This window comes from Perna viridis, chromosome 2 (assembly GCF_037379345.1).
Source record: "Perna viridis isolate PV_CMFRI_1.1 ecotype Kerala chromosome 2, ASM3737934v1, whole genome shotgun sequence".
Lineage (NCBI taxonomy): Eukaryota > Metazoa > Mollusca > Bivalvia > Mytilida > Mytilidae > Perna > Perna viridis.
The window spans coordinates 41,291,456-41,409,380 of NC_142446.1; the positions used below are offsets into that span (position 1 = coordinate 41,291,456).

At 35.3% G+C, this 117,925-nt stretch overlaps 5 protein-coding genes and 1 long non-coding RNA gene across 7 annotated transcripts; 3 read left to right on the forward strand and 3 right to left on the reverse strand.

Moving 5' to 3' along the window:
• Positions 1–45,954: 45,954 nt before the first annotated feature.
• Positions 45,955–48,522, reverse strand: LOC148625095 (ninjurin-1-like). The gene is made up of 2 exons (XM_088568381.1): positions 48,377–48,522; positions 45,955–47,285 (listed from the first exon to the last, which is right to left on the reverse strand). The coding sequence occupies exons 1-2, from the start codon at positions 48,416–48,418 to the stop codon at positions 46,944–46,946; spliced, it is 384 nt and encodes a 127-aa protein (XP_088424507.1). The 5' UTR covers positions 48,419–48,522; the 3' UTR covers positions 45,955–46,943.
• A 7,263-nt stretch (positions 48,523–55,785) lies between these two features.
• Positions 55,786–56,937, forward strand: LOC148625096 (ninjurin-1-like). The gene is made up of 2 exons (XM_088568384.1): positions 55,786–55,858; positions 56,569–56,937. Exons 1-2 carry the CDS (start codon positions 55,817–55,819, stop codon positions 56,908–56,910), a joined length of 384 nt encoding a protein of 127 aa, XP_088424510.1. The 5' UTR covers positions 55,786–55,816; the 3' UTR covers positions 56,911–56,937.
• On the reverse strand, positions 56,659–72,685 carry LOC148625097 (uncharacterized). The gene is made up of 3 exons (XR_015919856.1): positions 72,461–72,685; positions 61,539–61,790; positions 56,659–56,788 (listed from the first exon to the last, which is right to left on the reverse strand). It is a non-coding gene; the product is annotated as an uncharacterized LOC148625097 (long non-coding RNA).
• LOC148625098 (calmodulin-like) lies at positions 69,635–81,136 on the forward strand. The gene is made up of 5 exons (XM_088568382.1): positions 69,635–69,869; positions 76,414–76,447; positions 76,898–77,041; positions 78,823–79,065; positions 79,501–81,136. The coding sequence occupies exons 1-5, from the start codon at positions 69,867–69,869 to the stop codon at positions 79,548–79,550; spliced, it is 474 nt and encodes a 157-aa protein (XP_088424508.1). The 5' UTR covers positions 69,635–69,866; the 3' UTR covers positions 79,551–81,136.
• Positions 81,137–83,251: 2,115 nt separating this feature from the next.
• On the forward strand, positions 83,252–89,799 carry LOC148625099 (calmodulin-like). Its single transcript, XM_088568385.1, has 5 exons — positions 83,252–83,406; positions 85,327–85,354; positions 86,433–86,576; positions 88,356–88,598; positions 89,549–89,799. Exons 1-5 carry the CDS (start codon positions 83,404–83,406, stop codon positions 89,575–89,577), a joined length of 447 nt encoding a protein of 148 aa, XP_088424511.1. The 5' UTR covers positions 83,252–83,403; the 3' UTR covers positions 89,578–89,799.
• A 2,085-nt stretch (positions 89,800–91,884) lies between these two features.
• LOC148625100 (uncharacterized) lies at positions 91,885–97,252 on the reverse strand. Of its 2 annotated transcripts, XM_088568386.1 has the most exons (3): positions 97,000–97,251; positions 92,735–92,800; positions 91,885–92,371 (listed from the first exon to the last, which is right to left on the reverse strand). In XM_088568386.1, exons 1-3 carry the CDS (start codon positions 97,190–97,192, stop codon positions 91,902–91,904), a joined length of 729 nt encoding a protein of 242 aa, XP_088424512.1. In that variant the 5' UTR covers positions 97,193–97,251; the 3' UTR covers positions 91,885–91,901. The 2 variants fall into 2 exon arrangements, with proteins under 2 accessions (XP_088424512.1, XP_088424513.1); XM_088568387.1 differs by lacking the exon at positions 92,735–92,800 and having other exon boundaries at positions 97,000–97,252.
• Positions 97,253–117,925: the final 20,673 nt, after the last annotated feature.

Consider the following 117,925-nt stretch of genomic DNA (forward strand, 5'->3'; position numbering starts at 1 on the left):
AAAACAAATGGGTAAATTGCACGCGTAAGTTTTTAAGAAAAATGTATACTCGTGTCTGTTTGCGATTGGGTTAAAAAAAATCGAGATCTGACTGATATTTCGCAGAATTTTGGTCTCTCAACTTCCAGTTTCTTTTTTCTTTATACTGTTTTCTTATTCTGTTATTTGTGTTTGCCTTTAGGTATTTGACCCTTTATATTCTAATCAAATAGGTCCTTTTCTACCCGAAACACTCAAATTGTATTTCAAAAAACTTTCGGGAAACGCAGTTAGTGCTTGTCAGAATTGTTGAGCTAGTTTTGGTCCTACGTACGTACACTCATTGCAAAATTGATCTTAAAAAAGCATTTCGGCCTTTTTCAGTCGGAACATACCCTGTTAGTTTATCTAAAAGACCATAATTTTGCAATGTAACAATACCTTTTATATAAAATACAGTGCGTCATATAATTTATCAACAATATCAGTATCAAACTTACTTCCTTGTTTGGACTCACCCACTCGAAATTAAAACAAAAGAATTAATATTTTCCTCGTTTCCCGGAAAAGGTGTACCATATTTTCCGAGTCAAATCAACTTCAATCTATAACATACAAGTGTACATGTACATTATAGACTACTTAAAAATGTTAATACATGTTATATTTTTAACAATTTATATTATACTTCATATACAGGAAATTTAGCCTCCTCGGTTCCTACTCCCATCGAATACCACAACAGGTTCTTAAACTGGGAGGAACATGACATCTTTCCACACACGTTGTAGTACTTTGGTTTGCGGTCAGATTTTCCGGTTTTATCATGGTCTGACACCACGTGTAGCATGCCAGAGGTACCCCATTGCCTGGGACGCACAACCCTGTTGCTCTGTAGAAAGAGCGATTTAACCCCCTGCAAGAGTTCTTAGCACTATTTAGTCGCCTTTTACGACAAGCTTAGCGCTGCTGCAAGCCTATTGTTTTGACACTCGAAACATTCTTACGCAGATACATGTAAACCCACTATCGTTTCAACGAGACATTTTAAATATATATAAAAAAAAGAATGACAATGTGTAGGACTTAATTGAAGTTTTACAAAAAGAAATTATTGCCATAACAAAATAAATCGTATATATAATGTATTTGGAATTAACTGAATGTCATAGTTTAAAGAATGTCTTTCAAAATACATAAAATGCTTGAACAGATAATGATAACTGAACTAAAACCAGACGCAAGTCAACGTATCGGCAAAAATATCAAAGCGTCAGCAGCGGAATTTAAATACATGTATGTCCAATTATAAAAACATGTGATGAACCTGAACATAGGACACAAAGACAATCGACATACACAATGTAGCAAACCGAGTAAAGTAGATAACACATTAAAACTGACGATAAGGAAAACAAGACATTACACCAAAAAAAAAAAAAAAAAAGCTGTTCTGTTCAGCCAGTGGCACCCGTCATAATGCAAGTGAGTATAATCCGGTAAACTAAATAGCTTAGCAACAATAATGCAGCTTTTCAACACAAGTCACCTAGAAGTCCAGTCAAAAACAATTCACAATAGGGAGAAAGGAAAAGCATGTCGGGCGTAAGCCCCATAAATTGGGAAAATAATTTATTCTGTATGAAATGATTTTTCACAAATCCTATCCCCTTCATTATTTTTTTACTTTCTTCACTCGACGTTTAACTCTATTTACGCCCTGATCTGAAATCCCGGAGAAATTCCTGCTAAAACTATTTAAACGGTATTTTTTTTAGGCTGAACACTATTAACTAACAGATAATTCATTGATCCGCGACATCCATGCAAAAACTAGGATTAAAAATAAACAACCAAATGGAAAACATTGTTATTTTGATTTTTTTGTTGATTTGATAAACTAATAAAGAATAGAAAAGTTTCTCAAAGAAAAGTATAGAAACACAGTGGACCAGCTGCAGCCTGCCCTGTGGTATAAGGGTTTCCTCGATGATCAATGAAAACCAATGTGTGGCATTGGACTGACATTTTCATCATGGCTGGGTTTTCTATTTGACATATACAGCATATCTATTTTCGTTACACTATTAATTCTCTTGAGAGGTAGTGAATATTAAAGATTTAGGTATACTACAAAGGTTTTTGTCAAGGAAGGCTATTTATAGCCTGAACTTGACTTAAAGATCGTCGGCAAGTGGGATTCAACCGGAAGTGGATATTGCCACATGGAACTGCCTATATATTCCGCGGTCTGTTCTCTTAACCCTCCCCCTTTTCCACCTTGCAAATTTACGTTAGTATATCGCTCCGCCGCCGATCAATATGTGATGCTTTATTTTTTCGTAAGGGATGAAAGTATTATGACATCAAAGCTTTTGTAATATTTGTTGAATTGCAAAATTTCTATGATTATGTGCTTATCTTGAACTATTTGAATTTTGTCTTAGCGAGCAGGACTATTTTTTCTAATTGACCTGACGCAGGTCAAACGCGGTACATCCAATAACCGAAAACAATATGGCATCGGAAGGACAAGTGATTAATTTCAGGTATAATACCACTATTAAGGGGAACCAGTCGCCTGCACATACCAGAAAGTAGTCCGTAAAAAACAAAGTAGTCCTTAGGATGCATTGTATATTTTTTGTGATTTAGCCAGTATATGCAAACTTGGTATCACCTGAAAGCTTATCATGTCAGGTACACACTGAATACAAGTTTTGAACTCTGATTTAGAGAATAATTTGTCAGAGTCTAGATCTTAAGCCCATTGATTAGTCAAATTTCCAAACGGAAAGCAGTATTTTTAGTACCTGTCTACTTTCACTTCACCGTTCTTTCTTAGAAGCCATTAAAGGTATGCTGCAAATCTTATGAGAGAGTCTTTAAAGGGTCCCCTCTATGATAAAACCTGTTAAAGTTCATTTTAACAAACGTTAAAAAAGAATGGGACCTTGAAAATTGCTTAATTCAACATAGAAAGTAATGGGACTTTTAATAGTGGTTTTACACCTTCAAAGTACTGACGCCATATTGATTATTACAGACTTTCGTTAGGTATCTAGAAAGTGCGGGAATACTAAGAAAATAACTTATTTGCAAGTGTGTTTAAATAACACAGTGAGCAATTATACCACCCCAAAACGTTGTTTTTTTAGGTTTTCGGATTTTCAATTTGGTTTTCGGTTAACGCCGAGGTTTTTGGTTATTCGAGCAACCCGGTCAAACATTAACAAGGGGATGTCGGAAGTTTTTAATGACGGTTTTTTTTTACCTGCAATGTACACTCTTTGAGTTGTTAGTATATTGTTAATGTTTACCATTACAAGATGGGTCTTGTAGGTTTGAAAGTGTTAATTGTTTGTCAATCTTACCAAGGAGTTAAATATAGTCTACTATCATGACTGTAAAAATCTATTGCGAATGTAGGGAACTTCTATATAACGGATTTTTGGAGCTGCAATGTACGTTTTTTGTGATGTAAGTATAGTTTTAATGTTTATGATTACAGTGAGGGTGCGGGGGGGGGAGGGGTTGGTATCCCTCCTTTTTACGGGAAAATTATAATTTTCATGCGTAAAATTGAGAAAAATGGCATATAATGTCCTAGCACCCCCTTTTTCTATGGAACCCAAGCTGCCACCCCTCATTTTCAAAGTGTGTGGATCCGCCAGATGGGTCCTGAAGGTTTGAGAAAGTGTTCTAGTGTTTGTAAATTACAGGTATTTTTGTTAACAATTTTGATAAAAAAAATATTTTTACATATGCTTAGAGTTTCCAAGTTGTTCTATATTTTATACACATTGTATTGTTAAATACATGTAAATCCTATATATATCATGTGTTTGATTTGATCCAAGGAGTTTAAAATGCAAGCAATGTGTACATGTACATGAATAAACATAAAAATGTACATGTAGCAAGCAATATGAAGTATTTAAACTAGAAAGTACGTATATAAACATTTGAATCATGGAATTGTTAAATTAATATGATTTCGAAAGCAGAAGCATAAACAATGTCAAAGGTGAGAATGAAAGGCAATATAATTAAAATTAGACCTTAATTGCTCCCCCTTTTTTCTATGTCACAAGAAGTCATGCGACAAATGAAAAAGGTGGAGCAATTAAAATCTAATCTGAATTAAATTGGGATGAAATGAATCCATGTGGCATATTTATCACATTCAGTAGTAGATCTTGATCTATCCAAAAGAGGGATATCTAGTACAAATTCGGTATTTATATGTAGCCAGACAAACTTTTTGAGCATAAAGAGTCCCCGCTTATGATATTACTGCTGAAAATTTTCCTAAATACGTTAAAAATGATCTGATTACATTTTTATTGTATTAGAAATTGCCCCATTCTCAAATTATATCATTGTGGCTGACCTGTGATTTAAATACCCTATACAGTGTTCTAGGATTCCTATTTCCCGTTACCCGGAGCAAGTGAAATTTGGGTCAGGGAAAGTTAGGTACTTAGTAGCAATCTCCCATGGCAAGTTGAAAACTTCACATGCTGTAAGGGTTTGTTTTGTTAGGAAAGCAGTCATTGACTGTGGGAAAGTTGACTTTATATGGATTTTTTCCCCAGAAAACTTCAATTTCTGAAAAATCCTAGAATACTGCTATATCACACCCCTAGACTTATATTGCATACCTTAAATCACAAGCCTAGACCTACAGTATTTCGTGTACCCCTAGACCTATATTGCATACTGTACAAATGTACATCACACCCCTAGACCTATATGGCATACTGTATATCACACCCTTAGACCTATATGTATATCGCATACTCTATATCACACCGCTGGACTATATCGCACCCTTAGTCATTCATAATATGCACATCATATACTGCATATCACTTCCCTAGACCTACATATATATGGCATGCCCTATATCACACCCCTAGACCTATATGGCATACCATATACCACTCTCTTAGACCTACCGGGTATATGGCATACCATATATCACACCCCTAGACCTATATGGCATACCATATACTACACATCGGTGAAGCAATCATGCAGAAAAAATGAAAGAAATGCATTACATTGTTGAAGGCAAACAGGTATAAAACACTCTTCTTTAGCGCAATAATGATTCATCATAAAAAGTGGTACTCATGGGGTACGGGTTCACTAGTAACCTTTTTGTTTCGGAAACCAGAGAAGATGGATTTATATTCAAAGTGCAGTCACTACATCTCTTTATCCTTGACTTTCCATCTTGATTGGAATCTTAAAATATATGAGGTCAACCAAAGATTTTTAAACTGCATAGTAGTTTTGATAACAAGAGTTTGTATCCGTGTTTGAATTGAAAAATTCCAGAGAAAGGTAATTATTTATTGTAAAAATGTGTATAGTTTTTGATATTTTCAACTTAGGGCCTAATCCAGACAACAATGACAAGGACAAGCTTTAGTAAATTCTGTTTGAAAACTAACAATATTGACATATTTGTTCATTTCATCTAATGAAAATCACTGTCAAAGAGAGCACAAACAAGAAGTTTTTTTTACTCATTTCTTCGTTTAGATAGGTCCTTGGTCAACCTAGCTTCCCTAGTCCACAGGATTCATTTCTACTTCATGCATCTCCAACCCGAAATTTCAAAGTGTGGATTTTTTCTTACTTTGAAAATCCATATAATATTGATAGTCAGTGATTCACAGTGGAGATCATATTTTTGAAGAAATGCTGGTTTAGGTGTAAAGTGTCAAGAAATTTGAGGACATAAATGTACAAAGCCAGAAGAAGAGAAATACCAAAAACAATAAAAGAAAAGAAGATCCATAAATGCATTAATAAACAGAAGTATTGATATGCATTTCATTAAAACAGATGGTTCTATTTAAAATGACTAAGTTCTTTATCGTTTTTTTTAGCTTGCAATTTGGTTACATGAATATTTATGAGGTCTTCCTTGACTCAGTGCATCAGCACTTTGATTAATACTATCAATAAGCAATCAACCAATATAAGTACTCGAAAAGTACATGTACTGGTACAGATTGGCTACTGGAGAGTACTATGTATGAATCTGTATAACGTTTCGATTTAAAGATAGACAACTCAAATCTGGATCACCCAAACGAATATGTGTTGAAAAGAAGTTCATTGTTTTACTTGTAATGAAAGCTTTTTATTAAGAAAAACCTTCTTAAAGTTTTGACAGATGAAATGGAAATTAATCGAGATACAACCATAAATCATGTACAGGAATGATTAAAGTTATGGATGAACAAAAAGACAGACATTGAAAATGTTATATATTATTTACGTATTTTCATATTTTACAAAAAAAAAATCATTTTAAAAAACAAACCATATGCAATCAAAATGAAAAAGACATGAAAAATTTAACGTGTCATTCCTTTCAAACTGTTATTTATTTATAATCCGGAGCAATCATTGTTATAGTTTTGACGAACTATAACTCGGACTGTAATTGAGTTACCAACAAAGACTTACCATGTTTATTATATTTATCGTTGGTACGTACACTTCTAAATATTTTTTTTCTAATTTACGAACGAACGGAAATTGACAGGTTATTAAAATAGAAAGCATGCAAAATATAAGGATTGACTTGAATAAGAAACATACAAAAACTTGTACAAAAAGGAAAGAGCAGATACTATTGGAAAATTAGCAACAAACGAATTATTTTCGCATTTTACCACCGTGACAATAACTTTATATTAAAAGAAGATCACATTCAAACTTTCCACTGTTCTATCAAAATATAGCTACATTGGAGATGGACTTTGTCATACAATGTAGAAACGCCAGTCAACTTGAAACCAATATGGCGGCCGTTCATGTAATGTTTGAGAGTGGAGAGATCCGTTCATACATGCATAAACGACCGAAAATAGCTGTTCAATCCTGTAATATATTTTCCTAAAATTTGCTAGTAACTGTGTAACTACAATATATGTTAACAGTAACTAAAGGTACTTTTTGTACCAATACGTATTGTCGTTTCACTTTACAACCGTGAATTGCTTGAATCTTTAGGACTCACCGACAAAATGTGAATTCGATTGATTTTTCCTGGCAGTTTAATGTTTCCCTTCAGTGTAAACGTTATTTGAGTGGATATATCATTTTGTCTATACATTTGGAAGTTGTATCTGAAATACATTGTATTCCAAGGAAACAAATGGGTGTATTATTAAGTGAATTGTATGGTATATCCGTTGTTTCAGTACAGGGGAAGGTTAAGGCTTTATAAAACTAGTATAACCCCATTGAAGATTTCATGCACCTGTTTACATTCAGGATATGTTTGTCATTATTGTGTCCCTGTGTCGTTACAAAATAATGTTTATTGTTAACCAAAAAATATTTCATAATGATCTTATTTCATTACAAACAATATTGTATAAAATACTACCAATTGCATCTAAATATTGTATTAAGCTTATAGAAAAGAAACAAGACTTTGCGGCTATGACTATAATCATTTGCCTAGTCGTGTATCGCAAAAGACTTGTATGGTCATAGCTGTTGTTTCAAAAGTAAGAATCAAAGTCTTTTGAGTAAACACTTCAGCTTGGAATCTTGATTAGTTGTAAAAGAAATAAATAAAATATGTCTATTTTCAACTGTTAACTGTTCGAGAAGGAGATGCGCTTAGAGTTAGTGATTGAGTTATTTGAAAGGTAAGGGTTAAGGGTATAGTTAGTGTTGAAACTTTAGAATAACACCGAGTAAGAGTCTATTGCAGGGGTTTGGGTTGCGGTCGGCGTAAGAACTTTGGATTATGAATGTTATTGTTAAAGTGAGAATCATAGCAGGGTCAAATCTCAAGTCAAGATACGAGTAAAGGTAAATTTTTTGTTAAACCATAAGGGTATAATTAGATTTAGTCAGCGGAATACATATTGGTTTGAGGCATTACTATAGTTTAGAGTCAATAAATGGTGTCAGGAATCAGTTTGTTTGTTTGTTTGTTGGGGTTTAACGTCCGAGCTGCAATATTTCAGCTATATTCAGACGATGAACATGAAACTGATGATAAAATGAACATGAAATGATGATGAAATGAAAAAGGGATGGGACACAAGGACAATGGGTTCGACAAATTTTGATTGCCACTGAAAATAGGGAGAGGTGGGTAGGGTCGGGCAATTTAGCCTCCTGTGGCGGAGCCCTATTGTTCCTACTCCGGGAGAATACCACAGTAGGGTTCTTTAACGTGCGAGGAACGTGGCATCTTTCCAAACACGGTGCACCACTATGGTTTGCGGTCAGGTTTTCCATATTATAGCCTGACAACCCCAGCATGTAACACGCTAGGGGTACCCCATTCCACCACCTGGGGTACACATCCCAGTTGCTCTGTGGGCAGAGCGCCCTAGCCCCCGGCTAGGGTTCTGAACACTATTTAGTCGCCTTTTACGACAAGCTTAGCGCTGCTGCAGGCCTATTCTTTTAACACCCGGACCTACACGGGGCGTCAGGAATCAGGAGAGTGGACTTAAGAGTCAAGAATAACAGAAAGAGTCGGGAGCAAGAGTGGGAGTAAAAAATGAGGAGTAAGAGTCAAGAATGGCTTTAAAGAGTCGAGAGCCGTAATCAAGAGCCAGGAGAGTAGAGTTAAGAGTAAAGAATGGCAGTAAAAAGTCGGAAGTAAGAGTCAAGAGTCAACATTAAGGGTCAAGAGTTAAGACACTGGGACTAAAGAGTCAAACATAGGTCAAAAAGGGGTAAGAGTAAAGAGGGAAAACAATACGAAAACTTTTAAAAGAGTCGAATAGCTTTGTTTTCACTTTTTTATAGTTCTCGCAGAAGAGGGATGTCCACAACCTGCTCTGAATGCAAGAAGATCTTTATAAGCTTAAGAAGAGATAATATGAAACGTCATTTTAGAAAACAGTGACGAATATTGTACTTCAACTGATCTACCCCAGATATACTCTTTATTCAAGACCATCGCAAAGATCGATGCAGCGGAATTTATCAGGCTATGAGAACCACGCAAACAGACCAATACAGTCCACTTATACATCCTGCCAGCCAAAGACAGCCTTAAAAACACTGGACTGATGCAAACTTGCTTATCCGACCACGATACTTTGATGTCAGGATTAGACCAAAACACTTGTACTCTGATAAACTTTGTTTGTTTGTTGGGGTTTAACGCCCGAGCAGTAATATTTTACCTACATTTGTATATTCAGGTGATGAACATGAAGTGGGTGATAAAATGAACATGAAATGATGATGAAATGAAAAATGGGATGGGACACAACGACAATGGGGTCGAAAAATTTTGATTGCCACTGGAAATAGGTAGAGGTGGGTAGGGGCGGTCAATTTAGCCTCCTGTGGCGGAACCCTATGCTTCCTACTCCGGGAGAATACCACACTAGGGTTTTTTAACGTGCGATGAACGTGGCGTCTTTCCCAACACGGTGCACTACTGTGGTTTGCGGTCAGGTTTTCCGTATTATAGCCTGACAAACCCAGCATGTAACACACCAGGGGTACCCAATTCCACCACTTGGGGCAGACATCCCAGTTGCTCTGTGGGCAGAGCGCCCTAGGCCCCGGCTCGGGTTCTGAGCACTATTTAGTCGCCTTTTACGACAAGCTTAGCGCTGCTGCAGGCCTATTGTTTTGACACCCGGACCTGCACGGGTCTCATCTAATAAACGGGCTATTCGAAATTACAACCGATGAGCCCAGTTTTCAGTAGAACAGAAGATTGATCCAGGACGAAACTCAAGAAAGCTTACACAAGAACCCTGCTGACTAAAATATTTCATGTTCCCTTGCCTAAACTTACCCAAGGGATACTTGAATGACTATTTTATGCCGTAGGCTCTTCCCTTTACCAGCGTCATAGCAGGACCCACCAAAAGTTGAAAAACGATGTTTGTACGCCGTTTCGTAAAAAAGCGTGAAACACATAATGATGCCTAGATCCGATCAGATAACATAGTGCTCCGAATTGTACTAGACGATTTAAGGAACCATAGAGGGTGTCGACTTTGAACGATGATTCCCCCACCTGGACACCTTGGACCCCAGAAAAAGACAGCTGATTATCTTGGCTGATCAAATGGACTCAATAAATCAATCGTTTTTCCACCTCTTTACGAAATTTTCTCATCATAAAAATATGAGTGTCATGTTGTTGGTCCAGAATCTGTTAAAAACAAGTATCACAGGATCATCAGCCAGAACACCCATAACTTGGTCCTCTTTAAAAACCAAAGAAACGTGTTACAGACCATGACCATGGACCAGCAAATTTTCCCAAAAAGACAGAGTACTTTATGAAATCGTGCCACCACCAGACCCCATGGATATTTACTGATTGAAATGAAGCACGACACTCTGACATATTGCGATTGAGAAACATTATTTTCCCATGGAAAATCAAAACGTTTTATTGAATGCAGAAAACTATAAATTAAGATGGAAAAGAATGTTGGTTTACCTCGTGAACGAGTCGCGGAAGAGATGGACAAACACAGAGCCACGAACCGTTACAAGATAATTCCTTGTCGAGGACTTAATTTAGAAGAGGTAACGAGTCGTGATGTCGACAAAACTTGTTACACGTGCGATGGACAAAAGAATGTGCCAACTGTAAACCAAGTACTGGAGAAATAAAAGAGATTGAGGTCCAAAAAATACCCAGACGCAGACCATCCGGAGGAAAAAAAAAGACCAGAAAACAGCTGTGATGCCAATAAATGGAACAGTATATTAATAAAAGTTCCGGATCTAAGATCTTTTTTTTTGTTTGTTTGTTGGGGTTTAACGTCCGAGCAGCAATATTTCAGCTATATTCAGACGATGAACATGTTTGTTTGTTGGGGTTTAATGTCCGAGCAGCAATATTTCAGCTATATTCAGACAATGAACATGAAATGGATGATATAATGAACATGAAATGAAAAAAAAAGATGGGTCACAAGGATAATAGGGTCGACAAATTTTGATTGCCACTGGAAAAAGGGGGGATGGGTAAGATCGGGCAATTTAGCTTCCTGTGGCGGAGCGCAAAGGTTCCTACTCCTATCGAATACCACAGCAGGGTTCTTTAACGTGCGAGGAACGTGGCATCTTTCCCAACACGGTGCACCACTATGGTTTGCGGTCAGGTTTTCCGTATGATAGCCTGACAACCCCAGCATGTAACACGCCAGGGGTACCCCATTCCACCACCTGGGGCCCACATCCCAGTTGCTCTGTGGGCAGAGCGCCTAGCCCCCGGCTAGGTTTCTGAGCACTATTTAGTCGCCTTTTACGACAAGCTTAGCGCTGCTGCAGGCCTATTCTTTTAACACCCGGACCTGCACGGGGCCACATCCTAGGTAAAGTACAAGTCCATGAATCATGTTACAGTGAATTACGTTACGGTAATTTCTTTTAAACGGATAAAGAAAAACACTTTTCTCTGAACAAATTAACTATAAATCATTATCAGTGACATCGCCTATCATACGGGCATCTTTAGAAAGGAATTTGTGATTCGGAAACAATTGTAAAGGCGTTCCTGATGTAAACATTCCCAGTAGTCGTAGGTGTCCTTAATTTCTGTTAAGTGCAATCATTTAGATATTATTAATTTTCAGTTTAATTTAACTTAGAAGCGGAGAATACATGTATTGGTAAGATGTTATGACAATAGGAGATTGCTATGTATGATATATAAATCAAGCATTGGTATATATTACGGTGTAACGTAATTCAAAATATTGTAACGTAATTCACCTGTTCATAAACTGTGTTTTGATTACAGAAACCGGTTCACATGACAACTTGTCGTGAGAAACATTAAATCAATGCTAAACAAAGATAGAAATACCTTTCAAAAAGCAAAAGCCATTCAAAAACGATTTAATTATTGCAAGAATTTAAGTAAGCACAAAAACGATATGTAAGCTTCTACGTGAACTGATATAAATTATTTTTTGTTTTTATTTATTCAGATCACATGAAAACAAGGAATATATATTGAAATCAAGCATCACTACAATAGAATATTTGATGATGCACCTTTAAGTATATAACTACGATCAATTTCAATTTCTCAGCTATATAGATGACGTATTATCTTTAAACAATCCTAGTTTTGGGGATTTGATACATAGCATCTACCCCAAAGAACTTGAGATAAAGGATACCACAGACACTATAAAGTCAGCCTCATATCTTGACCTACACGTAGATATCGATGGTAAATGAAAACTATTGACCAAACTTTCAACAAACGAGATGAATTTTCATTCAGAATTGTCAACTTTCCATTCATCTGAGGCACCTGCGTATGGAGTTTTCATATCACAACGCATACGTTATGCCAGAGCTTGCCGTAACTACGTAGACTTCGTATCGCACCAGACTTCTTACAGTTAGGCTTCAGAAACAGGGTTATGTTGCTACAAAATTGAAGTCATCACTACAGAAGTTTCATGGCCGTCATCATGCACTCATGGATCGTTACGGTGTATCCATCTGCTTCATGAAAACTGATTTGTTCAACGAGTCACCTTTCCTCTTTCGTCTACCCTGGAATCGACATTTTATGAGCAGCTCGGCGGATGTTTCTAGAATAGCAGAGGACGCTTACCCTACTGGTACACCTGGTCCATACTTCCAGTTTTTAGTGGAGTCCGAGTTGCTCATTTACTTTCGTTACTTTGTATGTGTTATCGTAGTTACTTCATGTTCTTTGTTGTGTTTGTCTGTTTTTCGTGTCTGGTCTTAGTCCCTGGATTACATTCTTTTGATTTCTGCTAAAATCTTGGTTCCCTAGCTTGATTACTCTTTCAAGTGACTTTACAATATCAGCGAAAAGTTGTTTCTGTGAATTACGTTACATTTTAATTTTGACACTGTAATTATTTCTGCTAGAAGATTACTCGTTCATCAAACATCTTATGTTTTGAAAGTGTACCAGGTATATTTGTTATAATATGTTAAACAATTGATCGAACCAATTGTACCATTATCATTTCCTTACATGCCACTAAAAACTTCTATATTTCTTCAAGTGGCGTATTTAAAATAGGTTGCTAAGTTGGCCTCCATCTTTTGCTAATTATGTTTCCAAAGAATAATAAAGGAAACTTGTTTTCAATTTCATTTTGTTTTATTATTTTTTTTGTTGACTAGATGTTATAAAATATAGAGTATCTTAAAAAAAGATAACACATTCTCAACAAAATATTAGTTTCGTCTTGTGAATTTATTATTTATCTATCAAATGATATCATCTGACGCGCAGTTTTGAATAATTATATGATGAAACTATTATTATTCAACATGGATGTCCAGAAGTAACGTAATTCACTACCAAAATACACTGGACATGTTCAAAATTTCGTACAGGACATAAATCAACTTATCAATAGCTATCTAGTGCGTTTTCTTGCAATTCAAACTTTGGGTTTTTTTTTAATTAAATCATTTGAATTGTTTTCAGTGATCAAAATGTCTGGCCGTTTTTCCGTCCCTATTGGGGCACTTTAACTGAATTTGAATGTTAAACACGAAAAGTACGGAAGCACGGAGACTTCTGCATGCGTGCGTAGTTATGTCAAACGGTTTAAATTTATCGTTCAAAATATGCCGCCATGTTTTGTATCTGTGACCGCAGGAATTCTAGAACAATTACATAAAAAAAAGTTGTTTAGGGTTTGTAGAAATGTTTTTCCATTTAATATTGTATCCATATGGTATGGAATGATTCGATATCTACAGGTGTTGGTTTTTGCAGTAGGTGGTTTAATATTCCATAAGTATTGAGAAACCACATATTAATATTCTTTCACCGCACTAGATTGTGTCGCCTCTGTCCATTGAACCTGACTATTCCCTACACTCGTCATATGTAAACTCGAAATTAATGTAAGAGTACATCGTATTGGTTTGTGATCAGATACTTTAAACATTTTATCATCTGATACAGAAATATTCGATACTCTATGTATGTCATCATGACTAGTCAGGATATGGTCTGCCGCTTTATTTTTTTTTGGTCCATCAGGGTATGAATGAAAAGTATTTACTGGACCATTTCCTCCTTGTTGAAGAGTTAAAGACGAACAGAACATAATTTACATTCATACACGAAAGAACGTTGTACGTTACTGTCATTAGTCATAGTTAACTGAACATCTTGGACTTCCGATCTTGAAGTACCCTAATAAAATAACAGTTCCACTATTTGAGTACATATTGTAAGCATTGATCAATGTCTCTATTTTGGTGTGATTTGTCGATGTAATATTTTGGACAGTCACCATCCACTGTTCTTGGGGAAAGTTATTTCTTCAATATTGCATTTGGAAGATATGGAAAGTCTTGCTTTCTTTTTGCCAATCAAAAAAGCTCCTATCTCAAGGTGTCGCGAGTACTTATTATAGGCTGTAAAGTGTATATATTTTTTGTATCGGCCATATGATAATGAATAAACTAATATTTATGAACATTTTTCTTTTTAATATTGTATCCACAACGTTTGTGCATATAATCATGGTCTAAGTAGGTAATTATAATATAATAAAATTGATAGTTATAAGGTTAATCTGGTGACACCCAGTATGTCGTAGTGTGGCTAGATAAATGTAATTCCCTTGACATATTCCAGTGGCGGATCCAGGGGTTCGGTGTTAGACCCCTTTGTGAGAAACTTTCGTTAATTTTGTGTAAAGTAAGGACACACATGTTCAAATAATAGCCTGAAATCCATCTGGATGCTGTGTATCTGCCTTTTTGGAGCTACAAGGAGATCAAATGGCTGGCAACTGGCCAAATGGGATTGCTTCCTTGTTACAGGGATAAATTATACCTAGCTTTTTGTACCTTAACAAAATCAGAATTAGAATATGCCACAATAGCTACATTATTGTAGCTACACTGAGTCTCTCAATCAATATAGAGAAAAGTTTTTTGTTCAAGAGAAGGAACAAAACTCTTGTTCAATTAAAGCAAAATAATTTTGGAAGATTTTGTTACAGCGTTACATTTTTTGTATATGGTTTTATCAAAAGCTCCTCATATATACTGGTGTAATCGTTATAGATGAATTTATCGGCCCTTTCTTGTTACTTTCCCATTTTATTAGTATTTACCGCACTACAAAAGTGCCAAGTGACTGGACAGGAATTAAATTTGAACAAGAAAAAAAGAATGATATATTGTTAACTTTTGCAGTTTATTCAAATGTTTCCTTTCTCTGTTTAAAGACCTTTTTACAAATGTTGGCTACATGAGTATCAAATTTTAACTGGTAATTCATTGTTACGCCAGAAAGTTTAACTTCATCCTCACATTTTATAATATAATCATTAAATCGAAGGAACTGTTTTATCATACGTTTTTTGGCAATTAAGAGTCACAAACTGAAAACACTCTTACCTTACAAATCTTTTATTTTATTCATAGACTTAAGGAATTCAATAAAGAAATTGTTTTCTTTTGGGTGCCCAGTCATGTGGGTATTCAGGGGAATTCAATTGCTTCAGGTTTTATATGATGTGTCATACTGTATTATACCAGACAGTTAACCTGACCTTTTCATCTATTTGAGAGGTAAGCATTAAGTTGTGTTTTTATTATATTTTTTTTTGTGTTAACATACCATTTGTGGCAATGTTTGGCAAACTTATGTTTTGCTGTTATTTAAAATTACATGTTGCATACAATTAAGCCCTGTGCAGGTCCGGGTGTTAAAAGAATAGGCCTGCAGCAGCGCTAAGCTTGTCGTATGAGGCGACTAAATAGTGCTCAGAAACCTAGCCGGGGGCTAGGCGCTCTGCCCACAGAGCAACTGGGATATGTGCCCCAGGTGGTGAAATGGGGTACCCCTGGCGTGTTACATGCTGGGGTTGTCAGGCTATAATACTGAAAACCTGACCGCAAACCATAGTGGTGCACCGTGTTGGGAAAGATGCCACGTTCCTCGCACGTTAAAGAACCCTGCTGTGGTATTCGATAGGAGTAGGAACCTTTGCGCTCCGCCACAGGAGGCTAAATTGCCCGACCTTACCCATCCCCCTTTTTCCAGTGGCAATCAAAATTTGTCGACCCTATTATCCTTGTGACCCATCCTTTCTTTTTTCATTTCATGTTCATTTTATCATCCAATTCATGTTCATTGTCTGAATATAGCTGAGATATTGCTGCTCGGACGTTAAACCCCAACAAACAAAAGCATACAATTAATAGAGTATAAGAGATCTGTACAGAATACTATTATGTCAGAAGTTACAAAATTATATTGGTATGAGATTTATGTCAATCATGAATAATTATAATTCATACATGTAGATATATTGAGTCTTAGAGACAGACAAATACATGAAAACATAATCTATATTTTATTCTAACAATATTGTACAGGTTGACAGAATATGTTCGTTATTTAAAAATAGAGTTATCTTTCTTCTCGCTTTACTTAAAGTATTTTATTGTATTACAGGGTCAATTAATTTATTTGTAACAGATTCCAATCTGCCTTATCAATAAAAGAACCCTAAATTATCCATGTGTATTTTGTGGATCCCAATATGGTTTCAGTATCATTTAGAAAAAAATATTAATACGGGGCCCAGAACTGACCAATGTGATACCCCTTTATAATATTTTTCCATCATACTGAATGAGGATCCTAGTGTGACACGTGCTTTTGTTTGACATATAATCCCAAAGAGGATAAAGAGCTGTATATTCTTTTAGTTTATCTAACAGGAAATTATATGGAAGACAAACAAACTCTTTGCCTAAATCCATCAATATTTTTTGTTATATATTTTAACGGTTCAATATCTTGTTTTTTTTAATTTAATTTTGTTATGCTTCGGTTTTCTTCTTCCCTGATAACTACATCCGATCCTATATCCTTTACCACATTTATGAAGAAGTTGTTGAATTATTTGGCTACTTGTGGTTGGTTATTAATGATTTTATCATTTTCTTCCAGTATTATTCCTTTGTTATTGATATTGCTTTTATCACTGATAAAATGATATGATTGTGGGCCAGACGTTACTTGACCTAGGGCCACTGATACAGTCATTGAAAAATATTGTTTTATGGATTTTAATGTTGTGAACTGACTTCCTCTGTTGTCTATTGTTTTGCCGGTTTTTGCTTTGCTAGATCCTTGTTTTAAGAAACCTATTATGTATCATCTTTTTCTTGTATACTGCTCTTCTCAGCTTGCTATTCATAAATGGGACTGGTCTTTCTTCAGCTTTTCTACTTTTCATAGAGGCATGGCTGTCCACTACTTCAGTTAATGCTGATGGTTATATGTTAAAACAGCATTACTTTCAGAGTTAAGACTATTAAAATCAGCATTATTTAGATCTGTTAAAAAAGCATATTTTCTGGTTCAGTATTGCTCCTGAATTGTACTGAAATTGAGTTGTGCACATCACTCAAATCACAATTAAAATTCAAAACATTCATACAAAGTCCGAGGGAATTTGAAACATCATCGAGACTGGGTTTGCATTTTTGTTTGTAAAACATGTTGGTTCCTTTACATAATTGTGCAAAACAAGAGTTGCACATTATTATATTTTTTTTATTGTCTATGGGAGAGATACACCAATTATAAGCCATTCGTGATTTTCAACGCGGATTTCAACTGCTACAGATTAAATGATTCTGAAATCTAAATTAGTTTTAGATTAGATTAGTCGCATAGTAAACTTGCCCTTACATACACGGTTAGTTCACCGTGAAGAAAAGTTCTGTCTCTTCTCAAAGTAGAACCCGTCTATTGTGAACTGAGCATTATTATACGAACCATTTATTTTGGTTTCTGTCAGAAACATGATACAACAGTATTAGTTTCAAGTAGTACTTCAATGTGTCAGAATTTATATCTGAAGCTGTTTATATTGATATATATATATATATAAGCTAATATTAGAATACTTTTTATGGTTGTTTCGTTTAGCTTATTTTACTCTAGCAAATATATCGTTTTTATCGTACCTGATCTTTTATTCACAATCAACACGTCCATTACAATGGGTGATTACTCTATAACTGCCATATGGTGTTAAACTATAAAGAATCAATCAATCAATCTGTAAGATATCGAATAATTATGTACTTATAGGGAAAATTAATTAAAAAAATGAGCACAGCGTTTTGTTGTTACAATGTGCTTTTGCAGATCTTGATATGTAAGAGTAAATTTCATATCATTGATTGATTGATCGATTGTTGGGGTTTAACGCCCGCAGTATTCAAGCTATATTCAGGCAATGAATACGAAAGTGATGATAAAATGAACATGAAATGATGATGATGAAATGAAAAAAGGGATGGGACACAAGGATAATAAGGTCGATAAATTTTGATTGCCACAAGATAAAAGGGAGGGATGGGTAAGGTCGGGCAATTTAGCCTCCTGTAGCGGAGCAAAAAGGTTTCTACTCCTATCGAATACCACAGCAGGGTTCTTTAACGTGCGAGGAATGTGGCATCTTTCCCAACACGGTACACCACTATAGTTTGCGGTCGGGTTTTCCGTATTAAAGCCTGACTACTCCAGCATGTAACACGCCAGGGGCACCCCATTCCACAACCTGGGGCACACAACCCAGTTGCTCTGTGGGCAGAGCGCCTAGCCCCCGGCTAGGTTTCTGAGCACTATTTGGTCGCCTTTTACGACAAGCTTAGTGCTCCTGCAGGCCTATTCTTTTAACACCCGGACCTGCACGGGGCAAGTATATCTCATATATACAACTGGCGGATCTTAAATTTTAAAGTTAATTTTATATAATTATATAAAATATGTTTTAACACATATTGATGACTCATTATACATACTTTAATCAGCTATTTTTTCCCGTTTCAAAGCAATGCACAAATACTTCCTCCACAAAAAACGTATTATTAAGTTACATTATTTTGGCTGTTATGCCTGGGATTACCAGGATGCTTGATATTTGATCTTGTTAAAAGTTTTGTTTGTTTGTTGGGGTTTAACGTCCGAGCAGCAATATTCAGACGATGTAAATGAAATTGATGATAAAATGAACATGAAATGAAAAAGGGATGGGACACAAGAACAATGGGATCGAAACATTTTGATTGCACTGGATATAGGGAGAGGTGGGTATGGTCGGGCAATTTAGCCTCCTGTGGCGGAGCCCTATGGTTCCTACTCCGGGAGAATATCACAGTAGGGTTCTTTAACGTGCGAGGAACGTGGCATCTTTCCCAACACGGTGCACCACTATGGTTTGCGGTCAGATTTGCCGTATTATAGCCTGACAACCCCAGCATGTAACACGCCAGGGATACCCCATTCCACCACCTGGGGAACACATCCCAGTTGCTCTGTGGGCAGAGCGTCCGAGCCCCCGGCTAGGTTTCTGAGCACTATTTAGTCGCCTTTTACGAGAAGCTTAGTGCTGCTGCAGGCCTTTTCTTTTAACACCCGGACCTGCACGAGGTTGTTAAAAGTAAGTTTCAGTATATAAGCGTAAGTATACAATACAGTAATGACCATATATGTATTCATAAACAAGATATGCGATTAACATGCAGTCGCGAAAACGCTAAAGGCGAACAGAAAATCTACAAAAAAGATTTATTTTTAAATATCATCGGTACGGTTCATGTTTACTTTATTATCGCATCTTTTGATGCACGTTACGTCCGCTTCTATCTAACGATATTTTTCATTATTGGAGTATCAACATGTCTTCTTAAATATTTGGTTAAGCTTAGCATATCAAGTGTATCAGCGATTTTATTTTATTTTGATGACTTCATGGCAATTGTCATAATGCTTTTTTTTTAAAATTTACTTATTTTCTAATTTTCAGTTATTACACAGGGTAATATGGAACTGTCGTCCGAAGAAAGGCTATCGAACTGGAAAGCAGAAGAAACCAAAAAGTACATGGTTAACGATATCTTTCTTGTTTTGTATTTCTTTGCTGAATCATTGGAAATGCTGTAGTGTTTGTTGTCTATCAAACTAAAATGAAGAAAAGTGACAATCGTTATTTCTTTCCGTTTTTTGGCTTTTTTCGATGTGTTTGCATATGGGATCAGAGCACCGTTTGAGCTTGCTCCCTGTAAACTTCCAGGATATCTCGGGTTGCCAGGTAGTTTGGTGGATTCTTAACGTATTCACATTCTCGTCAATATTCCTTCTGGTAGTAATTACTTTCCAGAGATGCATGAAAGTTTGTCATTCGTGCGGATTTCAATGATTTCAATTGACATTGAACATTAGACGTTGCTGTCTAATTGTCGTGGTTTTGCTGTAGATGGGGTTTGCTTCGCCGTTCATTATATGGAACGATAAATTGGTAATTCCGAATCCCGAGAGGAACGTGACTGGATGTATTTGTGGAGCCAATATTTTAAATGTGGATGCAAATAGCAACTCATTTCTAGCCTTTATTCTAATTCTCTCTCTTGTAAAGGTTTTCGTCATGGTAGTATTAGTAGTAATAAATCTACTTATATTGAAGACAATTTACAGTATCCTGAAAAAAAAAATAATTAAAAGGGACAGTGAAACGAAGAAATATGTATCAAAGAAAGTGCAAACTGTTACCCTCCACAAAGATTCTATGGCTTACTGCACGAATAATAGTAGTACTTGCAAGACCGATTTAAGCAAAGAAGGTGATCAAACTTCTTTACTTGATCAACCAGACAAATCGAAAAAACTTTCGTCTGCAAGTTCCGTCACACGCTTTTCGTACATGGTCATGGTAATCAGCCTTACTTATGTACTATCTTGTATCCCCCAGATCTCGTTGCGGATTTCCTTATACAGGAACCGCTCCTTTTGGGTAGAGAACACTGATACGGAAGCAGCCATTTTCAAATTTATGGATCAAATGATGATTATCAATAACATTATCAATCCGTACGTTTGTGGATATTTTGATCTTAAATTCAGACTTGCTGCGAAAGAGGTACTGTGTGGGCACTGTAAAATAAGTAGTGCCCAATCGATACAGAACTTTATACTTTTTTCTAACCATTGCGACACTTGTTAAATTGGAATCATAAATTAAAAAGATAGATACACACATCAAATAAATGAAATTATCTATGTGATTTAGATAGTCCGTACCAATGACGAAGACCCTAGGAAAAGACGTAAGTAAACATATATATATATTGCTAACTTGATCCCAAGCAAAATATTTTATATACATGTAGACTGCATTTTAGCAAATAGCTCGGTACCTAAACTCGTATTTGCAGGTACAGTAATTGTTTTACAATATCTATAAACATTGAAATTAAATATATTTTAATTTCAAAGACGTATTATGATGTATATGACCTAAATAACCCGCTGAATTGTGAAACTATTAGATTACTTTGCCAGCCGAAAGTATTCAACATTTATAACTTATGTTTTCACTGTGTCTATAGAAACACAAGGAAAATTCTTGTAATGTATTACCCTCCCCACAAGGATGACAGACTACACAAATGATATATTCAACCACAACACATGGCCAGTTTTGGTATTGAATATTCCAAACGAAAGCAGTCTTTAAATCGCCTCTCTAGTAATTGAAAACAAAATTGCAGATCTCTTAACTGTTTTCGATGTCAATATCTGTAGTAGCAGAGTCTTTATATAATACCAGACAGGGGATGACTCATGCATGTTAAAATCCACCAAATCATTTGATTTCTTATTAAAACAATTACATACAACATACCCACTCTTAGTTTGTCATTTGAAAGTTGTATATAAGAGATAGTAATAATGTTCATTGTCTTGTTTTCTTTTTTCCGATTTGTTAAGGTATTCTGTATCGATTTCAAGAGTTAAATACGAATTCGACAGATTTTTATAGTTTAATTGTTGTATTTTCTCACCACGATCCCAGGTTTGGGGGTGAGCGCTCACTAACATGTTTATTATCGCTACATATTCTATGTGACTGTCCCAAGCCAGGAACCTGTAGTCCAGTGGTTGTCGTTGTTTTTGTTGTTACGTTCATTCTTATTCGTTCTATGATTTTTGTATAGGTTAGGTTGATTTTCGTCTTTTATGAATAGTTTCACCATATTGGCCTAGTGTATTGGACTAGTTAGTCAATAAAGGTATATTAGCGTACGGTTTTTTTCGTATTGACTGATTTATTGGTCCTCGGCTAGAAATATAAGATTTCGTCTACGCTTCAGTCCAATATGGCTGGCCTCGGACCAATAACTAAGCAATATTGAAAAATCTTATGCAGTAATACTATACTATAAATCTGGTATGAAATAAAAAAAACTTTGAGTGTAAAATATATGAATTGTCATTCAATGCAATTATTCCATCCACATTTAAGTGGATCATACGCCCGGCACATTTAATATATATGACATTAAGCAAAACTCCACACTATATACTAACAAAAGAAAAAAAAATATGGTAAAACGCAACAAACGCACCAGCGAAAGGTAACTAAATATTCTCAGAGATCACCAAAAAAATATATAAATAAATAAAATAAATAAATAAAAATCCTTGACATTGTTAGCAGCCTTTTTCATATTTCATCGCGCAAATCCAAGGAAGGGCGTACCGGGCTTACGCACCATAAAATTAGGGATTTTGCTGTTGCAAGAAATCTGCTTTTTCAGTAATCTCTTTCCCAATTGTCTTGCAACTCTTCAAACTAACCCCCCTCTCCAACCTGAAATCCCGAATCCGCCCTTGAGTTTTAGCGATCCCGGAGTCGAACCCAATTTCGACGTAGTAATAATTTAATCAGTCCCAGAAACCAGACATAGAAAATAGGAATATAGCAATATTTACTCCCCGCACTACTAGTATGCAAGTGCATTTGTATTCAAGCTGCAAGAGAACATAATTATACGTCCCTGGATATACGTGTGCATCGTCGAATAGTCCAGATATATTTTCTGATCTTGCTACCCGCGTATTCTTTTTTGCAACGCAGTCGGTATAGTTTCGCTTTTTACCCTTTGACCTTAAAGACGCTCTTCCATGGAAACACAAGTCACCTGATCAAAATTCTGTTTCCAGATTGGCCTAATACTGACAACTTAGTGGGGTTCGAAAAAGGAAATCGAAATTGCGTGCATTGCGTTATTTCCGAATGAAAATTATAAATTTTGAATTCATCAGTATTTTTGCCGAAGAAAATCCGATAGCGGAACTACAGGCTTTATTTCACATGTGAAATTTAGAAATTTATTACACAGAAAAAATTCAATAATTTATTTTCATCTATATCATAAATACATTGACATCAATTTGTGTCTGTCGCCTGTGTGTTTACCAACAGAAGTAAGTTCTAGAGATGAAGTCGCTATTTATCCGTGGTCTTTGTCCCCACAAACAGAAAACTTTGCACAAATGACTAAATATCTACATGCAACTATTCAATAACTATTTCTACATATAATGCATTTTTAGACACCTAATTCAGTGGTGGTACTTTTATTTGAGAAAAACATCATAGTATTGGTCTTAGTACAACTTTTATGGTCTTAGTGCACTAAGACCGGTCTTTGCGGTGTTTAGACCGACCGATATTTACCTCACTAAAAGAGTCGAATACAGGGATGTCAATAAACTATTAATAAGCAAATAATTATGGACATGTTTATATACACAACGCTCCATGCACTTAGAGACAGCACTAAGCAGGGATATAGGGCGATAGTTTTCTACCTCGTTTGGAGCCTTACTTTTGTAAACGGGAGTAACATTTGCTCTTTTCCAAGTAAAAGGATAGATGCCAATACGTAGGGATAGATTAAAAAGTTTACATAATGGATACTTTAAAACAGTGGCACCCTCTTTCAGTAATCTTGGACTGATAAGGTCTGGACCTGAAGCCTTCGACGAATTTAAAACTGACAGCACATCCTCAATTTCATTTTCATTGAGTATAATGCTATCAAACTTACTCTCGGCGTTGCACGGAAAATCTGGAAGATTCTTATTAGAGTCACCGACCCTGGCTTAAGATGCAAAATAATTATTAAACTCATTTGCCTTGTCGAGATCGTCAAATATAACATTATCCCCTTTATCAGCGGTGGAAAACTAGATTCCACCTCTTTAATCCCAGATATTTGGTTAAGAGTATGCCACCAATTGGTATTAGACGGGTTTCCATTGACAATCCATTCATTATTATGGCTGTCTTTTGCTGATCGCACCATACTATTCACAATATTACGAATCCTTCGAAATTTTGCCCAATCAGAGTCGATTATATTTTTTCGCCTTTCTATGAATTCTGTTTTTTTTTACGAATGTTTTTTCGTATATCGCTAGTAAGCCAAGGCGGACTACCCGTACGAACCGTGATAATTCTGTTAGGAATGGCAGCGTCGGCTGCCTCTATAATACTCTTTGTAATTTTGTTGGTTATAAAATCAATATCTTCCGTCTCAAAAAAAGTGTCCCAGTCTGCTCGACGTAGAATATTATTGAAATCTTCAAAATTTCCTTGGTCATACATCCAGACCTTACGCTTAAATGACTTTGAGTGTATTTTGGGGCAATTTATAAATCCAATTACAGGACAATGGTATCGAATTTGGTCAATAAGCGGTGGGCCAACCCCGGAGTAGACTAGACTATGAATATCGTTAGTAATAATCAAGTCTAACAAAGAGGAAGAACTTTCCGTAAAGTGCGTCGGTTCATCGATTAGTTGAGATAAACTGAATTTAGTGAGCATAGATTTTACCTTTTGTTTCTGAGGATCTAATTGATTGTCGTTAAAATTACCCGTGACCAGAATATAATCAATACTATTGTCCTCGCATGCCTTTTCTAAGGATGTTTCTAATTTTCCCAAGATATCGATTTTGTTATTTGGAAGAATATAAAAAGTAGAGAACAGGACCTTCTTACCATTAAGTTTTAATTGCAACCAAATACCCTCCAGATCATCCTTCTTTAAGTCATGCCTTCTTAGTGCACTCAAGTTATCCCTTACATAGATAATGACGCCTCCCCCACTTTTACCATGTCCACGATCATGTCTAAATTGAGTCTGATAATTAAGTAGGTGAACGGCGTCATCAGTATGACTATCATTTAACCATGACTCGGAAAAAGCTAAAATATCAAAGTTTTCATATTCAGCTGCAATTAATTCAAGCTTAGGGATTATACTTTGTATGTTCAAGTGAACAAATGAGACGGATGAAGAAAACATATCGCATATCTTAGAAGTCACTGATGAATTTTCAAGTGATGAAAATGAACTATCATTAAACGTATTATTTCCATCAAGAGGACCAGGGTTAATTTCTATACCACCGATGATTAACAAGGTAGCTATGCAGACAGTAATAAAAATGATCATGAAAATAAGACAGATTTTAGGAGTAGAAGACTCCTTGACCAGACTCTTACCCTTAACAGTATCGGTCTTGTAACTATCGCCTCGCTCCGTATGTAACAAAATGCCCAGTGCAGGTCCGGGTGTTAAAAGAATAGGCCTGCAGCAGCGCTAAGCTTGTCGTATAAGGCAACTAAATAGTGCTCAGAAACCTAGCCGGGGGCTAGGCGCTCTGCCCACAGAGCAACAGGGATGTGTGCCCCAGGTGGTGGAATGGGGTACCCCTGGCGTGTTACAATAGAAGAGATTGACAAGCTATTGTGACATTTAAACTGACCAATTGCTATTCACCTTTGAATCTTTTCATAGGCAGCTCCTAGTTATTTAAATCTGAAGCAGCTACCTGGGTTATTCTATTTTTCATTGGTGAGGGGGGTTCAAATTTAATAAATTAGAGTTTGGTTTGTATTTTGTTGACAAGATTGAAAACTGTGATTTAGTACAGTATTTTAAAATATTTATTATTTTTGGGGGACCCCTGGCGTATTACATACTGGGGTTGTCAGGCTATAATTTTAGATTTGGATTGTTTTATTTACAATGAAACTTCTTTAATTGCAATTAATATGTAGTTGGGATTTATATATAGTGCAATATTATTGATGAACTTTGGATTTAAATTCTTTTTCCCTAAAACCTTTGTGGATTATTAAAAAATTTTCATTCACATAATATGTAGTTTGGGATATAGTGCAATGTTTTATTCTGAAATTAAAAATTTGGGTTAAGTGCTATTTTCATCGGAACTGCAGCTTGGGATTAAGTGCAATGATATAACTGGAATTATATGTAGAATATTTTTTTAGTTTACCGTTCATTGTAATTGTTCTGGAATAAGTGCTAGGATTTACAGCTCTGATTTCAGTGTTTTATAAAGATTTTCATCGAATTTATACTTAAGGATTAAGTGCATTAAATTTCATCAGAACTGTTGTGGTAGAGTTTATTTTTAGGTATATATAATTGATTAGGTATTTTATTTAGATTTTCTGATTGCAAGTTATTTTGTTCATGAATGATATTGATTGTAATGCTTATTAATTGTTTAAGTGATTGCATTCATTAAATATCAAACTAGATTTGATATTGAGTTTTGTTTTAATAAAGATGATTTTGTTTACACTGTAGTTTGTCAATAAACTCATGGTTCAGTGACTGCAGGTTTAATATACCTATAGTCATGGCTCAGTGACCTTTTTTTTTAATATACCTATGTTTACTAATTATTACCATTACCTTCTATAGCAATCTGATTTTCTTATTTCTGATTGGCTGCTTGGATTTTGGAGGAAAATCTCTTTGTCCCTTTGTTATAAGGCAGAACTGGAAAATTGGTCAGACATAATGGACACCTTATTTACTTTGTCCACCTAAATGAATCTTTGACATCCAGAATATGTTGGTACATTTGGTCAATTCCTGAACTGATTTACTTTATATCTAAGGTTAATTTCCCACTTATTATGAACTAATAATCCAATTTAATAATATTCAGTGTGAATTTGGTATGAATGTGTGATTTCTGGATGAAAATGAGAATGATCACTGTGTGATAATTGTAAAATTGAAATAAAACATTAATTGAAACCTTAGTAGATTAAAATAGCTTCAAATATAAGAATAAAGGTAAAAATAAAGATATTTATAGTAAAATAATAAATATGATAAATTTAGTAACAGTAAAGTTAAAAATGAATTAGCATAATTTATAAACAGAATATTTTTATATGTAAATAGAGTATATGGACAGAAATATGATTCTGATATTTTTCAGAATGCAGTTTTGAGTAAATATAAGCTATATTTTGAAAATAGCTGCAATTTTGTGTACAGGATATGGTTAGTTATGATTCTAATACTTGTTCCTTCAGATTTATACCTATGTACTGTTTCCACATTTTGATGTTGATGATGATAATGATCTGAAGAAACCATTCATTGTACCAGGCAATAACCTTTGCACCTTTCAAATTTACCCCAAAGACACTGATAAAGATAATAAAAAAAAACACAATGATAAGTCCTATTATTCAAAGTGTTTATGTTGAGTTTGTTTTTCTTTGTTTTTACAGTATCGTTTGTAACTAGAAGAATTATTTCATCAGCAAGTTGAATGAGAATCGACTACCAAATGGACGCAAAACATCTGGGTTGGACCATGTAATAATACAGCATAAAACTGAATGGCTTTAACTACCATAATGTTGATATTGGATCGTCTTCTCACACTCATAGTCTATTTATTGGTCCAATTTTAAACCGGTCTACAAGATTAAAGGCAAATACATACTAATACTGAAGTCTTGAAACACAAGAGGTACAGTAGGTAAATACACTTCTGCAGTTTATTTTGTTTGTTTGTTGTTTGTTGAGGTTTAACGTCCGAGCAGCAATATTTCAGTTATATCCAGACGATGAACATGAAATTGATGATAAAATGAACATGAAATAATGATGAAATGATAAAGGGATGGGACACAAGGATAATGGGGTCGACAAATTTTGTTTGATTGCCACTGGAAATAGGGAGAGGTGGGTAGGGTCGGGCAATTTAGCCTCCTGTGGCGGAGCCCTATGCTTCCTACTCCGGGAGAATACCACAGTAGGGTTCTTTAACGTGCGAGGAACGTGGCATATTTCCCAACACGGTGCACCACTATGGTTTGCGGTCAGGTTTTCCGTATTATAGCCTGACAACCCCAGCATGTAACACGCCAGGGGTACCCCATTCCACCACCTGGGGCACACATACCAGTTGCTCTATGGGTAGAGCGCCCTAGCCCCCGACTAGGGTTCTGAGCACTATTTAGTCGCTTTTACGACAAGCTTAGCGCTGCTGCAGGCCTATCCTTTCAACACTCGGACCTGCACGGGGCTTCTGCAGTTTACAAGCCTAAACTCGGATGTTTGTTTGTTTGTTGTGGTTTAACGTCCGAGCAGCAATATTTCAGCTATATTCATACGATGAACATGAAATTGATGATAAAATGAACATGAAATGATGAAATGAATAACGGTTGGGACACAAGGACAATGGGGTCGACAAATTTGGATTGCCACTGGAAATGGGGAAAGGTGGGTAGGGTCGGGCAATTTAGCCTCCTGTGGCGGAGCCCTATGATTCCTATTACGAGAGAATACCACAGTAGAGTTCTTTAACGTGCGAGGAACGTGGCATCCTTCCCAACACGGTGCACCACTATGGTTTGCGGTCAGGTTTTCCGTATTATAGCCTGACAACCCCAGCATGTAACACGCCAGGGGTACCCCATTCCACCACCTGGGGCACACATCCCAGTTGCTCTGTGGGCAGAGCGCCCTAGCCGCCGGCTAGGGTTCTGAGCACTATTTAGTCGCCTTTTACGACAAGCTTAGCGCTGCTGCAGGCCTATACTTTTAACACCCGGACCTGCACGGGGCTAAACTCGGATATGATCAAACTTACCAGTAGGAGTGTCAGAAAAGGCCATGCTACACGAAGTATTATATTTCAATCTTCAAAGACAGACAAATTTACCTACATTTTAAAGTAAGTTATGTTGTATGTGTAATCGTTTAGGACACATAAATTGGGCATATAAATTAAAAACTTAAGATATTACAATTTTGTGAAAGGACTTGAACGTTAAAATAGTTCATCGGGAAATTTTACACAATTTCCCTGACATAAGGAAATTTATTTCCCAAGCGATATTTTGTTGCTGTAGATAATTTCAGCTACATGTAATCAAATGGTGTCTTGGAGTATGATGTCGTTTCTCAAATGTACATTGTCGTGGTTTTTTATATGAGCAACTTGTATTTTTTTTAGCTTTCTTTAATCAAATTTATGTTTGTTTGTTTGTTGGGGTTTAACGTCCGAGCAGCAATATTTCAGCTATATTCAGACGATGAACATGAAATGGATGATAAAATGAACATGAAATGAAAAAAAAAGGATGGGACACAAGGACAATAGGGTCGACAAATTTTGATTGCCACTGGAAAAAGGGGGGGATGGGTAAGGTCGGGCAATTTAGCCTCCTGTGGCGGAGCGCAAAGGTTCCTACTCCTATCGAATACCACAGCAGGGTTCTTTAACGTGCGAGGAACGTGGCATCTTTCCCAACACGGTGCACCACTATGGTTTGCGGTCTGGTTTTCCGTATTATAGCCTGACAACCCCAGAATGTAACACGCCAGGGGTACCCCATTCCACCACCTGGGGCACACATCCCAGTTGCTCTGTGGGCAGAGCGCCTAGCCCCCGGCTAGGTTTCTGAGCACTATTTAGTCGCCTCATACGACAAGCTTAGCGCTGCTGCAGACCTATTCTTTTAACACCCGGACCTGCACGGGGCTCTTTCGTTTCTGTCACTATGTATGACTGTTTGATAAAATCAGCTAACAGCACACACATACAAATACACAAAACGAAAGTAAATGAAGTACTAATTTAGTTTAATAGTACTTTGAAAAGTATCAAAAGGGAAAGTCATCAACATTATAAGATTTTGACTCTAAACGATGTCGGACAACTTCTACAAGACTCCCGGTGTATGATTTAATCGGCCATCCTTATTCTTCTCAGATAGTTGCATGAGCACGTGTTAGCAAAGTGAATATGTATTTGTCACCCTCTGCAGAATGGAACGAGTACACTTCCACTAGTACGTTTTACTTTCTTACCGCCCCGTGCTGGTCCGGGTGTTAAAATAATAGGCCTGCAGCAGCGCCAAGATTGTCATGAAAGGCGACTAAATAGTGCTCGGAACCCTGGTCAGTGGCTAGGGCGCTCTGCCACAGAGCAACTGGGTTGTGTGCCACAGGTGGTGGAATAGGGTAACATGCTGGGGTCGTCAGGCCATAATACGGAAAACCTGACCGCAAGACATAGTGATGCAACGTGTAGGGAATGATGTCACGTTCCCCCGCACGTTAAGGAACCCTTCTGTGGTATTCACTCGGAGTAGGAACTATAGACCTCCGCTAAATTGCCCGACCCTACCTAACTCTCCTTATTTCCAGTGGCAATCAAATTTTGTGGACCCACCTGCCCTTGTGTCCCATCTCATTTTTATTCCATCATCATCATCATCATCATCATTTTATCATCAATTTCATGTTCATCGTCTGAATATATAATAAATCTGTAAATATATGTTCAGAACATTGGCTATCATTAATTCAGACGTTTTATTGTCACCATCGTAATTTGATTGGCCAATATGAACTTCAAATCTCACACATCTGTAAAAAGTTTTAAGGCCTGTAGCAGCGCTAAGCATTTCGTAAAAGGCTACTAAATAGTGATCAAAACCTTAGCCGGGGGCTAGGGCGCTCTGCCCACAAAGCAGCTGGAATGTGTGCCCCAGGTGGTGGAATGGAGTACCCCTGGCGTGTTACATGCTGGAGTTGTCAGGGTATAATACGGAAAACCTGACCGCAAACCATAGTGGTGCACCGTTCCTCGCACGTTAAAGAACCCTACTGTGTATTCTCCCGGAGTAGGAACCATATGGCTCCGCCACAGGAGGCTAAATTGCCCGACCCTATCCACCTCTCCCAATTTCCAGTGGCAATCAAAATTTGTCGACCCCATTGTCCTTGTGTCCCATCCCTTTTTCATTTCATCATCATTTCATGTTCATTTTATCATCAATTTCATGTTCATCGTCTGAATATAGCTGAAATATTGCTGCTCGGACGTTAAACCCCAACAAACAAACAAAACAAATCATAATAAAGTTGATAGGTTGGGAAGTACGCTTAACCCTCCCAGCCCTTTGACTATGAGCCAGTATGTAGAAATTTCACTCCAGGATTTCACAAGCATGTAAAAATTGCTCTTATGTGAAGAAAATATTAAATCATCGTTGTAAACAATTTCGTGTCGTCTGTATAGTAACATCTTGTTGGTTTTCCTTTTAGATAATTTAATTTTAAGTATGTCACATGATCATTTGATTTTTACTTTGCTGCTAAAAGCTGTTCAATCGAGAGTCAAGAACATGATTTTTTTAGTCTGCAAATCCATGCTGAAGTTGTGACTTGTTCCTAATGAAAACATAGACAAAAAGAGAAAGCATTTGGCGTTGATAGTTGTTCACATTTCCCTAGTTTTATGTTTCCCCGTTTCCCTATTTATGATTATCGCCTTGGAAAATATAATACAAAGGTTGTTCCGAAGTCTGGATTTATACAAGTGTTCATGGCAGTAGATGTTTTTACCTGTGTAAGTTGATAGGTTGTAAAAATGGGTTACACCGTTTTCATCCGTGTATTTGCAATTAAAATCATACAAAAGGTACATATACGTACGCTAAAAATTACAAACTTAATTTGTTTTATTTTTTGTATCATTGTACATAAACAAAGTGAAGATCACCGATTATTATATCCAAGTTGCGTTATGTCGGTTCTAAGCCAAGGGCACTTATAAAAATATTTGTCACAGTTATTCCAAGGATTAATCCAATCGTAGCGTTGTGCATCTTTTTTAAAGTCTTGTTATTTTTGTCGCCTTTTTCAGTAGCACCAATAATCAACAACATGACAGCAACAACGATTTGAATAATAATCGACGAAATAATTAGCACAAGTAAACTGATATAGTATTTGTGGCTAGATCCGTTTGCGACAACAGTCTTAAGTTGGGTGGCATTTGCTATCAAGATGGTCACATCTAACGCACCTTCAGCAAACGTTTTCTTTCTGTCATAGGCCTTATCTCGATAAAAACTTGGGGGTACCTAATATATAGAAGTTTTAAATATTGTTAAATTTGTTTAAAAATATATATAAACAAATAGCAACAACAAAAATAGTTACGACAAAAATATCAGATTATCTTAATCAAGAAATGGTATTCCTTATTTTGTGTTCGATACTTTAGTTTTTTGTTTTTAAAGTTTTTGAGTTATCTGTCAGAATTTTTACATCACCCATATTCCAAATAGCGCGACGTCCCTTCTTTGTGTAAAGAGTAATCAAGGGAACTAAGATTCTATCATAAATCGAAAGAATATAATCCAAGGACAAATACCAGACATAGAAAACAGACCCCCACATTGAACATGAAACAACCAAAATAATACATACAAATAACAAACGAAAATGAGCAACTAGGTCTCCACTAAAGACTGGGAGCATGGACCAGGTGCACCGGTAGGATAAGTGTCCTCTGCTTTTCTAGGAACACCGTCCGGGTGTTAAAAGAATAGGCCTGCAGCAGCGCTAAGCTTGTCGTAAAAGGCGACTAAATAGTGCTCAGAAACCTAGCCGGGGGCTAGGCGCTCTGCCCACAGAGCAACTGAGATGTGTGCCCCAGGTGGTGGAATGGGGCACCCCTGGCGTGTTGCATGCTGGGGTTGTCAAGCTATAATACGGAAAACCTGACCGCAAACCATAGTGGTGCACCGTGTTGGGAAAGATGCCACGTTCCTCGCACGTTAAAGAACCCTGCTGTGGTATTCGATAGGAGTAGGATCCTTTGCGCTCCGCCACAGGAGGCTAAATGCCCGACCTTACCCATCCCCCCTTGTTCCAGTGGCAATCAAAATTTGTCGACCCTATTATTCTTGTGACCCATCCATTTTTTTCATTTCATGTTCATTTTATCATCCATTTCATGTTCATTGTCTGAATATAGCTGAAATATTGCTGCTCGGACGTTAAACTCCAACAAACAAACAAACCCACCGAGTTGCTCATAAAAAGTCAAGACTTTCGTCCAGGGTAGACTGAAGAAGAAAGGAAAACTGTTGTAACAGTTTACACAGTAAAAGTGTGAACATGAAATCTCTTTATAACTTTCCCATTTTAGGTCTTTTGTATTAATCATTCGGCTTTCGAATATTGTCTGGTACTAACGTTTACTTTCTTTTCACAACGTTTGCATTCGGAATAAAATTAAGCCATGAAAACACAAAATTATTCATTGTATATTTGATTCACTTTCAACCTACCTGGTCTGGAGAAACACTACTCATCCCTATTTCCGAAGCCATTTTTGTGTTTCCATTTCATTTAATTATTTCGTTAATGTTCTGATTAGATATTGCAACATTTAAATAGTGTCAACATATTGTGTATTGCATATGTATTGCAATGCGCATGACATTTCCGCGCTACTGTATTAAAATATATTATATTTGTTAATATGTAGATATTTTAGTGTACGCTTCATTGAGCAGTTCTTTTTATCTTAGCAATATTATACCTTGACGCAAACACCAACCTAAAATGTCTAATAAATGTTAACTATTTCATTGGCGAACTCTATAAAGCTTTCTAAAAACCAGTATTAAAAACTAATACTCATTGATAGATTGATTGTTGGAGTTTAACGCCCAAGCCGCAGTATTTCAGCTAGTATATACGGGTGATAAACATGAAATGGATGATCAAATGAACATGAAATAATGGTGATATGAAAAATGGTATGAGACACAAGGATAATAAGGTCGACAAATTTTGATTGCCACTGGAAATAGGGAGACGGGATAGGGTCGGACAATTAAACCTCCTGTGGCGGAGTGCAAATGTTTCTACATCAGTCTATCGAATTCCACTGCAGAATTCTGTAACGTGAGATGAACGTGACATCCTTTCCCAACACATTGCACCACTATAGTTTGCGGCCAGGTTGACGACACCATCATGTAACATGCCAGGGTTACCCTATTCCACCACCTGGGGCATATAACCCCGGATATTCTGGGGGCAGAGCGTCCTAGCCCCCAGTCATGGTTCTGAGCACTATTTAGTCGCCTTTTACAAGCTAAGCGCTGCTGTGGGCCTATTCCTTTGACACCCAGACCCGCACTGGGGATACAGTATTGAGTATATCTTTTTAATTCAGGATCACAATCTTTGTATCGGTGTGTCAATAAAATATTTTAAATATTTTAATGTTTACAGAGTTAAGGCAATCACTCTAAAAGTCAGTCTAAAAAATATATTTATTAACAAATGCATCCGAAATATAAAGTACCTTGGAAAATAAGCATTGTAATGATAATAAACACCTAAATAGTGGTAGTAAACTGTAATATAACACTGATGTTGAGGATGCGTTATACTTTTTGTTAACCTGTCCGAAGTCCAATCATTCAATTGATGATATTTTTTTTGTTTGTTGAGGTTTAACGTCCAAGTAGCAATATTTCAGCTATATTCAGACGATGACCAACATTATAAGAACAATTAGATGACAAATATCATAACCTCAAGTTACTTTAATAACAACAAAATTGAAGTCATCACTACAGAAGTTTTATGGTTGTAATCATGAATTCGTGGATCTTTACGGTGTTTCATCTACACCATGAAATTTGATTTGTTCAAAGAGTAATCAAGGTTATAGCGGTAATCAAAAGAGTGCAATCCAGGGACAAATACCAGACATGGAAAACAGACATACACAAGAAAGAACATAAAGTAACTAAAATCATACATACAAAGTAACAAAAGCAAATGAGCAACTCGGACTCCCCTAAAAAAGTGGGAGCATGGACCAGGTGCACCGGTAGGGTAAGCGTCCTCTGCTTTTCTAGAAACACCCTAAGCCAGTTAAGGACTGTACATGTACCTCCTCAGCAATGTTTATTGAAGTTGATGGTTCTGCATAAACCGGTGTGACACATGTATTAAGATTTTGGGCAGATTGTTCTTCATTTTGTTGGCGAATTATTTCTGCTGCTAACAAGGTATAATCAATGTGCATATCCTTTGATCTTTTCTTGGGTGGCTCCTCAGCTGAGGAAGCTGAATTTATTTGCTTCTTGTTACTCCCTGTGGCATTCTTTAAATACTGAATCACAATTTGTTTTATTCAATGTATCTTGTATGGGCACCTAAAACAGAAAATAACAAGCTGAACATATTATATCTATGTATGTCTTATGCACCTTTGATTTTATACATGAAAATAATATTTGTGCATGTACATTGTACATGTACATAATTCCTGCATGGACATGCAAGCTGTGTTGCATCGTAAATGAATATTTTAAAATGTACCAACAAAGTTGAACTAACACTGTGAGTGTATTAAACTCATCATAAGAAATCATGAATATGTAATGGAACAGCTACGTGTATGGAAATAAAATATGAAATAAAAGATCATGTTTTCGTTCTCTGTTTCACTTCTGTCTACAGCACAATGTACCTTTCTAGAGAGTAAATAATTTATTATGGAATGCTTACACTGTAAGCAGTTGCACACGGAGATGTTATACATTTGTATATACACATGCTATGCTTACACGGTAAGCAATCTCACACTGTGAGATGACCAAAAACACCAGTTACGATAGCTTACACTGTAAGCAGGCGCACACTGTGAGAAAACTTAACATCGCTTCGATTTACGTAATTTTTATTGTATTTTTATTCTCACTTAATTCTTGATCATATCTGCTCTATTGATTTGATTACTAATTTTATTGATTTAGACTGGTGTCAGTTTCATGCTGTCCATTTGTGTAGAAATATAAACCGTAATGGAAGCGAGAGCTCTGTAAAACAAGTTTATTCAACCTTTCATTTTGAAATGCTTGGCCAAAGACAAAATGTTCGAAGGTATACTTCCACATTTGCAACTATTAAACTGTTCTTGTTTTCTTCAAAACGGATCAAAACGGATCTTTTTTGTGTACTTTTTCAGTACTTAGAAACAAAAATGGTGAAACTACAATGGAACTGCTTGTAAGGGATTATAGACTTCTTTCTGATAGAGCATTTCAATCGAAAGAACTGATGTTTGTTTTTTTTATAATCTAAGAAACGCACAACAAATAAAAAGAAAGACAACTCTGCCTTGATAATAGAACGGCCGAGGAAAATAATAAATAAAAGATGTCGAGTATAGTCCACATTCCAATATGTGTGCACTATATCATGTACTCTGTAACAGCATCGTGAAGTATGTTTCATGATTTTATGTTACGTTGATATCAAAATTTAATGTTAACACATGACGTATAAATATGCTTAAAATTCAGCACCTGTCACATGAAAATATTAAACTAGTTTTGTACTAACTATTAAATGATTTCATGATTTTTGCTTTGTGGTAATTTAAACCAGATATCATGCGTACGTTTGTTATACTTTATCTTTTATGATACACAATTTATGATAATTATGAATGTTTTAAAACCCATTTTGAATTGAGTAAGTTTGAGGACGATTACCCTACCGGTGCATCATTACCGTGCTTCCAGTTTTAAGTATTTCTATGTGCTTATTATTTTAGTTATTTCATGTTGTATGTGTCCACATGTGTGATAATATAAATACAAATTAAATGTGTAAACGTTCTCATAATTTCCAATATGACCTAAAAGCACTGCAAAAGAACTAACCAAGATGAAGTTGTGTAAGATTACTAGTCTGATGTTCTGTCTACTTTAGTATGCTGTCACTACAGATGCTAGTTTTGTAAATATTCTTTGAACAAATGTTGGACCAAAGCACATTGCTTTCCACTGATAACTTTGATTATGAAATCGAAACCGCATATATTGCCTGTGACAGTAATAAATTGAGACGTGTATAGATGCGTCTGACAGATCGGGTACCCCCCGTGCAGGTCCGGGTGTCAAAATAATAGGCCTGCAGCAGCGCTAAGCTTGTCGTAAAAGGCGACTAAATAGTGCTCAGAAACCTAGCCGGCGGCTAGGCGCTCTGCCCACAGAGCAACTTGGATGTGTGCCCCAGGTGGTGGAATGGGGCACCCCTGGCGTGTTACATGCTGGGGTTGTCAGGCTATAATACGGAAAACCTGACCGCAAACCATAGTGGTGCACCGTATTGGGAAAGATGCCACGTTCCTCGCACGTTAAAGAACCCTGCTGTGGTATTCGATAGGAGTAGGAACCTTTGCGCTCCGCCACAGGATGCTAAATTGCCCGACCTTACCCCTTTTTCCAGTGGCAATGAAAATTTGTCGACCCTATTATCCTTGTGACCCATCCTTTTTTTTCATTTCATGTTCATTTTATCATCCATTTCATGTTCATTGTCTGAATATAGCTGAAATATTGCTGCTCGGACGTTAAACCCCAACAGGAACAGGAAAGGATAGTACTCCTGTGTGTATATGTTGTTTTTTGGTGTATTATGCTGATTGGTGTATATTTTGAAAAAAAGTACAGCAGTACCGAATCCATCATGAAATATCAACTAAATGAAAGAATGTTTAAAAATATAAATGTATGTTTACGGAGATAATAAATGAAAGTTTTGGAGGTAACATTTGTAATAAAGTTTGGTGTTCGCGTCTTACTGTTAAATATTCAGCATGATAATTATTATTTTTGTTTTAACGTCTATTATAATTGCATATACAGACACACACCTGTCATAATGACTTGCTTTAATTTAACCAACGATACTTATTTACAATACCTTATATCATTCACAACCCAGAGAATGTCTTTGTTCTTTTACAAGTTAAGTACAAAATTTCTTATCGCGGTGACGGCCATTTTGAAAATGTTGGTCGATACGTAGTTCAAATTATCGATTGAGCCACAGATTCTTCATCGGGGCGTCTTAAAGAACCTAGATATCAATTTTCATCAAAATATGACAAATTTGAATTTTCGACCGCGTTGGCGGCCATTTTGAAAATGGCGGCCGAGGCGCACGCAATTTTTTTTTCGTAATTTTGTTTGGACTAATGTGCTTAATTTATGCATCAAGTTTCATCAAATTCTGATCAGCGGTTTTCGAGATATATGATGTTCCAATTTCCGGTGTACAAAATGGGTACCATTATTCGGTACCATTATTCCGGCGGCCGTTTTGAAAAAAATGGCGGCAGCTGGAAATTTTTTTCTTGAGGTTCTGCATCCTTCGAAAAGTAGTTCTAACAGCTAAAAGTTTCATCTCAATAGAAGAAGCCACTTCTGAGAAAAAGGGCGGACACTTTCAACAATTTTTATGACAGGAGAATTAAAATAATAATAAGAAGAAACACACTAAAAACAATAATTCACCGCCACTTCGTGGTCGGCGACTTAATAAACCTATTTTTAAAAAATCATGTTACCAAACTTCAACGAAATATCATATAGTTGCTTCCGTGTTACATTAAAAAAACTGCTTTTTCCTCAGAATTATCTGAGATAGTTCTGAGGAAAAAGCAGTTTTTTTAATGTAACACGGAAGCAACTATATGCTAACGCTGGAGACCCGTGCAGGTGCGAGTGTCAAAAGAATAGGTCTGCAGCAGCGCTTAGCTTGTCGCAAAAGGCGACTAAATAGTGCTCAGAACCCTAGCCAGGAAATAGGGTATGTGTGTGTGCCCCAGGTGGTGGAATGGGGCACCCCTGGCGTGTTACATGCTGGGGTTGTCAGGCTATAATACGGAAAATCTGACCGCAAACCATAGTGGTGCACCGTGTTGGGAATGATGCCACGTTCCTCGCACGTTAAAAAACCCTACTGTGGAATTCGCCCGGAGTAGGAACTATGGCTTCGCCACCACAGGAGGCTAAATTGCCCGACCCTACCCATTTCTCCCTATTTCCAGTTGCAATAAAAATTTCTCGACCCCATTATCCTTGTGTCCCATTCCATTCCATTTTTCATTCCATCATCATTTCATGCTCATTTTATCATCCACTTCATGTTCATCGCCTGAATATAGCTGAAATATTGCTGCTTGGGCGTTAAACCAAACAAAATCTAATACAATTGGACGAAAGTCAAGATTAAATTGAGATTATTTGATTCGCAAAAGCAGTAAAACCTGGAACAAACCTCTCACAATGAAAGTGGGTGAGGGACCGTAGGTCGACAATTCTTGTTTTTCGCTTTTACGTTTTTACTATTATGCAATCAAGTTAATTTATCTGTAAACATCCTTGACAATATGAGTACTATGATAAGAAAACGACTTTATACAAACATAATTATTGCTTTCAGACAGGTCAGTCTGCATTCGGAGTCTCTAACAATAGATCCATATGTAAAACCAAATTGTGAAATAGGAAAAAAAAAACATTTCACAGCATCAGTTTAAAATAAACATTACGAATTCGTCGGATTACCATCAAATTTACAGGTGGTGGAGTAGAATAAATATAAAAAGCTGATAAAGTACGTGTCCAAAACACGAGCATGCGCACTCTTTCTCTTACTTGTGTATTGGCCATGCTCTTTGTAAGTCGAAGGTTCCACACGGTCTCCATGTTGCATCAGCTACTAATTAACTCTAAATGTTTTCAATGTGCGATATAAGTATAAGTACATTTGTACTATATTAGAAGTTTTTTTTTGTGAGAAGACGTATTTTTTTTTGTTTATTTTGCTGTCAAAATACACGAATTAATTAATATTAAGTAATACTATTTATATGCAACTCATTTTTACCAACCATAAGAAATAATAATGATGTCTCATCAAATATCAAAAAAATATAAGCAAAATTAAGGAAATTTTATAGAAAATATAAAATGTCACCGTATCATTGTGTGCCTAAAAGTGAATATCGATTCAATTAACTAGACGTAATACATGTATATGTAAAATGGACACAATATACAGGATGTAGCCTGAATGACATGTAACAGTGTATAACGCGTGTATATTGTAATCGTTGTGATTATATAAATAAGATACAAAGTGATGTTATGATGGTACGTCCGTGCGAAACCCGACAGGGTCGTCAAGGACGTTAAAAACCCCCTTAGTTAGTGATGTCATGATAGTTGATATAAGGGACAATGAATTATAGAATGTTCCCTGTGTCACAAATTCTATTATTTCACATGACTGTGAAATAAATCCTACAATTTTACTTCGGACGTTTTCCTGCCAAAACACTGTAGAATTTGAAAATTGCTACAAGGTATAAAATGTGTAGAAATTCTGTATAATAAAAAGCATAATCAATTGGTCTTTAAATTATGAACTTAAATATACTGATCTACTGTATAGTCTCAAAAAGTTTCAAAGCAAAATGAAAACCTAAGTATTTTCTGAATGTAGGACGGAAAGTCACAGGACAAAAAGTCACGGACGAAAAGTCACAGGGAAATTGAGGACAAAAAAGTCAAAGGACAAACAGCCACAAATCATAAAATGTTGATAATTTTTAAGGCAAATATGAAATAGAAATATTTTTTTTTATTTTTGGGGGGATTAATTTTTAGTTTTCTATTTTTTTTTGAAAAAAAGTTTTTTTTCAATTATGGTAAAATAATAAGAGTTTTGCTAAAGTTTACAGGCAAATATTTAATTTTTATGAAAAAGGTATTAAGATTGTTTTGAAGTATTATTTTTTTTCTTTTTTGTTGGATTTACATTTGTAGAAGTGAAATTTCCAGTAGTTTTTTTATGACCAATGTTTGTTTGTTTGTTTGTTGGGGTTTAACGTCCGAGCAGCAATATTTCAGCTATATTCAGACGATGAACATGAAATGGATGATAAAATGAACATGAAATGAAAAAAAAAAAGGATTGGACACAAGGACAATAGGGTCGACAAATTTTGATTGCCACTGGAAATAGGGAGAAATGGGTAAGGTCGGGCAATTTAGCCTCCTGTGGCGGAGCCCTATGGTTCCTACTCCGGGAGAATACCACAGTAGGGTTCTTTAACGTGCGAGGAACGTGGCATCTTTCCCAACACGGTGCACCACTATGGTTTGCGGTCAGGTTTTCCGTATTATAGCCTGACAACCCCAGCATGTAACACGCCAGGGGTACCCCATTCCACCACCTGGGGCACACATCCCAGTTGCTCTGTGGGCAGAGCGCCTAGCCCCCGGCTAGGTTTCTGAGCACTATTTAGTCGCCTTATGCGACAAGCTTAGCGCTGCTGCAGGCCTATTCTTTTAACACCCGGAACTGCACGGGCTTATGACCAATGAATGTGCTACAAAATCTGTATGACTTGATAGGAGGTGCATAGTGAAAATTGTGAGTTTTGTTTGACCAATCAATGTGTGATTTTAAAGATGTATGGCTTCCAAGGAAATGCATGAACATCTGGACAGACCTGCATGTACTAATTAAAACAGCAATCTAATTGCTAAATAAACAATTTGGGGGTGATAGTTAGTAATTAGTTTTTACAACATTTAACGACTTATAATCAGTGGGATAATTTAGGGATTCTATAGAAAGGAAAACAATACAGAGGAGACAGCTAACTTTCATAGTGACTTTTTGTCCTGTGACTTTTTGTCCTGTGACTTTCGGTACGTTTACCTATTTTCTGCTCCTAGGGCTTATTTTGCAATATCGAGTAAATTTTCAGGGGATTTATTTTTCTACATTTCACTCGGCTCCCAGTTTTAATTTCATATCATAATAAAAAGATATGGATTACTATAAAAATGAATAAAAAAAAAAGATCAGTCAATACAATTATGTAAATTACAAATAAACCTTTAGTTACACAGTGTAAAATTGACTTAGATTGAGTGTTCTATAATATTCTAGATGCCTTGATATACACAAGTTCAGGCGATACATGAAACATAGTGCCCTATCAATTTGAGAAAATTTCTCAAATTAGATAAATATGAATAAATGAAATAAAAAAAATATATTTATTCTACTCCACCACCTGTAAATTTGATGGTACTCCGACGAATTCGTAATGTTTATTTTAAACTGATGCTGTGAAATGTTTTTTTCTATTTCACGATTTGGTTTTACATATGGATCTATTGTTAGAGACTCCGAATGCAGACTGACCTGCAGTGCGCGGTTAAAGTATTTATCAAAATCCTCAGAAAAGTAAATACACTGCAATGTATGCATCTTTACAATACACTCCGACTACTGCTGTTTAGTTACGTAATATTCACACCCATATATTATTTAATATATTTTACTATAATCATTTTATTTATTTCAAAAGGAAAGGTTAAAGTAGTGTACATTGACCAGCTAACTTAAGGAAAATAACTCTTTTTTTGATGTTTTTCTTTAAAATAACATAGTAATTTGATCGGAGGAGTGACTTAAACCATCTTATTACAGCCTGACACCTTAAGAACAACATTTTCGGCGCTAGTCTGCAATAGTCTGAACGTAACTGAACCGGTCATGACTGGATACGAAAGACTGAACCGACTCAAATAGACTGAACAAGACTTTAAATGGTAACGGCCGATAACAATCTTACATGTAACAGCTACTGAACGACTGAATTAGTCTTGACAATTTTTTGTTCAGACAGGTCAGACTTGTTCAGACCGCAATGGCCGTTTAAGACTTTAACAAAAGTACGAGTGTCTCACTCCGGCGTCCTGTTCATTAACGGTGAAAAATGATGACTTACCGGTTACCAAATAATTTAGTGCGGACTGTAACCATGTAATATAAAACAATGTTATTAAAAGCAATGACTTTACAACTGTATGATCGGTTGGATGACGGAGGCATCGTTCATATTGATAAGATTTGTTTTGAATTCATATAGGTTTACATCGTATTATACACTGTCCATGTGCGTGTAGAAACACCAACATGTTTGTAGAGAGGCACTAATGGTGAACTGGATCATGACAGCTGTGTATCCTCCGTTTTGATCAAATCTTTTTCTTGCAATTATTTTTGGCTGAACCTACAGTGTACTTGGACCAACATTTATTCTTACATATACTTATTACCTATGGAAAAGGGGGGTGTAACTTATAAATGAATCGGGTTGGTGAAAATTTTCAGGGCCGCACATTCGTACCCTTTTACCTGTTATGTTAACCCCTTTCTCCTATGGCGCTGTTGTAGAAACGAAATTACTAGTAGTATTAGTACTACGATTTATAGTGTGGGTACATGTACTTAGTACTACATGTCGAAAAGGCTCGTATTTACAATCTTACATTCATGATTTAACATTCTGCGTACCCTATCCCTTACGCTAACAAAAATCTGGCTGATTATTTAGAATATTACAAGAAATTACTTTCGCGGTCCCCTTGTAGGCTATACACTACAAAGTCATAAAAGTCTGAATAGGGTACATTTTGTTCTAACTTGTGCTAACTTTGTCTTCTCTTAATAAGTCTGAAAAATACTTGGATTGTCTCGACTGAGTCTCATCTTGTCCAAACTAGTCTCACCTAGTCTTACCAGTCTCGAATATTCTCGAAAAAGTCTCAACCAGTCTCGACTAAGTCTTAAACTGTCTCAACAATTTAATCCAAGGCTCGAACAGTCTCGACATGTCTTGACTTTTTATCAAACTTGCCTCGATTATCTGAACCATGTCTCAACTAATCTCAACAATGTTTACATGTACTTTGTCTTGATTTGCTTTTTGGATATCTTCAATTAATCTTAATATTCATTTAGGGTCACTATGCATACCTCTTAACAAGTTTGGATCAATAGTTGAAATAAGGGCTAACCTCCATTTAGAAAATTACCCCTATTATCCATTATAGCATTAGAATGTTTTGAAATTGTCCTCTCTATGAAAAAAAGCTAGCACGAAAAAAAAATGATGAATCAATGAGATTAAAAAAATGATGAATCAATGAGATTAGAAAAAAAATTACATTCGATTAAAACAGAAAATATGATTAAACGCAAAATAAAATCTGACAATCCAAACATATCTGATTAAATGCGGAATATGTTTAGTCAGTCTTAAAATGTCTGACTAAACGTAAAAATAAGTTTATTCAGTCCAAAAACGTCTGATTAAACGCAAAATAAGTTTAATCAGTCCAAAAACGTCTGATTAAACGCAAATTTAGTTTAGTCAGTCCGAATACGTCAAATTAAACCCACAATGCGTTTAATCAGTCCAAATGTGTCTGATTCAACGTAAAATTAGTTTAGACAGTCGAAAAGTGACTTACTCGGTCAGGTTTTATCTTAAACAGTCGGCCCCGTGCAGGTCCGGGTGTTAAAAGAATAGGCCTGCAGCAGCGCTAAGCTTGTCGTAAAAGGCGACTAAATAGTGCTCAGCAACCTAGCCGGGGGCTAGGCGCTCTGCCCACAGAGCAACTGGGATGTGTGCCCCAGGTGGTGGAATGGGGTACCCCTGGCGTGTTACATGCTGGGGTTGTCAGGCTATAATACGGAAAACCTGACCGCAAACCATAGTGGTGCACCGTGTTGGGAAAGATGCTACGTTCCTCACACGTTAAAGAACCCTGCTGTGGTATTCGATAGGAGTAGGAACCTTTGCGCTCCACCAGAGGAGGCTAAATTGCCCGACCTTACCCATCCCCCTTTTTCCAGTGGCAATCAAAATTTGTCGACCCTATTATCCTTGTGACCCATCCTTTTTTTTTCATTTCATGTTCATTTTATCGTCCATTTCATGTTCATTGTCTGAATATAGCTGAAATATTGCTGCTCGGACGTTAAACCCCAACAGACAAACAACAGACAGACTTAAACAGTCGATACAAAAGACTGTACCAACTTTATCAGTCAAAATCAGTCCTTTCGTCAGTCATTATCAGTCATATATAGACTATCAGTAAAAATACGAATGACCATGGTACGGACAGTCGTTTTTTTGTACAGTAATGTTTGTGCTCAAAGATGCTTTATTGGGAAATATGGATGAATAACAAAAATATAAAATAATTATATTTGTTGTTTTAAAAAGTCATTGTTAAATGGAACAACACCTAGATTGTTTGTTTGTTTGTTTGTTGGGGTTTAACGTCCGAACAGCAATATTTCAGCTATATTCAGACAATGAACATGAAATGGATGATAAAATGAACATGAAATGAAAAAAAAAGGATGGGTCACAAGGATAATAGGGTCGACAAATTTTGATTGCCACTGGAAAAAGGGGGAAGGGTAAGGTCGGGCAATTAGAAAAATCATTTTACACAGTAAAATTACAGTCAAAACAATTCCTGATTGTCAATCATTTTAAATTCCTGATTGTCCTACAGATCTATTCCTTATTGTACAACAAAAAATCTGACCTCAATCACATGTAATTTACAGGTGTAGGACAATCAGGAATACACCACGGAAACTTCGATCGGATGACATTTGAAGAAATTTTGTGGTTATAACGATTTGTCATTTATATTGTCTGAGACCAACCCCAACTCACACACACATGCCCGTGCATGATTGAGCAATTGTAAAACTGATGGTCCGAAGAACAAAACATAATAATAAAAAGAAAACGATGTGGTATGTGTGTGACCCACGGCAATTTAAAAAAAAAAACATACTCTATATTGATACCTACTCTATCAAATATGCGCAAAACCATTCTAGACCGAAACGTTCCAAGATGTATTTTGATATAAAACAGATGCGGTAAGATTGCCAATGCATGCGACAGTCATCCACCAAATACCAAGCAACAAACAATTTATCTTCTACAGGTCACCCTACGGTCTTCAATGATGGAAAAAATTTTTCCCACAAGGCAAGATTTAAAAAGCCCCAAAATAAATTTAGTGAAATTATTTAAAGACGAAAATTGACATAATCTGTGTAGAAAAAATACATAAAAATAACAACCACAGCATTACAGGTTCCCTACTCGAGACAGGCACTTAAAATATGAGGCGTGGTTAAACATGTTTGTGAGCGTTCAGCCGTTCCTCACTTGGGACAGTGGTGGGCAAATACAGCAATAAAACGAACTATAATAATCTGTCAATTTGGATTTAACTCTTGAGATTGATACAGGATAAACACATCTTAACAAATAGAACAAAAGCACAACAAGCTGTACCAACCTCGAAAGAGTACTTTTTCTGTAAGCTAATTCGAAATCCAAAAACATCATATAAGTACACCAAGTTCTTTCAAACAAACAAAAAATATCAATAAAAACACATCCAAGGATTCAGTGAAAATATATCATAAAATGTCTAAGTAGAACAATGTCTTCGTGCAAATGCCAACATACAAAGCTATGACGTTCACATTGAACATAACTAAAATCAATGAACACGTATTTTTTAAAGACACAAAACGAGATATTTAATCCATCATGTTTTTGTGGGAGATTTGTTTTACTTTTCTTGCGTTGCTTGTTTGCGTTGTATGTGTCACAATTAAGTTGAAAGTGGTAGGAATATGTTTTAGCATTTACTAATGAAGTGTATGAAGTTATTGTAAGAATTTAAATTCCATATTCCTTTACATTTAACACTTTCTTGTTAAACCAGCGATTAGGTTGTGTTAATGAGTAGAAAAATAAAAGTTGCAGCAATGACATCTGTCCTCTCTGACTTTACAGACCGTATATATGTAGAAGAGTTATACAAAAACTACTATTGATTTTAAGTAACGTTCAAAAGGCAGTGAAAAATACTAACAATAATCAGACTTTTTCAGGAAGTTAATATTTGTTATAAAATAATTTTCAATGAGATTCAGAGGATGAAACTCAAGTCGATAAATTATTCGCTACTTTAGATAAACATATAGATTAATTATAAACAATCAAAGATTTACCGATGTTGTACTTGAAATAATGCCTCAACGTTATAAACCTCTGTGGGACGAAGTTTGTGAACAGTCGTATATAAATTGTGAAGAAATCATCGGTTTATCACCAATTACTACAAACTTTTCAAATTTCATAAATCACAAATCTTTACAAATAGATGCATTTAGCAGTATCCTTTAAAATTATGTGGATTCTATTCCAAAGGCACTTATGAAAATATTGGTCACAGTAATCGCCAGAATAAGTCCGATGGAAGCGTTGTTCAGTTTATGTACATACTCTTTATTATTCTCATTACGCTCTGTGGCACCAATAATCAGCAACAGGACAGCTACAACCAGCTGAATAACAATTGACACAGAAATCAGCACCAGAAGAGCAATGTAGTATTTGTGGCTCGAACCGTTTGAGATAACAGCCTTCAGTTGAGTGGCATTAGCTATCAAGATAGTAACGTCTAATAGACCCTCAGCAAGCGTTTTCTTCCTATCATACGCATTCGCTGCGTCATTACTTGGACCTATCTGGAAGCAATAATTATGTTTGTATAAAGTCGTTTTCTTATCATAGTACTCATATTGTCAAGGATGTTTACAGATAAATTAAATTGATTGCATAAACGTAAAAACGTAAAAGCGAAAAACAAGAATTGTCGACCTACGGTCGCTCACCTACTTTCACTATCAGAGGTTTGTTCCAGGTTTTACTGCTTTTGCGAATCAAATAATCTCAATTTAATCTTGACTTTCGTCCAATTGTATTAGATTTTGTTTGGTTTAACGCCCAAGCAGCAATAATTCAGCTTTATTCAGGCGATGAACATGAAGTGGATGATAAAATGAGCATGAAATGATGATGGAATGAAAAATGGAATGGAATGGAATGGGACACAAGGATAATGGGGTCGAAAAATTTTTATTGCAACTGGAAATAGGTCGGGCAATTTAGCCTCCTGTGGTGGCGAAGCCATATGGCTCCTACTCCGGGCGAATACCACAGTAGGGTCCTTTAACGTGAGAGGAACGTGACATCATTCTCAACACGGTGCACCACTATGGTTTGCGGTCAGGTTTTCCGTATTATAGCCTGACAACCCCAGCATGTAACACACCAGGAGTACCCCATTCCACCACCTGAGGTACATAACCCAGTTGCTCTGTGGGCAGAGCGCCCTAGCCCCTGGCTAGGGTTCTGAGCACTATTTAGTCGCCTTTTACGACAAGCTTACCGCTGCTGCAGGCCTACTCTTTTGACACTTGGACCTGCACGGGGCCAATTGTATTAGATATGATTACTTTTGGCCAATTGTGCTTAATATGATTACTATTGGGCCATTGTGTAAAACATGATGATTTTGGTTCATTGTAGTCAATATTACGATAATCTAGACAGCCCATTGAATAAGATACCAGTTATGTTTCTGATTTAGTCTGGTTCTTACTGTATTTTAACGTTATCCACCAATTTTCATGGGTTAAATATCAGAGCTTTTATGACAATATAACGATATGACAGATGAACGAAAAGGGAGTTTTACTTCAACACTTCGTTGCAAGCGGGTATAAATTAATGACTTACAAACTGAATTTGTTACTTAGCCTCACTACAAACCTACCTTATCTTCGAGAACAGTCCCAGTCCTTATTTCAGAAGCCATTTTTTTAAAATTTCATAAATGTTTTATTAAACGAATTCCTATAGTGAGAGATATGTATAGTGTGTTGACAATATACCTGTATTGCAGTGCGGATATATTTTGTGGGACTTTCTAGATAAGAGAGATTTACACCATAATATTGTCGAACATATTTCATTTGTATTTGTTGATATGTGATTTATTGGAAGTCTGTGTTATAATGTAAGGTAAGTTATACACCAAGTACGTCCCTGTCATTTGTACGAATAAGGTACCTGCGCTTGAAATCAGCTGATATATGGTTAAAGGCTTTGAAAGCATGTAATATATTGATTTTGATAAATCATCTTTTTAATGAAAAGTATAAAATGATATAAAATGTATATAGATTTTTCAAAAAAAAAAAATTACCGTTAAGATTAGAAATATAGTTTTACCTGAAATATTGCTGCTTGGGCGTTAAACCAATCAATCAATCAATCAATTAAAAAAAAAGGGATGGGACACAAGGACAATGGGGTCGGTAAATTTTTATTGCCACTGGAAATAGGGAGAAATGGGTAGGGTCGGGCAATTTAGCCTCCTGTGGCGGAGCCCTATGGTTCCTACTTCGGGAGAATACCACAGTAGAGTTCTTTAACGTGCGAGGAACGTGGCAACTTTCCAAACACGGTGCACAACTATGGTTTGCGGTCAGGTTTTCCGTATTATAGCCTGACAACCCCAGCATGTAACACGCCAGGGGTACCCCATTCCACCTCCTGGGGCACACATTCCAGTTGCTCTGTGGGCAGAGCGCCCTATTCCCTGGCTAGGGTTCTGAGCACTATTTAGTCGCCTTTTACGACAAGCTTAGCGCTGCTGCAGGCCTATTCTTTTGACACTCGAACCTAAACGGCTCTCCAGCGTTAGCATATAGTTGCTTCCGTGTTACATTAAAAAAAAACTGCTTTTTCCTCAGAACTATGGAAAAAGCAGTTTTTTTAATGTAACACGGAAGCAACTATATGATATTTCGTTGAAGTTTGGTAACATGATTTTTTTAAAATAGGTTTATTAAGTCGCCGACCACGAAGTGGCGGTGACTTTTTGTTTTTAGTGTGTTTCTTCTTATTATTTTAATTCTCCTGTCATAAAAATTGTTGAAAGTGTCCGCCGTTTTTCTCAGAAGTGGCTTCTCCTATTGAGGTGAAACTTTTAGCTGTTAGAACTACTTTTCGAAGGATGCAGAACCTCAAGAAAAAAATTTCCAGCTGCCGCCATTTTTTTCAAAATGGCCGCCGGAATAATGGTACCCATTTTGTACACCGGAAATTGGAACATCATATAGCTCGAAAACCGCTGATCAGAATTTGACGAAACTTGGTGTATACATTAAGCTCAATAGTCCAAACAAAATCTCAAAAGAAAATCGCGTGCGTCTCGGCCGCCATTTTCAAAATGGCCGCCAACGCGGTCGAAAATTCAAATTTGTCATATTTTGATGAAAATTGATATCTAGGTTCTTTAAGACGCCCCGATGAAGAATCTGTGGCTCAATCGATATTTTGAACTACGTATCGACCAACATTTTCAAAATGGCCGTCACCGCGATAAGAAATTCATTTTGTACTTAACTTGTAAAAGAACAGACATTCTCTGTGTTGTGAATGATATAGGGTATTGTAAATAAGTATCGTTGGTTAAATTCAAGCAAGTCATTATGACAGGTGTGTGTCTGTATATGCAATTATAATAGACGTTAAAACAAAAATAATAATTATCATGCTGAATATTTAACAGTAAGACGCGAACACCAAACTTTATTACAAATGTTACCTCCAAAACTTTCATTTATTATCTCCGTAAACATACATTTATATTTTTAAACATTCTTTCATTTAGTTGATATTTCATGATGGATTCGGTACTGCTGTACTTTTTTCAAAATATACACCAATCAGCATAATACACCAAAAAACAACATATACACACAGGAGTACTATCCTTTCCTGTTCCTGTTGGGGTTTAACGTCCGAGCAGCAATATTTCAGTTATATTCAGACAATGAACATGAAATGGATGATATAATGAACATGAAATGAAAAGAAAGGATGGGTCACAAGGATAATAGGGTCGACAAATTTTGATTGCCACTAGAAAAAAAGGGGGGATGGGTAAGATCGGGCAATTTAGCCTCCTGTGGCGGAGCGCAAAGTTTCCTACTCCTATCGAATACCACAGCAGGGTTCTTTAACGTGCGAGGAACGTGGCATCTTTCCCAACACGGTGCACCACTATGGTTTGCGGTCAGGTTTTCCGTATTATAGCCTGACAACCCCAGCATGTAACACGCCAGGGGTACCCCATTCCACCACCTGGGGCACACATCCCAGTTGCTCTGTGGGCAGAGCGCCTAGCCCCCGGCTAGGTTTCTGAGCACTATTTAGTCGCCTTTTACGACAAGCTTAGCGCTGCTGCAGGCCTATTATTTTGACACCCGGACCTGCACGGGGGGTACCCGATCTGTCAGACGCATCTATACACGTCTCAATTTATTACTGTCACAGGCAATATATGCGGTTTCGATTTCATAATCAAAATTATCAGTGGAAAGCAATGTGCTTTGGTCCAACATTTGTTCAAAGAATATTTACAAAAATAGCATCTGTAGTGACAGCATACTAAAGTAGACAGAACATCAGACTAGTAATCTTACACAACTTCATCTTGGTTAGTTCTTTTGCAGTGCTTTTAGGTCATATTGGAAATTATGAGAACGTTTACACATTTAATTTGTATTTATATTATCACACATGTGGACACATACAACATGAAATAACTAAAATAATAAGCACATAGAAATACTTAAAACTGGAAGCATGGTAATGATGCACCGGTAGGGTAATCGTCCTCAAACTTACTCAATTCAAAGTGGGTTTTAAAACATTCATAATTATCATAAATTGTGTATCATAAAAGATAAAGTATAACAAACGTACGCATGATATCTGGTTTAAATTACCACAAAGCAAAAATCATGAAATCATTTAATAGTTAGTACAAAACTAGTTTAATATTTTCATGTGACAGGTGCTGAATTTTAAGCATATTTATACGTCATGTGTTAACATTAAATTTTGATATCAACGTAACATAAAATCATGAAACATACTTCACGATGCTGTTACAGAGTACATGATATAGTGCACACATATTAGAATGTGGACTATACTCGACATCTTTTATTTATTATTTTCCTCGGTCGTTCTATTATCAAGGCAGAGTTGTCTTTCTTTTTATTTGTTGTGCGTTTCTTAGATTATAAAAAAAAAACAAACATCAGTTCTTTCGATTGAAATGCCCTATCAGAAAGAAGTCTATAATCTCTTACAAGCAGTTCCATTGTAGTTTGACCATTTTTGTTTTTAAGTACTGATGGTGGACAAAATATTGATAATTTTTTTTCATATATGTGTTGACAAAAATGTAATTTCTCACGAATTTGAACATAAACAAAACCTTCAAAAGAGTTTTTGACACGAAATTATACGGTAAAACGTTATTTTGGTAAAATAACCAATAATCGAAAATCGTCTTGGACACAAAATCACTGAAGATTTGTTATTGTAAACATAGTGATACTTGAATTAAATGTCATTTAAATCGAACAGTTAGTAAGTCATATAACACAATTTAAAAATCGGTAATTCAAATTTGAACCATAAATTATGCATGTGACGCCGAGTATAATGTTTTAAATTGCTTATAGTTTTTTGCTTTTTTTAACTTATAAATTTAACTTAAATATATTTTACTGACTATCACATTAATAAATTATTGACAGATGATTGGTTTGAGTAGCAGGTTATTGTAGATTTACCCTTCCGGTGCACCTGGTCCATGCTCCCAGTTTTTAGTGGAGTCCGAGTTGCTTATTTACTTTCGTTACTTTGTATGTATGATTTTAGTTACTTTATGTCTTTAATGAATTTGACGCTCATAGGTTTTTACATAGCAACATGTAGCTGCCTACGCAGAACATGTTTTTCCTTCTGGAGTACCTCTGTGTCATTCTAGGGTTTGTGAAGGTTAATTCATACAGTTTTTTTAGTTTTTTCGTGGGTCGTCTTGTTTTTCTTGTCTTAAGAAATATTGTTATCATATTGTATGTATTTTGCATGTAGATCGTATTTTTTTATTTTCACGTGCTTATTCTTGAAGATAAAGAGAAAAGATTTCTATAAAGTTTGAGGTCGATAAAGTCACATTTTACACGTTTGTCAAGTCATGGTGACTACTTCTTAAATTTAACATATGGGCAACATATCCTTTCCCCATTAGTAATTTGCAATAGACAAATTAACACATTCGTCATTTACGTCGAATCTGGTGGATTCTGGTTAGCAGTTTTATAATACACAAAAAAGATCCGTTTTGAAGAAAACAAGAACAGTTTAATAGTTGCAAATGTGGAAGTATACCTTCGAACATTTTGTCTTTGGCCAAGCATTTCAAAATGAAAGGTTGAATAAACTTGTTTTACAGAGCTCTCGCTTCCATTACGGTTTATATTTCTACACAAATGGACAGCATGAAACTGACACCAGTCTAAATCAATAAAATTAGTAATCAAATCAATAGAGCAGATATGATCAAGAATTATGTTTTTTTGTTTGTTGGGGTTTAACGTCCGAGCAGCAATATTTCAGCTATATTCAGACAATGAACATGAAATGGATGATATAATGAACATGAAATAAAAAAAAGGATGGGTCACAAGGATAATAAGGTCGACAAAATTTGATTGCCACTGGAAAAAGGGAGATGGGTAAGGTCGGGCAATTTAGCCTCCTATGGCGGAGCGCAAAGGTTCCTACTCCTATCGAATACCACAGCAGGGTTCTTTAACGTGTGAGGAACGTGGCATCTTTCCCAACACGGTGCACCACTATGGTTTGCGGTCAGGTTTTCCGTATTATAGCCTGACAACCCCAGCATGTAACACGCCAGGGGTACCCCATTCCACCGCCTGGGGCACACATCCCAGTTGCTCTGTGGGGAGAGCGCCTAGCCCCCGGCTAGGTTTCTGAGCACTATTTAGTCGCCTTATACGACAAGCTTACCGCCGCTGCAGGCCTATTCTTTTAATACCCGGACCTGCACGGGGCATGATCAAGAATTAAGTGAGAATAAAAATACAATAAAAATTACGTAAATCGAAGTGGTGTTAAGTTTTCTCACAGTGTGCGCCTGCTTACAGTGTAAGCTATCGTATCTGGTGTTTTTGGTCATCTCAGTGTGAGATTGCTTACCGTGTAAGCATAGCATTTGTATATACAAATGTATAACATCTCCGTGTGCAACTGCTTACAATGTAAGCATTCCATAATATATTATTTACTCTCTAGAAAGGTACATTGTGCTGTAGACAGAAGTGAAACAGAGAACGAAAACATGATCTTTTATTTCATATTTATTTCCATACACGTACTTGTTCCATTGCATATTCATGATTTCTTATGATGAGTTTAATACACTCACAGTGTGAATTCAATTTTGTTGGTACATTTTAAAATATTCATTTACGATGCAACACAGCTTGCATATCCATGCAGGAATCATGTACATGTACAATGTACATGCACACACATTATTTTCATGTATAAAATCAAAGGTGCATAAGACATACATAGATATAATATGTTCAGCTTGTTATTTTCTGTTTTAGGTGTCCATCCAAGATACATTGAATAAAACAAATTGTGATTCAATATTTAAAGAATGCCACAGGGAGTAACAAGAAGCAAACTAATTCAGCTTCCTCAGCTGAGGAGCCACCCAAGAAAAGATCATAGGATGTGCACATTGATTATACCTTGTTAGCAGCAGAAATAATTCGCCAACAAAATGAAGAACAATCTGCCCAAAATCTTAATACATGTGTCACACCGGTTAATGCAGAACCATCAACTTCAATAAACATTGCTGAGGAGGTACATGTACAGTCCTTAACTGGCTTAGGGTCTTTCTAGAAAAGCAGAGGACGCTTACCCTACCGGTGCACCTGGTCCATGCTCCCACTTTTTAGGGGAGTCCGAGTTGCTCATTTGATTTTAGTTACTTTATGTTCTTTCTTGTGTATGTCTGTTTTCCATGTCTGGTCTTTGTTCCTGGATTGCATTCTTTTGATTACCGCTATAACCTTCATCACTCTTTGAACAAATCAAATTTCATGGTGTAGACGAAACACCGTAAAGATCCACGAATTCATGATTACAACCATAAAACTTCTGTAGTGATGACTTCAATCTTGTTGTTATTAAAGTAACTTGAGGTTATGATATTTGTCATCTAATTGTTCTTATAATGTTGTTCATCGTCTGAATATAGCTGAAATATTGCTACTTGGACGTTAAACCTCAACATCAGTGTTATATTACAGTTTACTACCACTATTTAGATGTTTATTATCATTACAATGCTTATGTTCCAAGGTACTCTATATTTCGGATGCATTTGTTAATAAATTTATTTCTTTAGACTGACTTTTAGAGTGATTGCCTTAACTCTGTAAATATTAAAATATTGAAAATATTTTATTGACACACCGATACAAAGATTGTGATCCTGAATTAAAAAGATATACTCAATACTGTATCCCCCGTGCGGGTCTGGGTGTCAAAGGATTAGGCCCACAGCAGCGCTTAGCTTGTCGTAAAAGGCGACTAAATAGTGCTCAGAACCATGACTGGGGGCTAGGACGCTCTGTCCCCAGAGTATCCGGGGTTATATGCCCCAGGTGGTGGGATGGGGTAACCCTGGCATGTTACATGAGGGTGTCGTCAACCTGGCTGCAAACCATAGTAGTGCATTGTGTTGGGAAAGGGTGTCACGTTCCTCTCATGTTAAAGAATTCTGCAGTGGAAACATGTGCACTCCGCCACAGGAGGTTTAATTGTCCGACCCTACCCCGTCTCCCTATTTCCAGTGGCAATGAAAATTTGTCGACCTTATTATCCTTTTGTCTCATACCATTTTTCATATCACCATTATTTCATGTTCATTTTATCATCCATTTCATGTTCATCACCCGTATATACTAGCTGAAATACTGCGGCTTGGGCATTCAACTCCAACTAGTTTCTTAATACTGGTTTTTAGAAAGCTTTATAGAGTTCGCCAATGAAATAGTTAACATTTATTAGACATTTTAGGTTGGTGTTTGCGTCAAGGTATAATATTGCTAAGATAAAAAGAACTGCTCAATTAAGTGTTCACTAAAATATCTACATATTAACAAATATAATATATTTTAATACAGTGGCGCGGAAATGTCATGCGCATTGCAATACATGCACAATATGTTGACACTATTTAAATGTTGCAATATCTAATCAGAACATTAACGAAATAATTAAATGAAATGGAAACACAAAAATGGCTTCGGAAATAGGGATGAGTAGTGTTTCACCAGACCAGGTAGGTTGAAAGTGAATCAAATATACAATGAATAATTTTGTGTTTTCATGGCTTAATTTTATTCCGAATGCAAACGTTGTGAAAAGAAAGTAAACGTTAGTACCAGACAATATTCGAAAGCCGAATGATTAATACAAAAGACCTAAAATGGGAAAGTTATAAAGAGATTTCATGTTCACACTTCTACTGTGTAAACTGTTACAACAGTTTTCCTTTCTTCTTCAGTCTACCCTGGACGAAAGTCTTGACTTTTTATGAGCAACTCGGTGGGTGTTCCTAGAAAAGCAGAGGAAACGTACCCTACCGGTGCACCTGGTCCATGCTCCCCGTCTTTAGTGGAGACCTAGTTGCTCATTTTCCTTTGTTATTTGTATGTATTATTTTGGTTGTTTCATGTTCAATGTGGGGGTCTGTTTTCTATGTCTGGTATTTGTCCTTGGATTATATTCTTTCGATTTATGATAGAATCTTAGTTCCCTTGATTACTCTTTACACAAAGAAGGGACGTCGCGCTATTTGGAATATGGGTGATGTAAAAGTTCTGACAGATAACTCAAAAACTAAAAACTAATGTATCGAACACAAAATAAGGAATGCCATTTCTTTATTAAGATAATCTGATATTTTTGTCGCAACTATTCTTGTTGTTGCTATTTGTTTATATATATTTTAAAACAAATTTAACAATATTTAAAACTTCTATATATTAGGTACCCCCAAGTTTTTATCGAGATAAGGTCTATGACAGAAAGAAAACGTTTGCTGAAGGTGCGTTAGATGTGACCATCTTGATAGCAAATGCCACCCAACTTAAGACTGTTGTCGCAAACGGATCTAGCCACAAATACTATATCAGTTTACTTGTGCTAATTATTTTGTCAATTATTATTCAAATCGTTGTTGCTGTTATGTTGTTGATTATTGGTGCTACTGAAAAAGAAGACAAAAATAACAAGACTTTAAAAAAGATGCACAACGCTACAATTGGATTAATCCTTGGAATAACTGTGACAAATATTTTTATAAGTGCCCTTGGCTTAGAACCGACATAACGCAACTTGGATATAATAATCGGTGATCTTCCCTTTGTTTATGTACAATGATACAAAAAATAAAACAAATTAAGTTTGTAATTTTTAGCGTACGTATATGTACCTTTTGTTTGATTTTAATTGCAAATACACGGATCAAAATGGTGTAACCCATTCTTACAACCTATCAACTTACACAGGTAAAAACATCTACTGCCATGAACACTTGTATAAATCCAGAGTTCGGAACAACCTTTGTATTATATTTTCCAAGGCGATAATCATAAATAGGGAAACGGGGAAACATAAAACTAGGGAAATGTGAACAACTATAAACGCCAAATGCTTTCTCTTTTTGTCTATGTTTTCATTAGGAACAAGTCACAACTTCAGCATGGATTTGCAGACTAAAAACAAATCATGTTCTTGACTCTCGATTGAACAGCTTTTAGCAGCAAAGTTAAAATCAAATGATCATGTGACATACTTAAAATTAAATTATCTAAAAGGAAAACCAACAAGATGTTATTATACAGACGACACGAAATTGTTTACAACGACGATTTAATATTTTCTTCACATAAGATCAATTTTTACATGCTTGTGAAATCCTGGAGTGAAATTTCTACATACTGGCTCAAAGTCCAAGGGATGGGAAGGTTAAGCGTGCTTCCCAACCTATCAACTTTATTTGTTTTGTTTGTTTGTTGGGGTTTAACGTCCGAGCAGCAATATTTCAGCTATATTCAGACGATGAACATGAAATTGATGATAAAATGAACATGAAATGATGATGAAATGAAAAAGGGATGGGACACAAGGACAATGGGATCGACAAATTTTGATTGCCACTGGAAATTGGGAGAGGTGGGTAGGGTCGGGCAATTTAGCCTCCTGTGGCGGAGCCCTATGGTTCCTACTCCGGGAGAATACCACAATAGGGTTCTTTAACGTGCGAGGAAAATATTGTTAATAGTATAAACATCCATTACATACCTAGTTTTAAATTTGCAAGAGCAATTAAAGTGATAAATTTAAGTCTCAAACCGCGCACTAAAATTTGTGCGCAAAATCCCCTGTGCCGTATTTTTGATATGGGACAAGCTCAGGGTCCGGTTTCATAAAATATCTCAAATTGAGATTTTCCTCAAATCCTTCCTCAACTCAAATTTCGACCAACCAGACCACTTGAAAAGGAAGATTTGAGGAAAAAGCAGGACTTGAGGAAATTTTCATTTTGAGATTTTTTTTTTATGAAACCCCGTCTTGACGTCCCACGGATCCAGCTCGTCTGGCAAATGAAACGTTGAACGTTAAAGTAATCTCGAGCAACTAAGTAGTGCTCAGAATCTCAGCCGGGGGTTAGGCGCTTTGCCAACAGAGCAACTGGGATGGTTGCCCCAGGTGGTGAAATGGGGTACCCCTAGCGTGTTACATGCTGGGGTTGTCTGGCTATATTATTAATTAATATCCTTATTTATTTATTTAATTAATTATTTCTGGTATATTTCAACACAAATGCATGCTGCTCGGGCGTTAAACTGCAACAATCAATCAACCAATCAATTTTTTTTCCTTTTGTTTTGTATTTATTATCAAAATTTGCAATATCATAAAATACCTGTAGCATCCAGGCTTCTTTCCTTGTGTTGTAAATGACAGAACCTCTAGATGATTGCTTTGGCTTCCTATTTCGATAGTTTTGGCATTGAGTGCTTCTCGTTTACAATTACTTTTTTTGGAAATTGGATGAAGATCCTGAGTATAAACATCAAGTTCGATTTGTTTGTTTGTTTGTTGGGGTGTAAAGTCCGAGCAGCAATATTTCAGCTATATTCAGACGATGAACATGAAATTGATGATGAAATGGAAAAGAGATGGGACACAAGGACAATGGGGTCGACAAATTTTGATTGCCACTGGAAATAGGGAGAGGTGGGTAGGGTTGGGCAATTTGGCCTCCTGTGGCGGAGCCCTATGGTTCCTACTCCGGGAGAATACACAGTAGGGGTTTTTAACGTGCGAGGAACGTGGCATCTTTCCCAACACGGTGCAACACTATGGTTTGCGGTCAGGTTTTCCGTATTATAGCCTGACAACCCCAGCATGTAACACGCCAGGGGTACCCCATTCCACCACCTGGGGCACACATCCCAGCTGCTTTGTGGGCAGAGCGCCCTAGCCCCCGGCTAAGGTTTTGATCACTATTTAGTCGCCTTTTACGAGACGCTTAGCGCTGCTACTGGCCTTAAAGCTTTTTACAGATGTGTGAGATAGGAAGTTCATATTGGCCAATCAAATTACGATGGTGACAATAAAACGTCTGAATTGATGATAGCAAATGTTCTGAACATATATTTACAGATTTATTATATATTCAGGCGATGAACATGAAATTGATGATAAAATGAATATGAGAGATGATGATGATGATGGAATAAAAATGGGATGGGACACAAGGGCAGGTGGGTCCACAAAATTGGATTGCTACTGGAAATAGGGAGAGTTGGTTAGGGTTGGGCAATTTAGCGGAGCTCTATGGTTCCTACTCCGAGTGAATACCACAGAAGGGTTCCTTAACGTGCGGAGGAACGTGACATCATTTCCTACACGTTGCATCACTATGTCTTGCGGTCAGGTTTTCCGTATTATGGCCTGACGACCCCAGCATGTTACCCCATTCCACCACCTGTGGCACACAACCCAGTTGCTCTGGCAGAGCGCCCTAGCCACTGACCAGGGTTCCGAGCACTATTTAGTCGCCTTTCATGACAATCTTAGCGCTGCTGCAGGCCTATTACTTTAACACCCGGACCAGCACGGGGCGGTAAGAAAGTAAAACGTACTAGTGGAAGTGTACTCGTTCCATTCTGCAGAGGGTGACAAATACATATTCACTTTGCTAACACGTGCTCATGCAACTATCTGAGAAGAATAAGGATGGCCGATTAAATCATACACCGGGAGTCTTGTAGAAGTTGTCAGACATCGTTTAGAGTCAAAATCTTATAATGTTGATGACTTTCCCTTTTGATACTTTTCAAAGTACTATTAAACTAAATTAGTACTTCATTTACTTTCGTTTTGTGTATTTGTGTGTGTGCTGTTAGCTGATTTTATCAAACAGCCATACATACTGACAGAAACGAAAGATTTAGATTTGATTAAAGAAAGCCAAAAAAAAGTTGCTCACATTTAAAATCCACGACAATGTACATTTGAAAAACGACATCATACTCCAATATTTGATTACATGTAGCTGAAATTATCTACAGCTACAAAATGTCGCTTGGGAAATAAATTTCCTTATGTCAGGGATTTTGTGTAAAAATTTCCCGATGAACTATTTTAACGTTCAAGGCCTTTCACTAAATTGTAATATCTTAAGTTTTTAATTTATATGCCCAATTTATGTGTCCTAAACGATTACACATACAATATAACTTACTTTAAAATGTAGGTAAATTTTTCTGTCTTTGAAGATTGAAATATAATACTTCGTGTAGCATGGCCATTTCTGACACTCCTACTGGTAAGTTTGATCACATCCGAGTTTAGCCCCGTTCAGGTCCGGGTGTTAAAAGTATAGGCCTGCAGCAGCGCTAAGCTTGTCGTAAAAGGCGACTAAATAGTGCTCAGAACCCTAGCCGGGGGGTAAGGGCGCTCTGCCCACAGAGCAACTGGAATGTGTGCCCCAGGTGGTGGAATGGGGTACCCCTGGCCTGTTACATGCTGGGGTCGTAAGGCTATAATACGGAAAACCTGACCGCAAACCATAGTGGTGCACCGTGTTGTGAAAGATGCATGCCACGTTCCTCGCACGTTAAAAAACCCTACTGTGGTATTCTCCCGTAATAGGAACCATAGGGCTCCGCTACAGGAGGCTAAATTGCCCGACCTTACCCACCTCTCCCCATTTCCAGTGGCAATCAAAATTTGTCGACCCCATTGTCCTTGTATCCCCCCCTTATTCATTTCATCATTTCATGTTCATTTTATCATCAATTTCATGTTCATCGTATGAATATAGCTGAAATGTTGCTGCTCGGACGTTAAACCCCAACAAACAAACAAACAAACAAACATCCGAGTTTAGGCTTGTAAACTGCAGAAGCCCCGTGTAGGTCCGGGTGTTAAAAGTATAGGCCTGCAGCAGCGCTACGCTTGTCGTAAAAGGCGACTAAATAGTGCTCAGAACCCTAGCTGGGGGCTAGGGCGCTCTGCCCACAGATCAACTGGGATGTGTGCCCCAGGAAGTGGAATGGGGTACCCCTGGCGTGTTACATGCTGAGGTTTTTAGGTTATAATACGGAAATCCTGACCGCAAACCATAGTGGTGCACCGTGTTGGGAAAGATGCCACGTTCCTTGCACGTTAAAGAACCCTACTGTGGTATTCTCCCGGAGTAGGAACCATAGGGCTCCGCCACAGGAGGCTAAATTGCCCGACCCTACCCACCTCTCCCTATTTCCAGTGGCAATCAAACTTTGTCGACCCCATTATCCTTGTGTCCCATCCCTTTATCATTTCATCATTATTTCATGTTCATTTTATCATCAATTTCATGTTCATCGTCTGGATATAGCTGAAATATTGCTGCTCGGACGTTAAACCCCAACAAACAAAATGAACTGCAGAAGTGTATTTACCTACTGTACCTCTTGTGTTTCAAGACTTCAGTATTAGTATGTATTTGCCTTTAATCTTGTAGACCGGTTTAAAATGGGACCAATAAATAGACTGAGTGTGAGAAGACGATCCAATATCTACATTATGGTAGTTAAAGCCATTCAGTTTTATGCTGTATTATTACATGGTCCAACCCAGATGTTTTGCGTCCATTTAGTAGTCGATTCTCATTCAACTTGCTGATGAAATAATTCTTCTAGTTACAAACGATACTGTAAAAACAAAGAAAAACAAACTCAACATAAACACTTTGAATAATAGGACTTATCATTGTGTTTTTTTGATTATCTTTATCAGTGTCTTTGAGATAAATTTGAAAGGTGCAAAGGTTATTGCCTGGTACAATGAATGGTTTCTTCAGATCATTATCATCATCAACATCAAAATGTGGAAACAGTACATAGGTATAAATCTGAAGGAACAAGTATTAGAATCATAACTAACCATATCCTGTACACAAAATTGCAGCTATTTTCAAAATATTGTCATTATTCAAAAATATAGCTTATATTTACTCAAAACTGCATTCTGAAAAATATCAGAATCATATTTCTGTCCATATACTCTATTTACATATAAAAATATTCTGTTTATAAATTATGCTAACTCATTTTTAACTTTACTGTTACCAAATTTATCATATTTATTATTTTACTATAAATATCTTTATTTTTACCTTTATTCTTATATTTGAAGCTATTTTAATCTACTAAGATTTCAATTAATGTTTTATTTCAATTTTACAACTATCACACAGTGATCATTCTCATTTTCATCCAGGAATCACACATTCATACCAAATTCACACTGAATATTATTAGTTTGGATTATTAGTTCATAATTAGTGGGAAATTAACCTTAGATATAAAGTAAATCAGTTCAGGAATTGACCAAATGTACCAACATCTTCTAGATGCCAAAGATTCATTTAGGTGGACAAAGTAAATGAGGTGTCCATTATGTCTGACCATTTTTCCAGTTCTGCCTTATAACAAAGGGACAAAGAGATTTTCCTCCAAAATCCAAGCAGCCAATCAGAAATAAGAAAATCAGTTTGCTATAGAAGGTAATGGTAATAATTTGTAAACATAGGTATATTAAAAAAAAAAGTCACTGAGCCATGACTATGGGTATATTAAACCTGCAGTCACTGAACCATGAGTTTATTGACAAACTACAGTGTAAACAAAATCATCTTTATTAAAACAAAACTCAATATCCAATCTAGTTTGATATTTAATGAATGCAATTAGTTAAACAATTAATAAGCATTACAATCGATATCATTCATGAACAAAATAATTGCAATCAGAAAATCTAAAAAAAATATCTAATCAATTATATATACCTAAAAATAAACTCTACCACAATAGTTTTGATGAAATTTAATGCACTGAATCCTTAAATATAAATTCGATGAAAATCTTTATAAAACACTGAAATCAGAGCTGTAAATCCTAGCACTTATTCCAGAACAATTACAATGAACGGTAAACTAAAAAAATATTCTACATATAATTCCAGTTATATCATTGCACTTAATCTCAAGCTGCAGTTCCGATGAAAATAGCACTTAATCCAAATTTTTAATTTAAGAATAAAACATTGCACTATATCCCAAACTACATATTATGTTAATGAAAATCATTTTTTTAATAATCCACAAAGGTTTTAGAGAAAAAGAATTTAAATCCGAAGTTCATCAATAATATTGCACTACATATAAATCCCAACTACATATTAATTGCAATTAAAGAAGTTTCATTGTAAATAAGACAATCCAAATCTAAAATTATAGCCTGACAACCCCAGTATGTAATACCCCAGGGGTACCCCATTCCACATCCTGGGCCACACATCTTAGTTGCTCTGTGGACAGAGCGCCTAGCCCCCAGCTAGGTTTCTGAGCACTATTTAGTCGTCTTTTACGACAAGCTTAGGGCTGCTGCAGGCCTATTCTTTTAACACCCGGAACTGCACGGGGTAAAATTTCGTGGAAAAGCATTGCACTTATAATCCCAAATAATAATTTTAATCGAATTCGATGCACTGAATTCCAAACTATAACATAAATGAATATTATTATTAACATGACACGTAATCCTAAATTATGAATATCTGTGCAGTTTATCCGGAATAATGTAATTCCAACTGAAATCCTTCACATTTTATGAAGCACTTACATGTAATTCATTTAATATACTAATTGCACTATTTGAAAAATTGTACTTCACATAAACCTCGAACTGTCTGCAGTTTGTATAACACTTGTTCCTTAACAATAGTTCTCATTAAAAAGGGACCTTAGTAGGACTCTTCCAGTTTTATGAAGGAGGGTATAAACATTAATTTAGGTCTCATTTTTATAATGATATGTAAGACTTCTATGCAGTGTTGTTAAGATAAAAATAAATATTTTAAAATACTGTACTAAATAACGGTTTTCAATCTTGTCAACAAAATACAAAACAAACTCTAATTTATTAAATTTGAACCCCCCTCACCAATGAAAAATAGAATAACCCAGGTAGCTGCTTCAGATTTAAATAACTAGGAGCTGCCTATGAAAAGATTCATAGGTGAATAGCAATTGGTCAGTTTAAATGTCACAATAGCTTGTCAATCTCTTCTATTGTTCAGCGGACTGATAACAAAAGAGTGTCACGGTTGTAGGAAAGTCACTGTCGTTGTTTCATATGATGTCTGTTGAAACGAAGCCTAAGAAGTATTTTAAAATCATCATTGCCGCTGTTGATTAGAACTGCGTGTAAAATGTTTAATCCAGGGAATGTTCAGAGTGGGAACCCCCTCTTATTTTTGGGAAAAATAATTTGCGTGCATTATTTGGGCAAAAATCAGCAAAAGATAGGCAGAAACCCCCAAACCATCCCTACCCTGTTATAACAAAGGCCTTCTTTTATCAATTTCTAGAGTGTGTGATCTTATTTATCCCAAACAAAATCGTTATTAGTTTCACTTTTCAGCCTCAGACCTAGTCAAAGCTACCGCATGTCATCGACAATTGATCTGGCTGGTTAAAACTAATAGATATGCATGCGTATGAAATAATTTTATGGTTATTTGATTTAATACGTATTAGTTTTGAATTCTGATAAACTGTTCTTGATATTTGTCCACACTCGTAAACTGTTGTACGTATCTATTAATATTTAAAAAAAAAACGACAAAAAGGCAAAAAAACATCGGCTATTTTCAATTTTAAAGATATAAAATTGATTTTTTTTCTCACTTATCGGAGCAATATTGCTGCTCGGACGTTAAACCCCAAAAACAAACATCGGAGCAAACTTTTAAGAATATGTCATAGAAAAAAAACTTCTGTATATAATTGTGATGACATTTTAACAGGTGTTACATAAAAATAATATCAAGAGTAATCAAGGGAACCAAGGTTATAGCGGTAATCAAAAGAATGTAATCCAGGGACAAAGACCAGACATGGAAAACAGACACACACAATAAAGAACATAGAGTAACTAAATTCATACGTACAAAGTAACAAAACCAAATGAGCAACTCGGACTCAACTAAAAACTGGAAGCATGGACCAGGTGCACCGGTAGGGTAAGCGTCCTCTGCTTTTCTAGAAACACCCCCGAGTTGCTCATTAAAAGTCAAGTCCGGGGTAGACGAAAGAGGAAAGGAAAACTACGACACGGTGAACAAATCAGTTTTCATGGCGCAGATGGATACACCGTTAGGATCCACGAGTTCATGATGACGACCATACAACTTTTGTAGTGATGACTTTAATGTTGTAGCAACATAACCCTGCTGCAGAAGCCTATTTATTAGAGTTCCTGCGCGATACAAAACGTCTGCATAGTTTCGGCAAGCTCTGGCATAACTTATTAGTTGTGATATGAACACTCCATACGAAGGTGCTGAAGGGATGTTGCCACAGATAAAAGGAAAGTTGACAATTTTGAATGAAAAGTCATCACGTTTGTCGTTAAGTTTGGTCAATAGTTTCCTTTACCATCGATTTCTAAGTGTAGGTCAAGATGTGAGGCCGTCTTCACAGTATCTGTAGTATCCTTTATCTCCAGTTCTTTGGGGTAGATGCGATGTATCAAATCCCCAAAATTAGGATTGTTTAAAGATAATACGTTATCTATATAGCGGAAACTGAGATTAAAGGATCAGGCTAAACGATACACTTTCTGTCGGTTCAGATCAGCTATAAAGTCAGCTTCATAAGAGTGAAGGAAAAGGTCAGCAAGTAGAGGAGCACAATTAGTTCACATTGCAATGCCGACCGTTTGTTGAAAAACGCGTCCATCACACTGGACAAATATGTTGTTGATTTAAAATTCCAGCATTTTGTAAACATCTTCTGCATATTTGGAAGATGATTTGGAATTATTTCGTACAAAGTATGAGGAATCTCTATCAAGAACTATATATTTGTATCTAGGTGTACCATCTTTTTTGGAAAAACAACTATGTATAATATTTTAAATCGGGATTTTAACTGAGTATGTGGAATAGACGTATGTTTGTTTGTTTGTTGGGGTTTAACGTCCGAGCAGCAATAAGGAATAGACGTATACTGTGTTGACAAATCATTGGTTTTAATGCTATTATATTCTGATAATAGTCTCGAGTGATTGTCTCCAAAAGATCTCTCGAATTTTGCAGATCCAGCTATGTAACGTTGTTTGTATGGATTCTTGGGGAGTTTAGGAATCCAGTACATAGACGGTAAATCACAGTCATCGTCCTTGGTAGAGAGACCAAAAAAGAATAGCACAGATTTATGGTTTTCCACAATTTCTTCTTTGGAGAGTGTGATAGCATTATAGGTCTTATCACTGCTATTATTTTCTACGTCTACCTCTGATAATAAACATTGGATGTAAAACGTTTTGCAGACATAAACAATGTTGTTTTGGCTTTGTCATATATAGTAAACAATGTTTTTGCTACATCAGGGTCATTGAAAACTCATTGACCTATTAAAACTTTCATCCGTTTCAAAATTAGGGACAACATAGGGAAATAACTGAGAAACGATAAAAGTGTGGTCGAGGCTACAAATACACATGTGTGTCACTTCTCTTTTTCTTAAATTGATGAAGAGCGACACATTGCTTGTATGGGGTAAACTTTCCATTCTATGATATATTGCTGAAGATAAATTCAATACACAAATCATAACGTATGTACACACATATTTTCAGACAGTGAAATTCAGATCAAAATTACAAATCCATATAAACACTCATTTCACAAGTATAACTACCGAAAATTATACCAATGATGCAACAGTACTTTAATCTCATTATGTATGGAATTAATATGTTCTGCTGAGCATAACATCAGACATCGCCATGTCAACAAATCAACTGAGTCTTCGAAGTTTGTTCTTTCGCCAAGTAGAGCGACTAGAATGTCATCATCATCTTGTTCAAAGAATAGCACTGATTCCTAAACAGGTAGACTGTCCACAATGCGGTGGTTTCGAAACTCTAGAATTTTGTAACAGTTGAGAATCAAGTGTTTGACAATATCGGATGTATCGGATTCACATAAAATGCATAGACCTGGCTTAATTGCTACAGTTCCTAGAGAAAGCAAGACAAACATTAGTTTTCAAATGCAAATCGAAATAGTCTATGGAAGGTCAAAGTGTTATGAAATGTGAGGTATCTTTAAATTTCTGTACGTTGTTCAATCGAGGATTTCAACGTGTTTTCCTCTTCTATTTCCACTGTCAGTCGTTGGATTTTAGACCGTAAGAGTTTGTCGTCAGGAAATAACATGCAGATAATTAGTTTTCAATTAACGGACACGTGTCGTACATGTTGTATTTCATCACAGTATCTGCGGGTTTTCTCGAACCCACAGTTACTGTTTGTGATGATTTCCCCCCAAATTTCACAATGATAAATTGCAGTTGGAAGGACTATTTTTTTCCAGATTATACTATTGGAGATTGCAATCATTCAATTAGGACTCCAATTCTATATAGAGAATGCAGGTTTTGTTTCAATTTGTTGCAAGCCTTTTCATTACGTTCAAATGTTTTAAACAGCAATTAATTAGCGTTCCCATATATGTTACATTCGGTTTTACCGGACTGCACGGTTCTCTTAGTCTGAAATTATAACCAATTTCTTGTTTTGATGTCATTGTAGGTTTAAATACAACACAAGTACTTGTAGAAGCATTGTGTATCAAATGTCAAGTAAGAGCATAGTTAGAACCAGTGTTAAATGAAGTCTGTAATCCCGGAGGAGTTCGCTAAGTAATGTAGTGTCATCTGCGAGTAGTATGACTGGAATATAAAGAGTTTCGACAATAAGGCCACAGTTTTTGTTTGTTAACAATATGATAAGGTCGTTGATAAATGAGGCAAAACCAAGCTGGCATTACATTCCCTTGTCCAACGCTTTGGTGAATAGGAAACAATTTACTGACTAATCCGTTGAACTGTACAAGGTGCAGTTACTGTTTTATATAAACGAGTAGATAATGTTCCAATTTTAGCCTTGTATACCAATTATCCATAATTTATATAAAAGACCATCTTGCCAGATGCGATCGAAAGCTTTTTCGTTGTCTACAAAGGCTGAATAAACTTTTGAAGATCGTTCCACATGATAACAAACTGATTCGCGAAGTGTAAAAATTGCTGGGATGGACCCATGCTCGTTCACAAATCCAAACTACTGTTTGTTGGGTATAACATTGTTAACTGTCTCGAGATAATTTTTCATACCTGTCGAAAATAACTTTCCTAAACGTCTGCTTATCACTGAAATTAAAGTAACTGCACGGTAGCTATTCGGTGAGGTTTAGTCCTTATTGTTTTCTTTATATAAGGGGATGATGATTCTATGTCGTCTCAGTAATCCAGGTAGGTATTCGGTTTTCAGAATAACATTACATATAGTTCATAAAAAATCTTAATTACTTATCAACACCGATTTTCAAGTTTTCATTTACTGATGTAGTGTCGTCGAATGATAGTTTTGTCGTACAATGTTTTTGGTGTCCGCATCCTACGAACATTTCTGTTAAAGTCATTGATATCCAATCTTCACACATGTCAAAGATTGAATATAGCTCATCTAGGTGCAGCAAATAATCATCATGAACGGTGATCATCAACATCATCATTTCATGTTCATTTTATCATCTTATTTTATGTTCATCCCCTGAATATAGCTGAAATATTGCTGCTCGGGCGTTAAACCCCAATTAATAAATCAATTCTTCTCGAGTTTCTTGTCGCCCTTGGTGTCCATTTTGTTGAAAGTTTCGTTCATTGTTTACATCTGGTTCAGTTCGTTTATTGTTTACAACTGGTTCAGTTCTTTCATTGTTCACATCTAGTTCAGTTCGTTCATTATTTACATCTGGTTCAGTTCGTTCTTTGTTTACATCTGGTTCAGCTTGTTCATTGTTAACATCTGATTCAGTTCGTTCATTGTTTATATCTGGTTCAGTTCGTTCATTGTTCACATCTGGTTCATTTTTTTAATGAAATTACATTAATTACTTTCATTTCTTGCTGTTTAAATATATCATAATTAAATTACATTTGCAAATGTATTTTTTTTATATTTTCATGTATGTGTATAATGTTTAGATATATCGCTGTACCTATATGCTGCTAAACATCTGGTTGAATAATGAATTAAATTACTTGTCTATATTGTATAAACCATGATAACCCATCACCATCAATTTTAGATATCGTTTGCATCAGTTAGTTTAAATACAAGCGGATCGGTACTATTTGCTGTAAAGAATTAAACCAAAACTTTTTTTTCATAATAAGATCGATTTTCCTATAAGCACTGCATAACAAATGCATTAAGTAGATCTAGCATGAAATACAAAACACTTCAATGTTGAGGGGAAAAGACAACATAAAGAGCATCCAAAGTTTGTCCAATAATTATTATCTGTTTATTATAGTCTCAAGTGACAAAATTTTATATGAAATATTGAATAGTTTTGTTATCTGTAAACCGTACTTATGCTAATAAATTACGCATTGCGACATACCGGTTTCCAATGAAAACTGCCGTAAATTCAGATCACTTTTTAATATTTGATGAAACTCAGGGTGTATTAATGGAAAATTATGTTTGCGTTAACTGTTTGGGTAAGAGAGCGGAGAGTGATCTTTGAAACATCCCTGAACGCAATCTATAATTAATAAGAGCAAACGTGTCGCATTAATATATTTGTCGATCTCGAATAAACATTGTCCATTAGTGGTAATTTACTTAGGACCTTGATCTCTATGAAAAATGGTAAGTCTAATTTCCATTTATGTAATTTTAAATCGTAGAAGTGTTTTTTTTTGTTTGTTTGCATGTGTTATTATCAATTTGTAAATGCTTATTGGTCTTGAGCGTCATGGTATTATATTTGACCAACTGAAGATGACTGTTTTGTAACTTCAAAAGATATTTTGAATTATGTATTGGTACACGGCAATTTTGGAGGTTTACTTACAGTTATGAACACTCCTAAGGACAGCCATATTTAGTTAATTTGTCAAGTAGATTACGATATTAATTCACTTGATATAGCGATTTTTTGTTGTATTTGAAATTCGAAATCTATAGAGCATTCTTTTAATTGCATATAAAATAATTGAATGGATAGTCATAACTAGTTGAGTAAGTTGGTACAATATCTGATTATGAATTTCATATTTTGAATACTATATTAAGAAACAAATCTTTCATAGGTTATATAAACTAGTAAGTGTCTGCGTAAATTGAGGAATCAGTACAGACAGAACGAGTAAACTTTATTCATTAGTGTTTACCAGGTACAGGGTCTATACTCATATGTTTATCAACTGTATTTCATTGTATTTTCTATATATTCACTGGTGTTCATTGTAGAAGATAAACACAGAAGAGAAATTCCTTATAATCTACAGGTTATGTAATACATTCATAATAAATAATAATAATAATAAAACAACTACGTTAAGCTTTATAAAAAGAACATGAAAAGAGTTGTCTAATCCGTCCTCAAAAATAATCGAATGAAAAAAACTGAATTTTCAAAATCTTCTGGAGAAAGACACATTAGTTGACCATTAATACGAAATATCAAGCAAACTGGTATCGAACTCTTTCAAATGGTGAAAACTCGTTGACATCATTCACAGGTCCAAAGAATTGTCTATGACAAAACCTCTGCAGTTAAATTAAGAAATATCCCTATGAAATATTTTTGTCTTTTAATGTAAATTGCTGTATTTTGGGAAGTTTCTTTAGACTTGGATATGATATTCGTGTCCACGTGAACACAGATGCCATTAAGTTATTATTTGTGGGCAATGCCCTAATTTTCTTGTATATGTGCATGAAAGATAATCAAAGGAAACATGACTCGAGCACAATCGAAAGAATGTAATCCAAGGATAAAAACCAGACAGGGAAAACAGACACATACAACAAAGAACATGAAACAACCAAAATAATAGGTACAATAAAACAAAAGCAAATAGCATCTTAGAACAAAAACTGGGACATGTACCAGGTACGCCGATAGGGTAAGAGTCCTGTTTTCCGGGAAACACCCGCTATGAGCTTTTTGAGTAACACAGTGATGGTGTTCATTGACCTTATAACTTTGTGTGTATTCAAGGCTCAGAAAGAATAAAATTCGATATACTTGTCAAACATTGTTTAAAGTTAATTATTTTTCTGGTCAAATGGCGGTCTGAAATTACAGACATGAAATGTAACGAATAGGTAAATATAATTATTTTATACATCATTTTTTTTGTCCGTGAATCCGAAATCAATATTTGTTTTGCTGCCTGATTAAAACCATTATCACTGAAGATGAAATATAAAGCTGAACAAAGGATGTAATGCATTAATACTGTATCAATACACGTAAATGTATTATGTTCCTTTGTATTTTAAAACAAAAAGTATTTAATGTAGAAGAGTTCGTTCGGATTTCATACTAAAGCAGGTCATTTTCGTCCTACACTGGTGTTATATCTGTTGTTACTTAACAAATTTAAAAGATTTTTTTTTTCGGTTATAGAAAATCAGTTTTGTTCTTGAATACAATCACACAATGACCCCATAGAATATTGATAAAAAAGTACTAACTTTTAAAAGTGAAAAGTACAAGATATAAAAACAAAAGCTCGCCGTCTTTGTAGCTTCTTATTTTTATGTTTCAAGTATATCAATGGAAATTCCAGTAAACATTTGGTATTTTGTTTTGTTTTTGTTTTTGTTTTTTTGTTTTTGTTTTATGTTTTTTTTTTGTTGAATATTCTTTTCGTAATGTTTGCTATATTAATGTAAAGTCAGCTGTTTGAGCTATATCATTAGAAGGTAGTGTCAGTTTGAAGCTTTAATATTGTGTTGATCTTTAATGTGCAATGCCTGACCTTTGATATAAAGTTCAGTTTTTGACCTTAACCTTGAAGCTTATTCATAGAACATCTTGTTTTGTTAGTAAATAATCATGCCGTAAATGACTTGTGTAGTTGGACCTTATGGGTCATATTATACAACATGTTTGGGGTCTTATTGCACGGACATGTATCAAGTCTGGACCTAAAATTTAGTAAAGAAGCTATAAGTTTGGCATTATACATGTAGCTGCACTTTCGAAAGTTTATTCTGGATATACCTATGGTGTTTGTTTACAGTCATACCAAGTATCATTTATTAAATTGTAATAAAAAGCTATTCTATAGTTATTGATAATGTAACGACTGTAAACATAAAGAGATCAAGACTTATTTTCCGCAGAAAAAAATGTCAGAATGATGAAACGTATAACCTATCTTCCTTCTAAATCAAAAAGTCAGAAGGAATTCCGAAGTATCGGAATATCCTGAAAAAGTAAATACCTGGTGATCTCTTTTTCCGTTACCTTTCCCAGTCCAATCAAATCTTATCCAACGAAAAATTACCTGATCAAAAGTGTTATCCAATCAAAAATTAGGGTCGTTAATTTTTATCCAATTGCTGAACACTAATGCCGACTTCCGTTTTCCGTGACAGATCAGAAGCAGGTATGAGGCCAAAATTAATTCCCCTTGATTTTTGTTGTATCAAATATAGTTCCAATTTTGGTAGCAGGTACTTTCCACATTTGTTCATATTTTTACGGTAATTGATAGAAAATAGGTCAAAATTCATGGGATTTTTTATTAATCAATTCTGACTACAAGTTGTGATTTGGTTCAGTGGAAGAAGGTTATAATTTATTACTTTTAACTTAGTGCATTTGTCATGTTTTCCCCATCTCTGGGTCATAAGTATTAATTTCAGAAAATGATAGTAAAATTTTCTACAATTTATAATTATATAAAATCCTGTTTGTAGGTATCTTCAGGCAAGAGAAGTTTTATTCAGTTAGCGTCGGTGGATTTTTTTTTAATCTTTGACGACCACGAATATTGAATACTGATATGTATTAATTCGATGCATTAAGAGGGTGTCCATGTAAAAACCAGGCAGTGGGTGGCACATGACAAACTTTGTTTTCAAAACTTTTTCATCCAATTCTTTTTAACTGCAACGGTTAAAGAGAATTGCATAGAAAGCATCAGTGGGATAAAATTTAACCTGTGCCAATCATATTATATGATCTGCCTGATTTTTACAGGATCAGCCTCTTAAAACAGAATATTTGTAATTTACAAAATTAATGTAAATGATATTACTATTCAAATCGAAAGTTTAACTTCGCCCACTCTTTCCTAAAATATACGATTTTTCAGGGGATGAAAAATGTTCAACTGTCATGGAGACTGACTATGAACACTCTTATTTATCGATGCATCTCTGAGTGTAGACTTGTTTAATACGATCATATATCATAGGGATAATCTAAACCCAGAAGAAATGTAGACAATGAATTTTTAATAAGTTCGATGATTAAAATTGCCTACTCTCTCAGCTTGACATTGTGATAATTGGTTTTTTTTTGTCACATCTAAAGTTCGAGCAAATAATGAAAGATTTAAACTTTTTCATTTATGTTGGTAACAAGACGGCATGTGAAAAAAATTGTATTTCTTGATTCTATATGAAAAAAAAATATAATTAGTTCTAAAAGCACAACACTGTGCATTTACTACTTTCAAAGCCAAAAAAGAAGAAAATAAAATCAATGTCGGATTTTATTTTAAAAAAACTCTTTGTATTACAGATGTTAAACAGCTGGTTAATTTTAGGTTTAGAATAAGAAAGTCACTCAGCTAGTCAAATATTACAAATATTAATGTGTGTAATCGTTCTTCCTCTAATACATCCGCCTGACAGCGGGTCCAATGGTCCATGATCGTTTCCATCTTTACATTGCATCGAAACTTTCTGACTAAGGAATAATGTCGTACGGTATGTTATACATTGTACAATACAAGTATCATATCCACAAAGTGTATGTATAACGGATTGAGTTGTCGACCTTCCAACTGTTCTTTCAATACTTTTATTTACTTAAAACCTCTGATCATACTGTTTGACAGAAGCTGGTTCCATGTGCCAGTCTGTGTGTAAAGAAAACGTACGCTTACATCTAGAACGAGAGTCTAATGAAAAGACAACGCTGATACATGTATATTGTTTATGTATTGGTCAGAAGAGTCTACGCATACAAGCTTTCCCGAGAGCGCCATGAATTTAGGGTCAGAACATAACTTCATGTATTTAACTGTTTCTGGGCCACATCATACTTGAGTTACTTGAATTTATGGAAAATCATAATGTTATTGACACAATTCATAGATTCAGTAATTGGTTATCAATTAACATCCATGCTATTAAAATCAGACTGCCGATATCCACAAGGGAGGCATTTCAATTACCTTAATATAAAAAAGCAGTTGGCCATCGACATGTCGTGAACACCTGATAATAAAGGGGAAAAAGTGAATAAATATTTATAGGTTTGAAGACAGGCTTTTGAAGTTAATAAGTAACTGACTTCCACGAATAATTTAGTAAACAATAATCACTAAGTTAGTGTATACACTTCACAGTTTACCTTGTGAAAACCCTTGTGCTCTGCTTGATGCACTTCATTGCCTACATGGATTGTGAAGATCATATGTGTTTGTTATTCAATTGTAACTTATGTGACTTTTTTCTAAATATGAAGAAAAGGGGATACAAGCTAATTAAGAGAAATATAAAATAAGCTATTCAAATAACTTCAACAGTATAATAAAAAACAAGATCGTCTGAGTAACAAATTAATGCAACAAAGTGTAATTGTTATTTCCCTTATGAATATGTTATTTTATATTTAATTTCCATTAAATGGCACAAAGCGAACACAAAACCAGTTTTGCATTAAATAGAACCAGGCAACAAGACTGGCACGCAGATTAAAGGGAGGTACACTACTGAGTTGCAGATACTGACTAAAGAGTCATCTAACAGTTTTGTTTTATTTAGCATCTCAGTATAAAATCAACAGTATCTCATCGTATCTTTATTACAGAAAAAAACTTCGGAATAATTACCCAAAATTTTTACGTATTAAAGTGCAGACAACCAAACAATATTGGTCTTCATGTATGCTACTCCAATACGCCGAGGAGTCGGTGCTTATTTGATGTTTAATGCAAGATAATGGTTGTATTAGCACTAACTATGCCCTAGAGGGTAGATATGTTCCTTAATTCTACTTTTTGTTCATAGTCTGACAGTATTTCTATACAAGAATGTTTCCCTATAGTTTGACATGGTTGCTGTCTCATCGATCATTCATTGTAACTGCTCTGGAAGTCTGGTACTTATTTATAACAGATGGCCCTACGTTCGACCAAACTGCCCAATTATGTCTGTTAACCTTTCACCTTTTATAGAATGTTATGCATTACTTAATCGGAGCAATTGATTATTATCTGACTAATATATCTGTCTAGTCCATGGGGAAATTAACATTACGTTAAATGTGAAATATATGGAATAACTACTGCGCATGAATCAATCATACAATATGATATTGAAAAGAAATTATATAGGATGTTGTGAGTAATTAGATAGCTTCAGTATTAGCGTCACACTTAGTAGCATACTGAAAAAGTATAATGTTGTTAAACAAAACTCAATAAATTGTTAACAAAGTTTCAGTCTTTTTTTGGAAGAAAAATATTGATCACGTATAATATTATATTCTTAACAAGTTAAAATAAAACTCCTTACCTGTAGCCTGAAAATAATTATAAAAACTAGATATGGCCGCACGGTTTCAATTTTTATTCAGTGGCATTTTTTTTCTGCAGAAAGAAAACATAACAAAATTTTCTGAGTTTACGGGATTTTTGCAGAAAAATGCATTTTATTTTTTGAGGATATAAAGGTATTGTTATGAGTAAATTCCCCGGATTAAAAACAGTTCAGTGAAAAGAGAATTACACATACAGGTACACTGCAATCTCATCGTTCTACATCTTTGTGTGTATATATGAAGATTGGCTAGACTTGACTTTTCGGTACATAAAGATGTCTTGAAGTATTATATATGATGTAGCATTCTGGTTTAGTGTTCAATTGTACTTTAGTATGTTTTATTTAATTTGATTCTTTCAACCACGTGACAAAATAGAAATAACGTGTGTCTGAAGTCATATATTCTAATAGATTCGGATTTATAAACCGTTACGACCTTAAACTATTTTCCCCCACAAGACTCACAATCATGACAGATTTGAAGGTTTTACATGTTATAATATGTTATAATAACGTATTGACATCCTCAAAGCCCGTATTTGATTTCTAAAATCCTATTTATCCTTGCAAACAATGTAAATTTATTTTTTGTAATTTTCTTACAATTTTGTTTCAGTCTGATTTACAACTTACAGATGAACAAGTCGCAGGTAACTGTTTCATATTGTTGTTTGTATTTTGTTTGTTTATTTGTTTAGTTTTGTTATTAGTCTTGTTTGTAATATCATCAAATTTAAGAAATTTTAGTTTTTGTTTATTTCTTTTAAATAAGCACGACATTCATGTATTTACAAAGTTACTATTATACTACAAAACAAATGTAATAAATATAATAATAGAAATACTCGAGCGCATGAATAACAAACACGCAATATACAAATTATGTAAGATACATGATACAACTCAAGTCTATCAAGTTGTATATACATACAATGTTGAATGTGACATGCTACACACTTACAATGAACATGTCTGCTGACAAATGAATGGAAATTTACCAATTTGAAAACGGAGATCGTTTTGTCGTACAGTTTCGCGTAAGTTTTCATAACTAATTTTAAAAAGACCCCACCCTTACACTATATTTTCTATTGTGACAGAGTTTAAAGAGGCCTTTAGTTTGTTTGATAAAGATGGAGATGGGTGTATTACAACGAAAGAATTGGGCACTGTAATGAGGTCATTAGGCCAGAATCCAACAGAAACGGAGCTACAAGACATGATCAACGAAGTCGACGCAGACGGTATTTATTTTTGCGATTCGTTATACTAGTATGGTCTGGTTAACCACGTACTTCTCGCCGGACTGCGGTCATGCACTAAGCCATTTAGTGCTAGGGGAGTGTTTTGTAACAATACAAGATTTGTTGGAAATCAAATTCATATAATTTGCGAGACTTTTATGAGCGAACTACATATAAAGTTTTCAATACAAATTAGGATATTTTATATTTGCTTAAGGCTGTTTTTTATTTTAACTACATGTACATGTTCTTTCGGTTAAGAAAGGGTAATAAACACGACAAAAGAAATAAAAACACCCCGACCCACACCACCATATTGGTTAACGTGCATTTAGATGACGCCGTACAAAACTATACTGCAATGCTTTATGTCTGAAATTTACGGAGCGGAAAACAACAGAATCATCGTCGTTTTCGAAAGCTCATTATGGCATTTATTGACAAAAAAAAATTATATCATGCGTTCATCAAATATTCATGATTTGGTATTATTGTAAGAAGTTGTGACATTTTAATTGTGGTAATACGTAAAACCTACCCATATATATTGAGTAATAAACACCAAATTTATTTTTTATTCATTTTCAATAATTCAATAAAGCAGTAACTTACATTAATTTTAAATGATTCAAGACTTATTTCATTTGGTTAATCGAAAGACTACTCTGAGAGATATGCTTCAAAGAATTAGAATTTATTACTTCAAAATTACTAATTCGAGCTCAATGCATCATCTTTAATTTTGACCCACTTCCACTTAAACCTGTACACATTTTAGTACGATAATGAAGAGATTGTCTGTTAAAGGAATGGGGAAAATGTTCTTACATAAAAAAATGTGATAGCAGTAAGGATCATTGGTTAGGGAAATCAAAATGTACATCATGGAAGTCTACTCCAATCTGCGACGTTAAATGTTTAATTTACATGATATTACATTATCCATTGTACCACATATTATTGTAGTTTTGTTTTGTTTTAATGGTCGGTTTGATAAACTTTGATATAACTGTCAAAAACAAGATATCTCTAGATTTTCTTTAAAAATATGTCCGCAATCCAAAATTCTACTGATGCGGCAGTCAAGTCTGGGGAAAATTAAAACACTCAAATAATCGAGGTATTTCTATGAAACCAGACATTAGACAACTAATCAGTAAGACTTGTGTTTCATAAAAACCAACGACTTGTTTTAAAAATTCTAACTGGGGATGTATTTATGAGTTCTTTCGGACTGTTTGTATTTTAAAAAACCTTTAGTTTGATATTCTTATACTGGCTTGAAGCAGGGTGTGTAGTGATCATGCTGTTCGTCCGTTTCTCTGTTCGTCCATATAAACTCTAGCAAATTGCTGAATGGGATTTAATGAAACTTTCAAACATTCTTTATCACATGATGTAATTGTGCAACTTTTTTTCTTTTCCACCGAATTCCTTTATGGTTTCCTGATGCAAATATGGACTTTGTCATTGGTAAACCAAGGGGAACCATCTTCTAATCATCAACCCCCTAAAACCGCTGAATGGAATTTGATGACACTTCCACACATTCTTTATCATACAAAGCCAATGCGCGCCTCCTATTTTTATCTCATCATAATAACCTATGGGGTGGTCTAATGGTTCTATAGTGGGGTGCGGGGGATATTGACTCGTGAGCATTGTTCACAGTTTTTGTTTCTAGTTTTTTTTTATTCTATCCCTTGACATCGCTTTAATGCACATAAATTACAGCGCAGTATTGATGATAAAGTGTTATAAGTTACCTGCTTTTCCTGTAGGGAATGGCACGATTGATTTCTCTGAATTCTTGACCATGATGGCACGAAAAATGAGAGAAACAGACTCGGAAGATGAACTTCGGGAGGCATTTAAAGTTTTCGATAAAGACGGAAATGGATATATAAGTGCGTGTGAATTACGCCACGTAATGCGGAATCTCGGGGAAAAATTAACTGACGAAGAAGTCGACGAAATGATAAGGGAAGCGGACATTGATGGGGATGGTCAGGTTAATTATGAAGGTAGCTAACAATACTGCATGTACAGCACTGCATATACATGACTGTATATTCATGTTACATGTACTGTTAAGTGTTAATCTTTTACATCATGAGGTATGGTTACTAGACATTATTTGTTTTTATGAAAATTACGGCATTGGTGTCGGTTTGGAACGAAACCTGATAAAATTTAACTGTTTACATATTTGACATGATGCATTATTATTGAAAACAAGACTTGTAAAAAAAGGAAGATAACTTTGTCGCGCATAAATAAAAATACTTCAATGTCAGCAAAACCGAAATTGATTCAAATGGGAAAACGAGCTAGATATATGGTTTCTATCTATAGCATATTTTAAGAAATGCTACAAATCTTTTTTTCTATTTCCTTGAAATAATGTTCGATTTAAATACAATATTTCATATTAATAACCAGTTAACCTTTTTTTGTAGAATTTGTTTCAATGATGATGGGAGAGAAACAACAACAGGCTTCCAAATAGTTTAGTTCTCGGGACTTTAAACAATACTGCTGAGTCACTGATAAAACATTAATATACAAAAGTCGTAAACATTTTAAACATCGTAATCAAACAGCTTTCAACGATTCGGTGTACTAATTCTACTTCTGCTTCTAATTGCACTTATATTACAATAATTCAGCAAGATCGTTCGCTCTGGTTCGGACCAATGAATCAGTCAAGAAACGTATAATACTGGAACGTACTACTTAATAGCAAAAACATGTTTGTTTTCGTGTAAATGCTTATCATTACCCCAGAAAGGATGGGGTTTAAAAAGGAACGTTACAGGCTTTACCCGAATTTTGTATAAAAGTAAAACAATTTTCCAGTAAATGGGGAATACCATACTCATGAGCCCTCCCCTGGATTCGCCACTGTCTTCTCTGTGCTTTACTTTTCATTTATAAATTCTTAATAAGTTTTGACTCTTAAGTTAAGGATGCAAGAACACGTTAAACTTGATAATCGCCTTTGTTGGAGTGCACAGTTATTGTAGACAATTCAAAATTCCTCAGTATACAATGTCCATCAATGGTTTGAAGTTTGTGAGGTTTGTGTATTGTGGTGTAGATAGGTATTTGAATGTTGAATAATCAATTAATCGAAATGACTTCCTTCATGTACATGTATGTAGTCAGACGTTTAACGAAATTTAATAAATATTGTAATTTTGATTAAAAAAATACATTTATTTCATTAAAACTGACAAAAAATGTTGCATAAATTATACATTCATGAATACTAGTAAAATGGTAACATTGGCATGGTCAGCACGGGTGTAGATAATTCTCAAACAGAGGACGGATAGAGCCATTGGCGTACCCGCTGGCAAAGAATTTGGACACACGGTGGTTTGGTCCGGGATATCCGTTATTGGCCATAGTCGATACGCGAAATTGATGTAAATTACCTCAAATACAAATTTAGACCCAAATTATTTCCCTATTTAAAAAAATGAAGACTTGGAAGAAAACTTAACAAGAAATGAATACATTACTACGAATCAATACTTAAATGTAGAGTGTTAATTACCGAATTCTTAATATGCAGTAAAATAGAATGAACATAATTAATGATCAATCTTTGAAGATTTTATTTTTAACATAATTAAACTTCCTGTTGCGTGTGAAAGGTAACCATGATAAAAAGTTGTCAAATAACAGTCATGATTTATACGTTCTTTTAAAAAATCATGAATACTTCCATATTTAATTTGACCGAGAGTGTATATTTACATGTACTAAGCATGGTCCATGCAAGTATCGGGCAAATCCTAATCATAAAGTTACAGCGATACAGCAAAACTTTATATGGAACAATTTTTACATTCAATGCACCTTAGGATTACAAAATACCTCTCTTCACCGAATTTTAGCAGTTTAAATTTTATTAACCATTATATCATGAGTGTTTTCTATTTGTTTTCAATGCCTGATTCCATGATGGACCTGTACTTAATTAGTGAAAGAAAGTCTTGTGTTTTTTTAAATCATTTTGACAATTTATATTTTTATATTTTATATGTTGTTACCAGTAATATGTCTGAAAATATACATGAAGAACAATTATGTGTTATTTTCTATATTGCGAATGTTTAGCACAAATATTATAAAAACGAATAGTAATGCACATGATCCTTGTGGTAGTTATTTATAAACAGCTACAAATATTAGTACACACGAAAACATACCCATCATCCAAATCCCAACACTCACGACTAAATTTCTAAGTAAACAAGCTAAAAAAAAGTTTGTTTTTTGTTTGTTGGGGTTTAATGTCCGAGCAGCAATATTTCAGCTATATTCAGACGATGAACATGAAATTGATGATAACATGAACATGAAATGATGATGAAATGAAAAATGGATGGGACAAAAGGACAATGGAGTCGACAAATTTTGATTGTCACTGGAAATAGGGAGAGGTGGGTAGGGTCGGGCAATTTAGCCTCCTGTGGCGGAGCCCTATGGTTCCTACTGCGGGAAAATACCACAGTAGGGTTCTTTAACGTGCGAGGAACGTGGCATCTTTCCCAACACGGTGCACCACTATGGTTTGCGGTCAGGTTTTCCGTATTATATCCTGACAACCCCAGCATGCAACACGCCAGCGGTACCTCATTCCACCACCTGGGGCACACATCCCAGTTGCTTTGTGGGCAGAGCGTCCTAGCCCCCGGCTACGGTTCTGAGCACTATTTAGTCGCCTTTACCGACAAGCTTATCGCTGCTGCAGGCCCATTCTTTTAACACCCCGACCTGCACGGGGCTCAAAAAAGGGATGAGTTTACAATTGACAGGGAGTGATGTTATTTTTCTCAAAGTAGGGTGTGCATGCATGTGCAAGAAACGAACATTTGCTTGGTCTTCTTATAACGAGTAGCTGTTTTTAACAGACAGAAGATTAATAATTATAAATATCGAAAAAAATATAATACCGAAACATCAAAACAGCACATCAGAGACAATAGAATCAAAGACATGGCCAAAACGTGAAAATATGTATCATAGACAACGCCAAATACATGTATCTACAAGGAACTCTATTGGTCCAGAACTGAAGAACAGTAGAACCGGTTTAACTGGACATCTACTTTTTACTTCAGCTTTGTTCTGGGACGAATTGCGTTCATTTATTACACTCAGGATGTATATTTGACAAATGTTTTGTCTTCCAGTTTAACTATTTTTCAAGGCAAGTCTCTTGAAACAGGTATTTACTCTGGCACGATAAAACTTCTACTTAAGAAAAGTAAGGAATTCTTGATCAAAATCCATGGCGTTCACAGTTTGCAGAAAAGTGAACTAAAATCCGCTTTTTAATAAAAGTGTCAATGCCATTACCTGTAGTACCAAAGAGAGCCTAATACAAACCGAACTCTTAAACCCGAGGATTTACAACAATTACGTTTTAAATATCGTTTTCTTTTCTTTAACAAAAATGCGAATGAATAGGAAATGCTAGTTAAAGGAGGCGGGTGTCTGCATATCGCTCTTATAAACCCACCAATGAAATTGTATTTACATTAACCTGGGGAGGGGAGATTTTTGACAAATGAAACCGTATAAAGTTTTAACACCAAATCTACTGCACATGAGGTACAGTTACAACTAAGTACATACAGAGACGAACAGCAGAAAAGCCACGAAATGCAAGCTTGGAAAAAATTCAACGTAAACAATTTGGTGCGTTACATATGCATGTAGTTATCCAGATCCAAGAATGTAATTACCAGCTAGGTTGTTTCTCCATGTAACGATTTAGCTGAAGCGATCTTTACGGTTGCTGTTTTGATTTTTCATCCCTTCTATAAAATACAAATAAATATTAGTAAACATTGAAAACGTTTATTAATTTTTAATTAGTTATCAAACTGAAAAATCCATAGAATCTATATCAGAAAATTCAAGTTTAAACTGATATAATTTGTTTACGTCACCAATCTTTTTGTTGTGCATCGACGATGAAAAGTTCTTCAGTTATCAATAATACCGTTAGGGATTCTATACAACTTATGAAAGGACGTTGAATTTCTGTATTAAAATGCTCAATTAAGTTTTTAAACAAGATATTTCAACTAACCTTATTCAACGGTAATAAATTCTAATAAGCTAGCTGTAAAAAGTTTCTATTCAATTACGATAACATATACACATTTTTCATTCGGTAGAAAATGAATTATAATAAGGCTAGTGAGAATTTCATCACCGTGGTCTAAAATCTGTATTATCATTTAAATGTTTGTCGACATACAAATCAGGCAATAAAACCAGCCTTTAATCTACCGGGTCGATATTTTTTCACAATTTTAAAAAGGATTTGAAAGAGAAAAATGGTAAGCATTTTAGCTATATCTGTTTGTTTATTCACAGTCAATATTACAAAAGTTGAAATGTTGGTCATGATAAGACCGCAGTTGATACATTGACCAGACAAAATAAAATATGATAAACATAATCAAACGACAGCCATTTTTATAAAAAAAATCCCCAAATAAAACTTCTCAATGCTTTTGTAAAGTGACCAACATTTCAACTTTGTTAGTGTTAGTACTCAGAGGCGGAACCAGGATTTTAACGCAGGGTGGCGTAAAAAGAATTAAAGGCAAACATAATTATTTTTCCTGATTTAAGGATGCGGCGTAAATCCTGAAAATGCATGCGACTTTAATAGATTAAAAGAAATCAAAAGATATTACGAACGAGCGGAACTTATTGAAGTGTGTGTATTAACATCAAGCAGTAACTATAAAAAGGTGTATGATCTTATAAAATAATCGCCATGTCTAGTTTAGATAGGCTATGTCGAGAATCAAAGACTTGCATGAAACTACATGTACATGTTAATTCATTTGGACAAATTTAATCGTCATTTAATATGATACACTACAAAAAACTGCGTGCTCATCCACCTGTCCGTCCCCAAAACGTTTCTAGATTATAACTCGAGAACGGATCAATTACTCTTTTTAAAACTTTGCATGTACAGTTGTTTAGTACCATAAAGACAAATCAAGTTCAATTTTCAGCAAAATCCTAAGTGCAAGTTTTGAGTTAGGCCATTTTGCCCTCCACCTCTTTTCACCATTACGTGGCAGGGTATCACTATGTTCCATTAATGCCCTATTTAAAACAAATGGAATACATGTATACATGTACGTACCGATTATACGACGAGTTTAGTGTGGTTGCATTTAACAAAAATATCAAAAGGGGTGGATTAGGATAAAAAAAAATGTCTCATACAATAATAGATAATACACCCGAATGAAAATAAAATGTTAAGACCTCAGTCACCATGTCCAATCCACAGCGCGCGTTTTACGGTTTCCATACACCGAATTTATGTGGTTTTTTTTCAACACCTGTGAGAAAACGGTTCACATTTACCTCTATAGACAAGTAACCGCTTAAAGGTTGATCTTATTTAGCACCGAATCCTTATATTGCTATATAGATTAACTAAACTGTCGTTCATATCTGAGCAATTTACTTAGGCTTCGCACTTTTTTCTCTGGAAATGACTGTAAATTAACAAACACCGGCGTTCGAAAAACCGTGAAACCGGTGTTGAAACCGTAAAACCTGCGTTAGGGGTTAGACGAAGTGTAAATGAATAAGAAAACCCAATCTTTTTTCTTAACAATTTTATTTGATCCTTCCACATAACAATCAGATTCGTTATTCCACTTTTTATTGACAATAATTCGTCTACGATAGACTTTTGACTGAAAATAAAATTCTTCATACAGTTGACAGATTTTATTCTATTTTTTTTTGTAACTTCTTACATATTATTTTATTTTATTATTATATTAGAGCTTGTTTTCATAATAATTATACAATACTTCTCTTTAAAGGTCTCTCGACGGGTTTCTGATTGTTTCTCTGTTTTCTAAGAAGTAGTCAGAGCAGATCATTCGGATTCATCTATTGAATTTAATAGTCTGCATGGAAGAAGGGCTGTCTACAAATATGATGATATACGATATCTACTGCATGCATGCCTCATTAATGAAATGGGGTCTCAGTCCGAATGTGCATTAGAGCATTGCGTACGATAATAGTTTTAGTACATTAAAATGCATTTATGATTGGAAGATATAAAAAAAAAAAAACACATACAAGAAAGAGAACTACTGTGGTGAAACGTAACAAATGCATCAGCGTATAACCTAAATAAAAAATAGTAAATATTTTCAGAGACCCCCAAAAGGTCCTGGCTTTTATTATTTTGCTCTTTTCTTAATTTTCAGAGTGACTTATCGGAAGAGCAAATAGCTGGTAAGTTCTTATTTGTACTAGGCATGGAATGATGTTTGATAACGCCCTTCCTTCCAAAAATGGAAGTTATCCGGTTGTCATCTTTTTATTTGTGAAGTAACAATGATACATGTACTATTGCTATCTTACAAGGCCATGTACTCATGTAAAAGAAAATTATCCTTGAGTAATATTGAATGATTTGAATTACTTCTCCACTAAAGATGGTATAATTAGTGAACATGATAAAACTTTAATTTTACTTGGAATAGGTAAAGTGGCGGGAAATATAACGTAGACATTAAATCATCCGGTTGTTAAAAAGTGACGTGCGTTATAAATCACCGACTAACAGTTAAGAAATATGATTCAGAAATAGAGAATGCATATCACGATGACTGTCATTCTAAAGACTTTTAAATTCGTAGTCACTACTTCCTTCACAGAGAATGTGCCATAAAGAGACGACTGGTTGGCCATGGGTCGGAGTCGGAATAAATGTATCGAAGGGGGGGGAATGGATTCTCCTTCAGTCTCGAGAGGATTACAAATTTTTTTCACTGGAGATAGTTAAATTTTAGATTTCAACCAACGAGCTTCAGTAAATGGGTTAAATATAAAATTTAACTATCGAGAGTGGAAAAATCTTGTCATCGCCGAGAAATTAGAGGAGAATCTGTTTCTTCCATGAAATCTGTAGAAAACTCGGAAATGTAAATTGGCGGGAAAACTCTCGCAGAACCCGGTGGTTAAAACGTCACGTGCATTTTAATCACCGCCTAGAATAGGAGAAAAGTCTTTCTGCGGTTGCTGCTTTTATGAGCTGCATGGGGCACAGAAAGCGTGTAGGTGTAGTACAATACTGGATCTGTTCGATTGAACAAACGTTTTCGTTTAGAAATGCAGAAAAAAAATGTAATTTGACGTTAAACAACCATTTAACCAATCTATCATTTTTGCTGTTAACTAATCGTTCTAATGTCGTCAGTAAGTGCCTTTTTTGATAAATTACCATTTCAGAATACAAACTGAAACCAAAAAAAAAGATGTAAACATACAAAGGAATAACCCCTTTTTAACGATTTCTTTTTCAAAATAGAACTTAAAGAGGCTTTTAGTCTTTTTGACAAAGACGGGGATGGAACAATTACAACAAAGGAACTAGGAACAGTTATGAGGTCACTAGGTCAAAACCCAACCGATGCTGAACTCCAGGATATGATCAATGAAGTCGATGCTGACGGTAATAGTTTTGTAAATCGTGAAATGACTGTGACGGTGAGGTACTCGACATACTCTAGGTGAAGTCATAAATAAAGTAAATTTCAATTTGTTGAAAGCAAAAGCAAATCTTAAACATGTTTTTCTGATGATACGAATTCATGTAATCTTTGTAAAATTAATAATAATCTAAATATGGGCTTAGGCCAGGATTGGCGTGCCACAAGCAGTTTGACACGACTTATTACATGAAAGAATTATTGTTCTTTAGCACTTAAGGCACCTAAATGGTGGGCATATGAATATTTTGTAAAATATTTGACTTATGAATATACGTGCATTACTATTTCAATTCCTTAATTATAAGCTTCCTTACACTACTCATCAGTATTGGTTACAAGCATTTTTCTCTTCTTTCTATCACGTACATACATCTTGTCCTTGACACATATTTCTGTTTTAAAAGAACTCGTGTATAATTACTACATCTAATAGACAACCAAGAACATCTGGATGAACCCCATGAAAAGAATTTTAAAGCCTTTTCAACCTTTTCCCTAAATGCCTCTTCTCCTTTCACAACTTTCGATTTTGCTTTTGCATTGTATAAAATTTAAATCTACTTGATCGTCTCATATGAAGTGCATATTGAACTTATGTAAATAGCATAAATTATTTCCGATTTATGTATGTATTGAAAACTACATCGTACTGTTTACTTTTGATAAGCGTTGTAGTGAATTAGAACAAAAAGATTTATCGCGACGTTCTCAGATAAAAGCAGGACACAAGGCCGTTTGTTTTTAAATGACAGTTGTTGTTCATACATGTATAAATATCCGTGGCAATAGATATTTGACCAGTTAAATTTGAACTACATAAAAAACTTATATGAAAAGATCGTTAAAACACGTTTCCGGTTTGTTCTTTATTAAGGTGTATTATGTCTTGGCCCGGGTTCGGTTTAAACAGGTTTTTGATTTCATGCGAGTTCGGTTTAGAAAGGTTTTTGAATTTTTGTAGGTTCGGTTTCACATTTTTGTTTTTCGTTCTCGAGTTTACCTAGACTTGTTTTAAACGTTTTTTTTAATATCGTGGTTTTATCGGAGAAACAAGAGTTAGGTTTAGACTATTGTCAGTGTATTGTCAAGTCAGGACAGTTCCTAGGCCCGAGGTTGGTTTAAAGTCTATTTTCGAATACGTATGTTTTTTTTGTACGGGTAAGGTTAAAATTGGTTTTGCAGTGCTATTAGGTTTATACTTGTGGAAGTTTTGAAAGTTTACAGAATTGAGCAGGTTGGGAAATATGTTTGGTTTTAAATGTGTTTTACTAGGTTTAGTTTTGATTTAGAGATGTTTTAGTTGCTTTTTCATTGATATCTATAGACAATAATCCTTTTTATTAAACAATTATTTTGTATAAGTAAGAGCTGATTTAGACATCAATTTAAAGTGCCATGTAGGATTCAGAAAGCATCAGTATTGTCTGAGGTTGTTTTGGAAAATTTTCTATTTGGTCAAGGGTCGATTAAGGAGAATTCATTTTGCCAATGTATCTGTTCGTGTACATGTCTCTGGTTGATTAAGGACAAGATATATACGGTTAGTTCAAGCAGTGTGGTGCATTTTTTCTCCGTGGCTTTTGTGAGAGGGAAACACAGTCATACATCATATATATAAAGTTTCATTTAGATGACACATGTAATTTATTTCAATCAGAATAATAAATTATGTATAAAATATATTTCAAACGCAATATTTTATCTAAACAATACTGATTTATGTAAATGTTTGATTGTAGGAAATGGCACTATAGACTTTTCTGAATTTCTAATAATGATGTCTGCCAAAATGAAAAGTACAGATTCCGATGAAGAAATGCGGGAAGCTTTCCGAGTGTTCGACCATGATGGCAGCGGTAAAATATCAGCAGACGAATTACGTCAAGTAATGGCAAACCTAGGAGAAAAACTTTCCGAGCAAGAAGTAGATGAAATGATACGGGAAGCAGACAATGACGGAGATGGAGAAATAGATTATGAAGGTTAATGTCATAAATTTTACCACACCTCATTATAAAATCACAGCACATTCGATTTCACACTAAAATCACAATGAAATATTACATGTGAACGTAAATACTTATACGAGAAGGCTTCTTAACTCGTGTCGTTTTTGCTGGAAACACTATTCTGCTGCATATGTAGATAATAAACTAATGTCAAATTCGGGAAATGTGATCTTCCAAGTTTTGTCTGGGATATCTTTTGTTGCTAAAATTCACTCAACTAACCCACCAGGACCCTAATCTTTACACTTTAAAGTAGGGATATAGTGTGACAAATAAGATACAAATTTGTCCTTTCATTCTTATGAAAATTACATCGACTAACTGTTACATTCAATCACTCCATTGTCTAAGATCTAACAACAGTCCACTCTTCTTTCTGTCCAGATAACGTTTCTTATCAACTCATCAAATTTAAGCTTTCATGATTGTGAAAGCATTCGGAAGGGAGACTCAGAGAATATTGAAAAAGTCATCTGAAAAGTAAATAAATGAAGTACTTCCAACATGCAGTGAATAGGACTGACAGACTTCATTAATATTTCTAATTTTAATTAGATTTGTCGTTCTTTGCATTTTAATATCAACATTTATTTTTGTGTCAATAACGCTTTGTATTACCAGCAATACAGAGCGTGTATGTGTATCTGCATGAGTTTACATTCTTTGTAGATGGTGAAACATAAACCTACAAACAAAAAATCGACATACATAATGTAAGTCGTGTGCAACATACTTGTTCACACACGAATAGATCGTCGGAATTGATGTTACACGAGGTACTTGTACACGTACATGTACAGATATTTAAGCATGTTTTAGTTTATCAACCATGGATTTATGTGGCATGATCATTACAATTTTTGTATATTTTTTTTTCATAAACATGGTCATTTGAAAACATTTGTTTTTTTTTTAATTTTCAGAATTTGTGGCAATGATGCAAGCGAGATAATCCATGGCCGTACAGAAAACATACAGAATTTTAATTACAAATGCACAGTTTATCATTTTACATACACTTCCATTTATCTGTGTGCAGAATATAACAAAAAATGACGAAGAATTAAAGAAGGTGTTTTATACGATCTCAGATAAATAATATATTAAATTATGTCTGTTACACATAAATGCTTCTAAACACTGGTTATATTAAAATTAACATTGTTTTATATCACGAGATATCTTTGTCATACATGACCATAGGTTGAAAATGCTTGCTAATATAATTATGCGTAAACTTTAATATTGTCGAGGACAACAAAATTAAAAAAAAAAACCGCATGTTCTAAATCTATTGATATGTTTGATTGTTTAAATATGCACACCTCGGGTGAGCGTCAAATTATATCAATAGGGGTGAGATGAAAGGAAATAATTGGTAGCGACTTCTAAGGACTTGTTGGTGTAAATTGATCAAATTGTACTTTTTGATTTAAATTCACCGTTTTCATTACGAATGACATCATGTTAAAAAAAAAAATCAACCCGAAAATATACGTAGCATCGTAGTAGTAGTGTACAGTTTCTGTAATTCAGGTACGTTGTCGATGTATCCGACATCCATCCTGAATTACCAGCTACTATAGTTACTGGTAGCTTATGTTCGAGTAAAAGTGCAACTTGTCGACCCCTCAGGTGGAAACTATCAGTAAAATCCTCCAAATTTACGAAACAATCATCGATATTAATCTTACCGTACGATACACGTACCTCCCAACTAGTCACCATTATACATTTGTATTTCTTTGATAAGTTACACACCCTGTGCTACATATTGTGTCATAAACACTTATGTGAAAGCGTTTAATGATTAGTTCGGAGGAAAGTAAATAGCTTGACGTTAACCTTGATATTTTAGAACTACCTTAAAGATACAAGAGCGCAATTATACACAATGCTATGGCGCGGTATTAGCGTCAAAAATAAAAAAAGTTTTGCCTTGCTTAAAATAAAGTTATGCCTAGCCTAAAGTATTTATGTTTAGGCAAAAATAAGGTTATGCCTAGCCAAAATTATTTTTGCCCAGCCTAAAATAATTATGCATAGACACTATTGTATTAATTGACCAATCAGAACGTGATCAACATCCAGGCTTCGTGGAATATTATGCAACCCTTTGTTACAATGATTGGCTCGGCAAAATTTATTTAGCATATGCAAAATTACTTAAGGCTAGGCTAAACTACTTCAGGCTTGGCATAAATAGTTTCGGCTAGGCAGAACTTTTTATTTTTGAAGCTAATACCGCGCCATACAATGGCAGTTTCGTATCGGGGGTTCTCACTTCCACTAAAATCTAAAAATAGATCCGGGTGAAATTTCTCTAATCTAACGCAAAGTTGCTAAAATAAACTCTTATAGCTTTCAAATTTTGAAATAATTCACGGCGTTTCTGTCCGTAAATTAAGGCTATAAAAGGGGGATACTTGTTCAAACATCAATTTTTCAGTAGCCACCCTAAGCATTAAGTGCCCCATAAATTACACATATATGGGTTGCTAGCTTTCAAATTCGATAATTTTGGTTCCTTACTAGTAGTTCAAATTTTCATGGAAATTTCTTTTTTATAATCCACCAATTGTAAACGTTTCTGTATTTTTTCCTGGGCTTCATGTTGGGGGTAAAGATTATCAGTGGCTGTTCATGTCAAAATAGGGATATTTCTATCGGCTTACATATTTCTATCGGCTTACTTTCAACAAGTACCGGCTTACTTTTCAAAAGTATCGGCTTACTTGTTAAAAGTATCGGCTTACTTGTTAAAAGTATCGGCATACTTTTCAAAAGTAAGCCGATACAAAAACTTTATGCATAGTGAAAAAAGTAACGGCATACTTTTCAAAAGTAAGCCGATACTTTTGAAAAGTAAGCCGATACTTTTGAAAAGTATGCCGATACTTTTGATAAGTATGCCGATACTTTTAACAAGTAAGCCGATACTTTTGAAAAGTAAGCCGGTACTTGTTAAAAGTAAGCCGATAGAAATATCCCTATTTTGACATGAACGGCCACTGATAAAAGATTTCACCAACTGGCTAAATAACGAGGAGACATTATTGCGCTATTGTAACAGATTAGAATCTGGCGATCTATCCCGATATTCGATCTAAAAATAGAATTTTCAACAGTAGTCACAATCTACTTGCCAGTAATAATTGTTAAAACCACATGCCTCGTACATGTAAAGTAGGTTTCTAGTGCAAGTAGCGTATTATATTATTAAGTTTAATGGGCGAATTATTAGTTTATTATAAGCAAATGAAGTAATTTGGTGATTTATTGAGAACAAACGACGCATGTTATAGGTCTACCGTTCTCGTAGGGTGGACATTTCAAACTTCCACAGTGAGCTCTCACACCATACAACAGATACCCTTCATCGTTCTGTGGACCGCCGTCAAGAAATTCAACATTTTCGTCTACACAGATATATGTAGACGTATGTTTGTGTCCAACTAAGTTTGCTGAAAGGTAGCCATGATATTCCTCAAACCAGCCCGAAAGACATTTGTTCCGTCCAGGTATCATTAAAACTGTAGATCTCTTATTTGGTTTGCAAACGGCACATGGGGCGTCCTTATCTAAAGTTCCAGAACCCCAAAAACCGTCCTGGTATTCTGCTCCGTGAATTTCTGCCATGTTGCCATCAGCTTCACTTGCGCGATTTCCCCATAAAACCTCATGTGCCATGCAAAGTGGATTAGCTGCGCCACCTGTGGTAGCGAACCACGTCCCGCCTATCTGCCCTAAATTTGAGTTTGTAGAAGATGATTAGCTTACAAACAAATTATTAGCAATGATTTTCTGTATCAACAGTTTTGCATTAAATTTTCACTTTTATTCAGATACATTAATCATTCTGTAACATAGAAGTAAATTCAACGAAGCATATTGAAATTCAGTTTTTGAAAATAATAACAATTTTCAAAACGGAAACTAAAAATGTAGATTTATTGTAGAAAAAAATATCAGCACTTGTGTCGAGGTCACAGAACTCGATAGATTATGTTACAAAATGAACGACACTGAACAGTAAAATTTTCTTCATATTAATTAATATCAGTTTTTTTTTCTAATTTCTTGATGAAAACCATATTTACAATAATTACCGGAGTATATTAAGGTAGAGTTTCCAATACATGTCTTCTTACCCCAGCGTACGTAAGTAGATTGGCCTATATGTTTGGAAATTGAAACCAAATTAGATATTAAGGAGGCAGATCTAGAGTATGGGAAATAACTCTTGAAATCAATGATATGTTTGTATCATATTCAATTTTACCAAAGCTTTCCTTTGAAACTCAGTCCGATTTACTTTGATGCTTACATGAGATTGATGTAAAATGGTGAATACGAACGTTTCAATGATTTGTAAGAGTTGTGTCCCTTACCCTATGTCTACCTCATTAAGTATTGTCCACTTAAGAACCATGGCAGATGTAATATATAAACCGAAAGTTCGCACATTCGTATTTCTAAGAATCTGATGATGATTTCAAGCATGCATAAACATTCTTTAATACAACAATTGCTGCATTGTCTTTGTCTACCGGCGGAAAGAAAATACAATTCAAATTTGATCTCAAATATCAGACATGATACATTTACTCCATTTTGTACAATGTCGGCTAAAACAATTAAAAATAAAATTCTATCAGGTCAATATGTGTTATTTCAGTTAATGTACTATTTTTCTGTGGTCTTTGGTAGACTGCAATTTAACAGTCAAGATATGCAAAATCTATTCTTCACGTTTCTTCTAATTTAAAAACATCTCGAAAATCAGTTTAGTATATTAATATACAGTTGAGTATAATGAATTACAGTACATTAGTTATTTTTGTTTTAAAATGGGAACGAATCGAAGCAGAAACAAAGTGTTTTTGACAGATTAACATCAAATGTTGCTAGAGTAGATAAACATATTACCTGCTTGTATGCTTTAAATATTCACTCACAAAACAATTTGGAACAGTAATGTGATACTAAAAGTGTACATTTGCATGTTTCCCGTGATATTTCACCATTTCAACAGTTTGCCGAACAGAAGTTATCGATACTCTGAGCAATATCAGTTTTATTCTAAACTGACTTACAGCTACAGTGATGAACAAAATATGATATAAAATGTTGTCATATTTCATTTGATATATGAGTAATCAAGGGAACCGAGATTCTAGAGGAACCAGACATGGAAACCAGGCACACACAACAAAGAACACAAAACAACAAAGACAATACATACAAAGCAACAAAAGTAATTGAGCAACTCGGACTGGGAGCATGGAGCATGGAGCAGGTGCACCGGTAGGGTAAGCGTTCTCTGCCTTTCCAGGAACGCCCGCCGATCGAGTTGCTCATGAAAAGTTAGATCAAGGGTAGACAAAAGAGGAAAGGAAAACTATGACATGTTGAACAAATCATGGTGAAGTTGGATACACCGTAACGATCCACGAAATTATGACGAATGCATGATGACGACCATAAAACTTAAGTAGTGATGACTTCAATCTTGTAGCAACATAATTCTTTTCCAGAAACCTACCTTTAAGAAGTCTAGCGCGATACAAAACGTTTGCGTAGTTACGGCAAGCTCTTGCATAATTGTGATATGAAAACTCCATACGCAGGTGCTGAAAGGATGTTGCCACGGATGAGAGGAAAGTTAATAATACGGAATGTGAAGTCATCGCTTTTGTCGTATAATTTTGTCAGTATTTTTCTTTGCTATTGATCTCTAAGTGTAGGTCAATATATGAGGCTGACTTGACAGTGTCTGCAGTATCCTTTATCTCAAGTTCTCTGAGGTAGATGCGATGTATAAAATCCCCGAAACTAGGATTGTTTAACGATAATACGTAATCTATAGAACGGAAACTGAGATTAAAAGATATAGGTAAACAACACTTCTTTTGGATCAGATCAGCTATAAACGCAGCCTCATAAAAGTGAACGAATAGGTCAGCAAGTAGAGGAGCACAATTTGCTCCCATTAGAATGCTGACCGATTGTTGAAAAACGCGTCCACCAGACAGGACAATTGAAATATATTGTCGATAAAAAATTACAGCATTTTAAAAACATCTTCTTCGGTATATTTGGATGATTTCAAATTGTTTATTTTCAAAGTTTGAGGAATCTCTACCAAGAATTACATATTTGTGTCTAGGTGTACCGTCTTTTTTTTCCAGAAAAACAACTGCATAATGTTTTTGAGTCGGGATTTGAACTGAGTATGGGGAATAGAAGTATAAAGAGTTAGATTTTAGAGTAGATTTTAATGTTATTGTATTCTTGAGTTAAGGGTTTCCAGAAGATATTTCGAATTTTTCAAGATCCACATTGAATTAATACCACTACGGGAGTAAGAAGTATCGTAGTAGGTTTGGAGACCCTCTTTAACAGCTTTGAGTATAGAAGTCAAAAGTTTTTTTAAAAGGTTTGGTGGTAGATTTGGCAGATCCAGCTATGTAGTGTTGTTTGTATCGGTTCTTGTTGAGTTTAGGAATCATGTACATAGACGCAGATGATCACATTCATCGTGTTTGGTAGAGAGAAGAAAAGAGGATAGAACATATTTATGGTTTTCCACTATCTCTTCTTTGGAGAGTGTAATAGTAGTACAGATCTTATTATATCTATTTTTTCTACAGATGAGATCAGTTTTAACCTCGCAAAGGAACTTGAAGAGTCAGCCCTAGGACAGTTCTAACCTCTCAGGTGAACTGTCAGAAGAGTCAGCCCAAGGACAGTTCTAACCTCTCAGGGGAATGTCAGAAGAGTCAGCCCTAGGACAGTTCTAACCTCTCACGGGAATGTCAGAAGAGTCAGCCCTAGGACAGTTCTAACCTCTCAGGTGAACTGTCAGAAGAGTCACCCTAGCACAGTTCTAACCTCTCAGGGGAATGTCAGAAGAGTCAGCCCTAGGACAGTTCTAACCTTTAAGGTGAACTGTCAGAAGAGTCAGCCCTAGGACAGTTCTAACCTCTCAGGGGAATGCCAGAAGAGTCCGCCCTAGGACAGTTCTAACCTCTCAGGGGAATGTCAGAAGAGTCAGCCCTAGGACAGTTCTAACCTCTCAGGTGAACTGTCAGAAGAGTCAGCCCTAGGACAGTTCTAACCTCTCAGGTGAACTGTCAGAAGAGTCAGCCCTAGGACAGTTCTAAAAGTGTCATAGAACAGTTCTAGAGCTGGCTCTAGAACTGTTCGAGATTTTCTCTAAATTTATCATAGAACTGTTCTTCTGACAGTTCTAGGACTGTTTTCTTGAAAGGTTAGAGCTGATCTCATATGCACGTCTATCTCAGATAATAAAAACTGGATATATTACGTTTTGCAGACAAAAACAATGTTGTTTTGGGCTTTGTCTGCTGTACAACATATGTATTATGTATAATAGACGACGTTTTTGTTACATCAGGGTCTTTGAAAACTGATGTAGTATGGACACTTATTGACTTACTTAAAACAATTATACGTTGCAAAATGCAAGACCTCGCAGACTTTACCCTCTCTGACAGTGAATCAATGTCTTCTTATTCTCGTTTTATCCATTAATATTTTCTTGCAAAATCCTCCATGGCATCCATAATACCTTTAAAGTTATAATTCCAATTTATGGAGCGTGGCACTTGGGAGTTTTAGATAGGACCTTAGGGAGACATTCGTTTTCGATGATGTTAAAAACTCCCTGTTGTTGAATGTCTTGAAATTCTGCATGACTAACCTACTTAAAGTTTTAAATCGAATCAGAATCTTTTTGTTTGTTTGTTTGTTGGGGTTTAACGTCCGAGCAGCAATATTTCAGCTATATTCAGACAATGAACATGAAATGGATGATAAAACGAACATGAAATGAAAAAAAAAGGATGGGTCACAAGGATAATAGGGTCGACAAATTTTGATTGCCACTGGAAAAAGGGGGATGGGTAAGGTCGGGCAATTTAGCCTCCTGTGGCGGAGCGCAATGGTTCCTACTCCTATCGAATACCACAGCAGGGTTCTTTAACGTGGAGGAACGTGGCATCTTTCCCAACACGGTGCACCACTATGGTTTGCGGTCAGGTTTTCCGTATTATAGCCTGACAACCCCAGCATGTAACATGCCAGGGGTACCCCATTCCACCACCTGGGGCACACATCCCAGTTGCTCTGTGGGCAGAGCGCCTAATCCCCGGCTAGGCTTCTGAGCACTATTTAGTCGCCTTTTACGACAAGCTTAGCGCTGCTGCAGGCCTATTCTTTTAACACCCGGACCTGCACGGGGCAATCAGAATCTAGTACGGCGTCAGAAAGAAAGTATCTGCTTTAGTTTATAGACATATATGTGCAATATATATTTTAAAGGCTTTAGTGTAAAGTGACTTTATACTACCTGTATTTGATTCCGCCTGTCGGTTGAGCTGTTCCGTTAGATCCAATAACTTCGATTCTAACAGATCAACTCGATGCTGAAGTACATCCGGGTCACTCAACAAAATTCTTTTGTCATTTTTCTGGCGCGAAGATTCCGCTTCGGTCACGTATCCTTTTGTAAACAATACTATAAAAACAATCAGAAAGATCATTGTAACAAACTAATACCGTACGCTACATGACATTCCTTATCGTAATTTAAATGTGCCTTATCTTCGACTAGTATTAAAGATCTGGCCAATACAGTACAGTCACTGTACAGATAACTATAGCTAGAGTCTATTCACAAATACTCAATATCCCATTTTTAGCTCACCTGGCCGAAGTCCATGTGAACTATTGCCATCACTTGGCATCCGTCGTCGTCGTTAACAATTTTTCAAAACTCTTCTCCTCTGACACTACTTGACCAATTGAAACCAAACTTGGTATGAATGTTTCTTGGGATATCCTGCATAGAAGTGTTGTGGAGATGTTTGATCCGTCGAAAAACATGGCCATCGTTACTAAAAATAGAACATAGGGGTCAGACAGTAGTTTTTCGCATTTATCTCCAAAATCAATAGGTTTAGCCAAATTCTGACTGGGTAAAACTGTTAAGCATAATGAGATCTACCTGTGGTCAGTCATATTGGAGTTATTGCCCGTTTTGATGTTTTTTTTTTGTTTTTTTTTTTTTGCTATTTTTAATGTCATTTCTTTCAAAAATCTTCTCAGTTGACACTATTTGACCAATTGATACCAAACTTGGTATGAATGGTCCTTAGTGAGTGTTACATAGAACTGATGTGGGTATTTTTTATCTGTCGAAAAACATGGCCGTCGTTATTAAAAACAGAACATAGGGGTCAGTCAGTAGTTTTTCACACATATCTGCAAAACCATTAGGTTTAGCCACATTCTTTCAGTAGCTGATATGATCCTTATTATTAGAAATACAAAAGTCTTCAGGAATAAAAGTTCTCAGACGACTCATTCTAAGAGTTATTGCCATGGAAAGGCAGTAACGGGATTTATTTTATAGTTTTCAGCCAATATCTTGAAAACTATGGTCGATAGAAAGAAACTGCTGAAATGATCCTTATAAGTACTACCAAAGTCTTCTTGAGTCAAAATTGTTGGACAACTTGTTAAATTTATTGCCTTTGAAAGGCAAAATTAAACCAGGTGAGCGATTCAGGCTCCTGGGAGCGTCTTGTTCTTCTTTCTATAACTTTACTCTCATCTATATATATTACCTTTACTATCAACCAAATCTTTAAAGTTGTTGATTCTTGACAATGTACTATATCAATGAAGAAAAGTACAAAAGGTAAGATGCAGAAACAGATTTTGATGGAAAATCTTTTTTTTGTTAAATTGAAATAACTATCATAACAATACACAAAAAGAAGTTATGTAGAGGCGAATCTAGGGAATCTTGGGGTATGAACCCCATCTTGTTGGAAAAGATTGCAAATTTTGTGTAATATTTGAGCAAAACTGTTTTTTGATTAAAACCTACTTTATATAAATTTCTATGGTCCGTAAAATTGTGGAAAAAATCAAATAAAAAAGAGCCGGGCAATCATTGCACTTAAAGCATATTATTCTATCTAATGAAAATCATTCTAGAGTCGTGAATGTAACAACAACAACTGCAACAACAGATATACAGGGTTGTATTTCAATTATGCATGGAAACCACTAGATACAAACACACGTACTTATCTATATATATATATAGAAACAGTATGGCTAATTTTCGAGATGCGTGTTGAGATTATGGACACTTGATTATTTTCATCTGTTTTCGGAAATTAATTTTACAAAAAAAAAATGCGCTTGATATGTTGCGTAATAAAGTAGGATGATAAAAAGTTTAACCCATCATAGTATTTACCACAGTGAGGAAAAACCGTCTGTTTGTTCCCATGATACCTTACACCATACATAAACATAGATTTTTTATTGGGGAATCAGCATGCGCTATTGTGGTCCATTGTTTGTTTACTCGGACCTCCTACACAATAATTTGATGATCGGACATAGGAATAATTTGTGATCCAAGGTGAAATGCACTTGAAAATACCCAATGCATGAAAAATACTAATGCTATTTATGCAACAGCTGTAAATCACAAAGAGGTTATTCAGTATTGGAGGAGATTGGCAATAACTCTGTAATGTAGTACAGAATATATGTGTTGTGGATGGATGTTGCTTGTCACTGATTTTTAACTCAAGGTCACAGAAAAAGGACGCAACGTTATCATGTCACGACATCGACTTTCTTGTTGATGCAAACACTTATATCATTCATAAGTAGATAAGAACCAGTCACGACCTTTTTGAAAAAAGCATCACGAAGTATATATCGTGAAAAAAAAAATAAGTAAATAGAAAATAAAATATAATGAACAAGAACTATTACATTAAAGAGTTTAAGCAAACCTCATCAATGCGATATTTTAAACATCCATTATTCCTAATTAAAAATATATAAATTGTTCGTTGTTGATTATCGTTTGTAAATCATGCTGTGGTCGCATACATTGTCTTTCTTTTGTTTCAAGGAATAAAAAATACATATAGAAAAAAAACCTATTCCAAAAATCAGATTACTTCAAGTTATTTCATACAGAGATGACCCCGTGCAGGTCCGGGTGTCAAAAGAATAAGCCTGCAGCAGCGCTAAGCTTGTCGTAAAAGGCGACTAAATAGTGCTCAGAAGCCTAGCCGGGGATTAGGCGCTCTGCCCACAGAGCAACTGAGATGTGTGCCCCAGGTGGTGGAATGGGGTACCCCTGGCGTGTTACATGCTGGGGTTGTCAGGCTATAATACGGAAAACCTGACCGCAAACCATAGTGGTGCACCGTGTTGGGAAAGATGCCACGTTCCACGCACGTTAAAGACCCCTACTGTGTATTCTCCTGGAGTAGGAACCATAGGGCTCCGCCACAGGAGGCTAAATTGCTCGACCCTACCCACCTCTCCCTATTTCCAGTGGCAATCAAAATTTGTCGACCCCATTGTTTTGTTTGTTTGTTGGGGTTTAACGTCCGAGCAGCAATATTTCAGCTATATTCAGACGATGAACATGAAATGGATGATAAATGAACATGAAATGAAAAAAAAAAGGATGGGACACAAGGATAATAGGGTCGACAAATTTTGATTGCCACTGGAAAAAGGGGGATGTCGACCCCATTGTCCTTGTGTCCCACCCTATTTTCATTGCATCATCATTTCATGTTCATTTTATCATCAATTTCATGTTCATCGTCTGAATATAGCTGAAATATTGCTGATTGGACGTTAAACCCCAACAAACAAACAAACAAAAAACAAAAACAAAAAACGAACAAACAAACAAACAAACGAACAAACAAAAAAATTTTGTACATTGCTGTTAAACTTCAAAGCATTATGTTTTTATTAACAAAATGACTCTTGTCTCCGGAGATATCATGGAGTTTGGAACAGAAGATTTACCTGATGACTTCCGTGTTTCTTACGCCGAGCTTGTAATACCAACAGGAAGAACGACTTCTGGAAAATTTTTGGGTAATAATAAAAATTGTCTATAACCTTAGAATATCAACAAAAATATATGCTTTTCAATTTACTAAAAATAAAAAAAAACCTTACTTGCATTTTAAAATATATTCTTATGTTGAGTAATTCCCCGGCCGATATGATATTGCACTAATTTGCGTTTGTAATATGACTTTGTACGGGGTATATTTCCAATACAAATACAATAATCCATTGTGAGACTACCCATGCAGAAACCAGGCAGATCCTATGATACAGTGACCCATCCTTTTTTTTTCATTTCATGTTCATTATATCCATTACATGTTCATTGTCTGAATATAGCTGAAATATTGCTGCTCGGACGTTAAACCCCAACAAACAAACTATGATACAGCTCCTGAATGGTGTAAACTTCCCACTTATACCATAAACCATCCCCCCATTCCCCATTTCCCAATTGACAACACCCCATTCCCGTTAGAAAAATCCCCATTCCCCGTACAATACCCATTGAATATTTCCTATCAAATATTTACATTATCATATTAAATTATAAATATATTTTAATTCTTCAACATGTTAGCTTTTGTTTTGTTTTGTTTTTTTTGTTTGTTTTTTTTTATCAAATTCCATACATTTTTCATATGAATGATTTTTTAAAATTAGTTTCCCCATCACACATACACCATCCCCATTTCCTATTCCCCCATATACTATAAAATGGGAAGGTTTCCCACACAAAAAACAACATATGGGCGTCACATACTTGTTTTATGTATTCTACAGTATTTTCCTTTTAAAAAACACCCATGACTGTGACTTTACAAACGAAGAAAAACGCTTTTTTTAAAATTGATACAGTGCATTCATCTGCACCCTGAAAACTGATTGGTTCAAAGTGTTATAGTTTTTCTTTCTTTTTTTCGACTACCTCGGACTTGATTTTTTTATGAGCAAATCAGCGGGTGTTTCTAGAAAAGCAGAGGACGCTTACCCTACCGATGCACCCGGTCAATGCTCCCAGTTTTTAGTAAAGTCCGAGTTGCTCATTTACTTTTCTCACTTTGTATGTATTATTTTAGTTACATTATATTCTTTTTTTTTGTGAATGTCTGTTTTCCATGTCTGGTCTTCGTCCCTGGATTACATTCTTTCGAATTCTAACAGAATAGAACCAAAGAGCATCTAAAAATAAACACCTCATTACAGAATATCTATTCTTTTGTTTATGTTGTTTTTCTATGACTGACATCCCATGACAGACGGGTGTACATGACCATGTCTGTCATGGGTAAAATAGCTAATCGCAACACGTAAAGTGAAATTAGTCCATTAAATTTCAGAGGGTCAATGAATGGGAAAAAAATCAAAATAACCATGGTCCGATTCAACGGGTACGATTGTATTGAGTATACATGTTAGCACGAAAACGACAATTACATAAATTATAGGAAGAGTCAGCTTGATGGACAACGTCATTTATATCGTGCAAGTGATTGGTTAATTTTGCCTTAAGAAAGATATTTTCGGGATTATTGTGGTTTATATCCACAAAGACAGTCAAATTAAATGCTAGAAGCAACGTTGTTTTAGCTTTATTATGAACGAAATGAAGGATGTAGCAGATATACGGAAAATACTATCTTTTTCAACTTTATTGTTATTAGTGCTGCGGAAAGGTATCAAAACTTGCTTTGGTTTTCGAGTTTAATGGGCCTAGAGGGTATACGGCTATATCATTTGTCAATGGAAGGATAAATCAATGTAGTTTTTGAATATCGTAATTATCAAAGTTAAAAGTTTTCTGCTATTTTGTACTAATTAGAGGAGGGGTCAAAGATCAATCGACTGCAATACACTTTGATAAGTAATTGAAGTGAAATTGTTTTATTTTAGGTATTAGGAAACAAGTAACATGTACAGAATTTCAAAAATGTAAAAAGGACTTTTTCCGACAAAAATTTACTATTTAATTACAGAACAAAAATACTGTAAAAAAAATGGATGCATTTTAGTGCATTTTCAATTATTAAGAGATAATAAGACACCGAAGAATATTACATGTATATCTAAATATTCTTTACTGAATAACAAATAAAATAAACACAACTTTCTCGATTTGATCTGCAACATGAGCTTTACAAAATGTGTTTGAAGTAGCAAATTTTATCATATTTTAAATACTAGTTATACCGAAATTGTAAAATACGAAATCGATTCCCGGACAACCTATTCTGTTTCCAAACTGTTGATACAACAGAAAAGCATCAATATCATCCAAAGTAACTTTTTTTACATGATCAATAGCTTTTTAAGCCAACAGATAAAAGTTTGCAATAATTTTTCTGTTATTCAATAATTAAGCGCTCAACAATGTTCGTTTTGAGGTAATTGGAACGAAGAATAGGATATCCATAGTCAAGACAACGCACTAAAAAATACAAAAATAGTCATAAAAATGACATACATAAATTTAAAGAATTAATTAGCGAGCCAGGTTTGATTTTTAAAAAATGGGGATTTGGACGAGGTTCATTGGTAGGATACTAATTTTAATGCCCTTTCTATGTTTCTCCTTAAGCGCCCTTCGATCTGTTCTTAGTTTGTGACAGTGAAAAAGAGAACGTTACAAAGATTTTTTTTGTGAACGGTCACGGTCCTGCCTACCCATTGCGTGAAGGGAGCGGCAAGACCTTAATCCTTGGTTTTACAGTTGTGATAAATCCCAGATTCAGTTAAAATGTTATTGGTATTTAGTTAATTACAAATCAGAATTCGAAAAGTGAACCATAAAATGGCTCCCCTCCTTTCCGCAGTATGGACCTGCCCCTGCAGCAGAAATTACAAGCACCAGTTTGTCGCACAGATAAACATCACAAGACATACATATTGTGATAACATGCATGTACATGTATGCACATGCTTCCATGCTTAGTTAAAAGTTCAAAGTTTATGTACTATCAAATATATAACGAAATCCAACCTTATCATGAACCCCCAAGTCGCATTTTTGTTTGAGAATCCATTATTCATTGTTAAATATTTAATGTTTTATTTGAAGTCCAAGCAAATAAAGAAACATCCAAAAATATGTACGAGTTTTGTATATACAAAAATAAATCTCAATACATCAAGTCTTTTCGTCAAAACGTAAGGTAGACTCGATACTTTATCTGTGTCTCAGTTCATGAAACAGCCCAGAAACTAGAAAAATTGTCCGGAAACGATTTGGTATTATACAAGTTTAGTATAATTTATGTGAAAAATTGCAACTTCAAACTTATTTTGCAAAGCCCATGTTGCAGATCGTATCGAAAATGTTGTGTTTATTTTATTTGTTATTCAGTAAAGAATACTTAGATATACATTGTAATATTCTACGATGTATTATTATGAAAATGGACTAAAATGCAACTTACTTTATGGCCATTTTTGTTCTATGATTGAATAGTCAACTTTTGTGGGAAATGTGTTTTTTTCACATTTTTGAAATTCTATGCATATGATCTTAACATGTTACCTACAATGAACGATTTTACTTAAATAACTTTTCAAAGTGTATTGGGGTCGACTGATCTTTGACCCTTCCTCTTATTAATGCAAAATAGCAGAAAACATTACCATTTTCCAGTTAGAAAAGGATGATATTCAAAAACTGTATTGATTAATCTTTTCATTGACATATCATATAGTCGTATACCCTCTAGGTCCATTAAAGTTAGAAAAATCCTTAGCCGTCTGCAGCACTATATAGTGTTATTTTAACAGATAACCAGCGAATGTTGGTTATCTCATCACCTAATTTTGGCATGCATTACGCAGCACAAGACTCAGTACCTAACAGCTGAAGACAACTTATGGGATTAAGCGGCTATTGTAGTTACGTAAAAAATGACTTAGGTGTTATACCAGTTTTTCCAGCCAAATATATATATTAACAATACACGAATATTTATCAGTTTTACATGTATGTGTATATACACTTGATAAAAATACAAAAATACTAGCGTCAACAGATTTATATTTTCCGAAAATGTATAGCGTATTTTCGGGTTTTTCTTATAAAGAAACACGCTAATATTAAAAAGTAAATCACCAATTCTAAACCGGTGCTTAGAAATGTTCGTGACTTTTAACCTACGGTCGAAAGTTTAATTTCTGCAAGAGGTTTTCTGCCATTTTACATTTCCCCAGTTTTCATGGCCTACTTTTAATTTAAATTATTTCTCCTTTCTTAACGATAAAACTAATATTTTAACATGCTAGCTAAACCTCCGTTTAACCATCTCGGGTGGATAAATGATTTAAAACAAGTATTACTAAAGGACAATGTAAATATATAAAAAATATACAAAAGTATATAAAATAAATGCATATTTATTATTAATATTTTATAATTTTAATTGCATCACTTTACATGATAGAAATAGTAAGTAACGTGAAAATTAAAAAGGAAAAACTATTAACACAAGACATCAAATTATAAATATTACCTTGTGCACAATACCAATTACATTAAATATCATATCTAGCTCAAAGTAATGAAATGATAATAAGTTAATGATAATTATTCCTTGCAATTTTCAGTATGAGTTAAATGCAAGTAAATAGTTAAAAGTGTTATTTGTTTGTAAGAAAGGAACATTCGTTGTCCCTGAAATAATATCTTACTAATCAATCTTCAAGAAAGTCATGCAAAATCGCTCAAATACAAGGTTGGTAAATTGACATGATATTTGATATGTTTGATATATGCAACAGAAACTGTTAACTGTTATGTCTTTAAAAAAATGTCAGTTGTCAACAGAGGGCAACCTCACAACTTTTAGTTCAATTTGTAGAAAGATAAATTACATCATAAATTAACAGTAATTATATGTTCTTACCCTACCGGTGCACCTGGTCCATGCTCCCAGTTTTTAGTTGAGTCCGAGTTGCTCATTTACTTTTGTTAGTTTGTATGTATGATTTTAGTTACTTTATGTTCTTTGATGTGTATGTCTTTTTCCATGTCTGGTCTTTGTCCCTGGATTACATTCTTTTGATTACCGCTATAACCTTGGTGCCCTTGATTACTCTTACAATATGAAATACCAGACGAAATAAGATTTACATATTTTTGTAAATGACAGAAAATACATATCTATATTAGCATATTGGTTTACAGCCACTGAAGTGTAAAAGAATATTATTTTATTTTAGAAAAAGGAGCATATGTAGTTAAAGATGTCACACGGGACTTTATGAAAGAGTAATCAAGGGAACCAAGGTTATAGCGGTAATCGGTTGTGTAAGCAACATAGACAACACAAACGTTTTCAAAGAATAAAAACAGAAGTCATGAAAGAGGAATAAGCATGTTTGTAACATGTATGAAAAAAATAAGGAATAATCAAAACGTATTAGATTATGAAAGCTGTAAATAACATCTGTTGACTTATTAAATTTGTGCAATATTTTTCGGAAAGAGGGGCATTATTGTAAAAATAATAAGAGTTTAATTTTCTGCTAAATAAATCTTTAGTTGAAAAAGGCGCAAAAGGGTTAATTGAAAACTTGAAAATTTGGTCTTCAGGGCGTTATAGAAGACTGCTTCGTATATTTACGTCTTTTTTCTTTTGCGTTGAAATTGACTTATATTAGAAATTTGCGGAATGTTTAAGGAATAATTATTTTTTACAACAGTGTAAAACAGTTAGAACATTTGATAGTTATTACTTCTCGAATAACAAATAAAAATAACAAATTAAATCCACCACACAATGTTTGTTTGGATCTTATAATTAATATAAATCAGAAATCGTTATAAGTAATCTGATCTTGAAGGCCACCATGACACGGGAGCTTATGCAGTCTTTCCTTATCTTAATGCCCATCTTTTTTTTTCGTTACTGAATGATTTGACAATATGTTAACTTGTACGAAATAAGATATATATTAGTTGTATATAGCAGTTTGTATTAAATGTATTTCAAATCGTTTTCCAAAATAAAGTCGATCGAAACATGTTTACCAATATCAAAGTTTCAATTTTTAAGGACTAAGGTCGTTATTTATTTTTATATCAATACTTTTGATTTTCATATTGAGATATTGTAAGAGCTTGACAATATGTAGAAGCTGGTGTTTGAACCCTTTCATGTATATAAATACAGAAATAGAGAAAGCATATCACAATGACTGTCATTCTAAAGACTTTAAATTCGTAGTCACTGCTTTCTTCACAGAAAATGTGCCATAGAGAGACGACTGGTTGGTCATGGGTCGGAGTCGGAATAAATGTATCGAAATGGAAGGACATGGATTCTCCTTCAGTCTCGAGGGGATTATAAATTTTTTTCACTGTAGATCGTTAAATTTTAGATTTCAACCAACGAGCTTCAGTGATTGGGTTAAATCTAAAATAAAATTTAACTATCGAGAGCGGTAAAATCTTGTAATCGCTGAGAAATTAGAGGAGAATCTGTTTCTTCCATGAAATCTGTAGAAAACTCGGGAATGTAAATTGTTGGGAAAACTCTCGCAGTACCCGGTGGTTAAAACGTCACGTGCATTTTAATCACTACCTAGAATAAGAGAAAAGTCTTTCTGCGGCTGCTGCTTTTATGAGCTAAATGGGGTACAGAAAGCGTGTAGGTGTAGTAAAATACTGGATCTGCTCGATTGAACAAACGTTTTCGTTTTGAAATGCAGAAAAAAATTGTAATTTGACGTTAACCAACCATTTAAGCAATCTATCATTTTTGCTGTTAAATAATCGTTCTAATGTCGTCTGTAAGTGCCTTTTTGATACATTACCATTTCAGAACACAAACTGAAACCAAACAAAGATATAAAGATACAAAGGAATAATCCCTTTTTAACGATTTCTTTTTCTAAATATAACTTAAAGAGGCTTTTATGTTTGACTTATGAATATACGTGCATTACTATTTCAATTCCTTAATATAAGCTTCCTTACACTACTCATCAATATTGGTTACAAGCATTTTTCGTTTCTTTTTTTTCACGTACATACATCTTGTTCTTGACACATATTTCTGTTTTAAAAGAACTTGTGTATAATTACTACATCTAATAGACAACAAAAAACATCTGGATGAACCCCATGAAAAGAATTTTAAAGCCTTTTCAACCTTTTCCCTAAATGCCTCTTCTCCTTTCACAACTTTCGATTTTGCTTTTGCATTGTACAAAATTTAAATCTACTTGATCGTCTCATATGGAGTGCATATTGAACTTATGTAAATAGCATAAATTATTTCCGATTTATGTATGTATTGAAAACTTCATCGTACTGTTTACTTTGGATAAGCGTTGTAGTGAATTAGAACAAAGTAATTTATCGAGACGTCTTCATATAAAAGCAGGACACAATGCCGTGTGTATTTAAATGAAATTTATTGTTCATACATGTATGAATATCCGTGGCAATAGATATTTGATCAGTTAAAAAAAACTTACATGAAAAGATCGTTAAAACACGTTTCCGGTTTGTTCTTTATTAAGGTGTATTATGTCTTGGCCCGGGTTCGGTTTAAACAGGTTTTTGATTTGATGCAAGTTCGGTTTAGAAAGGTTTTTTAATTATTGTAGGTTCGGTTTCACACATTTTTGTTTTTTGTTCTCGAGTTTACCTAGACTTGTTTTAAACGTTTTTTTTAATATCGTGGTTTTATCGGAGAAACAAGAGTTAGGTTTAGACTATTGTCAGTGTATTGTCAAGTCAGGACAGTTCTTACGCCCGAGGTTGGTTTAAAGTCTGTTCTTTTTTTTACGTATTTTTTTTGTACGGGTAAGGTTAAAATTGGTTTTGCAGTGTTATTAGGTTTATACTCGTGGAAGTTTTGAAAGTTTACAGAATTGAGCAGGTTGGGATATATGTTTGGTTTTGAAAGTGTTTGGCTTAGGTCTAGTTTTGATTTAGAGATATTTTATTTGCTTTTTCATTGATATCTATAGACAAGTATCCTTTTTATTAGACAATCATTTTGGATGAGTGAGAGTTGGTTTAGACATCAGGTCAAAGTGCCATGTAGGGTTCAGAAAGCATCAGTTTTGTCTGAGGTTGTTTTTGGAAAATTGTCTATTTCAAGTGTCGATTAAGGATGATTCAGTTTGCCAATGTATCTGTGCGTGTACATGTCTCTGGTTGATTAAGGACCGGATATATACGGTTTAGTTCAAGAAGTGTGGTGCATTTTTTCTCCGTGGCTTTTGTGAGAGGGAAATACAGTCATACATCATATATATAAAGTTTCATTTAGATGACACATGTAATTTATTTCAATCAGAATAATAAATTATGTATAAAATATATTTTAAACGCAATATTTTATCTAAACAATACTGATTTATGTAAATGTTTGATTGTAGAAAATGGCACTATAGACTTTTCTGAATTTCTAATAATAATAGAAGATGTCTGCCAAAAGAAAAAAAACCAGATTCCCACGAAGAAATTCGGGAGGCTATCCGAGTGTTCGACCATGATGGCAGCGGTAAAATATCAGCAGACAAATTAAATCAAGTAATTGCAAACCGAGGAGAAAAAACTTTCCGAGCAAGAAGTAGATGAAATGACACGGAAAGCAAATAATGATGGAGATGGAGAAATAAATTATGAAGGTTAATGTCATAAATTTTACCACAACTCATTATGAAATCACAGCACATTCGATTTCACACTAAAATCACAATGAAATATTACATGTGAACGTAAATACTTATACAAGAAGGCTTCTTAACTCGTGTCGTTTTTGCTGGAAACACTATTCTGCTGCATATGTCAAATTCAGGAAATGTGATCTTCAACGTTTTGTCTGGGATATCTTTTGTTACTAAAATTTACTCAACTAACCCACCAGGACCCTAATCTTTACACTTTAAAGTAAGGATATAGTGTGACAAATAAGATACAAATCTGGCCTTTCATTCTTATGAAAATTACATCGACTAACTGTTACATTCAGTCACTCCATTGTCTAAGATCTAACAACAGTCCACTCTTCTTTCTGTGCAGATAACGTTTCTTATCAGCTAATCAAATTTAAGCTTTCATGATTGTGAAAGCATTCGGAAGGGAGACTCAAAGAATATTTTTAATTCTAATTAGATTGGTCGTTCTTTGCATTTTAATATCGCCCCGTGCAGGTCCGGATGTTAAAAGAATAGGCCTGCAGCAGCGCTAAGCTTGTCGTATAAGGCGACTAAATAGTGCTCAGAAACCTAACCGGGGGCTAGGCGCTCTGCCAACAGAGCAACCTGGATGTGTGCCCAAGGTGGTGGAATGGGGTACCCCTGGCGTGTTATATGCTGGGTTGTCAGGCTATAATACGGAAAACCTGACCGCAAACCATAGTGGTGCACCGTGTTGGGACAGATGCCACGTTCCTCGCACGTTAAAGAACCCTGCTGTGGTATTCGATAGGAATAGGAACCTTTGCGCTCCGCCACAGGAGGCTAAATTGCCCTTCCTTACCTACCCACCCCTTTTTCCAGTGGCAATAAAAATTTGTCGACCCTATTATCCTTGTGACCCATCCTTTTTTTTTATTTCATGTTCATTTTATCATCCATTTCATGTTCATCGTCTGAATATAGCTGAAATATTGCTGCTCGGACGTTAAACCCCAACCCCAACAACAACAACAACAAAACAACATATTAATATCAACATTTATCTTTGTGTCAATAACGCTTTGTATTACCAACAATACTGAGCGTGTATGTGTATTTGTATTTGCATGAGTTTACTTTCTTTGTAGATGGGGAAACAGAAACCTACAAACAAAAAATCGACATACATAATGTAAGTGGTGTGCAACATACTTGTTCACACACGAATAGATCGTCAGGAATTGATGTTACACGAGATACTTGTACATGTACATGTACACATATTTAACCATATTTTAGTTTATCAACCATGGATTTATGTTGCATGATCGTTACAATTTTTGTATATTTTTTTTCACAAACATGGCCATTTGAAAACATTTGTTTTTATTTTAATTTTCAAAATTTGAGGCAATGATGCAAGCGAGATAATCAATGGCTGTACAGAAAACATTCAGAATTTTAATTACAAATGCACAGTTTATCATTTTACATACACCTCCATTTATCTGTGTGCAAAATATGAAAAATTTACAAAGAATTAAAGAAGGTGTTTTATACGATCTCAGTCAAAAAATATATTAAATAATGTCTGTTACACATAAATGCTTCTAAACACTGGTTACATTAAAATTTACATTGTTTTATGTCACGAGATATCTTTGTCATACATGACCATAGGTTGAAAATTCTTTCTAATATAATTATGTGTAAACTTTAATATTGTCGAGTACAACAAAATTAAAAAAAAACGCATGTTCTAAATCTATTGATATGTTTAATTGTTTAAATTTGTACACCTTAGGTGAGCGTCATATTGCATCAATTGGGGTTAGATGAAAGGAAATAAACTTTATTTTAGGGTAGGCAGAACTTTTTAATTTTTTACGCTAATACCGCGCCATACAATGGCAGTTCCGTATCGGGGTTTCTCTCTTCCACTAAAATCTAAAAATAGATGCGGGTGAAATTTCTCTAATCTCTAGATTATGTTACAAAATGAACGACACAGAACAGTAAAATTTTCTTTATGTTAATTAATATCATAGAAGGTTTTTTTTCTAATTTCTTGATGAAAACCATATTTACAATAATTACTGGAGTATATTAAGGTAGAGTTTCCAATACATGTCTTCTTACCACAGCGTACATATGTAGATTGGCCTATATGTTTGGAAATTGGAACCAAATTAGATATTTAGGAGGCAGGTCTAGGGTATGGGAAATAACTCTTGAAATCAATGATATGTTTGTATCATATTCAATTTTACCAAAGCCTTTCAAGCTTTCCTTTGAAACTCAGTCCGATTTACTTTGATGCTTACATGAGATTGATGTAAAATGGTGAATACGAACGTTCCAATGATTTTTAAGAGTTGTGTCCCTTACCCTATGTCTACATCATTAAGTATTGTCCACATAAGAACCATGGCAGATGTAATATATAAACCGAAAGGTCGCACATTCCTATTTCTAAGATGATGATTTCAAGCATGCATAAACATTCTTTAATACAACAATTGCTGCATTGTCTTTGTCTACCGGCGGAAACAAATACAATTCAAATTTGATCTTACATATCAGACATGATACATTTACTCCATTTTGTACAATGTCGGCTAAAACAATTAAAAATAAAATATTCTATCAAGTCAATATGTGTTATTTCAGTTAAAGTTCTACTTTTCTGTGGTCTTTGGTAGACTGCAATTTTACAGTCAAGATATGTAAAATCTATTCTGCACGTTTATTTTAATTTAAAACATCTCGAAAATCAGTTCAGTATATTAATATACAGTTGAGTGTAATGTATTACATACATTAGTTATTTTTGTTTTAAAATGGGAACGAATCGGAGCAGAAACAAGCTGTTTTTGACAGATAAACATCGAACTTTAAGGATTCCAGAGTAGGTAAAAAAATTACCTGCTTGTATGCTTTAAATATTCTTTCACAAAACAATTTGGAACAGTAATGTGATTGTTTGTTTGTTTGTTGGGGTTAACGTCCGAACAGCAATATTTCAGCTATATTCAGACGATGAACATGAAATTGATGATAAAATGAACAAGAAATGATGATGGGACACAAGGATAATGGGGTCGACAGATTTTGATTGCCACTGGAAATAGGGAGAGGTGGGTAGGGCCGGGCAATTTAGCCCCCTGTGGCGGAGCCCCATGGTTCCTACTCCGGGAGAATACCACAGTAGGGTTCTTTAACGTGAGAGGAACGTGGCATCTTTCCCAACACGATGCACCACTATGGTGAGGTTTTCCTTATTATCGCCTGACAACCCCAGCATATAACACGTCAGAGGTACCCCATTCCACCACCTGCGGCACACATCGCAGTTGCTCTGTGGGGCCCTGTGCAGGTCCGGGTGTTAAAAGAATAGGCCTGCAGCAGCGCTAAGCTTGTCGTAAAAGGCGACTAAATAGTGCTCAGAAACCTAGCCGGGGGCTAGGCGCTCTGCCCTCAGAGCAACTGGGATGTGTGCCCCAGGTGGTGGAATGGGGTACCCCTGGCGTGTTACATGCTGGGGTTGTCACGCTATAATACGGAAAACCTGACCGCAAACCATAGTGGTGCACCGTGTTGGGAAAGATGCCACGTTCCTCGCACGTTAAAGAACCCTGCTGTGGTATTCGATAGGAATAGGAACCTTTGCGCTCCGCCACAGGAGGCTAAATTGCCCTTCCTTACCTACCCACCCCTTTTTCCAGTGGCAATAAAAATTTGTCGACCCTATTATCCTTGTGACCCATCCTTTTTTTTTATTTCATGTTCATTTTATCATCCATTTCATGTTCATCGTCTGAATATAGCTGAAATATTGCTGCTCGGACGTTAAACCCCAACCCCAACAACAACAACAACAAAACAACATATTAATATCAACATTTATCTTTGTGTCAATAACGCTTTGTATTACCAACAATACTGAGCGTGTATGTGTATTTGTATTTGCATGAGTTTACTTTCTTTGTAGATGGGGAAACAGAAACCTACAAACAAAAAATCGACATACATAATGTAAGTGGTGTGCAACATACTTGTTCACACACGAATAGATCGTCAGGAATTGATGTTACACGAGATACTTGTACATGTACATGTACACATATTTAACCATATTTTAGTTTATCAACCATGGATTTATGTTGCATGATCGTTACAATTTTTGTATATTTTTTTTCACAAACATGGCCATTTGAAAACATTTGTTTTTATTTTAATTTTCAAAATTTGAGGCAATGATGCAAGCGAGATAATCAATGGCTGTACAGAAAACATTCAGAATTTTAATTACAAATGCACAGTTTATCATTTTACATACACCTCCATTTATCTGTGTGCAAAATATGAAAAATTTACAAAGAATTAAAGAAGGTGTTTTATACGATCTCAGTCAAAAAATATATTAAATAATGTCTGTTACACATAAATGCTTCTAAACACTGGTTACATTAAAATTTACATTGTTTTATGTCACGAGATATCTTTGTCATACATGACCATAGGTTGAAAATTCTTTCTAATATAATTATGTGTAAACTTTAATATTGTCGAGTACAACAAAATTAAAAAAAAACGCATGTTCTAAATCTATTGATATGTTTAATTGTTTAAATTTGTACACCTTAGGTGAGCGTCATATTGCATCAATTGGGGTTAGATGAAAGGAAATAAACTTTATTTTAGGGTAGGCAGAACTTTTTAATTTTTTACGCTAATACCGCGCCATACAATGGCAGTTCCGTATCGGGGTTTCTCTCTTCCACTAAAATCTAAAAATAGATGCGGGTGAAATTTCTCTAATCTCTAGATTATGTTACAAAATGAACGACACAGAACAGTAAAATTTTCTTTATGTTAATTAATATCATAGAAGGTTTTTTTTCTAATTTCTTGATGAAAACCATATTTACAATAATTACTGGAGTATATTAAGGTAGAGTTTCCAATACATGTCTTCTTACCACAGCGTACATATGTAGATTGGCCTATATGTTTGGAAATTGGAACCAAATTAGATATTTAGGAGGCAGGTCTAGGGTATGGGAAATAACTCTTGAAATCAATGATATGTTTGTATCATATTCAATTTTACCAAAGCCTTTCAAGCTTTCCTTTGAAACTCAGTCCGATTTACTTTGATGCTTACATGAGATTGATGTAAAATGGTGAATACGAACGTTTCAATGATTTGTAAGAGTTGTGTCCCTTACCCTATGTCTACATCATTAAGTATTGTCCACATAAGAACCATGGCAGATGTAATATATAAACCGAAAGGTCGCACATTCCTATTTCTAAGATGATGATTTCAAGCATGCATAAACATTCTTTAATACAACAATTGCTGCATTGTCTTTGTCTACCGGCGGAAACAAATACAATTCAAATTTGATCTTACATATCAGACATGATACATTTACTACATTTTGTACAATGTCGGCTAAAACAATTAAAAATAAAATTCTATCAGGTCAATATGTGTTATTTCAGTTAATGTACTATTTCTCTGTGGTCTTTGGTAGACTGCAATTTAACAGTCAAGATATGCAAAATCTATTCTTCACGTTTCTTCTAATTTAAAAACATCTCGAAAATCAGTTTAGTATATTAATATACAGTTGAGTATAATGAATTACAGTACATTAGTTATTTTTGTTTTAAAATGGGAACGAATCGAAGCAGAAACAAAGTGTTTTTGACAGATTAACATCAAATGTTGCTAGAGTAGATAAACATATTACCTGCTTGTATGCTTTAAATATTCACTCACAAAACAATTTGGAACAGTAATGTGATACTAAAAGTGTACATTTGCATGTTTCCCGTGATATTTCACCATTTCAACAGTTTGCCGAACAGAAGTTATCGATACTCTGAGCAATATCAGTTTTATTCTAAACTGACTTACAGCTACAGTGATGAACAAAATATGATATAAAATGTTGTCATATTTCATTTGATATATGAGTAATCAAGGGAACCGAGATTCTAGAGGAACCAGACATGGAAACCAGGCACACACAACAAAGAACACAAAACAACAAAGACAATACATACAAAGCAACAAAAGTAATTGAGCAACTCGGACTGGGAGCATGGAGCATGGAGCAGGTGCACCGGTAGGGTAAGCGTTCTCTGCCTTTCCAGGAACGCCCGCCGATCGAGTTGCTCATGAAAAGTTAGATCAAGGGTAGACAAAAGAGGAAAGGAAAACTATGACATGTTGAACAAATCATGGTGAAGTTGGATACACCGTAACGATCCACGAAATTATGACGAATGCATGATGACGACCATAAAACTTAAGTAGTGATGACTTCAATCTTGTAGCAACATAATTCTTTTCCAGAAACCTACCTTTAAGAAGTCTAGCGCGATACAAAACGTTTGCGTAGTTACGGCAAGCTCTTGCATAATTGTGATATGAAAACTCCATACGCAGGTGCTGAAAGGATGTTGCCACGGATGAGAGGAAAGTTAATAATACGGAATGTGAAGTCATCGCTTTTGTCGTATAATTTTGTCAGTATTTTTCTTTGCTATTGATCTCTAAGTGTAGGTCAATATATGAGGCTGACTTGACAGTGTCTGCAGTATCCTTTATCTCAAGTTCTCTGAGGTAGATGCGATGTATAAAATCCCCGAAACTAGGATTGTTTAACGATAATACGTAATCTATAGAACGGAAACTGAGATTAAAAGATATAGGTAAACAACACTTCTTTTGGATCAGATCAGCTATAAACGCAGCCTCATAAAAGTGAACGAATAGGTCAGCAAGTAGAGGAGCACAATTTGCTCCCATTAGAATGCTGACCGATTGTTGAAAAACGCGTCCACCAGACAGGACAATTGAAATATATTGTCGATAAAAAATTACAGCATTTTAAAAACATCTTCTTCGGTATATTTGGATGATTTCAAATTGTTTATTTTCAAAGTTTGAGAAATCTCTACCAAGAATTACATATTTGTGTCTAGGTGTACCGTCTTTTTTTTTCCGGAAAAACAACTGCATAATGTTTTTGAGTCGGGATTTGAACTGAGTATGGGGAATAGAAGTATAAAGAGTTAGATTTTAGAGTAGATTTTAATGTTATTGTATTCTTGAGTTAAGGGTTTCCAGAAGATATTTCGAATTTTTCAAGATCCACATTGAATTAATACCACTACGGGAGTAAGAAGTATCGTAGTAGGTTTGGAGACCCTCTTTAACAGCTTTGAGTATAGAAGTCAAAAGTTTTTTTAAAAGGTTTGGTGGTAGATTTGGCAGATCCAGCTATGTAGTGTTGTTTGTATCGGTTCTTGTTGAGTTTAGGAATCATGTACATAGACGCAGATGATCACATTCATCGTGTTTGGTAGAGAGAAGAAAAGAGGATAGAACATATTTATGGTTTTCCACTATCTCTTCTTTGGAGAGTGTAATAGTAGTACAGATCTTATTATATCTATTTTTTCTACAGATGAGATCAGTTTTAACCTCGCAAAGGAACTTGAAGAGTCAGCCCTAGGACAGTTCTAACCTCTCAGGTGAACTGTCAGAAGAGTCAGCCCAAGGACAGTTCTAACCTCTCAGGGGAATGTCAGAAGAGTCAGCCCTAGGACAGTTCTAACCTCTCACGGGAATGTCAGAAGAGTCAGCCCTAGGACAGTTCTAACCTCTCAGGTGAACTGTCAGAAGAGTCACCCTAGCACAGTTCTAACCTCTCAGGGGAATGTCAGAAGAGTCAGCCCTAGGACAGTTCTAACCTTTAAGGTGAACTGTCAGAAGAGTCAGCCCTAGGACAGTTCTAACCTCTCAGGGGAATGCCAGAAGAGTCCGCCCTAGGACAGTTCTAACCTCTCAGGGGAATGTCAGAAGAGTCAGCCCTAGGACAGTTCTAACCTCTCAGGTGAACTGTCAGAAGAGTCAGCCCTAGGACAGTTCTAACCTCTCAGGTGAACTGTCAGAAGAGTCAGCCCTAGGACAGTTCTAAAAGTGTCATAGAACAGTTCTAGAGCTGGCTCTAGAACTGTTCGAGATTTTCTCTAAATTTATCATAGAACTGTTCTTCTGACAGTTCTAGGACTGTTTTCTTGAAAGGTTAGAGCTGATCTCATATGCACGTCTATCTCAGATAATAAAAACTGGATATATTACGTTTTGCAGACAAAAACAATGTTGTTTTGGGCTTTGTCTGCTGTACAACATATGTATTATGTATAATAGACGACGTTTTTGTTACATCAGGGTCTTTGAAAACTGATGTAGTATGGACACTTATTGACTTACTTAAAACAATTATACGTTGCAAAATGCAAGACCTCGCAGACTTTACCCTCTCTGACAGTGAATCAATGTCTTCTTATTCTCGTTTTATCCATTAATATTTTCTTGCAAAATCCTCCATGGCATCCATAATACCTTTAAAGTTATAATTCCAATTTATGGAGCGTGGCACTTGGGAGTTTTAGATAGGACCTTAGGGAGACATTCGTTTTCGATGATGTTAAAAACTCCCTGTTGTTGAATGTCTTGAAATTCTGCATGACTAACCTACTTAAAGTTTTAAATCGAATCAGAATCTTTTTGTTTGTTTGTTTGTTGGGGTTTAACGTCCGAGCAGCAATATTTCAGCTATATTCAGACAATGAACATGAAATGGATGATAAAACGAACATGAAATGAAAAAAAAAGGATGGGTCACAAGGATAATAGGGTCGACAAATTTTGATTGCCACTG

Excerpts from the sequence above, each read along its gene's own strand:
- LOC148625096 (XM_088568384.1), top strand. The coding sequence starts at position 55,817 with ATGGCTTCGGAAATAGGGATGAGTAGTGTTTCACCAGACCAG. Across the intron at positions 55,859-56,568 it reads GTAGTGTTTCACCAGACCAG|GTACCCCCAAGTTTTTATCG; the intron begins GTAGGTTGAAAG and ends TCTATATATTAG.
- LOC148625100 (XM_088568386.1), bottom strand. The coding sequence starts at position 97,192 with ATGATCTTTCTGATTGTTTTTATAGTATTGTTTACAAAAGGATACGTG. Across the intron at positions 92,801-96,999 it reads ACAGGCGGAATCAAATACAG|GCCAATCTACTTACGTACGC; the intron begins GTAGTATAAAGT and ends CCAAACATATAG. Across the intron at positions 92,372-92,734 it reads CTCTACCTTAATATACTCCG|GGCAGATAGGCGGGACGTGG; the intron begins GTAATTATTGTA and ends ACTCAAATTTAG.
- LOC148625098 (XM_088568382.1), top strand. Across the intron at positions 76,448-76,897 it reads TACAGATGAACAAGTCGCAG|AGTTTAAAGAGGCCTTTAGT; the intron begins GTAACTGTTTCA and ends CTATTGTGACAG. Across the intron at positions 77,042-78,822 it reads CAACGAAGTCGACGCAGACG|GGAATGGCACGATTGATTTC; the intron begins GTATTTATTTTT and ends CTTTTCCTGTAG.
- LOC148625099 (XM_088568385.1), top strand. Across the intron at positions 85,355-86,432 it reads ATCGGAAGAGCAAATAGCTG|AACTTAAAGAGGCTTTTAGT; the intron begins GTAAGTTCTTAT and ends TTTTCAAAATAG. Across the intron at positions 86,577-88,355 it reads CAATGAAGTCGATGCTGACG|GAAATGGCACTATAGACTTT; the intron begins GTAATAGTTTTG and ends GTTTGATTGTAG.
- LOC148625095 (XM_088568381.1), bottom strand. The coding sequence starts at position 48,418 with ATGGCTTCTGAAATAAGGACTGGGACTGTTCTCGAAGATAAG. Across the intron at positions 47,286-48,376 it reads GGACTGTTCTCGAAGATAAG|ATAGGTCCAAGTAATGACGC; the intron begins GTAGGTTTGTAG and ends TATTGCTTCCAG.